Source organism: Emydura macquarii, unplaced genomic scaffold (genome assembly GCF_026122565.2).
Source record: "Emydura macquarii macquarii isolate MOO-44397 ecotype Brisbane River unplaced genomic scaffold, CSIRO-AGI_Emac_v2 contig_3530, whole genome shotgun sequence".
NCBI classification, from domain to species: Eukaryota; Metazoa; Chordata; order Testudines; family Chelidae; genus Emydura; species Emydura macquarii.
The window spans coordinates 10,034,542-10,168,174 of record NW_027133667.1 but is presented as its reverse complement, the minus strand read 5'-3'; the positions used below and the strand labels follow the sequence as shown (position 1 = coordinate 10,168,174).

The 133,633-nt window shown below is 42.4% G+C and overlaps 2 protein-coding genes across 4 annotated transcripts in view; both read right to left on the bottom strand.

Annotated features, from left to right (window-relative positions):
• Positions 1 to 14,595: 14,595 nt before the first annotated feature.
• On the bottom strand, positions 14,596 to 84,850 carry ADIPOR2 (adiponectin receptor 2). Of its 2 annotated transcripts, XM_067536053.1 has the most exons (9): positions 84,720 to 84,838; positions 62,746 to 62,849; positions 48,595 to 48,832; positions 26,456 to 26,566; positions 24,298 to 24,469; positions 21,760 to 21,946; positions 20,131 to 20,318; positions 18,719 to 18,912; positions 14,596 to 17,649 (listed from the first exon to the last, which is right to left on the bottom strand). In XM_067536053.1, exons 3-9 carry the CDS (start codon positions 48,757 to 48,759, stop codon positions 17,518 to 17,520), a joined length of 1,149 nt encoding a protein of 382 aa, XP_067392154.1. In that variant the 5' UTR covers positions 48,760 to 48,832; positions 62,746 to 62,849; positions 84,720 to 84,838; the 3' UTR covers positions 14,596 to 17,517. The 2 variants fall into 2 exon arrangements, with proteins under 2 accessions (XP_067392154.1, XP_067392153.1); XM_067536052.1 differs by lacking the exon at positions 62,746 to 62,849 and having other exon boundaries at positions 84,720 to 84,850.
• Positions 84,851 to 94,457: 9,607 nt separating this feature from the next.
• Positions 94,458 to 133,633, bottom strand: part of WNT5B (Wnt family member 5B) — an 88,098-nt gene continuing 48,922 nt past the window's right edge. Inside the window, exons 1-5 of one of the 2 annotated variants that reach the window (XM_067536135.1) lie at positions 114,542 to 114,674; positions 112,419 to 112,567; positions 111,389 to 111,636; positions 103,447 to 103,739; positions 94,458 to 96,037 (exon numbers count right to left, since the gene is read on the bottom strand). In XM_067536135.1, the coding sequence (XP_067392236.1) occupies positions 95,579 to 96,037; positions 103,447 to 103,739; positions 111,389 to 111,636; positions 112,419 to 112,498 (1,080 nt within the window). In that variant the 5' untranslated portion in view covers positions 112,499 to 112,567; positions 114,542 to 114,674 and the 3' untranslated portion in view covers positions 94,458 to 95,578. Of the gene's footprint in view, positions 96,038 to 103,446; positions 103,740 to 111,388; positions 111,637 to 112,418; positions 112,568 to 114,541; positions 114,675 to 133,633 lie in introns of those variants that run through there. The other variant, XM_067536134.1, reaches the window with a different exon arrangement.

Genomic DNA, 133,633 nt, shown 5'->3' with positions numbered 1-133,633 from the left:
ATCCACAACATAACCACCCTCTCCAGCATGTAATCTGCCTTGTTGAGCTACCCCAGCTTGCTGTACTGCATCGGATGGTTGGAAGTGGGCACACCTTTCCCTACAGGAACAGCTGGGGTCTACATGACACTTTATTTACTGAACATGGTGCTCATTAGGATCAAGGGTTTTCAGCACTTTGGATTCCTGGGGTTATGGGGCAGAGGGGGAAAGCCAGGGGAAGAACAGTGTTAGGCATAAACTACAGGGCAGGGCAGTAGTGAAGGAAAAATTCTTGACTGAGGTTCTGCACAAGGTGGATTCCCCCAACACCGGGGGATTCCCAGAGACCAAATTTCCCACCTCCCTGGTATACAATTCATAACCTGGATTGCCCTAACTTAAAAGGAGATCTGACCAGAGAAAATAGCACAACTTGGCACCTTATATTTAGTTTGGCAGAAGCTGCCCTGGTGCTTTGGTCTCCAGAACTGACTGCTCTTAAAAGGGTTCAAACATCTTTGAAATTCTAACAAGTCTGAATACAGAAAGGAAAGGCACCTGTTTGTCTATCAAAACCAAACCAAACAAAAATCAAACAGCCATTCCATACATAGGCCCTACTGTAAAAAGAAGAAAACATGAGCGCAATTGGATTTTTGTGCTGCCGTCTGCTCTCTCTGCAGAAGCAGCTAAAAAACAAGCATAATTCTCAAAGCTGTGCTGTCCTAATCACTGCTGAGGCCTCGGGCTGTTCAGGAGACAGCAGCAGTTCCTCCCTAATGATGCTGGTTGTTCCCAGCTGCCAGGCCCATATTTCCAGGTTTCTAAGACAGCATTACAAACAATGGCCAGGGAGGAGGGAACACGATTTTTTTTTTTTTTAAATGATACGCTTGCCCCTGTCTCTTTAAAAACAAATATATGGCATATTTTAAACAGATATTTAAGGTGTATTTTGTTCTACATGGTACTGATCTCAGCCTCATAACTCCAAGCAACCCCAATCCACCGGCACTGATTACACCACTGACATAGCCTGGGGCATGGGGGCACCTGAGCTGCGCAGCCCCTACAACTGCATTAGCAGCTTGCCAGGCACTCAAGAGCGGGGCCTGATTTGCCTAAAATGGAGCAGATGGCAGCCACCTTAATTAGTAACAGACGTGAAGACTACATTTCCCAGCATGCAGTACTCTCACTTGAGCTAAAGGATGATGCTCTGATGGGGCCTCTGGCTGCTGCCATACCACCAATAAAACTACTAGCTTAGTAATAAATAAAGTAATAATAATAGAGGCAAAATGATTAAAGCATTGGTAAGTTCAGCAATGAGCTATAGTTAAGCAAATAACCATTTGCTCTCAAAGCTTCCCATTATTTGCTGTCTCTCTTGCACCATCTGTCCCTGAGCTAGCCCCTCCCCCTTTCAAAATGGGCCCTCCTTCCCCATTGTATACCTTCAGCTGGGCCTGAAGCAATGAAAGTAACTAACCAGGCAGGAGATGCGAGTATCTAAAGGAACCATCATGAAGCTCGGTTCCGGGGGGGGAGGAGGGGGGAAGGAGCATCTGTCGGCAGCTCCAGCTGCTTGCCCTGCGGCAAAGAGCTCCAGCTTGTTGTAATGTGGGGAAGGAGGGAGGGGGGTCGCTCTCCTGCTCCCTTGCTGACTAGTTTCCTCTGCTTCCCCTGCAGAAAGTGCCTATAGTGTTTTTAGCTAGTGACACTGCATTTTGCTTTGACAGTTATAACTATTTCACAAGCAGACACACACACACCAAGCAGTTCTGCTGCTCTGAGTGATGGAAGCGGCCTCTAGGGTTTCAATTACTAACCTGCAGCACCATTTGGCCAATGCTGGATGCTCCTTTGTCTGGGACTCCCTGCTGCCCACGGGGAAGGGAACATGATTTATAGACCCACTGTTAACGCTGTGACAGCCAGGCTTACTGTGGGGGAGCAAGCCAAGAGAAGCAAGCTAGCCTGCATCAGGCCTCACGTGCAGCCTCACAGAACGCTACACCACTGCACTCTCACAAAGCCTGAACAAACAGGATCTTATGAAAAGCCAGTCCCAGCAGGGTCAACATTTCCCAGGGCCCTACTGTCAATCATGGTGAAAGAGACAGAGGCACAGACTGGAGATGTACAACAAACATAAGTTTAGCCAACAGAGTATGCTGAAGGCTGCTACATGTGTCAAATTTCTCTGAGAAGCATTTGCAAAAAGAAATGAGGAGAAATCTGGATCAAACTAAGTAGATAAAGAGAATTGTGGCCCTTTCTTCCCACTGATGCTGGTGATGGGAGCTGGGACCAAATGAGTGCAGAAATCTTTTCTGCTCCCTGAGGTGCTTGTCACTATACAGGCCTGTATGTGACTAAAGGCCAATTCCTCTTGAAAGCAGACCTTTGTATTCCCTGTGCTAGTAGTCTAACAGAGCAACATCTGTGATGTTTCTGGTATTTGTTAAGCCTTAAAAGGGGGAAAGGTTTGTTTTTTGACCATCCAAGGTACTCCAAACATACACCTCCAACTTTCCCGGTCTGTGCCCTACTGGGATTTACTATGCTCCCAAGCTCTGGTTGCTTGCATGGTTGGCAGGGCTATCAGCTCTCATTCAGCCCTGGAGTTAAGGGAAAATGCCCAAAACAAGCAGCTGCTCTTACTGCCATCTTCTTTAGCCCTGAACATTAGGCAGCCCAGGAAAAAAAACAGGACAGCAACAAAACAAAGCAAAATCCAAGAACGGAGAAGTAAACTAGCAGCTGTGAAAGAAGCCATTGTTCAGTTGCAGCTGAGTGGTATTATGCTACCCTAGCATGACATGATGAAGCACAGCTGTCACTTTTTTCCTCGTTTAGGGCAGAGGCAAAAAGTATGATGTTTGCACACCTGTGCACATGCGCATAGGGTTGTGGGTCTCCGAATTTTTATGGAGGGGACAAATTTGAGATGGTAGGGGCAGGCTGTTATGCCCCCCTCTCGCTCTCATATTCCAGGCTGACCCAAGAAGCATGCCCTACAAAAGTTTTACCAAGTTCCTGCCCCTTCTGCAGAAAAAGTTTTGGGTTTGACAAATCTGTATTTGCTAATGAAAACTCTCTCTCAAAAATTCCCACCCAGCAATATTTTGATGTAATTGTATTGTAGATGTAATTGTATTGTAGATCCTGTGTCTCTCAGGTGACTCACAGTAATAAAGGGGACAGGTGAAGGGGTTGGTTCTAGATGGGGAATACATGACAACTGCAATTTCTTCGGGCATAATTAACTGAGTTTGCAGGATGAAGAACTGGCCCTTTTCACTTTACTAAAAACTCTAAAAGATTCTGTGCATACATTTCAGAGCAGCTTCTATTCCTGGAACTTTGGCTTTGGAATCCACATCAGCCAGATGGTTGATCTAGTACTGCAAGGCCTGTATCTAAGATAGGAGGGAGTGGGTGCCAGTGGGGTTACAGCCAGAAAACTTACTTCAGTCCTGGTCTACACGGATAATGTAGGTTGACAGAAAGGAGCTTCCGTCGGCCACTTAAAGTATTCGTCTCCACTGTCAGGTCAGTTCTGCCAACCTAAAATCGCCATAAAATTTGACTTAATAAATCCATTTCCGCAAGTAGCGTAGCGCTGAAGTTTAATTATATGGGTAGAATGAGCGTCAGCGTAGGTAGAGCACAACGTAAATCAACATCACTGGCTTCTGGGAGGTATCCCATAATGATCTTTTGTGACCACTTTGGACATTTGCATTCTGCTGCACCGTGGCCACATAAACAGGAAACTGTTCCTCTCCTCAAGCCCCAGGAAATTCTGAATTCCCATTTCAGTTAGGTCAGCATGGAGAGAGCTTGTCAGCACAGCTGATCGTGGTGACTGCACACCCCAAAACGTGCTCCCACCTGGAAGCGACCTGAGGTCTTGGATCTCATTGGTCTAGAGGGCGAAGAGACTTTTGCGGCTCAGCTCTGAGCCAGCAAAAGAAATTTGGATATTTACAAGATCATCTCTCACAGCATGTTGGAGAAGGGGCACAACAGGGATGCGCAGCAGTGCTGCGTAAAGATCAAAGAGCTGAGGCAGGCAGATCAGAAAACAAGGGAAGCTAACAGTCATTCTGGTTCATCACCGAAAACATGCCACTTTTACGAGGAGCTGCATGCAATTCTCAGTGGAGACCCCACCAGTGTGCCACCATGCAGTGTCGATACATTGAGGGAAGCTGAGGCCAGGATGAATGAGGACAAGTCTGTGGACGAGGCGGAGGAGGAGGAGAACAGGGTGCAGGCAAATGGGATATCCCTTGTCCCTGAAAGCCAGGAGCTGTTTGCTACACAGGAGCAGCCCAGGCGGACACAGGAAACTGTGACTGACCGGGATGCCGGGGAAGGCACATCTGGTGGGTATGTACTGCAAATTGCATATCTTTGGTTATATCCCCAGTCCAGAATCTTGTACCAGCAGGAAAAAAGTGGTGTGAGATGGTGGAGCTGTGCTTTCGCATAGCTGGTGTGCTTAAGCATTGAGTTCACCTCACAAAAGATTATTTATGTGCACAGGGATGCTCCAAGAATCCTCCATGGATATCTCCAGGAAGCTTCCATGTAGGTACTCTGCAATCTTTTGCAGAAGGTTTCTTGGAAAGGCAGCCTTATTTCTTCAACCGCAATAGGACACTTTCCCCAGGCATCCTGTTATTAATTGTGCAGGCATCATCATGGAACACAGCCACAGATGCTTGCAGCAAATTCTCTCTTTCTGCCTGTGTGACCCTCAGAGGACTGATATTACTCATAGTTACCTAGGGAAGATGGCGCATGTTTACATTACCCACCCAAGAAAGTTTTGTCATGTGTGTTATTCTGCAGCCAGGGATGGTTTCTTGGTTCAGCACACTGCAAGTCCCGAAGCAGGACATTGTTGCTATGGGCCTCGGACATCTGCAAATGGGTGCCCATTTTTTTCCTCCAGAGATGGTTAACCCCGAACCACCGCACACCCTTTTCACCGCCTCTTAAAAGCCTGATTAGGGAGGATAATGGGAATCCAACATCCATGCTGCTCTGGGAAGCATGGACTTGTGCAGCATAGGCACTGGGGATGTCCCTAAAATAAATGCACTAGCCCCTTACTTACCATGGCTGGAATGGCACTCCAACCCCCGCAATAGTTAGACAATGGTATGCAGTTCTAGCCTTCCCTTGGGAATGTTCTGGAGGGTTATTTTTACATTGTAACATTGCTTTTCATCCATGGGACGAGTGAACAATGGGTACCTTGTGCTTTGCTTCTCTTACAGTGGATGTGGCCTTCAACACACTCTCTCATACTCAAAAACAAAATCAGGACGACATGTTCAATGAGCTAATGAACACCTCCGCAGCTGCTGACACAGAGCTAAGAGCGTGGAGGATTTCATTATCTGACAAACTGAACATGGACAACAGGAAGGCAGCTCAGGAGTATGAGCATTCAACACAAGAGGTGATGCTGCGTATAATGCGTGGTCAGTCACACATGTTGAGGCGTTTGGTTAAGCTTCAGGAAGCTCAGCGGCAGGAGAGACTCCCTCTGCAGCCCCTGCAAAACTCTGAGCTAACCTACTCTTTCCTAGCCCCCACCCCCAAGTGGTCTAGGAGGAGGTTGGCCAGGCTGCAGTATGTGCTCCACTCATCGCCAGTTGAGGTGAGCAGAAAGAGGTGATGGCCCCTTTAAGGAGTGGGACTGATTCTTTCCTGTGTGCACAGCCAAACTAGGCTCTGTATCCCCTCAGCCCCCAGACAATGCATGCGGAACATTAAATTATCCCTCCTCCCCGTAGGATCACCAATAAAAAAGTACTGCTTTATAATTCATTACTATTTATTTATTAATAAGACGGGAATAAAGGGAGGGGGGAATTATCAGTGGGGGATGGGTAGGGGATGCAAAGTGAAAGCACAGCACAGAGAAGCGATGCACCTTATTGTTGTGTTTGGTTGTAAAAGCGGTTTTTCAATGCTTCCCTGAGGCTCAGTGCTCCACGATTGGTTCTCAGTGTTGCAGTGGCATCTGGCTGCTCAAAATTTGCCACCAGCCTATCAGCCTCCACAACCCAACCCAATGAGAACTTCTCCCCCTTTGTCTCACAGACATTATGGAGCACACAGCAGGGAGAGATAACTATTGGGATGTTTTTCACTGAGGTCTAACTTAGTGAGCAAACTGTGCCAGTGTGCCTTTAAACATCCAAATGCACATTCCACCACCATTCTGCATTTGCTGAGCCTATTATTGAAACGTGCCTTCTTGCTGTCCAGGTGCTTGGTGTAGGGTTTCATTAGCCAGGGGAGCAAGGGGTAGGCAGGATCACCATTGGCATTTCAACATTGCCCATATTTATTTTTTGGTCAGGGAAGAAAGTGCCCACCTGCATCTTTTTGAACAAACCGGAGTTCCTAAAGAGGCACGTGTCATGCACCTTTCCAGACCACCCCACATTGATGTTGGTGAAGCGTCCCCATTGATCTACAAGGGCCTGCAACACCACTGAGAAGTATCCCTTTTGATTTATGTACTCTGTTGCAAGGTGGTCCGGTGCTATGATAGGGATATGCGTACCATCTATGCCCCCCCTTCCCCACCCCCACACAGTTAGGGAACCCCGTTGTGGAAAAAGCCTTCCACTATGTCCTCCACATTTCCTAAAGACACTACCCTTCTTAGCAGAAGTCTATTAATGGCTCGGTACACTTGTATCACAACTGCTTCCACAGTGGATTTACCAACTCCCAATTAATTCCCAACTGACTGGTAGCAGTCTGGCGTTGCCAGCTTCCACAGAGTGACGGCCATTCTCTTCTCCACTGCCAGAGCAGGTCTCAAGCAAGTATTCATGAGTTTCAGTGCTGGGGAGAGCTCTCCACAAAGTTCCATGAAAGTAGCCCTTTGCATTCAAAAGTTCTGCAGTCACTGGTCATCATCCCACACTTCATAACTCTGCAATCCCACCAGTCGCTGCTTGTTTCCCGGAACCAGAAGTGGTGCTCCACCGACCGTAGATGGTGCATGACATTCAGCAGCAAATGGGAATAGTTTCATTCTATAGCTGGTAGCAAGGCAGCCTCAGTAACATCGCAATTTTCAGCGCTGCGACTCCTGCCTCGCCCCTGAAAATACTGCAGAATAAGTTCTGAGGTGTTGGTGATGCTCACGATAATAGTGCAGAGCTGAGCAGGCTCCATTCCTCTCAGGCAATGGCATGTGCATGGCAGAGAGAAGGGTTTGAAAAAAATGGCACCAAAAGGCAATGTCTGTTTATTTGGACTGGGACAAGAAGGGAAAGGGGGAGGGAGGATGTTGAATCATGGGAGGACAAAAACCTTCCCAAATGCCCCTGGGCTAGCTACCCATGGTGCACTGCTTCAATTGTCAACATAAGCATGGATGGTGGGGATGCAATCTCCCGATGCAATGCACGTGGTGTGATCACAGTCCTCCGAATTCTGCAGCTCAATGGGTGAAGGTCAATTTAATTTAAATTGACTTCAGTCCACAGTGTAGACATACCCATAGACAGTGGTTTGATTACAAAATAGGCAACATGGGAGTGACTGTTGCCTGGTAGGGCAGATCTGCCTACATCAATGAAATCCTTGGTAGGTGAGAGGGGCTTGAGGATGGAGGAACAGGCATTTTTAGAGATGACAGAGTGAAGTGAAGCATCTCCAACACTAAGGTCTTGTCTACACAAACTCAAACCAATTTAAACCAGTGCATACTCGCATGACATTTAGTTCAATTTAAGAGTGGTTGATTGCAATTTAGCTTCACCCTATTCCTAATCAATTTAAGCCAAACTAAAGTAAGCTGGTTTAAAATAAGTGTCCAAGCAGCCTTTCCCACCAGTTTAACTAAAACTGGTTTATAATCACACCTTGAGTTAAATCACTGCAACTCAGCATGTAGATAACCCTGAACCTATGGATAATGGTTCTGTGCCTCAGGCCTCATCTACACTGGCAACTTAAGTTGACCTAAGGTCCCTTAATTCGAATTAATTACACCCGCATCTACACTGATGCCACTATTAATTCGAATTAAGGTGCCTGTAAAATCGACCTAATACGACCACCTCTGCAAGCGGTGTAGCGCCTAAATCGAATTTGTTAAATCGAATTAGCGTCAGTGTAGATGCAAACTGTCTTAAGTTGAATTAATTACCCTCCGGGCTGTATCCCAAAATGCCCCACTGTGACCGCTCTGCACAGTCACGCTGTGCTGCTCTTTGTTCACGGAAGCAGGAAAAGTCCCCTCCCCTCAAGCCCCGGGAACATTTGAATTTCCATCTCCTGTGCTTGCTGCTAGCGTTGGGAGAGCTTTGCCACTGTTCTCAGCATGTCTACTGCAAAGCCCATACGTGCTCCAGCATGGAGTTGACCAGAGGTCTTAGACCTCATCGGGCTGTGGGGAGAGGAGTCAGTTCTGGCTCAGCTCAGAGCCAGCAAAAGGAATCTGGACATATATGGGAAAATATCACAGGGCACGCTGGAGAAGGGACACCAGAGGGATGCTCAGCAGTGCAGAGTGAAGATCAAGGAGCTGCGCTAATCATATCAGAAAGCCAGGGAAGCTAACAGCCGCTCGGGCTCCTCTCCCAAAACATGCAGGTTCTATGATGAGGTGCATGCTATTCTGGGGGGCGATCCCACCACGATGCCTCCCTGCAGCATCGATACCTCCGGTAGTTCACAGTCCATGAACGATGTAGAGGAGGACTCCGTGGATGAGGGGGAGGGAGCTGTGAAGAGCAGGGTGCAGGAGGGCAGTATGTCCGTTCTCCCACAAAGTCAGGACTTATCCCTGACCCCCGAGCAGTCCACCAGCACACAGGACAGCACAAATGATCAGGGAAGGCACATCTGGTGAGTTCTCTTTCTTCTTAGCATTTCTGTCCTTGAACATTGGGTGTGGGGTGAACGAAGGGGATCTCAGGCATTTCGTTAACTGTACTGGGTGGTTACTCAGGGATCCTGTTTATGTGATGCGAAACGCTACTTTTATCATCAGTTGATATCACATGAAAAAGTTAATGCATGTAATCTGTTTTCCCTTGAATAATTTTTTAAGGGACAGCTGCCTTGTTCTTCTCTCCACGGTAGGATTCTTCTCTGCACTCTCAGTAGCCAGCATCATGGCTTCATGTGTTTTAAGAATATCCTCTCCTCCACCGTCCGCAGTTCCTCTCTGTAAGGGTTTGGAACACAAACAGATACCCCCACCACCAAGCGGTCCGCAGTTCCTCTCTTTAAGGGTTTTAAATACAAGCACAGAGAACGTAGCTACATTGTATCAAGACATCATTATTGAAATTGACACATATGTATCTTGTTTTTCACTATGCTAACTATGGCTTTCTGTAGACACCTCGGCAGTGGGCCGACCATTAAGCAGTGCTGCATACACAGCCTGTCTCACATTAGATAAAGGAAGAAAAAAAGCAGAGATGATATCTTTTCAGAGATCAACGCCTCAGCAGCCACAGAGACAGAGCAAAGAGCATGGAGGCTGACCTTGTCCCAGAACATGGGGCAAATGCAAGAATATGATCACAGCACCACGCAGGAGATGCTGCAACTACTGCGGGACCAGGTAGACTTGCTCCGGCTTATGTGGACAGAGTCCTGCTGCAGGCCCTCCCTAACGCTCCTTGACGAAGTGCTATGCCACTCTTCCTCTCCCCTTCCCCAAACAGGTCTCGGAGGAGATTGGCTGAATTTTTTGGCCAGGAAAGAAAGTTTCTGCCTGCATCTTACAGAACAGCCCCGAGTTACAAAATACACGAACGTCATGCACCTTCCCAGACCACCCCACATTGAGGTCTGTAAAACAACCCCCGTGATCCACAAGCCCCTGCAGGACCATTGAAAAGTACCCCTTGTGGTTTATGTACACGGTCGCCAGGTGTGCAGGCACTAAGATGGGGATGTGCGTCCCATCAATGCCCCCCTGCAGTTTGGGAAGCCCATCGCAGCAAACCCATCCACTATGTCCTGCACATTTCCCAAAGTCACTAGTCTTCGTAGCAGGAGTCTATTTATGGCATTGCACACCTGGTGCATGGCTATGCCCACTTTGGATTTACTGACTCCAAATTGATTGCCAACTGAGCGGTAGCAGTCGGGGATTGCCAGCTTCCACAGAGCGATGGCCACTCTCTTTTACACCATCAAAGCTTGTCTCAACCGAGTGTTCATACGCTTCAGGGACGGGGCCAGCTCTGAGCACAGTTTGAGGAAAGTTGCCTTTTGCATCTGAAAGTTTTGCAGCCACTGATCATCCCACAGCTACATAACGATAAGCACAGACTGATGGGAGTGCATTTCCCTGCACCAGAAACTGCGTTCCATGGAATACCGGTGACACGTTACAGCTGGCAGCAATCGGAAATAGTTCTGCTGGATGTCTTGTATCAGGGCAGCCTCAGTGGCACTGGCATAGTATCTGCTTTGCCTTCTTGCTCTATTTCTAAAGTACTCCATGATAAGCCACGATGTAATTGTCACGCTCACAATTAAAAGTGCAGAGCTGAGCTGGCTCCATGTCTCTGCACCAACGGTGACCGCAGGGAGTAAAAAACAGCATGAAAATCCTTTTCCTGTTTGTCTGTTTGTTTGGGGGGGGAGCAGTGCTGCATCCTGGGACGATGACACTCGTCCCAACAGCCACGGTGACTTGTGGCACTGTGGGACAGCTACCCACATTGCACTGCTTTCTAATTCGACTTAAGGCTGGCCAGTGTGAACGCAAAAGACCAGCAAAAACAGCGTATTGTGTACAGTCTTCTGCGATTTATATAAATCAGCTGCTGAAAGTCGAATTAAGCTCATTCAAATTAGCGCTGCAGTGTAGACATGGCCTCAGACAGGGCACATTTCCTGCTCAGTCTCAGAACCGAGATGTTCACTCGTTTGAGTGCACCCAGGATGCAGTTATTCATTCACACAGCAATATATGCCCATGTCTGTTCGCCCTCAACATGTAACACTGCTCTGGGCTGACTAGTAAATCTGCTCAACATTGTGTGACTGTAGCACAACCTAGCTGTTTATAATCCCCTCACACAAGTTACAGTGGAGATTCTTCACGGACAAAGGGTCCATATGCCCCTACTGTTTCTCAGAGATACACAATGACAAGTCTGTAAACAGCCACTGACATGCTCCAAGGTGGGAGAAGAGAACATCTGCCACTCTCCTCCTCCTCCCAGTGAGATGAGGAAAGGGTCAAAGCAGGGGGACACATCATGCAGAAGTTTGTCAGCCAGAGTATGTATTCACTCCCACAGCTGCATCCAATGCAAGTAGGGGACTCTAACAGTGGTTGCTCTTATGAAAAGTCTGTTGAAGCAGAAAGCAGTTGTTGTGGCCTGCATAAGTGATGCTGCTTAAATCCAGCAGCATCTATTTATAGAATCTGTCCAAGGAGATCCCAGGACAGAGGATGAGGAGCTATGAAGATCTAACTTCCTCCCCTTAGCAGTAGCAGCTGTTGTGGCCTTGAGTAGTAGCAACAATAAATAGCTCTGAAAGGACTTAATTCCACCTCCAACCCTCAGCCACAATCTGAGTCTTGAGTTGAAAGGGGAGTTGTGGGAGGAAGCACACATTTTGGTTAACATTAAAAAGCAATTGGATAGTGGTTTGCAAATTTGAGAATTACCATGCTACCGAATGAAGTGATCCTATCACCCAGTACAGAGACTGCAGCCAATATAAAAGCTTTGCTGTATTCTGTACCACTTAAACATGATATGCTCTGAGTTGATTCTGCAACTTCCATTTGAAATACTAAACCCTCAAGTAGGACAGGGAAGGAATGGTTCCTTAGCCCTCATGAGGAAATGGATGAGGGAGGAAGAAACTGAGAATTAGGAGAGTTAGCCTTGGACTCACCTTGCAGGATAGGTGGTTGCAATGATGTGTTTGGGATATTGTCCTGAGAACAAAAGCAAAAGCCTTTCAACTGAGTTACAGCTATTTGTCTAATGGCTCACAAGCTTTGTGGAGCAGGAACCCAAGTCTTCCTCCGTTTGGCAAAATCCTAGTGTATCACGGATGCTATGGGAAAATAATAGAACAGTGTAGAGCTGATGGGAAGGTTCAGTCTTCCAAGAAGGGGACCAGGCCTAAAGGAACAATTTTTTTTTTTTTTTTTTAAATAAAACACACACACACACACACACACACACACACACCCACCCAAGGGGGAGGCAGTTGGCTCAATCTTACACAGATCTAGCATATGATGAGGGCTATAAAAGTTTCTCTGAACATACCCAGATAGAGTGATTTCTTTGCTATTAACAGTGCCAGTTGATACTGAAAATTGGTGGTCTCATGTGAAACTTATTTAACAGAAAGAGGCTAAAAGACAAAATGTTGGTATTTAACTTTTGTATGTTAGTGTGAAGCTATTTTGGCAGCACTGAAGGACCAATTTTTAGGGTTAGGCAGAACATCTCTCTATTAGGTACGGCCCCAGGAATATCGGAACAGTTGCCAACATTCACTCTCCTTCACAAGAGCTTCCTTCATCCTTGTTTCACACGGGCTCCTTGCTCTGTTCCCAACCCTCCAGCAGGTAACCTGTTTACTGATTTCAAAGATTATTCCACTTGGCTCTTTTCTCAAAGGAAGTCTTAGACCCTTTTTCCTTTAAGCACTGTTCATTTCACTTCATTAATTTGTATTATGGTAACCATAGAGGTGACTATACAGTCAGTGTGCCATTGTGTTAGGCACTATACATAGCAAAATAAGGTTTATAGCATTTTACTGGGACTATTTTCTCATTAAGCACTCAGTATTTGTCCAGTTTCAGTTTTCACTCACTGCTAGTGCAAATGTTCTTTTCTGTGACCCTATGCACAATGAGGAGCTGTGAAGTTAACGACTACTGGGGGTAGGCTGGGCTCCATGGCAGCTCAAAGGATCATCTCATTCCCAATGCCGCACAGGCTAAGGAAAGGCAATCTTGCCCAGAGACTGAAATATACTCATCCTCTGCACTTGTTATGTTCTAAAGAATGGCCATACTGGATCAAGGCCAATGGTCCATCTAGCTGAATATCCTGTTTTCCAACAATAGCTGCGACAAGATGCTTCAGAGGAAATGAACAGATCAGGTCAATTACTGACTGATCCATCCCCCCCATCATCCTGTCCGAATTTCTGGCAGTCACATTTTAGAGACACCCAGAGCATGGGATTACATCCCTGACCATCTTGACTAATAGCCATTGATGGATCTATCCTCCATGAAATTACATAAAATTATTTTTTTGAACCTATTTGTACTTTTGGCCTTCACAACATCCCTCAGCAACAAATTACACAGATTGTCTGTGCATTGTGTGAAGTAGTAAGGAAGAGGTGATACTAGTGACAGTCCAAACCACATTCTGACTCATCTTCACACTACATGCACCAAATTCTTCCAGGAGAGTAAAGCACTGACCAAAATTTTATTTTCCAACCCAAAGCAATCAGACCCAGATGACTTTTGAGGCAGCATATTAAAAGGGTCTTCTCTAGAAATTTAGTGCAGATATTGCTCCGTCACAATCCTTTCCTCTTGCTATTATTCATCCTAGAAAGAGATGCTTCACAATAGGAAAGTGAATCATTGTTGACAATGTCGTCGACAGGTGCTCTGAGCCCACAATTACTCAGCCAATGTTTAAAACTGTTCTTCTGCTAGCACAGACAGGATACACAATAAAAGAAGTGTACAGAACACTGGTGGAGCAAGTTCCTATTCCACTTTCTGATTACGGAGCCATTTAACTTTATAAGTAGCTGCCAAGCCATTTTTAGCCTCGGGAGACATATCTGTTGTCCTGGAATCACAGATAAGTGTATGGTTTGCTGATCCTGTTTGCTAGACTGACCCAGTTTATCAAACAGGTTTTAATAGGATTTGCCCAGCTGTTAAGGATGAGACAAAAAACTTCTTATAAAACAAATTTGAGACAAGTCAGGACCTACAATGCAAATGGTCTGAGAAGGTCTATAAGTAAGGTATTGTTTCCATCATGCAATTTACACAAAATGTAAGCTTTATTCAGGTAGTAGGCAAGGAAGCACAATGAGTGACAAACTTGGTCTCTATGGTGTCAAACTCAAGGTCCTGCAGCAAAGAAGTAGGTGAAGATCACAATTAAAGTACGAAGTCTTACTCCAGTTGAGCGCACAGTAGTTGCAGTGTATGTGTCTCCTTGTTTAAGGCAATGTTTAAAGAAATAAAATACCCCTGTAGTCTGCCTGATAATTAGTTAGTTTGGATTTGTATTCCCTCACTTAAGATGTAGATAAAGGAATGCTATCTAGCAACACTTATGCAACTATTTCCCAGCATTTAGGTCCTGTCCTAGTGTTCACAGTACACCCCCAACCCGGCTCCATGCAAGTAATGAGAACTCTCCAGGTTTCAATTTGACTTCTGGGCCACCAAACCCTTTAACCACAGAATGGTCGGTCAGCCAGAAGTGTTGGGGGGAGAGAGAGAAGAAATCGCTTTATTCTTGTAAATATCAGAGAAAGCATAGAAAGCAACAAAGAGCCAAACTTGGTCAATATCCCATTTGGTTCTTTTATTAGCAGAAGTTAAGAACACAGCAAGTAATGAGATCCCATCTCATATGGAACCATCACCAGAGACCCCAACCATCAAAAATCCCAAAATGTGCTTTTGTTGCTTCCAACAGTAAGCAATTTAAAAAAAAAGAAAATACTGAACAAGGCCACTATTTAATGGGGAAGGAAAGGAGCTGTAGGTCCGATCTATTCTATGGCAATAATCTGCACACAGAGCAAGCAAGCCTCTGACCGCTGAGAGTAAGGCATTCAGGTGCCAACCTGGGAAGAGTTCTCAGCAAGCACTACAGGGAGGGGGAAAAAAAAAAAAAGAGGTGCACAGCTAGACAGTTTATTGGAGCACAAAAACTTCCTAAAGAGAGACTGACTGCATTAAGAATAGCAGGTGGAGTATTATGTTTTTGTAATTAGTTCTGTGCAGTGTTGGGCCAAGTTACAGTGCCCCTTCAGGGAGTGAGCATAGGATGACTCAGGATGGAGCCTGCCACTTTTGCTGGTATTGATACAGAGGTATCCAAAGTGCTTTCCAGAGCAAGTCTGGTTCTGATATGTACCATTGCTTTCTCAAGTAGCAGAGCACACCTCCTGCCAATGCTTATTAAATCTTTTTTCATTAAAAGGTGCCTGGTTAATACTGCTCTGTATTCCAAATCAGGCACTGCACAAACCTACATTACAAGCCTTTCCTTCAGTGCTATTGGCATCCAGTATGGTGATCCTATCAACAAAAACAAAAAAAAAACCCACACACCTCTCTCAGCTTCCCATGAAGTACCTTTCTTCAACTAAGCTTAATTTCAAAATTTCTGAAAATAACTCCACCCAAAGGGCAAAAGAGAAAATACTTCTTTTTCAGAGTCAACAAGGAACCTTGAAGATAATTGAGGTTTTCCACTTCTATTCAAACCTATTAGGTAACATAACCCCTTGAAATATTCAGTTACAGCCAGGGTTCAAGAATGTTTACTTGTAAGATCTCTGCAAGTGAAAAATATGGATTGCAAACTTGAACTTTCACCTTTAAAATTTTAGAACAATTTTACCTTCCTATTGCTTTGTGAACCACAGCATTTTAGGAGCTGTTTAACTCATCCTAGGCGAGCGGCAACAGCTCAACATTTCCAGCAACTAGGCACTTATTCCATTACATCAAATTTCTGTGCCATAAACTATATATTTGAAAATTAGTTTTGCCACAAAACTCAGAAGATTCTCCAACCATCTGCTTATCTCCCTGGCTTCTGACTAGGCTCCAGAGATCAAACCAGACCAATTCACCAAGAGAAGAACATTTGTTTCTCCTGATGCTATGCTGGCTCCACCACAGTTCAAATGGTCTCAAATTTTACTTCCAGGCGAAAAAGCCAGCTATCCCATTTGTTAAGCAGGACTGGGAAATTACATTAATTGGACCTGAAAAGTGAGAACAGTGCAGGGCTTAGTGCAGATTTAAAAGTCACAAGAGTCCCTAGGCCATGGGGCTCTATACACACATAAAGGTGATATGCTTTAGGTCAGGAGAAACCATTAAATCTGAAGGTTTCCTGCTGGCTGCTTCACAGCACAGCATTGCCCATGATACCAGGGGAAGCCAGCTGCCCTCCCAGCAGAAGCAGTGGCAATGATAGGGCTCTATTGCAGCACAGGGAGTTTAGTAAATTTAACACTGAGAAACATTAGGACTTCTGTGGATAAGGAAGAAATCCAATAAAAAAAAAAAAAAAAAATCAAGAGTGTGTAAGGAGCCCAACTACTCTTCTTCTCAGTGCACAGCTCCCTCCTTCCAGTGCCATCCTCTCCTCTCCACCCCTCCCATTGCTCCTCACATGCTTACCCACCTGAGTAGCTGTTCTATTTGATAAGTGCCATTACCATCATGTAATTGTATCAAAAGCATGGCAGATTCATGAATGGCAACCAGAAAGCTAGAAAACGGGCTTTTGTTTGCAGACATGTACTCAGAAGTCAAGCATATGCTCCATTTCTCACTCACACACACACACATCCCCATTAAACTCCACTTCATGTGGCAACAACCATGCAACTTCATTTTAATTCCACAATCCAAAACCTTCACAAAAGGGTCAAGAAAGCTCAGAAGGCAATTGCCCCATGTGGCTGGACAGTGGACAGATGCATCATTCTAGTTACCTTGGGTAGCTAAACTTAACAACACTGAGACCTGAACGACAGCCTGATTAAAATGTAGGCATCTGGCCATTGCCAATCCTTACGTGCCATGTTCTGAGCCCGCTTCAAATGCTGACCTGGATGCCATATTGCCTAGTACATGCCAACTTCCGGGAACGAGTCTGCAGGACCATTGTGCCTCGCTCCCAGGGATTTTACCTGGTCCTCCTGTAGTCACATATTTTGTGCAAAATTGAAACAGTGTGTGGTACTTGCATGTTGCATTCTATACAAAACCCTTCTCCCCCCACCCCATTTCTTTAAAACATTTATATAAATTTTTTATTTTAACAGAAAGTTAGAAATCTTATTTACAATTTTTTCCCCAAAAGAGCATGTAAAAATCAGCTCCTGACCCTGCCCCCAAAGAAGATATAAATCTTAACCTAGATTTAAAAAAGAAAACTGCTAAGCCATCCCTCCCATTTTCTACAAATAAATATGGCATTGAACAGAAGCCGATTTGGAAACGGTCCTCTGTAGCTCAATCTGTAGATCAAGAATAAGTTAGGGTTTAAGAATTTCCTGGTCTTCACATTGATTCACTCCGTTGTTTGAGGTATACATTTCTCTTGTGTTAGAAATCCCAAGAAGCTTCCATGTTCCATTACATGAGGTTTGGATTCTCAGGTGTTCACGTCATTAGCCAGTTAACTTCAACTGCTCTTGCAGTCCTCTGTTTTGGTTACAATCTTGGGCTGAAGGCAGGTTTTACTGCATGTCTCCTTCCTCTGTGCAGCCTCCCCCAACTGTGAAACGGAACTCTTGAAGGTTTGAAACACCATGGAAGTGCACAAAGGCTCCAGCCACTACGAAGATGTGAAACAGCTGATGGGAGTGGAACTGTGGAAACAAGACATTACTGTTCAGCTAGAGACACATGGATCTAAGTACCACCCTCTTTCCAAAGACCCATGTGTTGAGGTGAAGCATATAGCAGTTCACAGCAGTAGCAGTTTAATGTTACAACTTGCTGGGCTATTCAAGATCCCAGATTGCTCCAGTCACTGTGGTATCACTGGTTAGAGCATCTCCTCTATTCACTGGAAGCAGAGGAAAAACATCTGCTTTGGAGTTCATAGTCATCAGAATCACTTCTGCACTTGAAATTAATGCACAGATATGCCTTTCCTGCATATGCATCTTTGGCAGGTATCCACACCAGCATGCTTCCAGTTCCCAGGCCAAAAGGCTTAGAAGTATAGTGTATTTTTTCTTTAGTTTCTTGATGCCTATCAATAGGGATACACGGAAGCTGCTGGAGTTAGTGATGTCCTATCTTATACACATGGATAGGTACTGGAGCTCTGATCTAGTCCTACATGGAATGTCATCAAGTAGATTTTCAGAATAGAATTGTTCTGTCTGCTCCCCTGCCATAGGGGAAGTCAGGCTAAGCATGAGTAAACAAGTAGTTTGGGGTCTTAGTTAATACTAAAATCTGAAGATCAATCACTGGCTATCCAGGATAAGAGCCCAGGAAGTAAACAATTACAGTGCAGCAGAATGAAAACTACGAGGGAGCAACATTGAGCATATCTCCCAGTTTAAATGAAGAGGTAATTATATGAGCAATGGGTTTGGATAGCTGCTGTGAGAATATCCATTTGAAGTCTCCCTAGGAGACTAGGAGCAAAATGGCATGCATATGGCAGAGCTTCAGTGACAAGGTACAGTCCCCACAGCTAGCCTTTGTAAAGGCATTTCAATAATTTGTAATAGCACTGTGTCAACTTTCCAATGTTGAAGTCCACTAATCTCTTCCCATATTATGAAATCTCAGAAGTGGCTTTTAAAGCAGTCACAATTAGTTGCCACAATCCAAGAAACACAAGAGCATAGCAAATACCAGCCTTCAACATAACACACTTATGTGCCACAATCTTAGTACCCAATTACTTTGCAGACTCACCCAGATATCACACTTGCCCGGGAAGAATCTCTCTGGTATACGGGCAGCATACAGCGCAGCACCAGTGATGTACAGGCAGGCCATGAGTGCCAGCCAGCCTATCTGCCCCATTGTGGCTGCCTTGAGAAGGCCCTCAGAGATGACAAAGTGCAGGGTGGGAATGACACCACTGAGACCCAGACCCAGAAATACTCCTAGGAGGTAAGGAAAATGGTGGAGTCAGGCTTGGACAAAAAGCAGCAATATGCAATGCCTAATATTCACAAAAGATGAGGTGGAAGCTGTTGAAACTGGAGGTCTGAAGTATGGCAACAAGTTTATGCCATAACAAAGTAAGTGCTCAAGAAGATACAGAGTCCCTTGATGTATGATGGGTACTGGTCAGCAGCTCCACTAGACATACATAAATGTCATTTCATTTAAAGTTGGTGCCTCTATGTGCAGGCAATTTATTCGCCAACTTAAGTGTAAAGATTTTTTTAGATCAGGTTAACATTCTTTGGGCTAGAAAGGGTGCCTAGATCCCATAAAATATTCTGCTACTGAAAGAGTATGGTGGAGAATGACAAGAAAAAGCAAATGACTTGTGATGTAGACTATTTACAGTACAGCATGCCAGTAGCCCCAGGAATGAACATATAAGCTTCAAGTGCAATTTCTTCTCTGTCACTAACTTGACAGATCACAGCTTGGCTGATTTCAAGATTGTCCTAGTAGGGAGTATCAAACCCTAAAGATCTCTCTCACTAGTAAGTTCCATCCACCATACAGTGAATATTCAGGAGACAACTTCCTGCTATGTCTAGATATTCAGCCCTTTCCTGAACATAAGAAATAGTACCTTATGCACATAGGCTGTATAACATGAGAAACTTGATATAGTATTAAATTGTGTTGCTCAAAGACTCCTCAGCTTCCCACAAAGTTCCCCCCTCCCTCCCATTCCTGATTGGTAGACATGAATAGTTACTGTTGCCATCACCATAGTCAAAGGGGACTATATATCAATTGCTCAGTTGCACACAGCAGAGAGGCTATCTACAATGTTTAGCGAGCCTAATGCCATAACCACAAGATGAGCAGCACTAGTCCATGGGAGTCAGACAATGACTGCCAGTATCTAACCTTTAGAAGGGGAGAGAGCTGTTCAATAATGATGGAAACACTATTAACTACCTCTCCCATTCCATGTGCTAACTTCTATTCCTGCATCCAGATAGAGGCACTGGCCTCAAGTTGGCACATCTGCTGTAAGAGTCTAAGTTTACTGTCCAAGAATGTGTTAGTTGTGTTTCCTACACACAAGAACATCCTTTGGCAATGCAGGGTTTTCTTATGAGTCGGATTTTGTAACAAGTCAGAAAGCAGGACAAACTATAGTAAAGAAACAAAAAATAAATTTTGGTTTTTACCTGCTCTTACCCCCCGGTACTCGGGGGTTGCAAACATGTCCCACTGAGAGACTATTATAGCTGCAATGCCCAGGACACAAATCACAATCAAGTAGATGAAGCAAGGCTGAGGGTTGCAATAGAAGGAGTAGTACAGCCATGGAACAAAGCTGCCCATGATGAGAAGTGCGATGCCAGAGTAATCCAGCCTAGAACAGGACAAAAACAGGTTGACACAGAAAGCTAACTTAAGAAGTCCTTGTACCCACCGTCTGTAGTTTATCCAGAGAGCTAACTTATCCCTGTAAAACAGGATTACTTACCTCATTCACTGAATGATTACTTCCACACAGCTTGCCTAGCCATGCAGTCATAAAATCATTTCTGAGCAGTGGTGAGTAGGTGAATGCAGCCCTACATTCCACAGACCCAGGGTATAAATAGGCTCCCCCCCACCAAGAGTACCTCAGTTTTTATTCTAGGGATAAGAAGAAATTGACTAAACATTACAGAGCACTTTCTTGATTGCAAACAAAGATAGCAGATACGCACTATGGGTCGTGATTGAATGCAGACAGAACAAGGAGCAACGAACAAGGAGCTGACAGAACAAGGAGCAACGGTCTCAAACTGCAGTGGGGGAGATCTAGGTTGGACATTAGGAAAAAGTTTTTCACTAGGAGGGTGGTGAAGCACTGGAATGGGTTACCTAGAGAGGTGGTGGAATCTCCATCTTTAGAGGTTTTTAAGCTGCGGCTTGACAAAACCCTCGCTGGGATTATTTAGCTGAGGTTAGTCCTGCTTTGAGCAGGGGATTGGACTTGATGACCTCCTGAGGTCCTTTACAACTCTATGATTCTGGACACTGTTCTGACTTGTTTGACAAACCCATGCCAGGATGGCAAATACAGACTACCTACCCAGGGTCTCAGTGACCACCTAGGAAACAACCACTCACATTAACTAAGGTGTTTTTATATCTGCCAGATGCAGTGCAGACAGGGTGCCCCTCCTTCCAGATGCGCAATTCCCATGGACCCATTTGCTTCCTGACAGAGGACTCATGCACTATCATAGTCTATTGCAAGAACAAGTTCTTTAGGACGGTGTCTTTTGGTCCTTCTGGACTCTTTTTGAGGTAGACTTGCAACTTCATAGCCCTTGGCTGAGTGACGTTCCAGAGCAAAAAGGCCCTCATTGTCCAGGCAAAGCAGGGTGCTTAACAGGGGCAAAAGGAATACCTCCTAAACCCCTTTTTAATCAGACAGATCCACGTCTAGCAAGGCCCAATACGACCCAAAATAGGTTAAGGACAAAGACAAAAAAGTTACATTAAAACTTTAAAATTTTAGCTGTAAATAGTTAAAAATTTAAGTATAGTCATTTCAATGGTGAAAAGGAAAAGTTGGTTCTGAGACTGCTCCAGTAAAGGGATAGAGAGAGGGGTATTTACCCTGGGTCTAGGGAATGCTGGGGTAGAAGGAAATGCATGCAACCTCTACCCACCAACTATTATTCAAAAGCGATTCTGTGGCCACAGAGCTAAGCACTTCACTGTAACAGTGGGGCTCCCAAACGCTAGCCATGATTCCCAGCCCCGTTCTGCCCAGCCATTTCCCATCTAGCATGCATTCCTCTCTGTATACTTACTTAGAGAAAAGCCGAGAGACACCTTCAGAATGGCAGTAAACCGTGTGGAAGAGCCATGAGAAAGAGAGGCAAAGGATGGCTCCCAAGAAGAACATTCCAACAACTACCTTCTCCTGCACAGGCGCTACAAAGGACATGTTTGGCCGGAACATGTAGAAGATTCCCAGACACAGGAAGAACACACAACCTAAGAAAGGATAAGGCAGAGGTATCAGACTCATGAAATCCAAAAGCTATGTACGCGACCAAGTTTACATGTGTGGGGAATACTGAACACAAGATCATAATGACAATGTTACATTTCCATGTGCTCTGATCCAGTCAGTCATATATATGTTTGACCCATCCTTATTGTCTCTTATCAGACTGAGTTTGTACACACTTGAGTAGAAACCATAGTTTCATTTGTTTAGGAGGTATCACCCACCAGCAGCATACCAAAGTTGTACTTTGTCCCTGATTGCTAATTTAAGTGGTAAGGAAAACCCTAAAGTTAAACGTAATATCATTCATGGCTTCCTCCATTTCCAAGATAAAGATTGTGAAATCATGAATCCTAGTTCTCTCAGGAAGTCTATTCCCACATTCCCCAAGTTGTGGTATTCATTGAAAAGCCCACTATTACCCACAATCACCATCTCCCTTTGTTACTGACAGGCTTCTTCATAAATCATCAGGTAAAGATCAGGTACCACATTAGCAGTCCTGAATCCCTATTTTCTTGACTTCCGCCATGCAAGGAGGAACAAGGATGCTTAGGATGGAGGTGAAGACACCACTGACTCAAAATCACTGGCACGTCTATGAAAGACTTTTCAGAGCTTCTGGGAACTGTGGCTCAGCCCAGCTCCACAGATCAGCAACCCAGCTCAGAGCCCAGTTTGCTGCTGTGGTGTATTTATTTCAAAGCTTAAGCTGTTTGCCAAAGAATACTGCTGTTCACTCAGCAGCTGAAAGACTGGAATGCTGGTTTTATCCTCCCAAGGTGGGAGGGAGGATTGGTGGGATAGTCTTAAATTAGCATTGCAGTGACCCTAATTTGTGGCGAGTTAAACTTCCGCTCCCACTATGATAAGGAACCCTGGGAAATGAGAAGCGGGTATTCAGCACAGGCAAAGGCACTTGAGAAGATGCTCTTTTGCAAAAGTGACATTTCAGATATTTCTGGCAAGAGAAGAGCAATACTTCTGTGAAACTAAGTCATGTAAGGCACAGCAGAAAATGCTCAGCATTGCCAGGGAGGTTTGACCCTCTGGCCTGACTCTTGCCCCCAGTTTGGCAGGGAATGGAAAGTGCTGTGGAAGTAGCAAACATCTCCAGGGAAGGAATGAAGGAGTATGTAACTTCCTGGTAAAATAGAGAATGGCACAAAAAGGTCTGAGAAGAGCTGCATCTAATTCTCCTTGATCGGAAAGCTACAACTTAACACAAAATGTTTTTCCTTACCTTGTGATAAACCCTGTATACTGGGGAAGATTGCATACTCCAGTGGAAGAGGAGCAGAGGTGAGGGAAAAGGTAAGTTAACAAAACTTGTTTCCCCTTTTACCAAAAATGCTGTCTAACTACAAAGAGGGAAAGCAAGAGCACTAGGCAGGCAAAAATATATTTAGCATATGCATTTATGCTTTGCTCCTGAAAAAGCCACACATCAATAGCACAGCGCAGCTTTAAATTTGTGTAATTGGAGCAGGGGACAGGAAAAGGGTAAATGACTAATTTTTTTTCCAGTCCCCCGACAATTGTTGCAACCTGCGTGCACTCTAAAGGCAAGAAGTGATCTTTGGATGTATGCTTATGGGCCCCAAGGTAACAGTTATCTTGCAGTGCTGAATTAGCAGTACAAGAGAGGGGCTGAACTCCAGAGACAAGGAAATCACTTTAATCCTCCCTCACTTTTGGTGAGAAAATGTTAACGAAGGGACACCTGGAACCCTATCCAGTAGGTCACTGCTAGAAAAATAATCACACCTATGACTCTGCCCGGGCTAAAGGACCTTCCATTCAACTCCTAAACTTCGGCAGTGGGTGACTAGAGCTAGAGAGGTCACAGCCCCCCCAAAATCTATTTTGAGCTACCCCATTGCCCACATACATGCCCAGGTCAGCAAGCGAAGCCCCACATCCAGCTGCACACTAAATTCCTGGCAGGTGGAGATAGATTCCTCAGTCCCACCAGACGGTGCTGGCTCCTAAGTGACAATTCCTGGGAAAGTTCACCAGGATGGGGAGAGTCCCACAGAAAGGGGGGAATCCTGAGGCCCTATGTCTTGCAGCACCAGGGCCAGGAAGGGATGGAGTGGGGCATGGGGGGGGAGGGGGAGGACTCCATCTGCATACAGATGCACTCAAGTGACACTGTGGCAGGCTCCTCCAGTCAGAGCAGGCCAGAGTGGGGAGCCAGGCTCACCCCCCAGAACAGGAGCCGCAGCTATTGAGTGAGTGTGGGGCTGCTCAGTCCCCCTAAAAATATTTCCCCAGCTGCCTATGCTCTTCAATAATTAACAGTGCACAGTCACTTTAAGCATAATGGAAATACCTAGAAGATGTGTCCAGATGTTGCCAGTCTCTGTGTGTATTCTGAAGATGCTCTTGAAACAAGCACGGAAGGAGGGCATAGGTGGTCTGTGCCCATGCAACAGATAGTCATTATCCTTTAGCCAGTCAGGGAGAACATCATGGGGTATGACCCGCCATCGGCCCTCCCATACCTGGAAATTAAGAGTGCATGGTTAAAGTCTCAGTCAATAAAGTCCCATAAATGGTGGGCATGGCAAAGGTAAAAAATAGGAAATCCTGAGTTAGTATCAGTGCTTTAAAAGTAATCAAAATTAAGGTACTAAGTCTAGGAGCTGAGAGTTTCCTTTGGGAAAGGCTTATCTTTGTGCTAAAGTCAGTACGTCCCAAGTCAGAGCAGTCCCTATTCTACATAAATTAATGTCTGAACTTAAGCTAGTGCTTCCACTAGTGCAGTAAGTGGAATACTTCAAAAACACTCCAATAAACGGAAACACTGCCAGGCTCATTTTAACTGCTCAACGCAGGGCAAAAGCAGATTTCATTTGCATGGTTTGTTATGTAGTAATGACTCAGTATCTATTAAGAGGTCTTCTCATCCAGCTAGGTGTGGCTCTTTCCATCTCTCAGAGAAAATCCTGAGCAGAAACCCTTCTCCTCATCACAAGATTATTCCTGATTGTATGCTTGCTAATGTTTGGTGCAGTCCTATCTTAAATCTAATATGACAGTCAGTACTATTTCAGTTATCCAGAATGCATGAAGGTACATTGAAGTCAAGTGAGGAGTATCCTTTTCCCTTTGACTAAGTGATGCCATTCCAGCACTGCCAGCCCAAGAAGCAGAGGATCAACATGGACCTGAACACTGAAGCTCTAACAGTAGATCTATGCCATTCCTAATTCTTGTATTCCTTCCTACATATTTGCATGCCTACTGCTGTAGGTGGTCCCCATTGCAAAATCCACACACAGCTGCCCTTGCACAGCACTCCATCAGTAGCATAGAACTAAAAAGATGTATGTAATCTTCAACCTGGCTCCTTACTTGGCATTGGAAAGCACAGGGGCACCAGGGGAATGCAACATACAGGAATGGCACAGATGCAGTAGTCTTTGGGATTTGCTCACTTAGTAGTAAGAATATAGGGGCAGAGATGCATGCATTAAGGTGAGGGTATCCTGCAACTGTTAATTTAAACTGCTGGATTCTTATTTCTGTTTCAACAGTGAAGGCCTAAACAATGTTAGGAATGCTGTTGCTTTGTTTTCCTTTGAAGGAACACTTCCTACTGCCAGCCCCCTCTACACTCCCCACCACCACCAGACAGCAAACAAGAATTAATCAGCATAACCAGCTCAGGTAAGCCAGTCTTAAAGATGCAGTTTAAACAAAAGAATTAGCTGTGCTTTGCTTCACATGCAGCAAGAATCTGTGAGGGGTTTATTTTTTGAGAAAGTAGAGGAGGAACACTGTTTAAAAAACAAAAACGCTCAAAGCACTGTGTGAAAATGCTACCTGGAGTGCCCAGGATCCCTCTGCTAATGGCTGTTTGCCATTGGCAATACCCACAGAGATAAGTGTACCACCAGTGGCACTCCATCTGAACCCAGAATCAGACAGACAGAGGCCAATACAATATATTCCCCACAACTTTAGCAGTATTCAAAGCCAGCAATATTGACATAGTGAACAGTGGATTTGCCTGGATGGACTTTTAAGAGAACTTGTTCTTCTATTTGGGTAGCAGATAAAGTCTGTTCTACAATGGAAACAAATGATGATGTAGAGGCAGAAAAAATGTGCAAGTCTGAAGAAGTCTGGAAAGAACTATCCTTATAAATGAAAGTGCCTTGAACCAGAAACACTGAAAGAAGAGTGATTTTATTCTGCCTGCAAACACACAGATGTTTCCCAAAAGGGACTCATCAACTGCACTATCAACTTTAATCTCTTATCTCAGCACATAATCCCTATTGTCTCATGAGGTCTAGTTACAGCATACCTGGGGTCCCAAACAGCAGCAGTATTAGCTGATAATATAGAGAAATCATTCATTGTGCACTTGCTGTTCCCCCATCTTATTATCAGCACAATTTACTTACATGGCCTGTTAGTTTCATTTAGCTAGTAGGCTCAGGTGGCCATCTGGATAGGTTGGTTTTCTTTATACCTCTTACCTTACACACAAACTCTTCCATTTTCTCCATGGCATGGTGGGCTTGTAAAAGAGGGGACATACCCATAAACCCTTCATCTTCCTGAACCGGTTCATCATATTCCTCAGAACTCTGGAAGAGAAAAACCAAACATTTCTTGTAAAAACTGACAGCATAAAGCATCTTATGTTTTACACCAAAACCAAACATGGGCTAGCAAATGAGGAGAAATTTCAAATTCGAGACCAGGAGTAAAATTTTCAAAAGTGACTCAGGTACTTTTGAAAGTGTTATTCCAAGCACAAACAAGTCTGGAAAATTCAATACAATTCTATAAAGTTGTGTTTCATTAGAATCAGATATGAAGTTCACAACTGATGTAGCCCATTTCTCTACCAAAGCACTTCCTACATGAAGCTTCAATCTCTCTAGATCTGTTTTAGTACTAAACTCTTGAACCATCACAGGAAGGTGCCGCAATAAATTTGTAATTCTGGTAGCCCAGGATAAGTCAGGGTGAGGCTGCAGTTAATTTCAATTCAAGATCTGCAAGTCATGTACTTCAGATTTTAGTCAAATCAAGTACATTTTATCATTTCACTCAAATCTGCTCAACTGAAAATTATGTCCACTGGACTGTGCCATGAAGTGTTGATTTGCTCATCTCTGCAGGACATGGAAGCTGCTCCAATAGTAAGATCAGGAAATCAGAAGTTGGACAAAGGCATATACATATATTGAAGACAGTGGTATATTATGGGAGCAACTAAGCCAAAAAACACACCTTTGGATTAAGAGATTCAAATACTAGTTACAGGAAACCCTGGTACAGACAGACAGAGGCCAGGATTCTGAACTGGAACTGGAAACAAGAAACTCCAGAATCCTGTTTTTAAAAAGGCAGGAATATAGATGAAGAAGTTTATCAATCACAAAAGAGAAAGTTAGTAGCTACAACAATTTCATGCCCCCCATCTGACAGCACATTAAAATGCAGAATACAAAGAGCAAGAGAAGATATGTTTTGGTCATTCCAATTTCAGAAAATAAAGGAACAGGTCATTAAATTCTGCTTTGTTTATTAGAAGCGATTCATACCATCAGAGACTCAACACTCCAGCTGCCAAGGTAAATCTTGAAGAGGCAGCAGGAGGAAATAATCATAGAAATATTAAATAGGAGAAAATGAAAAAAAAAAAAAAACCACAAGATGAGCCTTTTGTGCCCTTCAAATCTCTGCTCTAGAAGGCCACTAGAACTTTTGGCAGCTAAGTAACATTCAAAGATTTGGCAACCAGAAGGTTCTAGTACGATTACCTAGTCTGACCTCCAGTATAATAGCCAAAGAACTTCACCTCAGTAATTTCTGCATCAAGCCCAATAACTTGTAGTTGAACTACTGTATCTCTTAGGGAAACATCCAATACAGATTTAGGCTATGTCTACACTGACAGCGGCAAAGTCGCCACTGTCAGATCGACTGTCAGTAAAAACCCACTCAATTGATCCAGAAGTCGACACTATTAATCCACCCCTGCAAGTGGCATAGTGCTGCATCGATGGGAATGTGGTTCCCATCGGTGCAGTGCAGTGAAGATGATGCGCAGAACAGAAGCACAGCAGTTGACTGGAGTTACGCAAGTTTTCTGCGTAGTTTGCAAAACTCCGATAGACTGCCGCCGAATTGTCGGGTAAGTGTAGACCAAGCCTTAGTCTCTTCAAGAGATGGAAAATCTGCCATATCCCCTTTATATAACATACCAATGGTTGATTATCCTTAATGTTAATTTGCACTTCATTTCCAATTCAAATATTTCTAGCTTCAACTTTGAGGCACTGGATCTTATATCTGTTTGCTAGGTTAAAGAATTATGATGAAGAGTCTTCTCCTTGAGTAAATACTTCTAGACCATGATGTTGCCTCAATCTCTTCAACAAGCTAAAGCAATTAAACTCAAGTATTTTGTTGTAATGAGTGTTTCTTAGGCCTAGAATCACTCTTGTAGCTCTTTTCTGAGCTCTCCATTTTTTTCCAATGTCCTTTTTAATGTACCGATATCAAACCTGGACAGTTCATTTGACAAGACCTATTTTCCATGAAACTACATCATAAAAATATAATTATCCTTTTATTTTTCAGTGATAGTCTCAGATCAGTCACTGCATTATTTTGCTCAGGATCAAAGCCAGGCTTCCTGGCCTATAGTTAGCTGGATAATCTGGTTTACTTTGTTAAATACTGGCACAGCAGTGACTCTTGTCTCCCTCTGGAACTTGCCCAAGTTCATGAAAATCTAACAAATGATGCAAAGAACAGCTCAGTCAATCCTTAAAACTCCTGGATTCAAGTTATCCAGATCAGATTTTTAAAATGTTTATATATTTTAGAGAGGAGAATGTTAAACAGCATCTAATACTACTGGAATAAAAAGTCATCCAGCTTCATTCCAAATACACAATATTTACCAACCATTTGTGTCATTGACAATTTTACCATTTTCATCTAGTCCAGTGTTTCTCAATTAAATTTGGCCACGGAACCCTTTTGAACTCGATAAATAATTGCGGAACCCCCCAAACTCTTAACAGTATTTTTACATATGGGGCCAAAAAAAAGTCGAAATAAGCAAATTATATACAAACAACTAGGTCAGCGTTTCTTAATTAAATTTCCCTGCGGAACCCTTTAGGCTCCGCGCGGAAATTACACTCATACTCGATACCCTCCGCCTAAAAATCCGGGACATCTTCCCTTTTTGGGCGGCGCGGAGAACAGCTGCTCTCAGCGGCACGATATCACTTTCTGGCGGAACCCTAACAGTGTTTCTGCGGAACCCCGAGAAACACTGATCTAGTCACTAGCATTATGATTTTGAAAAATTCCTTTAAGGTTTGGATCTGCTTTGCACTAAAATACTCAGCAAACTAAATCTCATTACAACGTACATTTTCCAAGATCAGACCTTACAGAAAAGGAATTAGAGGGTCATGGTTATTATGAACTACAGTCCAAATTCTGCTTGCATTTTGGATGTGCTCATAAAATGAATAAAATAGTGTCAATCTCCTTACAATAGTGATAGCAGGAAATGAGACAGCAAGCACCTTGGAGCCTGGCAGCATTAGGTGCCACGTACAAAGACCAAATTGCTGCCAAGCAACAGTGATTTTTCCATCTCGTTCCTGCTTTCAAGCTATAAAGTTAATGTTCAAGAAAACACTAAGGCATTAATATTTAATGTAAGCCACAGAGGTTTTTCAGTACACTTTATTTTTGGGAAAAAAAAATAAGAATCTGGTTAAGAAGAGGATGAGATATTTTGGTTCTTTCTAAGGTTCATAGTGAAATGTATTTCAAATGTAGAAACACCAGCTCCTTCCCATGCTCTCCTATGTCCCATTAGAATGAATGAGGGACTGCCACTGTTAGGGAGTGGCAGAAATGTGTCATTGGAGCATGACATTAACCTAGCTTCCAGGTGCTCTATTATTCAACAGCCATCATTCATGACAAGGGGAAAACAGAGCTCCTGGGCTCAAGAAGGGTCAAGAGGATACTGACACCAGTCTTACATACAAGAGCGAGGATCCTTTGCTTCTCCTTAGAATGGTGTAAATTACATAAAAAAAACATTCCTCAAAGTCACTTTCCAGTAGCCCAGCAGAACAAATGCATACCCAACTTTAAAGGTTAGTACAGTAATCATTTGTTTATTGTCTCTACTGGGGACAAGAATGTATGCAACACTGAGGGTATGTCTATACTGCAGTCAGAAGATGTGATTGCAACATACCCAGGGTCCCAGGCTAGCCCTGTTCACCTGAACCCTACACATACACTCAAGCCACCATCCATGCTGCCCTGACTTCATTGCTATTATTACTCACGGTTGCTTTTGATCTAGCTCACTCAAGTATATCCACACATGCTGAAATCGTACCTCTTGATTGCAATGCAAACCTACCCAGAGATGGTTACACCTTGAAACCTTACCCTGACAGAGACAAGAGGCATTCTTAGAAGCATTTAATTCTAGTCACACTTTTTAGATAGATAGTAAGAAAAGTTGGTATGTGCTTTACAGGAGTCCTGCATGAATGCTATTGCCCAACTGATTTCACAAGTGAAATTATCTATTTGATTTAGATACTTATTCTTGATTATACTTTCCTACTGCTGTGTGCAGTTGGAAGCAGGGTAGAGATAGGAAGAAGGGCTTTGTTTGTTTTTAAAGGGTGTATACTGTATATAAAACTTAAGATGGATATTCTGGAGGTGAGGGAGAACAAGCACAAGTTCTTGTCAAATTAAGTACAGGACATCACAGCTTCTGCCTGACGAAAGTGGGTTTCTGCCCAAATAAATGTTAGTCTTTAAGGTGCCACAGAACTCACTGTTTTGCCTGACTACAGTTCCCTTATTCCTTGAAGGCTATTAGCTGATTAGCACAGTACATAATGTCATCCTGACACAAGGTCAGGAAATGCCTTCTCAGGTTTCTAGTTTTAACTGAAGAACAGAGGCAACTGGTATCAAACCCAAGAGGTGCTTTTACAGAAAAAGGCAGCATTATTTTTATATTTTAAATACACAAGCTTCAGAATTTTACTCCCATTCCCTCCCTCTTCACCACAGAGTTTTGTTAAAGTGTTGAAAGAAAAAAAGACTATAAATAGATGATTCTCATGTCCCAAAGCTGTTACACACCAGGCATTATGGGAGGAAAGGGATGAGTGGATTTCCAGTGTTATGCATTGCCCATTCCAGATATGAATACTGCAGTTCAACCATATGGCAACTAGAGACTCCACTGATACGGAATTATGACCTGCCCCTGAAGTTAGGAGTGGTGGTGCAGTCACTTAGGGAGGAAGCAAGCTACTGCAGTGCGCAAATATTAAAAAAAACATTCCAGTGCCCATAAGGGAAGCACACGTTTTATTGATTTTAGTAATGAAAACATTTTATGCAGCAGCCTTTTCCATTTCATACTGGTAAAATTCTGACTACAAGTAGATGTGCTTCTGGTGATATTTTCTATTACAGCTTAATATTCTGACTAAAGGAGAGCCCACGTATATACCTATGAAAGCAGAAGAGTACTGGATATGTCTACATCACCTTCTGTAGAAAGGATATGTGTTTTTAAAATGTTGGCCTGCATTCATGTAACACCCATGTGAATGGAGTATTATCCCTATTTTACAGAGTCAGAAGTTAAGTGACTTGCCCCTGATCACAAGAAGCCCATTGGAGAGCTGGGAATAGAACCAAGTCCTCATAACACCTAGCCATTAAATTATTCTTGCAGAGCTACCAACATTCCCATTGCAAAACCTGATGGTCCTTCGTGAAAACATATCCTGAGTTCTGCTTCCTGTTTCTTTAAGCACTTCCCACTGCTAGGGTCTGCTGTGCAGAGCAGATAAAAGGGCGGTGATCCCTCATCTGCCCTGCTGTTCGATCAGAACGGAAAGCTGCTCAGAAGCAAAGGTGGGAGCAATCAGATGTCCCTGCCCATTCAGCATCCGTGCTTGGCATCAGGATCCAACCTAGTTCTGCAGTAAGGGAGATGGAGGTAGTCCATTTCCCCCTTCTACATTGAAGGAACTGAGAACCAGACAACATGATTTAGAGGATTAGGAGAGACGAATGGTAAAATGGGGTAGGAACAAAGGAGATAAGGCACTTCAGGGAAATGAACAGCAAGGACTTTGAGAGGAGAGAGGAATTCCATTGTGGGAGCACTCATGTTCAACCTGTGTGGGACAGAGGCCACCTTTAGATACCAGATCAGAAGAATAAGTGTTCTTTTTCTGAACACATCACGTGAGGGTTGTGTACAACTGGGCCTCCCCACAGATAATCAGATCTTAGAAGGGGAGGCCTGTTGAGACTGGATCATTGAAGTGATTCACCCAGGCTCATACTGCAGATAAGTGGCAGAGTATGAAATAGAAATCAAAATCTGACTCCTAAACCAATACCCAATAAACCTGCCTCCAAAAATCAGTTTAGCTTTTTAGTGCTCCAGACTTTTTGATTAGAGGATGTTTTGTCCATGTTAATTTCAGATGTTTTTTGTGCTCCAGTAACTCACCGAAGACAGCTTGGTTTTAAAAGACTTCCAATTTTTCTGAAGGACTAGATTTAGATGTGCTTCAACAGATTTGGTTCTGAAACAGAAGCTGTGGTCTTTTGTAACATGCAAGCTCAGGATATCATTTTCCATTCACTTAATTTCAAATCTTCAGCAGTCTTTAGAATCTTCTCTCAGGCCTAGAGGAATGAGATGGCTTTTGTATGTCTATACACTAAGTAGGTTAGATCTTTCATTCAATGAAATCACTGCTAAACACCTCTTTCAACAATAACCCTTCAACTTTTCTCCTGCACACATTCATAAAATTTTAAAGTTAACAGCACGGATTCAAGTGATTAGATGTAGTAGTGCATCCTGGGCTGAATAAATCATACAAAGAGTAAACTGAACCAGAAGGAAAACTGACAGAATGCTTGAAAGCAGATGGCTAGTTTAAATATGCCCAAGTGTCTCCAATTTGAAAAGTGTTCCACAAATTCTTCCAGATGGTAATGTGGGGCAGGAAGTCTGGGTTTGATTCCTACCCGTTATCTCACTTCTTATGGCTTCGACAAATACAACACTATCTCACTGACACAGTCTGATGATGTTTGATAAAAAAGGAAGTAGGGCTTGGTCAGCACTTTAAACAGGGGACAAAGTCAAAGCAAAAACCAAAAGCCTGTGATATAATGTATCTTACTGCAGTCAGCAACTGCAATGTTACATAGCCCAATTTTGTGGTTACATTTCACCCCTCATTTTTGTTGCTCAATTAAAGAAGAGTTTATACAAAAAGTTACATGAATGCTGTGATTGGTTGATACAGCTAGGATGCTATTTTAATTGGGGGGGGGGGGGAGAGAATCAGAAAGTTAATAGTCTTACACCAAATGTAACATTGCCCCTCATTCATGTAAATTCAATAGCCTGAACATTCACTATCTCATTGCACTAGGATGGGCAAAGACCCTATTACATGCAAGAAGCTACAGTTATGGCTACTATAAGAACCTGAATTAAAGATTTCCTGACTTTTGTCATTCAAATGCCAACCTTAAATTTGTACTTGTGTAATTTTTGCATGCATGCACATCTAGTTCCATAAAGAATAATTTCTCTAGGAACAGAACAGATAGCTGATTAGTAGTGTTCTGTAGTTACTGGCTTTTCCCACCTATTTGCTCCTCAATATGGATACAAGATAATTGTTCACCCTCTATGTAGTTTGCACGATCAGCTAATCAAAGGATTTGTTCAAGGTCTTGTGGACATATAAAGGTCTTGATTGTAGTTTAAGATAGAAGAGTGACAACTTCTGTTCCTCTAAGACAAGAGGGTCAACAAATTTGAGCAGAATTTGACCTAATCTAGATTTCCAGTTAAATGGTGCTCCATACTCACTCACTGCTGACATCCACTGGCTAGAATGGGCATATTTATTGTAGCATACATCTTGTTTATAATGGGAACGGCTTCTCAACAAGTGACTTTCGGTAGTGCTTTACAGATTTTTTTTTTTTTTTTTTTTAAACATATGCCAGAAAATAGCTTCTAGAGATGTACTCCATATTAGTTTCTGAAAGTGTGAAAGGATTTGGAATGAGCTCAGCATACTGTTATTTTTTAAATCTATCCTTTTCCATTTTTATCCTGTAATAATAAAATCCTAAAAATCAAGTACTCGGTGTCATCTCAAGCCTTTATTTTAAAAATCTCTTGTTTAAGACTCTCCATCCCTTCCCCCCAAAAAAGACTTAGTTTTCCATAGCAGACCAAAAAATTGGTCTAAGAGTGGTCTGCATCTGGCAGTGAATACCCTAGGCTTCAGAACAAAGCATTACACCCTTTCCCTACACTGTACCCAGGTTATACATGGAAAGTGGCGGAAGAGGAAGATGTTCTTTCCTGCACTATACAGGATGGCAGGTTTGATATTAAGCACAAGATGATTAACATGCATGGCTACCATACTTGTCAAAGTTAGCGATCATTAAAGTTCGGCAATGATATCTGTTTTAGTTTTCCACTGCAGTTAATTCACAACACATAGTTGGCTGACTATTAGTATCTCTTTATTTCCACTCAATTTTTGATGAGCTCTAACTAAAAGATGACTTGAAATAAATGGCTGTTAAATAAAATGTGAACTGAAGTCATAATTTCAGAATAGTTTAAGTAAGCTAGTGACATCCCTCATCACCAACTTTCAGAAAGATCTCATCTGTACGTTCATCCCCGTTAATTTGTCGTCAAGTGCCAAACTAATCCCCTAAAAACAAGCTAAAGATCCACCCACCACAACTCTTTTTTTCAGATTTGTAATGTTAGCCAGCTAGAAAGGACAAGAACTGATGAGGCATGGATTAGTCTCCCTAAAGAGAAATTTGACACTGCTCTGGCAGTTAAGTGTGTGGGCGCGCTCAGACCCTACAATGGCATCTGCTCTGAGGTTACCAGATGTCCATACCTGACTTCTGCCAGGTTAGATTCATATTTTGCTGCAGCCAAAGGAGTACTGGAGACCAAAGTCCACAGTTTTCTACTGACCAACACATGTAGCTTTAATGGGAGCTTCTTAGGGTATGTCTACGCTGACAGCAGCAAAGTCACCGCCGTCAGATCGATCTTTCTGGATTGATTGAGTGGTCAGTGTAGACCCGCTCAATCGATCAGGAAGTCGATGTCAGTAAACCACTCTCTCAAGTGGTGCAGTGCAGTGAAGACAGCGCACAGAAGGGAAGCACAGCAGTTGAGAGGAGTTACGCAGCTACTCTGTGTAGCTTGCGTAACTCGTGTTGACTGCCGCCGAATCTCCAGATAAGTGTAGACGAGGGCTTAATGCTGCCAAAAAAATAGAATCCTGCTGTTATGAGACACCTTTTTGAGCAGAGCCACGACCTGATTATCTTGGAATCTCATGTGGCTAATTGGCAGTGTAGATATCTATGTAGTATAAGACTTTAGAGTTCGGGACATCTCATGTCTCAAAGCTGAACTGCTTGTTATGCCAAACTGCTATCAAGTTGCTACATGGGCCCTAAAGCTGGCATCACATGGGTCTCAAGACCAGGTTCAATCTAGAATCACACTAGGGAAAGAACAGTGCTGAATGCCTTCCAAACATCCATTCTTTCCTTCATTTGTTAGCAAAAAAGTTTCTGCATTCATCTCTTTTGCTGTGTGTGTGTGTCAAAGCCCTGGTCAGAGAAGCACGGCCTAAGAAGAAAGCTCCTTGGTATGAAGGGCAAGCCTCTGTATAGTAGTGTTCTCAGGGCAAGGCAGTAAATTATGATCATGTTCATGTATGTGCATCTTGATTGACCAATATATTGCAGTCAGGCAATGTAAAACATGACATTTTTGTATTGACATTCTATCATTTTCTAGGATGTATGCTGGAAGATCAACATTGAGCAAATGGGACCATTATATTCATATTAAACTCAATGGTGATATGACCAGTTATAGAATAAGGATGTGAACTTTGAGGTCTCACTCATGTTTAGATACCATCTTACTGGAAGAGAAACAATCGACAGCGTGTATAACAGATGGATAAAGTGTAGAGTTTGGCATTCAAGTGATTTAATACCTTTTATAGAGGTGACACATATAAGTTACAGACTCCAGTAACTTGAAGGCAGCAGCACATAATGACCAAGAGCTAGGCCAAGAGGAGTATTCAGGATAGTAATATCAAAAATACTATATTCTCTTTGCAGTCCCTTGACAGCCAACCCAGTTGACTTCACTCAGAAAGAAGCTACCATGTCCCAATGCTAGCAATATCACTTAACTAGCCCTTTTCAGCAGCAGATGACATTAATTAGTTTCCTTTTTAAAGGTCATTGTACATTTAGAATTTCTTCAGTTTATGCTCTTTGGGGTATAAAAAGCAGCTTTGGGAAAAGTGCAATATTTCTAAAAAAAAAAATCTTGCCTTAGGGCTTGTCTACACTGAGTTTTATAGAATTGCACTTAAAATTCAGACCCAACTTTAAATTGAATTAGCTTTCAAGCATAGACAAGCCCTCCCTAACTCCCCATGAGTCAATTCAATCCAGGTTCCAGCAGAGTGATTCCCTGCAGGCACGAACTGAAAAAAAATAGGCACCTACATTCAAGCATTTGTTTAGGAAAAAGCAGTTGTATGGTCAGTCATTCTGGCCTCTGCAACCTAACTAAAAAAGTTCTATTAACAAGAAATAATTACTCCTTTTATCTTTAGATTAATGACCAGCTACTGATCTGTGCACTGGTGTTCAATAATGCTGACAAGGACTGAGATCCCTCCATATATGCATCTGCTCAGGGAAAGGACTGTTTCCCAAATGGAAGAATGTAAGGGCTGTGAAAAACTGCACCTGCTACAAAAAGTTCTCACACCCCCTTCTCCAGGGCTTTTGTAAATATGCTAAACCCCAAAGCAGCAGCTTGACATAGGCAAACTGCCTAACACTGAACATGCTGAGAAAACACTAAATTGAGAAGTTGTTTTGTCCCTCATATTTAGGACGCAGCAGTAACCTAAGGCAGGCAGTTTTATATAGCTTGTGAATGGGAACATACAGGTAAAGCCTTTCTTTCTAGCATCACCAGTTAATGAAATGCTGCCTCAAGTCCCTTCCCCGACATTTGTCCAAGTGACACAGATGTGATCTTCATGAGAACAAAGGCGTATGGCTATATGGAATCAAACCTTCATGCAGAAAAACATTTGTACCAGTGAGTGGTGAATAAAATCCCTCCTCCCTCCTGTAGCCACACAACAGCACAGCATTCCATTGTTACAAAACCAGCTGACAGGCACAGAGAACACAGAACACAGCAGGGTGCCAATATTCCCCTGCAAAGCCGCTTCCAGACAAATAACTAGACGCCTTTGAGTTTGACCCAGCTACAGCGCAAGAAGCCCTTCTTCATTAGAGCTTTTCCTGATAAGTATCAGGGCAGTTTTTTAGGCGGTGTAGGTAGAAAGGGGCAGAGAATCACAGCTTTGCCATATGTTATTGCCCTTCTGGATACAATGCCGCCTACTCAAGGCTAAATAAGATCACTAATGCTCCTCTCCCTTTAGCACATACCCACAGACTTAAAGCCTGTAAATAAGCTCTGCATGTGCAACTGTTTTCTTTACCATTCAGTAGAGGGTTGCACTAACTGCAGTATGAAGGCCAATCCTGGCCTGTGGAGCCTGGAAACAAAGCCTCCATCCCACACTTCAGATCTCCATATCATACAAGGGGTGCAGAGACCATAGGTGTTCAGGGCTGGGTCCCACAAAATTCTTTCCTGTGCAAAAAAACTGTCATGTTACTTCCTATATCAACACTGGAGCTAACTAACTATTTGCTTCAACAAGTAATCTCAGCATAAAATGTGAATTATGTATTACGTGAGAAATAGCCAATAGAGGTAGTAGCAGCCAATGTTGCTATATTATTTCATATGTGCAGAAAAGAATCCCAGTAAACACCCTTTGATAGAAGCATTGCTCTTTTCTTTTCCCTAAACTATTACATTTACTGAAGAGCATGTGTGTGTAAAACCAAAATAGAGGAATGCAAAAAAACTAAGAAAATCTAGGCCAACGAGGCTTGGATGCATCTGAGATCCTTAGCTACCATGCTATGGTCAAACATATAAAGTTTGAAACTTAAACTTTGCAGATGATACCAAGTTGGAGGGGTTGCAAGTGCTTTGGAAAACAGGATTAAAATTCAAAATGATCTGGACAAACTAGAGAATGATCTGAAGTAAATAGGATGAAATTCATAAGGACGAATGCAAAATACTCCACGTAGGAAGGAACAATCAGTTGCTCATACAAAATGGGAAATGAGTACTGTGGAAAGGTATCTGGGGGGTCATAGTGGATCACAAGTCAGTGAAACACTGTTGCAAAAAAACCAAACATCATTCTGAGCTGTATTAGCAGGAGTGTTGTAAGCAAAATGTGAGAAACATGACCTATGAGGGAAGATGGAAAAATTGGGTTTGTTTAGTCTGGAGAAGGCTGAGGTGGGATTATGACATAAAAAGATTGCTACAAGGAGGGAGAAAAATTGTTCTCGTTCACCTCTGAAGATAGGACAAGAGACAATAGGCTTAAATTGTAGCAAGGGCAGTTTAGATTGGACATTAGGAAAATTCCTAACAGTTAGGGTAGCCTAGGGTGATTGTGAAATCTCTGTCACTGGAGATTTTTAAGAGTAGATTGGACAGATATCTGTCAGGGATGGTCTAGATAACGCTTGGTCCGGCCTTGAGTGCAAGGGACTAGACTAGAAGATCTCGAGGTACCTTCCAGTCCTACGATTCAATGATATACAAGTTTACATATATTGCAGCAGCATCTACAATCCCATTGGGCTAGGCACTGTACAAACCTAACAAAAAGCTTACAATCCAAGATAAAAGACAATACGGTGAATATAGCAAACCAAGTTTGTAACAAAAAAGCCAAACACCAGCCACCAGAGAGAACACAAAGGGGGGGGATAAAAATAATTAACTTGTTTGAACAAAGCAATATACAAAATCCCAAAAGGCACAATTAAGTTATGAGTATTGCCTTGCCACCTAACATCTTGCTGTTAAGGCCCTTGGTGCCAAGTTTTGCACTGGGAAGCTTAAACTTCTCAAGTTGTCACCAGCAAATACAACCCCTATCTTCTGCAGAGATTATCCCAAACCTTTTGCTCAACTTAAAACTCAAGTTTTAATCTTTCCTTTTTAAAAAGCAATTCTCTTTTCCTTTCCATGTAAATCACTTTGTGCTTGAAGTCCTGAGCAGATTCTTATAACAATATGCTGACATCACAACCTTTTTCAAAAGGTCAACTGAGTTGCATTGAGAAATCACAGCCCTAGTCCTTGAGACATGGTCCAGCTGGACAATCTCCAGGACTCCTTCTACCCACTTATTTCTTTAAGTGCTGTGCATTATTTTCCCCATCATAGTCAAATTTTTCAGAGCAATAGGTCCCCATTTCATTAAGGCACTTTCATGCCAGACATAGAAGAACTACACAGTACACCACAGTCACAAGAAAGAAAACATCACTCAACAGTACAAAAGACTGTGGTGGCTGGAATAAACGCAAAGAAAATGGTTCTTTTGTTCACCTCCTGTCAATGGAAGATTAAAATACAAAAGCAAAAAAAAAAAAAAGTCAAGCACGGGTTTTTTGCGCAGTATAAAAAGCTCATTCATCAGGTTATAAAAAAGTCACATGCATTTGATTGTATCGGTTCAACAAAGCCACAGTAAGAGGTATTTCTTCAGGAGATATCTCTGCCTGACGTACAGCAGGAGAACAAAAACAATCCAGATCATCACAGAAGCTAGGCAAGACAGCAAATTGTTGCTACTGCAGATTAAGTGGGATTGGGTGAGATGAATATTCTCTGAAGGGGGAAGTATTTCATGAATGCACATGTGGCCTGACCAGCTACAATTAATTAAAAAGCTATGAGATAAATGAGGAATAATTGCAGTTTTCAGGTATTAAAAAAACCACTATCATATCCTTATTTGGTTTAACGCGAGCATATAACAATTCTTGTATTTAGTACAAAAATTGGACCTATCCCTAATATATGGTGTGTAGTGGCATAAGTGTTATTGGTATTATTCATAACCATGTTACGTAGTTTGCCATTAATTTTTTTTAAACGACCATGCATTAACATTAATATCACATTTTGCAGAAAATGTGAAGTTTAATTCTCCTATTTCTACTTTTTTATAGTAGCCACCTACTTGTAAAGCCAGTTGTCTTAGTGCCAGGTGCAGAGCCTCAAGGGAATAAAACAGTTTTTAGTACTAAAGATTAGAATCCTTAGGAAAACCTATTGGGTTTCTTTTAGAAGTACAATATCTTGACTTTAAGAAGATCCAACATACTGTACTTCCAGGGCAAAAAATAAATGCTACACAGTATACTAAAAGGACGAGTTTGTGATAATTTGGGAGAAATAATTCTAGCTCTCCAACAGTATGAAGTGTACAGTTCTAGCTGGTAGTTCCCTCGCTAAGACCATTTAAAAATACAATTATATCAGAACTGAGTATTGCCAGTGCCAGAGCTCAGACAGACTAATTTCCACCTACGGGTGAGGTGGCATGTGTGCATGCATGCATGCTTACCAGGTGCAGGGAGGGTTTAGAAAAGTAGACCAGCAGTCTAATCAACAAATAGCATGCAGGTGAGAAGACCAAACGTGAACAAACACCGGTTACCACGTGGCTTCAGCAATAAATAAAGATTACTTACTTGTAGCAGTGATTCACACTCTTGGAAGCACTAACTGCGCATTGAACAGTGCAGCCTCCGACTAGCAGTCCGTTAGAGTGTTCACATGCCCTCCTCCCAGCCCCTCTCCTCAGTGTTCATATGTCCTGAGGGCAGGACTATAAGAGGGGATGTGGCAGCAGTTAATACCTCATTCCTTCCACCACTAATGCCAACCCAGGAATAATTAGGACTTTTCAAAAGAAAAGGAGTGCAGAGAGTATGAACATGCAGAATCCATCTTGAAACTTGGTAACAAGCAAGCTTAATTTCTTCTTTGATTGTCCTTTGCACATTCACACTCTTGGGACAGTTTTAATTAACAGTATATATGGGGGGGAAGACCAAGTGCGAGGACTCCTACTTAAATAAAGAACTGAACTGATGTACCAAACTGGGCATCTGCTCTAGTTACAATATTTAACAGGTAATGCTTAGTAGATGTAGATACGGAATTATATGTGGCCACTTCACAAACTTCAATTAGTGGCCCATGCCATAAAGTTGCTATAGAAGTAGCCAGTCATCAGTCTAGCAGTATGCTCTCAGCAGAGCAGGGGGGAAAACCATGAGGCATTTTTATAACTGTCTACTATATACAGAATGACCCCTAACTTGTGTTCAAGTGGGATTTCCCTTACCGCTACCTGCGCACGAAAAACAAACAGTTCACATGAAGATCTAAAATCCGTGGTCCTATCTAAATAGAAAGATAACACTTCTTTAGCATCCAAGCAACGTAACTTTACCCCACCCTTATGTGAATGTGGTCTGGGAAAAAACACTGGTAAAATAATGGATTGCTATAGAAATCCAAAATTACTGTTGGTATACAATTGGGTGAGAACTAAGAACTACTTTATCTTTATGAAACATTGTAAATGGATGGTCAGCCATTAAGTTCACTAACCCTCCTGCCTGAGGTTGTTGCTATAACATTGCAATTAAAATTGCAAACAGAGAACAAGAGAAGATTTAGAAGATGGAGCCATAAGCTGTGTCAGCACTAAGTTTAAATTCCATGAGGGAACAGGCTCTCTCACACAGGGATAAAGATTTAGTAAATCTTTTAGTAACCTCTTACTATCATGAGAAAATATAGAGTTACTATCTAATTGCAATATAAAAAGCCACTATTGAGATTAAATATACCTTGAGTGATGCACTAGATAAACACTTATTCTTTAGAAACTAAAAATACTAATATGGACTAAAAAGAAGCCGACATAAGATCAATACCCTTCTCAGATACCTATAGTGAAATATCTTATCTGTTTTAAACTGTAATATTTCCCAGTTGATTGTCTTCTACTGTGAAGTAAAACATGTAGTAAATCTAAAGAGAAAGGTTTCTCTGATTCCTTCAGAGTCCTATTGCGCACACAGAGAGATACAACAAAAGTGGATCTGGATGGTACGCTTTCTCTTGCTGCTGCGACAGAACGTCTGGCAACACAGATAAGCATCTGTGATTCCCTTTGGAAAAAAGGGGCAATTCCATGTACCACTGTCTCAGCCATGTTGAGGAGATGAGTATCATCTTGCTGAGTCCTGTCTGATCTTCACAACATCTTCAACATTAGAGGGAATAGTGAGAAAGTGCACATCATATTTGTATCCCAATTAGCAAGGAATACATCTGTTAGAGAGATGTAGTGTTTGTTCCTGCTCTTGAATAAAAATGATGGCACTTGATATTGAATCTTATGGCAAATAGGTCTATATCAGGAGTACCCCAAAGAGCAAAAATATGCAGGATCAAAACTAAGGTGACCAGATAGCAAGTGTGGAAAAATTGGGACGGGGTGCGGAGTGACAGGCACCAATATAAAACAAAACCCTGAATATCAGGACTGTCCCTGTAGAATCAGGACACCTGGTCACCCTAATCAAAATACTCCTTTTAAGGACCATTCATGCATCTAGAGTCTTCGCTTAATTGGTTCATTAATTCATTGAGACACCCTGCCATATGCAGAGATACTGAATAAATATTATGAAGTATATACACCAATCCCAAAGCTTCACTGCCTCCTTGCAAAGCTCTGAGGAACAGGCTCCTCCCTGTTCATTTACATAATACATTGCTGTCATATTGTCTGTGGCTGCTTCAAGCACAGATCCTTGCACCTGACAGGAATGAGCTGAGTGCCAAACAAAATTTTTCTTAACTCCAGAACACAGATATGAAGGCAACATTCTTGCTTACTTATTCCACAGACCTTCTGGAAATAAATTGATGAGGTGTGCTCCTCAGCCTGTTTTCGAGGTGCCTGAAGTATTTATCCCAGAATGAGAGGAAGGAACATCACTCCCTCAGTACATGCTCATGGTCCATAAGTGAGTTTTCAGGATTCTCTTTAGAATTATATTAGAAACCTGTTACGTACTGAAGGTCTGCAGTTTCTTGTCAACCAGTCATAAGGAGTTTGTCCTTTGTCTTGCATAAAATGTGCCATATGCTGTTGATGCCACAAGACCCAGTAAAGGTCTTACTTTCTGAGATGGACTCTGAAGTAGAGCATGAATGGTAGATCTCAGTTTCAGGAATTTGTCCACTGAGATAAGCCCTCACCATTCTGGAGTCAAGAGGCACTCTTATGAAAAGGATATGGGGCCCAACATTTTTTTTTTTTTTTTGGTTTAATCAAAAATCCCAGCTTTTGCAACAGAGCATGTGAATTAAGGTAACTCCCTACACAAGATGCTTTAAGGGGCCAATCATCTAAATACAGGAAAACAAAAACAAAAACAAAAAAAAGACTCCCAGCTTCTCTCAGAAGAGCTGCCATTACAGAAAGGCATTTTGTAAAAATTCGAGCTTCAGTAAGGAAGGCACTTGTCACTCAAGCCAAATTGCCCAGACCAATCCAATATCAGTTAGGAAGGTATATGTGTTTACAGTAGTCCATCTCAAATGAATGCCCCCTTAGGAAGCAGAGACTCCAGCTAAATGGCTGAATCCATCTCTTCCTCTGAATACAAATCTGAATCCAGATGTGACAAGGAAATTGGGCATACCTCTGAGGTAGAGATCCACAACAGCGGTGATAAAGTTCTCCTGGGTGACCCAACAGGGGTCCTGAGAGGTGGAGGTAACATAACTGATGACTAACGTGGTAAGGAATCAGCTTTGTGTCTCTTGTGAGTTGTCATCGAATTTTTATCTAAAACTACTTTTTTTTCCTGGTTTTTGCAAAGGACAGAGGATCCGAGGGATGCAGTTCTACTTGTATCTACATGGTAACCACAATAGATTATATCAGTACTGATGGAATACTCCGCTCCATCAATTTCTGAAGAACCAACTGAAGATGATCCAATGATCTTGATCTCCGGCATCACAAAACTACATGATCATCATTTGAAAGTGAAACAATGCTAGACACCACAAGATGGTTAGTCTTCGCCTTTTTCTTAGAACCAAAAGTCCCCAATTCTGCAGAGGCCTCAGGCATAGAGGTCTATTGTCCAAGCCTGTTTCAGTTATGGACAGTACAGTTTCTTGGAACTAGGCTCAAGGGTTTTGCTACCAAATGCTTGGTCTTTTTGGATCTGGAGCTCAGTGCCAAGGCCGATGATTTGGCAACAGAAGGCTTCCTGGAAGCCTAAGGTCCCATAGCTGATTCAGGCCTCCTCTCTCTCTTTTCAGGAGTCTCGGAAACCTCAGACTTGGTGGTTTTAACTACAAAGGCTTCTTGCAGTAGGAGGGCCTGGAATCTATTCTGCCTCTCCTTTCTAGCTCATAGCATGAAAGATCCATAGATAGAGCAATGAGGAATGTGACCTTCTCCTAAGCACTTTAGGTCTCAAGAATGGATAGCTCATGCCATGAAAACTGTGGAACACAGGACACATATTTGGATCTGCCACCGACAGGATGCTGTGATGCTAACACTATTAACAACCAACTGCTAAGGACCTTGAATCCTAATAAGGCTCATATCTGCCCATGGTCAGTAGTTAGAAGCAGCTGAGGCAGTAACCACTGCCGCTGCCCCATTTATAGCCCTTCCCTCAGAATGTGCTCAAATGCTCAGGGGAGGCTTTAACAGGCACTGCCAGTAGAAGGCTGCATCATTCAACAGCACCAGTCAGCGCATATCCTGAGAGTGGGAAAATGCAGAGGACATTCAAAAAAGAAAAGTGTATTCTGTAGCTATGCCTAATGTCTGTGGAGCCCATATAAGTGTGTGTAAGCAACAAGACTATTGTGTTAGTGCATGTCTACATAGGGACATTCAGAAAAGTTAGACAAATTAAAAGGTGTGAAATTAAAGGGCATTAAACTCATGTGGACAGTCTAAATCAGTTATAAAGTAGCTTTAATTCGCTTTAGCTTAATCCTCCAACATGTAAACAAGGAGTATGTACTGAGGCACAAAAAAGCAAGCAGCTGCCTTAACAGAGTAAGATGGGCCTATGATGGCAGACTACTAATCCCTACTATATTAACAGGCTTATAAAATGCATAGGTAACACTTTACTGGATGGAGTTGTTTTGCAGTGTCTAAGCACCATACTGATAGCTAAAGATTGTTCTCAAGCTCAAGTGAGAAGAATCTGTGCTTCTGGATCAGGCAAGCCATAGTCATCTCTAAGGTCAAAATGAAGTTTTATAGAGCCACCGTGTACAGTAAACTGACAATAAGTCCTAGATGACTAACATTTTACTGTATTCAATGACAAAAAATATATTCATATATAGAGTTAAGGTTTCTTGGTGGTATGTTGTCCCCTTGCAGAACGGTGAGTTCAGCAATACTCAAACTTCTAAAAACCAGGAAATGCATAGTTAAGGTTGCCCATGAACAAGAGAAGATAAGTTGTTGGTGGGAGGTCATTCTCATTTAGGCAGTTGTCCCACAAACGTCATACTCAGCCAGCCAGCTACCCTCATCACCCGGGTCCCCACCAGGGCTACTAGGGCACATCTCCCCAGCAAGATCCCTGACTGATTTACTTTGTCCCCCCCCTCCAGCCTGGCTCCCTCTCCATGCTGTATTAAGGAACCCCATCACAAGCAGGGATTGCATCTCCCTGAAGTCTTCATTCTTTGGTATACAAACATTTCCGGGAGCCAGTGCTGTACAAAACAGAAGTGGATATAGTCTGTCTGAACAAGCTTATAAATAGACAGTACAATTCAGACAATTTAACAGATGGCTAAGAGATAGATCAAATGATGCAGATTGTATGTAAATAAGCTTATCCAGCAAATTAACATCAGTGGTATTGACTGAAGTACTAAGAAGGGATTTGATTTTAAAAAAATGAATACTGGGTGAGAAGGAATTGTAGGAATATCAAGCAGCAAATAAGGTATGAAGAGAACAGCAGGAAGAGGACACAATGGTATGCTTAGGAACAAGAATTAGTCTGAGCAAAGGGACCAAGGAGGTAACATGAAAGGTTAAGGCAGGGTCGTGAGGAGCCATGAAGGGATTCAAAAAAGCAGCATCATGATTCAAGTGGAAAGCAAAGAAGGTTTTTGTAGCAGTATTTTGGAGGGACAGAGAAAATGGAGAAGCCAGGTATGAGAAAGCTGCAGATATTCAAAGGTGAGACATGGCCATGGCCGTGACAAGCGTTCTTGCTGTAGAGATGGAGGGAAATTTAAAGAAAGAACTGAAAGGATCTAGTAACAGTTTGAGAGAGAGAAACACATGTGACAAGCTCCAGGCCCAGAATATTAAACAAAGTTTTAAGTGTCCAGTTGACCAACTCACCCAATAGAGTTCTATTGAGCTAAGCAAATGCTTACCAGGAAGTTCATCCATCTCTCTCCTCCAGCCAACTGAATTAGCTTGTGGTAGCAGAGATGCAGCCTCTTCCACCTTAAGTACCACCTTTTTCCAGTCAACAATTGGGAATGGAGGATCAGTCATGAGAACATGTGGTTCACTCGTTCTCCTACCCAATGCTATGGTTCCGATGAAAGGCGTTTTGATAGACCGGTGGAACAAACCAAACAGACAGCCATGGGCTCAAAAAGAGATTTCATTAGCTGTGCAAGGCCTTAACTGAGGTCCCATGGCTGCACTGGATCCTTTCAGTAGCTAGTTAAGACATTTGAGACATGTCAATACATGCATCGTGTGCAAAGACTGATTTATCTATTAACACACTGTGTGCAGCAATAGCTACTAAGTGTATTTTCAAGGAGGAAATTCTGAAAACTGACTGAAATATTCAAGAATAGACTGGTGTTACTGGTAGATCTAGGTTTCTCGCTTGTCCTCTTCATAAGTCTAGTCCATCTGAGATCTTAACACCTTCTTGTTGACTGTTTTCTAGAGTTCATCAGTACTTGCTACACTTCTAATGGACAAGATTTCTCAAGGTCCATTACAGTCCTATAACCCACAGAGTCAGGTGCAGCAAGAGCATCCAGGTAATGAATTCTGCCCTCCTGTCGAGTTAAGTTTGGGGACATTAGGAGAGGTGAAGAAGGTCCAAGAAACACTGTTGCCTTCCCCATGCTAGGGAAACCAAAACTATTCTGGCTCTTCTTTATCATTTCATGGATGAGAGGGAAGGGAGGAAAAGGTATAGATAAGAGATTTTCTACAGTCTAGGAAAAGGCATCTTCTATGAAGAGATGGTTCTCTCCTGCTCTTTAACATAATTTGAGAAACTGCAATTTTGTCTGGTCACAAATAAATCTACATTCATGACTGCTCCATGATTTTTGGAAAAATTCTGTGACAAATCTGAAGCCCGAATAATTAAACACTAAAAATCACTCTACATGCCACCAGAGATCACTGCAACACTAACATTAGACATTAGCTGAAGCAGTGAGGTAAGTCTACCCGCACCCACCCACCTTTCATCTGGGTAAAAACTAAAAGATGTATATAGGACTGCCCATTAAATGGCAGGCAGGCAGAATGTTATTTTATTCTATTATAGAGTCAAAGTCCTAGAAGTTCTCAGAGATACCCATACTTGGTAAGAAGTTACACAATTAAGACTTTGCTTATTAGCAATCCTTTCGAAGGACAATGAGCACTGGCTGTTTTTCACCCTTGTTGCTGGGATATTTTAAGCTGAATTCGGTAAGCCTCTTCAATTACTCTGTACTAACAGTCAAATTACAGCCTAGCAGCTAAGTGAATTATGCTTCTGAACACACCACCTCAAGTCAGAGCAAATCTTTTTACAGACATCAGCAAGGCACAGTGCCACTAACAGGCTAATTTTTCTACACTGCCCAAGTGGTCCCCATCTTCCAAGGACAATAGAGTAGCGGGAGTCTTCCCGTCAAAGCTATTACAGCACAGAAAGAAGCTGCACTTATATTTCTTCCTGGATATTATAGCATCTTTAGCATATGATGAAGACACTCACCCAACATGAACCAATTCATTTGACAAAGAGCATATGGCTTAGCTCCAAGTGTCTGATGGACAGGAAGTTTGCATATATGCTTGATCTTAGAGCTTAATGCCCTGTTTCCCACCGCCTTCCCCATGTATACTATAGATTTCAGACACTTTTCTTCTTCATTATGAGTACAGACTTTTAAAAACAAAGATTATAGGCTCATAGGGCCAGATTTTTAAAGGTATTTAGGCACCTAGTGGGATCTTCAAAAGCATGTAGGTGCCTAAAATTAATCATTTCAATCCCATTTATAAGAAGTGTAAATACCTTATAAAATCTGGCCATTAACGGATACATTCCAAAACAATTATGCAGCACTTAAAAGTCAGGCCTCATTTATCCAAATTTAGACGGAGTCCTTTGCAAAGTTTCTAGGTACCCAACTTACCTTTTGCTGGTCCAAGGATGAAGCTAGCTCCTCTAAGAGGAGCTCCTCAGCAGGGTGGTCATCATCATAGTTTGACTGTCCTGCACTTTTGGGCATGTGTCCCTTCCTGAGCCGTAGTACTGGCTCTGGAATATCGGTGTTATCGAGATCCGTTGGTTCGTTCATGAGATACTGGGGGCCTTCTCACAGAGATTCTGCTCCCTCTTGTGGGATGGGTTTTGAAGACAAAGTGTTGTCCCTGAAAAGCAAGCAGAGTTTATATAACTGAAGTCTGATAGATTCTAAAAAGTTGACCAGGCATATGACCTATTGAGGTTGTTCCCTCTATAGAGATTTGTCCAATCAGTGCCCATACTCCTACAGGACCGTCTGAGCACCATTTATGAGATGAGACTTCCATTTCTGTTCACATGACCAGTAATTCTTAACCATTTCCCTTGCTCGGGTGTCCTTTAAAGGTGACAGAAGGAATGTTCCCTTCAAAAGCACTAGCTAATATGTTCCCCAATATGATCAGTCAGTCAGTTCACAACATAAAACTAGAGGTGTTTATTAAACATTTGTTTTTTAAACAAACACCCAACATGGATTTTATGGAAGTTCTTTCTTGATAAATCTGTACTTTTAGACAGACAACTAAAAACCATCAAAGACACACTGTAATCTTTAGAGTATTCCTTTGCACATGACAGGCTGTATTACAAGATGGAGTTTCAGATCTTGTTTACATTAGATTTCTTGGGAAATCTCCATCTTACACTAGCACTGGGGCAGCTCCACTAGTAGTAGTCATTGTCTCTCCACTAGAGATTAGGTGGCCACTGGTGTTTTTACCACCACATCCTATAGATCTGTTGGATGAAAACAAAAGTACAAGTGCCTTCTATGTTTACAGTAGCACACCCACACAGTTACTACCATCAATGGTACTCTTGCAACAGTGAGATACATCTTCTAAAAAGAATCTAGTAGAGCCTTCACTCACTCCAGGACAAATATCTGTTAATAGTTGTTCATCTTCTACAACACCAACTTTGTGCTAGACATGTCAAGATCCAAAGCAACGGGAGGGAGGATAATCAATGATTGGTCAGTTAGGAATGCTAGAAGACATTAACATTTAAATAATTCTGAGATCCATGAGTTGAGTGAAAGATCTTCATTTTACACAAGACAATCTATTGAAGGTGAGAATCTACTACTAATCACTACAGTAGCATCTAAGCACTAATTAACACACAATTACAATCACAACCAGATATAGTAAGAAGCAATTGAACAGAGAAATGGGTCCACTAAAAGCATTACCTCACCCACCTTATGTCTCTAATATCTGGGACCAATACTGCTACAACAATACTGCAGTCTACATTAGCATTACACTTAAGTTACCTGCGCAAAAAAAAAAAAAAAAAAAAAAAAAAAAAAAAACTACCTTAAAAATAACCTTACAGTTGCAAAGACACATGTTAGGAAATTACAGAATTAAAGGTTGCTTGAACAATGATACAGAAGGAAGCCTAAAATGATCTATTTGGACAAAGCATCCCTTATTTAAGAATTTTTTTTGTTTTAATAAAACACATTTTAAAAGGCTAGCATTACATATGATCCACAGCATGTTAAGAACAATGATCATCATCTCCTTCTTGAGGGTGAACCCAATGGGTCAGGAAGTTGTACAAGCCCAGGTGAAGATACTGGGTTTAAGCAAAAATAAGAGGATCCTGTAAGCAAGAACTCTAATTTAAGATGTCAGTTCTATCAGAATTGATATCCTGCCTGCTCCTGCTCTATGCAAAGGAGCAAGTTCTCCACATTCTGGCTTGGGCTACAGTTTATAAGCAAGCATGTAACCAACTAGTAAAATGGTTGCCTCTAAACGATATTTGTGTACACAATATGATTAATATTCAGATACCATGGCAGCTCACATTGTTAAGCTTTTCTTAGAGGGTTGAGCTAGTCCATGGCTCATTTCTTGTTACAGGTCTGGCAGTATGTATTGGAACACCTAGCCAGGCCTGTGTAACCTGTTTGTCTGGTCCTCCTTCTGTAAGCAGTGGAACTCCCATTGCTAGGGCCCTATTAAAGGCATGGCCATGAAAAACATGTCACAGACCATGAACTCTGACCTCCACTGTGAACTCCAGCTAATGTAGGGAAGACCAAATTCCATAGAGCTGGGCAGCCACAGAGCTGCAGCTGCTGGCTGGGAGCCCAGCTCTGAAGGGAGCACCACCAGCAGCAGTGTTGCAGAGGTGAGGGTGGCATGGTATGGTATTTAATTACTTCTTATTTACTTCTGTATTGCTGTTGTCAGCAGCACTGCCTTTAAATCCAGCCGCCCAGCTCTGAAGACAGAAGCGCAGAAGTAAGGGTGGCAGTATCACCACCCTCCTACAAGAGCTTTGTGACTCTCCCAGATTCCCCCCCTTGACACTGTCTCAAAGCAACACTCCAGAATCGCCATATTCACCACTGTCATATTGTTATATGTTTTGTACAAAGTTTGCCTTATAAGATATCATTTTCAAAGTCTTGATCTGTTGAATATTAAATCTTGTTAAATTACATGTGCTATCATTGTATGTGAAATTATAAAGCTTTGCTGTGTGCGCGTTACTGAAATGTTGTGAGGTGTGAACACACCCACAACCAACTTTTCAAGTCGAAACAATGGAATAGCCAGATGTACTGATGGCCCATTAAGGGGAATCCACTCTCCTAATGGTTATCCCCAAAGACTTCAGAGGAAGCACATACACAATGGAGATGGCTTGACCAATGGGGACAGCCCCCCTAGGTCACATGCATAGATCTTTCTCAAGCTAGAAGAAGCTCCAAAATAGGAAGACAGATCACCACTGTGATCACTCCCCCACAACTCAACACCTGAAGGAACATCTGGAAGACAAAGGACTTTGAAAAGGGGAGGGGACCCCAGGCTGCAAAGCAGACACAATCTGTGTATCAAAAATCTGTAGCCTGATTGTATCATCTCTCAAGGTGAGCTTTGCTCAATTTAAACCTGGTTTATTATATAAGAATTTAGTCTGCAAAGTTATTATATCCTTCGTAACTATCTCTGATCTTTTATTCCTACCATTTATAATCACTTAATTTTTCTGTAGTTAATAAATCTGTTTTATAATTTTATCTAAAACAGTGTCTCTGGGAGATCTCAGTTCAGTGAGCAAGGGTTTATGCATAACTTCCCCACATCGAGGGAGGGGCAGACTAAATAATGAGCTTATTATGGCCAGATTTTTTACCAGACCAAGATGGTATAATTCTGGGGTGCAGTGCATAAAAGTTGGGGGAGGAATTGGCTGGTGCCTCTACCTATTGGTTCATCTGTGAGAGTACTATACCTAGTAGAGGTTTGTAGCTTGCTGACAGTGTCAATGCCAGATGCAGCCCAGGTAAACATTCCTGCTGTCTAGCTGGGTGTGGGGCTCCACCTGCTGTTGCGTTGGGTGATAACAGTGCCTGAAGGGGTCTGCTGTTTGTCACCAGCGAGGCATTGTTGGGAGTCAGCCCAGGCTGCAAGGGTAGAGGGGGTACAGCAGTCCCAGTTTCCAGGATACACCCCAGGGGAACCCACCACACCCCTAAACCACCTCATTTTGGGTTGGAACCCCCCCCAGTTACAACACCATGAAACTTCAGATTTAAATATCTGAAGCTGTGAAATGTATGATTTTTATAATCCTAGGACTGCGAAATTGACCAAAATGGACCATGAATTTGGTAGGGCCCTACCCATTCCACATTGTCCCAAACCTGATGCTGTTGTGTAAGTGTACACCCTTCTGACACTGTGGCAAAGCTGCTGTCACACAACACCCCCGGGTGGCTGTATGTGGCACTGCAACAGATGTTCCTCAGTTTCCCCTGTGCCTTTTTTTGCCTATTTCAGTCATTGGCATAATCTGACCCGACAACAAAGCGAGATAGCAGCCAAACCTTTGCAGGGCCTCAAAGTCCTTAATTTAAAGTCCAACAGAAAAACCAACCAAATCTTCAGCCCAGATGGACTCATCTGGTAGCCTCCTTTGCAAGCTAGCCCCAACTTCAGACCATCTTAACACCAGTCCCTCTCCTGGGTTTTACTCACACCAGCTGGGGAGTGTCACTCTGCATCTATCCAGGATTTCAGGCAAGTTGCAGACACTGATAAGCTCCAGTTAGGTTTCCAGCTCAGTGCTCAACCTCTCATGCTTCTCTGAGCCCCACCTGGGTCTCCTCCCTGGTCCCCTTTCCGGCAGCCCATTTCTCCTTCCTTTATGAAGACCCAGGCCCTCTCTAGCTGGGTTTGATCATCAATGAGGCCTAACACCCGTCCAGGTACAGCTCAGTAGGTTAACTGTACTCAGTTTAACTTGCTCATCATCCCCCTCAGAGGAACTTGTCTGTTAAGGCACTATAAGAGGGCTGGCTCAGACACACCAACATAAACATGGCTGCCAATATGGATTGGTGTGAACACTTATTTGGTTGACACATGGTTGTGTTGTGAAAAGAGTTGCTGCATGGCCTCAGACAGTACAGTTGAGGTAAGATTGCTCTAAATTATTCTCAAAAGTTCTGTTATACTTGGACTAGACCTTTTAAGATTTATTTAGTGGTTGCTTGATAGAAAATGCTGTAGTTAAGATGACAAAACAGATTGTTATAATCCCCCTCTGCCTGATTTTTATTCTAATTCTGAAGCTTCTTCTTTGGGTCTGAAGTTTTCCTCATTTTGTCAGCCAGGAAATGAAGTCCTTTTCATGGAAAGTTCGCAAAAAAAAAAATTATATATATTTTGAATTGAAGCAAGTTATACTTTACCCCACAGATAAAAACAGATTAACTTTGCAATTTGGAATGTAAACAGCATTCATGGAACATGTCTATTACTTAATGGAGAATGAGGGCTGAAAATGAAGTGCTCAATGTTTCCTTACTTCAGTCTTCACTAAGAAATGTAATTGTGACTAGACGCTTAACATAATTAACATTAACAACAAGGGGGAAGAACACAGGCCAGAATAGGGAATCAGCAGGTAACACAGACTATTTAGATAAATTAGCTGTAATCAAATTGGCAGGACCTGATGAAATGTACCCTTGTAATTAAGGAACTAGCTGAAGCAATCGCTGAACCATTAGCAGTTATCTGCAAGAACTGATGAAGGACAGGTGAGATCCCAGAGGGCTGGAGAAGGGCAAACATACTATTGATCTTCAAAAACGGGGGAAGAAGGATCCAGGAAATTTTAGACTACTCGGACTAAGTTAAATATTTAGACAGATACTGTAACAAGTTATTAAATAATCCATTTGTAACCACATAGAGATCAATAAGTAGTAGCCAACAAATTTGTCAAGCACAAATCATGCCAAACCAATATAACTTTCTTCTTTGACAGCACATAACCAGCCTAGTAGACTTGGTATATCTGGACTTCAAGGTTTTTGACCAGTCCCACATGACATTCTCATAAGAAAACTAGGAAAATGTGGTCTAGATTAAATTACAATAAGGTGAGTGTACAACTGGTTGAAAAACGATACTCAATATTTATTGATGGTTTGCTGTCAAACTACAAGGACACATCAAGTGGTGTCCTACATGGGTCTGTCCTGGGTCCGGTACTACTCAATGTTTGCATTCGGAGCTTGAATGATGTAATAGAGTACACTTATAAAATCTGCAGTTTACACCACACTGGGAGAGGTTGCAAGCACTTTAGAGGACAGGATTAGAATTCAAAATTACCTTGAAAAATTGAAGAACTGGTCTGAAATCAGCAAGATACAATTAAAAACAAGGCAAAGTACTACATTTAGGAAGGAAAAAAAAATCAAATGCACAACGGGAATAATTAGTTCACCAGTATACCGCAGAAAAGGATCTGGGGTTATGGTGGATCACATATTGAATGAGCCAACAATGCCACAAAAAAGTCAAGTATTCTGGGATGTATTAATATAATGTAAGAAATGGGAGGTAACTGTTCAGTTCTGCTCAGCATTGATGAGGCCTCAGCTGAAATATTGGGTCTAGTTTTGGGCACCACACTCTAAGAAGAATGTGAACTAACTGGAGAGTCTAGAGGACAAACAAAAATGGAGAGATTCAGAAAATATGACCTACGAGGACAGTTTGAAAGAACCAGGCATGTTTTTTCTTAGTCCAGTTGTCACTTCCTTAGACTAAAGTTATAAAGAGGACAGTGATTAATTATTTTCATGTTGACCAAGAGTAGGACAAGTAGTAATCAGCTTAATTTGCATCAAGGGAAATTTAGATTAGATATTTGGAAAAAGTTTCTAAATATAAGGATAGTAGCACTGGAACAGATTTCTTAGGGAGGCTGCAGAATCCCCATCCTTGAAGATTTTTAAAGAGCAAGGTAGACAAATACCTGTCAGGGATGGTCTAGATATACTCAATGCTGCCTCAGCACAGGGAGATGGACAGACTAGATGACCTCTTGAGGTCCCATCCAGCACTACATTTCTATGATTCTATATCCACAAATAAAGTTTCAAAGATTAGGTAAAAAAGGTTCCCATACTCATCTGTGTGGAGTTGGTTATATGATGTTCGCTACCCTTTTGTAGCTGAGACAAAACACAACAGAGAAAGAACAAAGAAAAGGAAGAGCAAATATAGACTGATTCGATTTAAAAAACTAAACCCTGTTGTACTAGAGACAGCTAAAAATTCACTTTCCTAATATGAATTTTCTGTTAGCAATTGCTAGTTGCCACATGAATATCTGATCACGAACGAGAATGTGGTCTATAGTCATGAATAGGAAAGACAAAGGAGTTCTATTAAGCTGTGATCCACACTACTAGAGTAGTTGAGAACCCCTAGAGCAGGGCTCGACAAACCCCGGGCGCCAGGTCGCCATGGCACCTAGAAATTTAAGTCTGGCACCTAGTATTTCTCCAGGGGGAAGTGGCCACCGTGCTCTGGCCAGGGCGCCACTGCACCCATGTGGTAGGGCTGGGAGGGGGGAGTGCAGCAGCTGACATGCTCTAGTCAGGGGGCCCCACCGCTGGGCCCACATTGTGGGAGAGGGGTGAGGGGAAGGGGCGGGGCTGGGAGAGTGGCTGCTGCGCTCCGGCCAGGATGCCCTGCCGCTGAGGCCACGTTGTGGGAGAGGGGTGGGGGGAAGGAACGTGGCCAGGAGGGGAGAGCAGCTGCTGCACTCCGGCCAGGGCGCCCTACTGCTGAGCCCACGCTGTCTGGATCTTTAATTTTTGGGCTGGCTCCTAGCTCCAAAACAAAAATTTGTCAAGCCCTGCCCTAGAGAAATATATTTAAGTAACTGAAAAGTAAGCATGGATCAGTAGCATCTGTTTAGCAGATCATAGATAAAAGCTTCCCCCCTTTTATAACATTACAATGCACATGATCACTGCCTAGCCTGACACAGGAAGTGGGGAGATAGTGTCTCATTAAAACACATAGCAACATCTCCCAAAAACCCAAGTGTTTTAACATTAGAAACAGAAAAGAACATGGTTGTGAACAGACTGTAGAACTCAAATTTAGGGCCTCCACAATATTTTGCTGCATTCCGCATTGAGATTCCATTTAAAGAAAAGGGTTTGCAGTTGCCATGATACAACCACTGAGAGATACCTTTCCTAGTGAATTATTCAGATACCATGATAATAGCCACAGTATAAGAACTTAGACACAAAGTTCCAGTTGGGTAGCCGTGTTAGTCTGTACACAGTAAAAACAACGAGAGTTCTGTAGCACCTTGAAGACTAACAAATTTCTGTGGGCATAAGCTTTCGTGGGCTGCAACCCACTTCGTCAGCTTACAGACAGCCCCCCAACCTGAAGCAATTACTCACCAGCAACCATACACCCTACAAGACGACCAACACAGGAACCTAACCCTGCAACAAACCCCGTTGCCAGCTCTGCCCATACATTGACTCTAGTGACATCATCACTGGTCTTAACCACATCAGCCACACCATAAGGGGTTCATTCACCTGCACATCTACTAATGTAATATATGCCCTCATGTGCCAGCAATGCCCTTTGTCCATGTACATTGGCCAAACCGGACTGTCACTATGCAAAGGAATAAATGGACACAAATCAGACAAAAAATAACATCCATAAACCAGTCGGAGAACATTTCAATCTCCCAGGACGCACTGTCACTGACTTGAAAGTTGCCATACTTCTACCAAAAAACTTCAAAAACAGACTTCAAAGAGAAACTGCTGAGCTAGAAATCTGCAAACTTGACACAATCAAACTGGGTCTGAATCGGGACTTGGAATGGTTCTCTCATTACAAGAAGTAATTGTCACTGTTCACACATTCTCATCTCCTAATCCATGGTTGTGAATAGGCCTCAACTACTCTAACTGAATGGACTTCGCTTTTATCTACCTTCCCCATTGTTGTTACTTACCCTTGAATATGTGTACGTACACGTACACACACACACACACACACACACACACACACACACACCTCCTATGTGATTTCTATTCCTTACATCTGACGAAGTGGGTTACAGCCCACGAAAGCTTATGCCTACAGAAATTAAATGTTAGTCTTTAAAGTGCTGCAGGACTCTCATTTTTATTTCAATTGGGGGTATCACTATCCTCTCCCCCACCAACTGAAATAGTTCTACCAATACCAAAAATTATAACCAGGCTGTGGGTAACACAAATAGGTGTGACCTTGTAAGAATGGGATCAAGTCTACCCTTGATAATATGCTGGTAGTCCTAACCAGCAAAGCAGGAGACTGAAATAAGCTATAACAGCAAAAGTGCAGTTTTGACAGTATAAGCTCAGCCACACTATGGCATTTTGCTGGTACAGCTATGTTGGTCACAACTCACAAGTCATGTCTCTGACCAAAACAGCTATGCCAGAAAGAGTCCTAGTGTAGACCTGGCCTGCTTGGTAAATGGTTATGTTGTGGGGGGAAAAAGAGATGTTGTGCAGGAACACCTTTTAGCAGATTAAGTTCACTTTAAGTTTTAATAAGAATCTGCCAAAGGAAAAAAAAATGTATTTGTCCTTTGTTTCTTTATGATTTATCAAAAAAGTTCTGCTTGATTTTATATTAAAAATACAAAAGTCCTTCCAGTCCTGTCTAGGCTGAAAGAATGACAACTGGAGAGCTGATGAAATAATGACATCACTAAATCCAACAAAGGGAAAGTTGAGAAATTACGAAAGGTAGTGATTTTTAGTCTGTTTAAAATTTGTTTTGAAGTGAAATGTTAACAATTACTAACTTACGTAGATAAAGTCTGAGTTCTTGCACCTTACTTGAAGGGGCAAGGTTATTGAATCTTTACATCGAAGCCTCCCACCCAGACATCCTCCAGCAAAACCAGACTCTATATTCCTAATATTTAAAAGTAAAAGCAAGCAGGAGAAATAGCTTTTACAAATTTTAAGTTTCATTTATACATTATAAATAAAAAAGGTACACGCCTAATTTTTCAATTCTTTGCAGGTCACCTTTAACAATCTGGAACAAATGACAACAACATGTGTCTATCTTCCATTCCCACCCCTCAGATAAAGAGGCGGCACATCTACAAAATAAAGAATTCAGTCTCCAATAAAGGGTCAGTGCATCCAATAGCTACTTTTGTAACTTGAAAACTGTCACGATAGGCTGAGCAATTCACAGCAGGTTGCCCGGGCAGACAATCAAACACATTCTGAAGCATTCAGACCCAAAGAAAGAGAACAAACGAAGGACCTGCCTACATTAAAAATGCATCTAGCTTAGAGGATGCAACTATCTTGTTATTCCACCTCAACAGGTTACAAGCCTGTTCCAATTTATACTGCAAACTGGATCTCCAGAGTCTTGTAACTGGGTTGACATCTTATGTCCAAGGTTAGTCTGCTTTAGAAAGCATAAATTAAATGTCCTGTCTACATTACAAAAAGGATGACTGTAAGAGTTTTATTTTACTGTACACTGTACCCAAGAGACAAAAGTTGTGTCAAAGAAGGTTAAAATTAGAACTAGAAATTCAAGTTTCCCCCATACTGTCCCACCAATGTGCCTCAATCGTCTCAAAGGACTTACTCTAGATCAAGAGGAAAGTTCAGTCTCCATATATACCTTTGATTCCCTTTTGATAGTAGCTGAGCTAACTAGTTGTGATGCTCTCCTCAGGGAATCCAGAATTATAACCCAGTATGTTACCCCTCTGCCTGAACAAGAGTGAGCTTTGCTAGAGATAAGATTGTCTGTCAGCTCCCTGCCACCCACATCTGTCCACTTCACTAGCAAACTCCAAGACTCTGCCAGTCTTAAACTTGGGCTGCAGGCAACCAGTGAGCCCAATTCCCGAGTTCCTCAGAGACATGTCTCCGCAGTATCTAGTCTCTCTTCCTGGGCACTCACAGAAATTAAATTTACTGCCCCCAAAGAGAGTACACACCAGCCTGTAGAGTAGAATAGCAGAAGATTCACGCTTTTACTTCAATATAACAGCTCTAACACAGTCTATAGTAAAACTAAGAATAAGTGTAACAATAAAGAACAGAGATTTAAGTGACACCAGGCAGAATGAGAGACGGAAAAGGGTTACAAACACAAACATGCTTTCCAGTGCCTAAAATTAAATTCTAACAACTTAGATCTTTGAATAAAAACAGTTTTTCACTTACAGGAAGCTATCAACAGTTCCTGACCTTCAGGCCAAAAGGATCCACCATTCACAGGCTCAGGAGGGTACTGTTCCCTATTTCCTCTAAGTGATGGATAACTAAAGGGTTCTCTCCCCTTTGTATAGTCCAGTACACCTTTGAAATGTATTATATGAGAAGCAAACCCAGACAAATTTCTTCTCCCCTGCTGGTATGTAGATGCCCTGCTGTCTTCCTAATGCTCTGTCTGGTCAATTTGCTTTTTCACCTGGCTTAATTACCTTGTTTACCCTAGATGTGAATGTACTTCCACTGTCTTTGGTCACACCTTGCTCTGTTTAGATTGGAGACAAGCAAACACGTGAAACAACATTCTTTTGTCTACCACAAACTTGTTTATCCATTCTACTCAAGATTGCTTGGTCTGAACATATTTTAACAACATATTTCCATCACACATACTTAACTGTTTACACAACCATCACGCAGTAATATTAATGACCAGCGTATCACCAGTTTTTATATGATCCCTTATACTGTGTGGCTAAATATTCTGACAGTGTGTTGGGTGTGCCCTTTGCCAGTTCTGGCTCTTAGGGTCACACTAGTGCTAACTCATTTCATACTGGCCAACAAGACGTCAGAGGGTAGCTATTTCAGTTATTAACAATTTGTGCCAGAGTTAAATTGGTTAGCTAGAAGTAAAAGGCTCTGATGCTACCTCTATGTGAAATAAAAAAAGGACATCTTCCTGTGTTATTTTAAATGCTATTGTGTTTGAGTTCCTTTACATTCCGGCTCATGCCTCTCAGGGAGATTTGAAAATATTACATCCCCATATTTTTGAGAACATCCATCTTCTCAATATTTCACTGAAGTGATCATGTGTGTTTCTGCTGAAAGCTAAGAATCAGGTGACTGTAATAGGAAGTAAGATGTTTGTATGGGAAATAGATACATAAAAATTTAGATTATTAGGTTGCAAAACTGGCAAAGTGAGACTTGTCACCTGAGGCAAGGCGGGATCTCAGAGCTAACAAACAACACTGAAAAGAATGGACATCCCTGGAGACAACACTTTCACCCTTTGGACCAGGTGAAAACTTAAGCATCTATAAAGACTAATGAACCTCAGGAGAGCCACTCCAGACTAAAGCAGCCTGTAAATGTACAAGAGCAGGAGAAGTGGCCCATGTTGTTATCCATTACAAAGGAGAAACAATGCCAACAGAGTGTTTCATGAAAGGTTGATCCCAGTTTTCTGAACTGGACATGTGCTGCAAGAACTGATCATCAGGTGAGAAATACTAATACATTACTTTCCAGTCTAATAATGTAAGTATACACTAGAGATCGCATTTTATGTTTTTCTTTTAACTGTAACCTTATACGTTTCTAAACCCTTATACTTGCTTTTATTTTGACTCTCTCTCTCAAGCCCTGTTAAATAAACTTAAATCTGGTTTTACTATAGACATGTCTAAATGCCTTATGCTAATGAGAGCACTGAACTGAGATGAAACCAATGAACCAGGGGCACTGCTTACATGGAGGCAGAGGATCAGCATGCTGTGTGTGTGCCCAGAAGGTAAGGGGGCTGGGGACTCAACTGTAATGAAGTGGAATGTATAAATTGCTAGCCTGCAGAGGAAAAAAGCAGGGCTCATGAAGCCAGGAATGAAGCTGGGTTGCCAGCAGCTGGTGGGTGGGACATTTTCCCTGTTGGGCACACATGAATCTCTCCCCATCCGTAAGCAGGTGGAAGTGATTCACTCTGGAAACCTGAAGTAACTTAAATTGCCATAGTGCAAACCTGCTCCCCGACTCATTAAAGCTTAAACTCATTTCCTCACTGGAAGACTGCGTGTTTCCACACAGCCACCTTCACTCTTGATCTACAACTTTGACATAGGACAGAAAAAACCTAAAGACTCTGATATTTCAGTCAGAGCCAAAGACGACAGCAATGTTGTGGAAACATAGGTCCACTCTAAACAGAAATTGAAGACTACAGTGAGTTGACATGCAAACCCTCTTCAGAGGGCCTTATACCAAGTTTGCTGAATTGCCAAGTGAACGCGCTCAAACCAATTTAAGGGTGTCCCCACTGCAACTGAGTTAAGTAAATCAATTCAGAAGATTTAGTCAAATGGGTGCAGTTTCTGTGTAGTTTCAGTTAAAGTGGCTATTCTTCCACTTGCACAGTAGCATGTTTCAAAGAATGAGAACAGTTTCAGGAAGATTGGATAACCCAACCTAACCTAAGTTGGGAAATTGAGAGTTTAGAGGCAATGCCAGCTGACTTTTTTAAAGTGTCTCCACTCTACCCCTTGTGAAGGATTGCAAGGACAGCAATGCATTTTACCAGCACAAAGCTAATTCTGATAGTTAGGACCACCATGGTACTGTTAATTGGTTCCCAGGCAAAACATTAAATTAATCCTTTATAACTTAAAGCTTCCACTGTCCTGCAACAGACGGAGCAGGAACTTAGTATATATATGGGTGGGAAAACAAGAACTTACTTGTTCTGATATATAAGGAGTTATGCTAACAAACAGCAGGCAAAGTAACCAGTTCCAGGACTTCATGCATTTACCTGTCTACCACCAAACACTCCATCATTCACAATCATGTTACCTACTTAAAATCTTAACAGTGCATAAGCTAGGAGTTGATTTTTTTTTTTTTTTAATTAAAGATGTTCTGATGAAGTGTCTGAGCAATTCACAAAGATAAAGACGTCTAAGGGGCAAAAACTTAGAATCACCAATTAAATCATCCAAACAAGCATGAAGAATCCAAGCAAGTCAACCAACCTACCTAACTCACTGCTCAAAGTGCTCAGCACACTCAAGAAAACAGCTCCAGCCTCGCCTTAACAGATGCCACGGATGAGTGTCGACATAGCTTATGTTCAGGGAAGAGCAGTTCTGTGTTGTGAACACTCAGTGCAGTCCTCTAGACTATTTCATACAATAATCAAATTCTAGCTCCTATCCACCTCAAGCACAGCAACAGAAGATTAAGCAGAAGGTACCTCAAGGCAGATAAAATAAAGCTTAAATATTGCACTTAAGTCAGTGCTAGAGTCAACACCACACAATCTATCCCTTTTATTCCACCATCTCCTATCCAGTAAAGGGCTTAGGAAGAGGTGTATAACTCCTTGCAATCGTCCACTCAACAAATTTCTGTTCCAGTACAGTTAGAAGTGTCTAACTTTATTACTACTGTAGATGAGACCACAGTTGCAGCACTATTAGGAAGCTTTATTATAGATCAGGTACAGAACTGCATGGCACTGTTCACACTAATAATACATATTAGAAAATGAACATCTCTAATCATACTCAATAGCCACAAGATTATGAAAAGCATGTGTAATATTTGTAGTTCAAGCAAGTGGCAATGTACTGCTCAAACTCTGGAGCAGCCCACAACAGGAGAAGCAAAAATAGGAAACTTGAATATTTGTTACCATACCTCTAGAAGAGAGTTCTGGCCACCACAGCTCCCCAACCGTCAAAGTTGATTTGTCTTGACTCCCTACTCCAACTTCTAACACATTAACAGTTCAGCGAAGGCATCTAAATATAGAAGGAATGACTGTAGTGTTTTGACTCTCAATGTCAGTCAGCGTTTTTTAATTGCATGGTAAAAAAATTTGAGAGATCATGCAAGAGAAAGACAGCTTCCTCAAGTATGTTGAGGAAACTGAATAAACTGAAATGAAGCAATGCAAAAATTACACGTCTTACCTAATCTGTTCAAAGTGCAAATGCGGGGAGTTCGGATTTGTCTACTGGCAAAAGGCCAACGGTGTGAAAAGGGAATGAACAAGGAAAATAAGTGATTTGATAAGCTGCTGAAAAGTCATTTGCTCGACATTCCAAACACTAAGTAGTTTGGCCCGGTCTACACAGTTTTTGTACTCTTATAACTATTTCTGCTCGGGGGTGCTTTTGATTTAAAAAAAAAAAAAAAAATGGTTATACTAGTACAATCCCCATTATGAAGACAGTTATATTAGTACAAGGGTAATCAATAGGTAGACCACGGGCCAAACCTGGACTGCCAGTCACTTTTGAGTGGACTGCAAAAAGGTCAAACAGGCTGAAGTCAAGCCAGTGCTCGAGCCATGCCCGCTCCCCAGTGCAGGGCCCCCCCAGCAGTTACTGGGCAGCTGCTTGTGCACTCTCAGCCCCACCAGCTTTGTTCTCCATTGGCCAGCAGCAGTGCAGGGATGGGTCGAGTAGGCCATATGGGTGAATGAGCAGGTGCTGGCATCTGGGTTCAGTGAGTGGGGTGGCAAGAGCCACTCTGGAAGGGGTAGGCAGGCGATTGAGGGGAATTCGGCTGCCCGGCCCACCAGGGAAGCAGAGCTGCCAAGCATCTCTTGGCCAGGCTGCCTGCCCCACCACGGGGTCCCAGAGCTCTGCCAGGAGTGGTGACAGAGCCTGGGGAGAGGGAGGGGGAGAAGGAGAGGCCCACATGAAGCACTGAATGATTCGCAGGCGCTGCATCCCAGACCTGCACCAGCCATCCTGCCACCGTGACAGGGAGTGTGACACTACCACACGCCCCACCTTGACAGTAAGGTTGCAAGTACCCCCTCCCACACCCCTCAAATGCCCCCTCCCAGTACATACGCACCTCCAAATACCCTCTCCTCCAGCTCCCGCTCCCCCGGCTATGCATTCTTTTTGAGAACTTGAAATATGGTAACCCTAAGCCGGGTAGGTGGCAATCAGGAATATACCTATAATTGTATGTGACCAAACCAAAGTTAATACTCTTTATAAACTCAAAACAAATTCAAAACTTAAGACAGTTGTCATATAGATGCAAATATTAGCATTAAAACACTTTCAGACATTTTATCTATATACTTCCTCAAAGTCTCAGAGGTAAGTTTATTACATCTTTCTTGGAGGTTATTTTTTGGTTATACAGTGATTTGATTTTAGATTTCATTTAATGCACTAAATATAAGCAATAGACCCTGGGTATATTACACGGGATTGTATGTGTTTGTTGAACAGTCACTTGAGGTGTGAAAATTATTTCTCTGGAAAAAATAGACTACCCCTGTATTAGTATACCAGTAACTTATACCGAAATAGCTTATTCCACTTCCAGTATAGGAATAAACTACACTGGCATAAGGCACTTTTATACTAACCATGTCTACACTACTTGGACTGCTTTAACTATACCAGTATAGTTAAGTAACAACAACTTTTATTTAGACCAGTAATCACAAATTTAAGATCAGTCTGACAAGCCTATATAACCGGCTCGAACCAACATCGCAACAAAAGGCCAGTCTTCCTAACAAATATTAAAAGATCTACTGCTAAATGCAGGTTCAGGAAAGGTTTCCATAATAGCCAAATCACCACAGACTCCCTACTTGCAGATCTATTAGTCTCCGGGTCTCAATTCTCCATCTATATAAAGGGAATACCAGTACTTCCCTAACTCAGAGAGGTGTTTTATGATAGTAAGTATGTAGGAATTATGGCAACTGGGATCATATAAGTACCTAATATATAGGTCAGAAGTGTCAAAATTATTCGGAGAAGAAGGCCGCATTCCATGTTTAAGTATGGTCTTTGGGCAAGGATATAAATTCAGGACTTTAGACTCCCCTCCAGAGATTACCTGTGCCTGCCAATAGTGGGGGAGAGGCAGAGTGAGGGCAGCTGGCTTCAGCAGGGTTACTGAGCATGCTAGAGTGAAGGTTGAATCACAAGTTTTCAGTTCAACAGGAGCTTCAAACTTTTATTTTGTAAGTTATTTTATTAACTTTTTATTGTTTATTATTTTATTTGATAATAAAATGTTAATTATTTAAGCCATATTTATTTTGCTGAAAAGTCATTTGCCCTACCTTTCAAACACTAAGTAGTCCATGTGAGCATGCTCAATACAAGCAAAGTAGCAAATCTGGGGGAAGGGGCAGGGGGGCAGCACATGATCCCCACGTCTTACCCCCCCAACACATTGCCTTTGCTCTCTCAATCCACAGGTCTCCCATAGATATCAGCAGGAGATTTTCACAAAAGATCAAGGAAGGAATACAGTTGTATGTATTAACTAAACTTTCAATCTATTCAACATCCATCATCACATTCACTCAATCTGCTCCCTTTAGACCATTTCTATTTCTGCCCTCTCTTCCTTCCCCATTTTCCTCTGCATTTCTCTCACTTCCCTTGCTTTGGGTATGTCTATACTACAACTACAATGCTGCAGCTGTGCCACTGTAGTGCTATAGCACAGACACTTCCTACAGACAAAGGATTTTTCCATCAATGTAGTTAATCCACATCTGAGACATGATATCTAAGATGATGGAAGAATTCTTAGAATTAGCTATTCCTCCCATGATAAAAGTCAGGTTTTATCAAGAAAACAAGAATGAGCAGAGAAATTACTACAAAATGGAAGAAATTAGTTTTTTTTAATTAAACAAGAAAAATAAATCTAATGTATCAACATGCTGAGTTATTAAAAAGAGAAGGAAGTAAAAGAAATGAACAAAAACTAGGCGTATGCTATTTTGGATCCAACATGAACAGGTGGTCTGAACACACTAAAGGATTAAACTGGTGGAATAGTACCATTTTAAGCACCAATGTTGTAGCATGCCCATGCTTGCCTTGTTGTTTCAAGTTAAGGATCACTGACATTTTGTTGTGCACCTCACATTAATGCCACTGCAGTCACAGTATCATCTAGCTACCTCTCATGCAGTTCCTGCACAACTCCCAGAAGCCTTTTAGTATACCTCAGGGATCCCAAGAGAATCCCCAGAAGTACCATGCTAACCATGTAATTTCATACTCCTTTCAAAAAGGAGGAAAGACATCTTATTGGAGTTCTGAATAGCTATCCTAAGACAGTGGACAGTATTAGAGCAGCACATGCAGAGAGACAGCAGAGTAGCTGCTCAGGTTGTGATTAGGCATCAGTGTGTGGACAAGAGGGGCAATAACAGAGAGACCATTTTAAACAGTTGTGATTATGAAACTGTGCAGGAATCCCTGATTGAAGCCCGATGTCCACTGTGCGTTATCCCTTTCAGAGCACCCAGCGATGCATTATCAGGATAGGGCACTACTCAGTGGTGATGCAGCCTATAGAATCTAGATCATGGGAGGTTCGTGGACATTTACATAAGGTAGCCAGGCAAAGTATGATATGAGAATTCAAGAACTCCAAATTTCAAAAGTAGGCAAATCAAAACTATACTTCTACCTAACATGGACAACTTTTGTCCTCACTGTGACACCATATACCCACCAATGCCATGGTTCATAAAAGTTTTTTCCATGACTGAACAGTCTAGAGAGAGCTCAGCTGTATGACTGATAAGCAGCTGCAGGACAGCGGTGAGGTGTGTGATTCTGGGAGAATCAAAACAAAATGGAGATATTGTTGACCCTCAAGACTGTTCAGTGATTAATGCTGCAAATATCTGTTTCCTAAATTTTGCATAGCATGGGTTTGACCAATAACAATGAATCAGTCAATGAAGACTTAACTACCCAGGCAGTCAAACCAGCCCGAACCCATGTACAGACAAGCAGCTGTCGCTAAGGGAATTGGTACAACAGTATGACTCACGCACTGATAATAGTTATGTATTAAAAATACTTTAATTATGAAATAATTGTGAAATAGTTTATTTGTATTTGTTCAGTTTTGTTTTTCGAGTGGGGGGTTATTTGCTGGATAGTTTTGGAATGAATGTGTGTTGTAATAGTGAGGAAGATTATATGTAATTGTAAAATTGCTAGTTACCACTCTAGAGTGAAGGTTGAATCACAAGTTCAGTTCAACAGGAGCTTTAAACTTTTATTTTGTAAGAGTCTCAATAAAATGAGAAAAGACACAGAATGTCAGTTTTCAGTATTTGAATTTTTCATGCTGATGCAAACTGCTTTGATACAGAAAGAATAAAAGTGTTCAGTGAAGCTGCAAAAAAGAGTTCCAAAATGGATTGCCTCACCTTCTTTTCAGACATTCTTTGCCAGGAAACTAAAGCAAGCACTCTGGGATATGTTCTTTGCTCCATATGTGCCAATTGATAAAACAGTAGCTATGCTTTAGGTGCTGTTTGTGTCATTTTTCACTCTTTCACCATAACTGAAAAGAAACATGACAAGCCAAACCACTGAGTATAACAGCGATCCAGGAACAGCTGCTCAAGGTAAAAACTCAATCTTGGTGTATATTAGTGAGAGGACTTCCCATAGGCTGCAGAGATATTTGGTGGGAAAGTTCCCTGAACTCAGAAAGAGACTGAGTTCAACCCTTACATTGGAATATAATCTGGTTAGTTAAGGTACCTCACTACTATTTTGACCAAGGCCATGAACTCCAACCTGGAAGGCAGTCTAATTTTTATAAAATGAGCTGGCACCTCATACTACATGTGTTACACCAGGTCTCTAGAGATTATAACACAGGACTGACATGGCAGGCTCAAATCTTAGCTACTCAACCACACTACTTTTCGGACAGATTGAATGTGCTTTGGTTATCCCAACTACTAAGCCACACTTCTATTTCTGGGTTTTGTGAGAAGCCAGGATTTCTAATCTCCACTATGATACTGCTGCCTACCAAACAGTTTAACCCACTGGGAAAGCATGGGTCAAGTCATCTTATATAGGCTGACTAAACAGAGGCTAGCAATTACTTCTACCATTTAAGATCTGAACTGGGGGTCTGAAAATCCAAACCTGCTGTTGACCCATGGGAGTGAGATAGTATGGTTGCATGTAACAGATTGTGTTCTCATTTGTTTTTTTCCAAAGTCTCTTATTAAAGACTGGTTTATTAATTCACAATTATCTGTAAATTGTAGCATGACTCAAATAAAAGTGTCTCATTTCAGACACTGTCATCCCCTCCCCACATGACTTTGTAGACCTACCCACTGCAGTACACCAAACCAGTCTAAAAAAACTAGGACAGCTAACGTTATATCAGGATGCACCCCACCAACTCAAAACCTGAGACAGACTTTCCTGCACTCTGTGCCACTTTCACATTGCCTAGAACAGCTGTTTCTCAACCTTTTTGATACCAGAGACCAGCCTGCTGCCTTCCTAAACTGTGTCAGGAAGATCTTAAGGACCGGGAGTTCACAAACACTGGCCTACTGCACTCAATAAGGCTTTCATTGCAACATCCGACAGATACCAAAAAGCATTACACACCCAAACTTCAAGTTTTCACTTTAGCACAGAAGTTTAATGGTAAGCTCAGTAGAGTTAAGGCATAACAATTTACTAAATGTATGTAATGTGTGACAGTCAGAAGTGTTAATCTTGCTAAAAGAGTGACTGAGGTCAGGTTTGTGATAGAGTGCAAGTTTGAGGAATCTGGGTATGCACTGCTTTTTGCTATTGATTGGAGGTTGAAGTGAAGGATTCTAGGGTGTCATCAGAAATATTGTATGCAATGTGAAAGCAATAAAGAATGCAAGAGACTTTAACTTCTTTCCATGCCTTCCAGGTTTTTAATGCACCCTTAATGTCACTAACTGAAGTTTGTGTGTCTTTATATTCGGGAGTATCACTGGAGTTGCAAAGTATACAAAGCACTTATTAAAAAACACTTGCAGGCCAACTTTAGACCCCCTTATGCACATCTACACCTCACTCCAGTGGGGTGGGGAAGGGATGAACTTTTGAAATAGAGCACAAGAGGCCTGTATGTACAAATACCTCAAAATAGAAAAGGAGAGGTGGAAAAGGTATGAGAAGAGAACACATAATAATGTAATAGTTTGATAAGTACTAGCCACATCCCTACCTAAAGTTCATACAATAGGCTTCTCACCCCCAACAGTCTGTTGACAACTGAAAATGCAAAGCCTCAGTACGCTCAGTATTCCAAACAAACAGCTGGAGTTCTTATTCACTGTACTGAAGGGAAAACTAAACCTTCAAACTCAGTCATCTGTCCTTCATGCCATTAACCAAAAGAGCCTATGATTAACTATATTCCAAGCAAAGGACTCAACAAAAAGAGAAAGGAGGCTTTGGTGTGTATGTACGCAAAATAATTGTAGAGAACAAAGTTGCTAGCAAAATGAAATAACTGGCCCCTCATGGCACATTCAAAGTACCATCAACAGATTCTGGACTATCATGCAGTGCCTTTGGAAAGGAGCGAAAAGATTGTCAAGAGGGCTACATACTCCCTCTTCCCCTCACACAAAACCCTGAGAATTGCCCCGATAAGAGATTTAATACTACTTAATTTGTAGTACGACACCAACAGCCACCCTGATGGTATCAGGACAGTTAGTGAGAATGACACTCTTAGAATGCATGTTATTTCTTTTTAACTGATCCACACTCAGTACTGCAGCCAGGCCACAAAAAGCTTTTAGAGGAAGCAGAAAGCAAAGTGTGGAACTACAAAAAACAGAGACAGCAGCAACAAGAGCAAGCCTGAAAAATTGTACTGGCTCTACATAGGCTGACAATTTGGACACAAGGTTGAGACTGTATTCCTTATTTAAACCACTAATCTTACCCTAGCATCACTTATCAAGCTGGCCAGCCAGTCTCTTAACTAAACCCTCCTGCTGTCTTTATTCTGCCTGTTTTCTTCAGGATATTACAACTTTCTCAGAAATTAACCACAGATCTTGATCCCCATTAAGGAAGAGAGGGTTAGAAAGCCAGTGGCTGGAAACTAGCCAATCGATTGCTTTAGGAAGTCTTCCAAACAAGCTCTTCCTTTTATTTCTACAATAATGTCCCATTTATAAACACGAGGTTTGCCTGAAAACTGAATCATACAGAGAACGACAAGAAAGCAGATGAGATGTTTATATGCCTGTGTTTTACATTTTGTTCGATAGTTTTTTGGATGTGCACCAAACAGACTATTTAAGCCCAAATCAATAAGGAGACAAGATATGATGTTCTCCTTTAAAAGCTCTTTGTCTCATCCCCATGACAGGAGGCAACATTCCACCACCCTTACTTAATGTAGTGACAACACAGAATATATGGAGTTTAACAACATTATGGACATCCACACATAGGCCTAAATTATGCCAAGATTTTGGCTTAATTTAGGCCTAAGTCTTTAAATCACGCCAAACAGCAGATGCCGTTTTTGTGTTTCAAACAGAGGAAATGGATGCTGAATAATTACAACAGATAACTAGCTAGACTTAACCCAAAACCTTACTAAATTGTGAAGTAATTTCCTCTTCACTTTTTCTCCTATTTTATATGTTTTATGCCTATAAATCTGTAATCGAGTTAATTAGATCAAGATATGCTACTTGACATAGAATCAAGGTAGAATGTTATTAGATAAATCAATCTAAAGAAACTCAGAAAATTAAAGCTATTTAAAAAGCATTCTGTAAGAGACCCATTTCAGTTTGAGGATGTTTCATTGCCCAGGCAACCTGATCACCATCAAAATACAGCTGAACCCCAATTTTATCAACATTAATTTATGAATTACAGGTTAAGAGATCCATTTTTCTGCCACTGAAGTCATCTTTGTGCAGCTGAATGTGACTTCAATCCTTTAGCCAGCATTCAAGCAGCTGTTCAGATCTGAAAAGACAAATTTGGCAGCAAAGATGCAGCTCTCTCAACAGGAAAAAACCCAGGCACATTGTATACATTTGTTGAATACACTATCAGTGAGCAATAAATTAACTTATCACCATACCTAACGTAATTTTGAGATGCTAATTTTTATGAACTTTTTGAATCCATCAATACCCAATTTAGTCATAAAATAGGGGTTTCACTGTATTGCTAATAGTTCAGCACAGTGGTTCTCAACCCGCAGGCCACTTGCGGCCCAATCAGCGCACAGCTGCTGCCCAAGTGTCATCCTCAAGGTCATACAGGTAGTATATATATTTGTGGATACAGCCCACATTACACATATAGAGCTGCATATGCAGCAGTCCCCATGGTAAATAGGTTGAAAACCACTGGTTCAGAGCTTAGTTTCTAATTTAAATAGAAATGAAATCAATAAAATACGTAACTTATCTTGTATAGCTAATAAGGTATTTGTTTTGTATTAAAGACTCTGATACCATTTAAATGGTATGTTGAGGAGCCAATGTGAATCTTTAAGGTAAACCAGTCAAAATGCTATGAGACCCGATTAATTATGACTGACTGGCTGTTGCTCAGTTTCACGTATGAAATGTTCCTACTAACTTTACAACCAAATGCAGGAAACAATCAAGTATGCTACAGAGGCATGGACAACTGTTTTGTATTTAATTAATTCTTACATCTTATTAGACATGGATCAAGGAAATGAGTCAAGTTATTTTATATTGCTGCATGATGAACTACTAAGCAAAGAACCATCCAGAAATGACTATGTAATAATTAAGTTCTAGCTTCAAAATGAACATTTCTACAGATGGCTAAGGGCGTTGATGGAACTAAGATGGAATCACGCTAAGTTCGTGGCCAGGGGACCACACCACAAAGGAGTCCATCAAAAGTAACCTGCAGAAGTAGGCTCCTGACCAGAGCTAAGGCAGCAGTTGTTGAACATATGGCCCCATATATCTTACACAAAATGATACGGCACAAGCTGTCCTACACAAAGATACTGGAATAGTCCATTCAAAGTTGCTAGAAACCATAAAGAAGAGGCCTCATTTTTTCATTAGATGATGAGAAGGGATGCAAATTGTATGCCTGACTGGCCATTTCAAGTCTTCCAAAAACTAGTCCTTTTTTAAACTGGCCCATGTCAGCATTTGCTAAGAGGAGGAACCAGGCAATGCTAATAAAAAAAATGCTACAAAATGCCCTGTGTTGTTCTACATGTTGTTCCCTGAAATTGAAACACCTGGATAAGAGACTGAGCTAGAGTGTTACTGCCTAGCCATCAAGAGCCTCTCTTGCTTGGTGACAACTAACACTTTGTCAGCTTACAAGTACCCTATTAACTCTGGTTTTTTAGGAGAGATCACTGCAAAATCTGGAAAGAGAATAAAAATTCAGCTATCATAATTCCTTGAATGAGTCACTTGAATGAACTATCCTGAGAAACCAGTCATTGAGACTGTGAAGCTGAGCTGATAAACCTACCTTTGTGCCAGTTCCAACTGATAAGCAGCAAAATGACTTTTATAAATTTATCATTTACCCAAGTGATGACTTTGCTATTTTCTTAGCTGCATTTTAGCTTAACATATATACTTATTAAAACCTTCTGTATGACTACAATGTATGATGCGTAACTACATTTTATTAACAAGTTTAGTCTTAGTTATCTGGAAATTACACTAAGTTAGTCAGTAACAGAGAACTGAAGCTGCAGAAACTACTTACACTAAGCCTAATACTATTTGTCAGGGGGAAAACGTGCTTCCCCTACAGCAAAAGTTAGCTGCAAGAAATCCTGAGTGTTTCAAATAGTTCAGTCTCAATAAATAAATAAATCACACAGATTCTGGTCAAGAGAATTCATGGCTTCTTAGAGGGGAAGAAGTTTGAACTGGCTTATGAACTAAAGATTTTACCCCTGTTTTGCTCAGGTGACATAAGAGTTTAATGAACTGATGGAACTGCAGAGAAATTAAAATATCAAAATCATTCCTGGCATATTAAATTTTGGATTTAATGTGTTACAGTTGCATGTGTATACAAGTAACAAAACTTGGCTATGAGAAACACGTGGGCAAGGTAATTTTGACATTTTGATAATTAAGTCTATGTTTATGTCTAATTATGTCTGTTTCTAAATGCCGCTTCAGAATAGTTTGGTTGAACTGACATGACCAGGCCCATAATTCCAAGGCAGACAAACTTGATTGGAAGTAAATAAGGATGCATATTTAAGGATCCATAGTCCCATATTAACACCAAAATCACCTGGCTCAGATTACTCGGCCTAGACCTAGGAGAGAAGTTTGTCTTTGTAACAAGATTATGATAAGACCTTGAATTAACTGAACTGATTTATTGTTTCCTGAAAATTGCAACAACCCATGCTAAGATCAATTTGATATCATCTAACCATCTTTATTTTTCTCTCTGAATTTTACATTGCTTTGAGGGCTATTTTGGCTAATAAACCAGAAAAAAAAAAGTTATAAATTCTCTAGTATGTATTTTAGCTAAGAAACAGATCCATAGAACAGCGAGAAACTGGTAACAGGTTAAAAACCTATCTTTCTCACAGCTCTAGAACACTGGAATGTGTTCTACATAATCCAAGTCCAAGAACTCCACTAAATCAAGAGAGCAAGATAATACTTAAAGCATTTGCAGCTTGACATGATCCACTAAATTCATGGATTATATATGATAAGCAGTTTGCACCTGAGGCAGCCCTCTATGAAGTGTATTGTGGTAGTAGACCTACAGGTCAAAAACATGCATCGTTACCAGTTCAAACAAGTTAAGCAATTTCTTCAGAGAGTGGCAGAGTTAATCTCAAGTTTCTTAGCCACCAGCCTTCTTGCTCCAACTATTAGGTAACTTTCCCTTTCAGATTGCAACCTGCCAATATCCTTGAGTTAAAAGCCAGTCTTTTACATTTTCCACTGTATTGGCTTTCTGAAAAAACTCCCCTTTCAGATTTGGAGGTCTAGGTCTAGGCACTTTAACTAATGTTAGAGTTCGACAGCCACTAAAAAAAGGAATCTGATTAGATTCAAATGTGATAATGCAGATTAATTCAAAAGAACGCAAGCGCTACTGAAAGAGTGTAAGGGCTTCTTTTCCTGCTCTCTTGATTTAAAACCTCCACATTCATTGACTGTTTCATGGCAGGCAGCATGAATTTTAACAAAAGGCTTTGAGTTAGCTGTATAGACCTTCATTACTGGAAGACCACAAACACATACTTCTTCAGCAAAATCAACAGGATTATTAGCGACATCAAAGTTTAGCCAGGCAAGATGGGTCCCATAATGCCCTCATGTGGTATCATTTATCTGCTAGCCAATTATATGAATGTGGACATTTGATTAAACAGTTAAAATATCAAGTCTCATTTTAGATCCCACATAACAGTATTTTGAGAGTGCCATGCTATTCTAACAATAAGCAGATATCAATATATAACAGTTGAATAAGAGTCAGTGTTACCCTACTGCTGTATTATACCAGGAAAAACAGAGCAAATAGGAAGCTTTCCTTCTCACCCAGTTCCAGGGGTCTTCTAACTTATGTTCTCACTACATCTAGGTAACTGGCTCCAGACACCCATCTCAGAGGCAACAAAAAACAACACAAGAAGACAAATCAGTGAAGTTTCTCTCATGTGGTGAAGGCTTGGATAACTGAGCTTTGAAGAACCACTGTCAAGTTCGATAGAACTGGTGTGCCAGAGAAGAATACAGGTGAACTTGAAGTGGACACCAGGGGAAAAATATTTTATTAATTTGGTGACAAAAGAAAAGACAAAAATTGGAGGTGAAGAAAAACGGAATAATTTGGTATAGATGAAAAGAAACGTATCATGTTTGCATGAACATATGCACAAGTATAAATGGCTATATGTAAAAAGATGGTTGTGCATATTGTTTTTAGTAAAGGTGTGCTAAGTAGGTCAAGCAAAGCCTACTAAGTGTCGATAACTTTGCAAAACTGATATAGGATATATAGCATAACCCCAGTTATTTAATATTAAGAGGAACAAATATATATGCACACTCCTGGCTACATATAAAGGATTTTTTCATTAGGACAGGGAGGGGAACTCTAAGTAGGGTTTCTGCACCAGGTCATGATAGACAACGCTGCAATACATTTAAAACTGCACCCATGACATGGCAATAGCTATTTTAAGTATTTAGCTTAGATTTTGGACTTTTATTCACTCAAATACCTTAGTGATACCTTGGACAGAACTGAATTTATGAATGTTTTCAAAGGTCCTGGAATCCAAATAAAATAGATGTCACATCCCTCCTTCTTACTAGTAAATATAAAATCAAAGTAGATCTAGCATACACATATTTGGACTAAGGACTATAAGATCTGATTGCCCCATATGTTTGACTATAGTATAACATAGGAAACTACTGAGATTCTTTCAAAATATTTCTAAAATAGGCTAAGTGTAGGTAGCACCTGTCTACTATAGTGAACAGGCAGAGTGGGACTGTGTATGTTATAGACCTATTCAGGCATCACTCAAAGAGGATAGTTAATGGTGTGTAGGCATTTACCTTACCTCTGTATTCCTTGGTTTTCAGATGTTTGAGTTTTGCTGTACTCACTATTCTGGAAGGGTACAAGCTATCAACAGGCAACATTAAAAACAGCTATACTGGGTCAGACCAATGGTCCATCTAGCCCAGTATCCTGTCTTCTGACAATGGCCAGTGCCAGTTGCCTCAAAGGGAATGAGCAGAACAGAGAACCATCAAGTTACCCATGCTATCGGCCATTCCCAGACTCTGGTAAACAGCAATCCCTGCCTATCCTGGCTAATAGCCATTGATGGACCTATCCTCCATGAACTTCCTTTTGTTCATTTTAAACCTGCTGCCTATTAATTTCATTTGGTGACCCCTAGTTTGTGTGCTATGAGAAGGAGTAAATAATATTTCCTTTACTTTCTCTACACCGGTCATGATTTTACAGACCTCTATCATGTCCCCCTTAGTCGTCTCTTTTCCAAGTTGAAGAGTCCCAATCTTATTAATCTCTCATCACATGGAAGCCTTTCCCTACCTTAACTCTGCATTAAGAAAATTTATTCCCATTTAATTGCCCAGGTTTTTTTAACCAGAAAAACAGTTGGTCTGTAGAAGTTAAAGGTCATTTAGACCGTAATAGTTCTCACCTAGGTTTGTGGTTGATATGCTATTGTGGCTAAGTAGTGATGAAAAGCTAGGTGTTTTTAATTAATTGATCTCAGAGAATTTTATATCATTAATCGCATTTTACATATGACACACAGAAGTACAGAGAGCTTCTCCCAAGGTTATCCAAGTGGCCAGTGGCAGAGCTAGAAATAGTCCTAGTCCAGTGGTTTTTCCACAAGGCAACTTGATTGTTATGAGATTCCTTCCCCCTCCTGTACATTTTGTTAAAGCAAAACCTTTTTGAATTAAAATTTAAGTTATTTTTCCCTCAGATGGTGCATGTATTTTGGGAGGTGGGTGTGGGGAGGGGGTGTTTAACCTTATAGCATGGGAGACCCTGGTCTGATTATCTGAGCCCTGGTTTGATCTCTATCTGTGAGCACAAATGGGTTGCCAGAATCTCTAAACTGAATCCCTGAAGAAAAGCTGTCCCTGTCCCCCACTCCCAGAGCTTCATCTCAAGAACTCCTTGGTTAAATGGCCCCAAATTTGGATCACTAACAGAACTCCACACTCCCATGAGACACACTACATTTCACAGTTACAATGAGTAACCATGTAGATTTTACAGTACTTACAGACAAGCTTTAAACAGAAAGCTGGTCTTAATCTGAACTATAGCAAAGCTACTGCTCTGCTATAAATTATTTGTATTACTGTAGCTGTTGGGTGCCAGGTAAAGTTACCACTGGCATAGGGTGACCAGACAGCAAGTGTGAAAAATCAGGACAGGGATTGGGGGATAAGCAGCATCTAGATAAGAAAAAGTCCCAAATATTGGTACTGTTCCTAAAAAACCGGGACATCTGGTCACCCTACTTTGGCCTGGCTCTAGTTTCTCCAGCCACTACAAAGATTTATTTTTTCCTTCTGCTAGCAGTGCAAAGATTTATCTTCTGCTCTCGGAGGGTTTCATTAGGCCTGCTAATAGAGAGTTACAGCAGGTTTCACATTCCCAGAGGAATGCATTAGATTCCATGGCCAAAGCTAAGAACACTAATGATGTTGAAATCCACCTATATCCTAATGAAGTTTTCCCTATGTGGCCATAACTTCATGCCTCGAGAACCCTGCACTGATCTACAGGTGGAAGCATGTGTTTCTGCAAACGATCTTACATTAAGTCACGTGACCCCCATAACCAGCCAAGATTCCCCATCATTCTGAAGTGCTCTTATTTTGCTGAATGTTGTCTCACATAGCTCTTAGAAAACTGTGGAGACCCTAATGGACTGGAAAGAAAGAGGCTACTATTCCTCCATAAGGAATGTTTCATTACAGTAGCACACACAGACCTATAGCACTGGAAAAGAAAAAAGGAATTGTTATAATGAATAGATGCCACCACACATACAACATCTTGTATTTAATTTGCTCATCTTTATTTCACGGCTGTCTCCCACCCACACCAGTTGGTGTCTACTCAAGGACCACTAAGCAAGTCAACAAGTCTAGGGACCAAGATATAGACTGTGAAAAATTGTTTTGTTTCAACCAGTCCCTTCTTCCTCCCACTCCCTCCCTGCCACCATGTGCCGACAGACACACACACACTTCCATGCAGTATTGGAAAAATCACACAAAACACCATGTGTGCTAAAAACTAGTAAAAGTGACTAGTAAATTAAATTATTAAAACTGAAATCTAAAAGTCTGAGTTAAAATCAAACTTTTCCTTGCACATGTTAAGTATCAATGTTGACACTACTCATTTAAATTTCTGAACTCTCTAATTCTGCCAGTGCTCCCCTGTTTAAATTCAGTTATTCATCACATCTCAAACCAAGGCCATGTCTACACTATATGTGCTACAGCAGCACAGCTACACCATTGTAGTGCTATAGCACAGACGCTTCCTACAGTGACAAAAGGGTTTTTCCATCACTGTAGGTAACCCACCTCTCCAAGATGTGGTACCTAGGTCTATAAAAGAATTATTCCATTGAGCTAGGCACGTACATGCTATGAGTTCGATGGTCAGCATAGCTATGGCCCAGGGAAGTGAACTTTTCACATCCTGAACTGCTGTAGTTACATTGACCTAACTTTTAAGTGAAGACCAGGCTCAAGTGAAAAGCAACCTCAGCAGATGAAACTACTTTCTAGAAGAAGGCCAGAAATGAGTCTCATACTGACCGCCAACTTGAAATGCAATAACTAGCATCTCTACACACACACACACACACACACACACACACACACACACACACACACACACACACACACACACACACACCCACACCCCCTGTTGGCCTGAACTGTGTTAAGTTAGACCTTCTATTTCTACATCAGGTGATTCAGATAACTTGCCCAATAAGCACATACCTTGCAAAGATTACATTCTGGCTAGTTTTTATGACTGATCTTCTGACATTAGAATCACAAGTCTCAAATTCCAGTTCGACCACACAATTACAGTCAAGTGGAGGGTAGAAACAAGCCTTCCACACATCTTACTGCAGGACTTTGAAGAGTTATCCTCTTGCTTCTAATAAACTATGCTCTGAAAATAAGATGCTGCATACTGAAGCCATTTGATCTGATAACTAACATATGATTTTATTATTCATAAGCCAATGCAGTGAGAACGTTTTCTAAAAGCTAGCCATTTCAGGGATGAAGAATTGGCAGCCAAAAACAAACTAATTTGGCCACCACACTTACTTTTTGCAAATTCATTTTTTCCATAGGTCTTATTTATCAAGACAAATTAATTTCTTTAAAAAACAGAGCCAATAACCCATCTCCAGGCACTACCTTTTAAAAACAAATTGATGCACTGATTTTTAAAAGGTCAGTTTTATACTTTCAAAGAGCTATCAAAGAATGAAAACATGTAAAGCAATAGTCTTTTCCCCAAACACTGCCCCAAAGGTCTTTTCATAACTGCTTCATTCTCCTGTGTAGCAAGTTTTTTTTCTTAGGTACTCACTGATGAACCAAAGTCCAGACTCTCAAACCATAAATACATTAGCCTTAGAAAAATGTCTTTTCCATTTGAAAAAAGTAAATTTTAGACAGACACTTGATTGACTACATTACTTAATGCAAACCCTAAAGACTTCCCCACAAAGTTTCTTTGTTAAGATTTTTCTGGTGTTTAGACAAACAGGATCTCAGGAGGGGGGGGAAGGAAGTTGGTTTTGCATCCCTGCCCATCATAGCTAACAGCCATTGATGGACCTATCCTCCATGAAATTATCTAATTCTTTATTGAACCCTGTTATAGTCTTGGCCTTCCCAACATCCTCTGGCAAGGAGTTCCACAGGTTGATTAAATTGTATGAAGATATACCTCCTTTTGGTCGTTTTAAACTTGCTGCCTATTCATTTCATTAGTTGACCCCCTAGTTTTTATATTATGAGTAAATAATGCTTCCTTATTTACTTTCTCCACACCAGTCATGATTTTATAGACCTCTGTCATCTCTTTTCCAAGATGAGAAGTCCCAGTCCTATTAGTCTCCCCTCATATGGAAGCTTTTCCATAACCCTAATCATTTTAGTTGCCCTTTTCTGCACATTTTCCAATTCCAATCTACCTTTTCTAGGTGGAGTGACTAGATCTGCATGTGGTATTCAAGATATGGGTGTACCATGTATTTATAAAGAGATTAGGATATTCTCTGTCTTATTATTAATCCCTTTCCTAATGATTCCCAACTTCTTTAGCTTTTTTGACTGCTGCTGCACATTGTGTGGATGTTTTCAAACAACTATCCAATTGACTCCAAAAATCTCTTTCTTGAGTGGTAATAGCTATTTAGACACCATCATTTTATAAGTATAATTGGCATTATGTTTTCCAATGTGCATTACTTTGCATTTATCAACACTGAATTTCATCTGCCATTTCATTACCCAATCACTCAGTTTTGAGAAATCCCTTTGTAACTCTTCATAGAGTCCAAACCATGGAACTATCTTGCATAGTTTTGTATCATCTGCAAATTTTGCCCCCCTCAGTTTACCCCTTTGTCCAGATCATTTATGAATGTTGAACAGTACTAGTCCCAGTACACACCCCTGGAGGACACCACTATTTACCTCTCTCCATTCTGAGAACTGACCATTTAATCCTACCCTTTGTTTCCTATCTTTTAACCAGTTACTGATCCAGGAGAAGACCTTCCCTCTTATCCCATGACCGCCATACTTTGCCTATGAGGAACCTTATCACAGGCTTTCTGAAAATCTAAGTACATTATATCCACTGGCTCACCCTCGTCCACATGCCTGTTGACCCCCTCAAAGTATTCTAGTAGATTGAGGAGGCATGATTTCCCTTTACAAAAACCGTTATTTTTCCCCCAACAAATTGTATTCATCTATGTGTCTGATAATTCTGTTCTTTACAATAGTTTCAATCAATCAATTTGTCTGGTACTGAAGTTAGGCTTACCAGCCTGTAATTGCTAGGATTGCCTCTGGAACTCTATTTTTTTTTTTTTTTAAATTGGTATCATATTAGCTAACCTCCAGTCGTCTGGCACAAAAGCTGTTTTAAATGATAGGTCACATACCACAGTTGGTAGTTTGCAATTTCACATTTGAGTTCCTTCAGCACTCTTGGGTAAATGCCATCTTACCCTGGTGACTTATTGTTTAGTTTGTTCCAGAACCTCCTTTAATGCCACCTCAATCTGGGACAGTTTCTCACATTTGTCACCTAAAAAGAATGGCTCAAGTTTGGGATTCTCCCTCACCTCCTCAGCTGTGAAGACCAATGCAACGAATTAATTTAGTTTCTCTGAAATGGTCTTATCTTCCTTGAGCGTTTCATTAGCATCTCAATCATCCAGCTGCCCCACTGGCTGTTTAGCAGGTTTCCTGCTTCTGATGTACTTAGAAAACTTTCTAACAGCTAAAATTTTTTGAGTCTTTGGTTAACTGTTCAAAATCTTTTTTGGCCTTCCTAATTATATTTTCACACTTCACTTGCCAGAGTTTATGCTCCTTTCTATTTTCCTCAATAGGAGTTATCCCTTAAAAAGTGGAAGTTGCCTTTTGCTTTGTTGTTTAGCCACAGTGGCTCTTTTTTAGTCCTCTTACTATACAAGTCTATTCCTTTCATATATTTCACAGTATGATTACACAACTACATAGCCTTGAAACCGCTTTTTAGAAAGCTATTCTTAGTACATTGGGACACAAGAATGTTGCAATGTCTGAAACAGCAGCACAAGTGGTGGTCTGATGAGACCATCAGAGGGGCCTCATTTTTTATTTTGTAACCTACTGGAATGAAGCAAGAACACTCAAAACTCACTTCCTCAAATATTCAACTGAAGGTTTTCCATGGTCAGTTTGCAGTAAGTGTTAGATAAGACACTAGCATTATAATGACCCCACTGCCATGTGTTACTGTTGATAACCACACCTTCGCTAACTGATCAATGGCAACTCAGGCCAGGATTTACTGTAGGAATCCCTTGTAATGTCCTGTTCTTCTTACCCAATGTAAAGGGATCAGAGAGTAGACAATCTCACCCACAGTTGTTAAAATGCTAGTGGGCATCAGCACCTCCCCACACTAGCACCACCACTATTACTACCAGTGATGGAGCAGCACTGGTGGAAAGTTAGAAGAAAAATTGACAAGTTATTTAGACAAGCCTTGCTTAAGACCTGATGAGGTTTAACTAAACTGTTTCAGCCGTGATGACAGTTAATGTTCCAAGGGTGACCGTGCAAGGACCCAGTGAGCCATACACACTACTGGTGTACTGAAGAGCTAGGTTATTTTACAATGAGAGATCTACCATTAGGAAAGCACTTTCTATCATTGAGAAAACACTTGATTAACAAACCAGATCTTTAAAAGAAACAAACATGCACTATAAAAATTTCTGCTATATCAGTGTGTTGTACAACAATCCTTTCCCCTTCCACCATCAAATTATTCTTCACATTTGAACCGCACTTAGGAAAGATCAGTTTGATGGCCAGGACTGAGCTGGGCTTGGAAATAGGGACAATGAGCCTTTCACCTCTACATCACTGGTTCAGATTCAGCCCAGTTCAACAGTTACCCTTCAAGGGCCAGATCAAATATTACAACATATTACCATGCCTGAATTCTACTCAGAAATCTGATTTACTAACCTCATTTAACAGGTTAGATTAGGACAAATAATATTCAATATTTCATCAACTAACAGTCAATCACTGACATACTGCTGAATATGACCATCCTGCTCCATGCTGACCACTAGATTAGCTAACAGAACCACAGCATACAGATCTAGTAAAATGTCCGGATGTAGACAAGGTCTAAGGGAATGACTTATCAATAAAAATCCCTACAAGATGCATCCACAGGACAAAACCATCAACACAACTGGCACTAACCGGAACCCCTGCTGGTCAAGGAACAAATGAGACAGGGTAGTTATATTTTCTTCTCCCTTATAAAGCAGTCGTTCCAGCCACAGTTGAAGCACATAGAAAGGTATCATGGGGAAATTTACTCCATCTGAAATCCCATGGGGTAATTTCCAGTTCTGTCAATTCAGCACTTATCAACACTGAAATTAATAATTTTTCTGTTCTGAGGAATTTTATAAACTGTTTTTGGTAAGGTAAGAAAGTTACATAGTACATAACTAAGAATTTCAAAGACTAATTTTTGGGAAGACCATAATTCTTTTCCTCAGAAGTTAAAATGCTGGACACTGAAGCCCCTCTACTTCCACATCAAACAAGTAAAGTAAAGACTTCATTTCCAAGTCTTAAAAAGAGGGTTATACAATAAGGACAATTTTAACAAATTAGATCCTTGAAAATCAAATGAGGTACTCACCTAAAGACCTCCTAAACTGCACCAATAGGTGCAATTTTAAATGAGGAATAATATGCAGAACAGTTTCTGCAGTGACATAAGTGTGCATGGCAGTTTACAGACGCAAGATGACAAAGTACATGTGTTGAAGAGGTTAAAATCTAACCTTGTGTAATAGCTGAATATTTGTTGACATATAGCCAATATGGAGACATGTCCTATAAATCAGTGGCTCTCAACCAAAGTACACGTACCCCTGGGGGTACAAAGACATCTTCCAGGGGATACACCAACTCATTGAGCTATTTGCCTAATTTTACAACAGACTACATAAAAAGCACTACCGAAGTCAGTATAAACTAAAATTTCATACAATCACTTGTTTATACTGCTCTATATAGTACACACTGAAATGTAAGTACAATAGTTATATTCCAATTGATTGTATTATATAGTGAAAATAAGCTATTTCAGTAATAGTGTACTGTGACACTTTTGTCTTTTTATGTCCTTTTTTGTAAGCAAGTAGTTTATAAGTGAGGTGAAACTTGGGTATATGCAAGACAAATAAGACTCCTGAAAGGTGTACAATAGTCTGGAAAAGTTGAGAGCCACTGCTATAAGTCACTGAATCAATTCCACCTTTTTAATCATAAAATTTAGGAAAGTTCATGACACAATTGTGATTACAGATCAATGTCTGAAATATCCTGAAACACCTAAAAGTAGTCTCTACACAGAACACTGACCCTCACGCCTTTTTTACATTTTTATTGTATTATTGTGCATAATGGGTGAGCTCTTTGTTGATTACATATCTTGTAAGTGTGTGATGATACCACTTTTGTATCTCTCTACAATGCTATGGCAAAACAAATACAACTCATTTAAGTCTCACTCAGGACTGTTTGGGTTTTGTTTATGTGGCTACACTAAGCTTCTCCAGAATGATTGTTTTTCCTCCCACTCAGAAAGACTGCAATGATTTGTTTCAGCGTCTCCTCCAATCTGCTGTTGAACCATCTAATATTAATGCTGGAGTGTAGGTAGGTTCCCAAGAAGAAGCAAACTAAAAAAAACAGAAAAACAAAAAAAACACACCCTCCTGTTTCTTATATTACATGCTCAAGAGTTTTATTCCACCTATAAAAGAATCAGGGAGGCAGAAGCCCCTGCCAGACAGACAAGGAAGTTCACATCTTAAGGAGGCTATGAGACAAGCTCCTGAGACATTTACAATACTTCATCTGCATAAAGCACCCTTCAACTAAGGATCTCAGAGTGCTTAATGAATGTAAACAAATACTAATGCGCCGACCTGATTTCTCACCTGCCCTGGTGTGGGCATCAGTCCCGCTATTTATTGAGGCTAGGCTCCCCCACCATGACCTCGAGTGCCATGCCCTCTTCGCCAAGCTAGACTACCCTACTTAGCAGGGGTGCCGACAGCAACACAGAGAGAAAGTGACTTGACCAAGGTCAGCAGCTAGAGCTGACCCGGGGAGCCCTAGAGGCACAAGAGATTCGGAGCCTCCCCGGCCCTCCCCGCCAGTGTCCGCGTCCTTCTGCCCCACCTGAGGGGAGAGGGGAGAGAGCCCCAGACCCCTCCCGCCCTTCGAGAGCGGGCGGGCGGGGGGGAGGAAGGGGGGGGGAATAAAGCCAGGGGGCCCAGTATCCAGAGCTCACAACCTCCCTGCTCCGCCAGCCCTAGGGTACTGTGGAGGTGACCGACCCCCAGACCCCAACCGCCGTCCTCTCCAAGCGGGCCCAGGCCCCAGAGCCCCTGACGTAGCTTCCTGCTCCCCCGCCGCAGCCCCTCACCTGCCACTTCTCCCTACCGGTTACCGCCTTCGTTCGTCCGTCCGTCCGTCCGCGCACTCGGGAGGCCCCACAGTGACGCCACCACCGCCGCCCCCTCCCGCTGCAGCAACGCAACGGCCACCACCGCCTTCCTCCCTTATCGCCTAGCTACTAGGACTTGCCCCCAAGCGTCATTATCGCACGAGGGGGCCGCAGCCAATGCCTGCGGCCTCAAGGCGCATGCGCATGCCCCCACAGACGACTGCTCATTGGACGCCAAATGGCATCTTGGGTGATGTAGTCGGAAACTCGGCGGCCGGCTGGGGGATGAGTGCGCATGTGTGCGTGCAACGCGCTGTGAGCGGCGGAACTCCTGCGCTTTTACCCTAGTCTTCAATTACGTAACTTGCGTAGTGATTCCCAATCCCTCCCTCAGGCAGTCGCGCGCTTGTCATAGAGCGACATTCCCCTGTAATTGGATGAATAAAATGGTGACGTTCGCGCGGGCTTTTGCTGTCTAGTGAGCCAGGCTCACTCAGGGAGGGGAGGCTTTAGAAACCTGAGCTAGGAGGGGCTGGGGCTGGGACTTCCAGAGATTGATTTACACAGACACACGCTGCTGCCTTCCTTGGAGAGCGGAGCCTCCCCCGTCCTGCTGTGAGGGGTGCTGCCCCGGCCGGAAGGGGAAGGTACCCCAGTGGGCAAGTCTCTCAGACTTCCTAATGAGGGGTAATAGTGATCCTCTCTGTTGGGGGCAAGTTTGTCACAATGCCCCTAGGGACAAGGGTGTCTCTGCATAACACTGCTACACCCCCACCCCCTCGAGGAAGTGGGGGTCATCTTCCTCTCGCCCTGAAAATCACAGTGGTAGCAGAGTATCTCTGACACACACTCACTTCCCCTGCCTATTGATTAGACTGGAGGCAGGCCTGTCAGTATTAGAAATAGCATAAACTGAAAAAAAACATAACTGGAACTGATAAATGAGCAAAAAACAGCAAGATGAGACCCAGCTGGGAAATAATACACAAATAGTTCATTAGGTGCAGGGGTTATAAATAATCCCCAACACAATCTCACTGGCAGGGGGAGCCTGTGCAGCAGCAGCTAATGCTGTGGGACTGAAGGGTGACAGCAAATTAGATATGGGCTTCATAATCAGAGGATTGCAAAACAGACATGAGCACTTTCGGGCCACAGAGGCTTAATGGCACAGAACAGTGAGGTAACAGCCTCTCTGGGAATTGCACCAGAGCAACCAAACTTCCAATGTCATGTTTAGTTCTGATCATCACAGTACCAGAAAAACACTGAAAAATTGGACGGTGTCAAGAGAAAAGTGACCACACTGAGCATGTGGTTGGAGAGCTTGGCTTTTGAAGAAACATTAAAGGAGATAAAACTGGTCTAATTTAAATTAGGAACAACATAGAGATACCATGGGAAGAATCTACAAATACCTCAAGTGTGTAAATGCCAAAGAAAGAGAGGAATCATTTTGGGAAATGGTGAGGAATGTAGGCTGAATATCAGGAAAACCTTTCTGACAGTGATATCCCTTAGTCTGTGGAGTAGAGTCTTTAGGGGAAATGGTGGAAACCCCAAAGCTTGGGACTTTTAAAATGAGACTAGTTAAAATGTTAGACAACATGATGTAGAAAACAATCCTCCACAGGCAAGAGCTTCTCTATCTCTATTTTCTTTATATCCTCACTGAGGCCCCATCCTGCAAATGTTTGTGCACACTTACCTTTACTACCATGAGTAATCCCTTTGATTTCAAAAAGACTACTCATGGCAGTAAAGATATCCACCTGCATAAATGTTTGCAGCATCTGTCCCAAAGCAACAAAAATCTAATAGAAAAATAAACTAGTGCACATTATTTAAAAATATATTTATAAAAAATTAAGATTCCCAATATAACAGTCTCAGTTACAATATAAAACCCATCACAACATCACACAAACTTATATTTTTAAAATACAAAAACTCTAAAGGAGGAACATATACATCAAACTTTTATCACACAATTATATTTGCACATATATGTATAATATGTACCACACATCAGAATGTATTTATGAGACTTCCCCTGTGTTGGTAAATTCATATGTATGCAGTACATCAAAAAGGCAAATATAGATAGTGAGACAGAAACACTGTTCCACAGACCCACAATATAATTTAAAAATTAGATAAAGTAATTTAAGAAGCAACTACTACTTGGAAATAGTTCAAAATAGAGTTACAAGAATGATTTAAGGCATGGGTCAGCAACCTATGGCACATGTGCCAAATGTGGCACATGAGATGATTTTGAGCAGCACTCACACTGCCACTGGCGCCAGGGTTGTTTATAATTTTTGGTGGTGCCGGGAGTGTCTCTTGGCCAGGGCACTGGGCCCATGTCATGTGGGAGAGAGGTTGGGGGGAGGAGGGATCAGCTGCTGCACAGCACTGCTTGGGGCCGGGAGCAGCTCCTGGCCAGGGCACTGGGCCCACCTCACGTGGGAGAGGGTTGGGGGTGGGAAGGAGTGGGACCAGGAGGGGGATACCTTATCAATGTTAAAATGTATTACTGGCATACAAAACCCTAAATTAGATTGAATGAATGAAGACGTGGCACATCACTTCTGAAAGGTTGCCGACCCCTGATCTAAGGTCTCAAATACTTGCCTTATCATGAAAAAATCTAAGATCAATCTATATAGTAGAGCTGGTTAGAAAAATTCTGTACAAATTATTTTTTCATTGGAATTTGCCTATTTGTCAAAATCAAAACATTTTACAGAGATGACAAAGTTCCAGCAGAACCCAGGCAGATTTTGAAATCTGCCTGTTTTCCTGCAAGCTTTCCTTCCTGTCTCCTTGGCAGCCCACCTCCCTTTTTACTGAATGTCCTCACACACACACACACACACACACACACACACACACACACACACCCCGTGCTCACAGCTCCCCATTAGCTCAGGCTTCCGATGTCCTTATTTCTGAGGCAGCCCACCATGCCTTCTGCCTCAGAGCTGGGGACCCCAGGACTTCCAGGGTCTCAGGCTGCAGGACAAATCACCATGCACACTGCTCCAGACATGGGACTTCATTTACTTTCGTGAAGAATTTTGAAATGTTTGGTTTTCATTCTGAATCTAACTAATCCAAATTTTGAAATATCTAAATCCTCTGTGAAATGGAATTACTTTTCTCTGCCCAATTCTACTATTTAGCTCTCAAAGAGAAGGTTAAGAGGTGACTTTATCACAGGCTGTAAGTACCTACAATAGAAATTTTCTGATGGTAGTGAGGCTCTTTAATCTAACAGACAAAGGCATAACAAAATCCAGTGGCTGGAAGCTGAAACTATGCAAAATCAGACCAGATATCACGAGCACATCTTTAACAGTGATGTTAATTAACTGACGGAACAATTTTCCAAAAGACGTATGGTGGAATCTCCATGACTTGATGCCTCTAAATTAAAATTGGATGTCTTTCTATAATATATGCTTTAACTCAAAAATTATGGGTTAAATGTAGGAATTATTGGATAAAATTCAGAGGAGGAAAACATAATCAGGACTCAGGGACTGATTTTTGAGGAATGATTAAAAGAACTGAATATATCTATCTTAATCAAATAAGAAAAGAAACAATAACTGCCTACAAGTTTCACTAAGAAGGAAGAGGATTTATTAACAGCAATGGAATTAAATTAAGCAAAGGTAAATATATTTGTTATCCAGGTAGTTCACAAAAATTGGCACTGAAATTATGGGGCTGTAGTTCAGGGCATTTGTTCTTTTTTGGAACCTATTCAAAATTGTTTTCTTAGAAAGGTTTTTGATGTTCCAAGTTATTTACCTATTTGTACTGAGATGGGAACTTACTACAATTTGTACTGACGGAAATTCTGTATCTAGAGACAAATAATGATGGCTGTCTTTTTAAATACTGTATTGGAATTAATATAATGCTGGTTACCAGATTTCCAAAGACGCTCATTTACTCATGGAGAAAATTAATAGTTCTAATAGGCTAAGAATGGTGAGATCAAATTCAGCCTGCCCCATCTCACAGTCTTGTTTCCATGGGCAAGACTGTCATCTGTCTTTATGTGACAATGCCACACAGTCTGCCCCTGTCATGATTCAGTGCTTAGTTAGGGAGGGAAAGCAGGCTCTGCAAAGCTGCTTCTTACTTCCTGCAAGAAAAAGGGAAGAGAAAGGACAGAAAGGGTTGGGGATTGAGTGAAGCTTTAGCTCTTCCTCCCAAATATGCTGGCCATCAGACTGCTAAATCAGTACAAGAGGAGGGAGAAGTAAACCATGCTCTGTCAAAGCCTTCAGTAATATACTTCTCCCATGATCAATTATTTTCTGAGTTGTAATTCCCCCGCAGGGCTGCTACTAGGGTGGCATATAGCTGTGAGGTCCTTACACAGGGTGAGCAATTAGGTCATAAGCTAGCCCTTACTGAATTGATGAGACTATGAAAAAGCCTGTCAGTTGTTTCTTCCCTGGATTAAAAACTGCAGTGTTTCTCTCTGAACAGTGCTGTGAGCACAGAGCCTAGATTTATTGTTGTGCATGGAGAAATGGAAGTGTGGCTTTACATTGAATGTAAACACTAATAGTTCATTTAACATACAAGCACAATCTATAAAAGAAAATAATAATTTTACCTTCATGTCCCATCTTGTGTGTATTGTATTGTAATATACTAATACATATGTGTACCACTGCTTCTTACTGGTGAGATTAAGAACTACTCATCCACCTGTCATAGGCTATATAAAGTTAACAGCTAATGGATATTCTCCTATAGTTCAGATGCTAGGGGCCTGTGTAGTTTGTGTGAAGCATGGTAACAGCTATGATTGTCCTAGGTTGCTATGGATTTATTACTACATTATTCTAATTGTGCTTCGCATCCTGGTCATAAGCAAAGATTCTGCCCTATGCCCTTGATATCATGGGGCAGAAGATAATGTTTTCTTAGAAAAGTTATCAGAAGATAATGTTGCTGTGCTTATAGCATAGAGAATTTTGCCATTTGTTGCTGCTGCGTCACGTCAAAGGAAGTCTGCATGTGATCATTCACAATAACCCTCAATTCAGCACATCCGGATGAGAGAGTGCTCAGAAAAATTAGCGCTTCAATTAAACATGAGGACTATCCATTTCTAAGCACTGTCACAGCTGGGTTGTATGGCAGGCTGATGTCTGAAGAAGGCCATGGCTGTTGAATGTAAAAACAACCAAGCACTATAGCCTCGTCCCTGGGGGATTTATTTTTCTGTAGACTCTTCCCAGAGATCTGGTGGCAAAGTCCAAACAAACAGACAGACAGAAAGACTTATAATAAGGTTCAGAAAAAAACAAAATGGTCCCAGCCTCAAATATCTTCCTTCCAGGCACTCCTGGTAAGATTCCAAACTCTTCGCAGAGATCTGGTGGCTAAAGTAAATAATAAACTGCTAGAATTTATCTGCAAAAAGAAGAGAACCACTGCAGAAAACTGCCCACCCAGACTCTCCTGCTATGAGGCAAGAGGGTACCGCTTCTCAGCATGTCTTCCTGTGGAGGCCTACAAATCCCAGAAGCCCCTGGATCTGTATTTCCCAGATTGCATTTTATTGAGAGAAGATGGGAATGTTGATTATCCCACACTTCAAGGTTTCTTGACAGACTCAGCAGGGTGGATTTTCTCCCACAAAATACTCTCCCCCACAACCATTTTTTCTCTGTCAATGCTTGTGTCTTTTGACCCATACATTAGTCTTTGAACAAACCCTTGGAATAAGGTAGTATAGCCCTGCACACTTTCTTCCTAGATCTTAAAGAGCCGTTGTATCCCATTACAGTACACAATTTACAGACCCACCTGTCCTTCTTACGGCTGTCTCCCAGCATTGGGGAAAGAAGGGAGAAGGAGCTGTCCTCTGCTTCTCACAGAGAAAGAGGAACTCTTCTTGCTGTTGGTCCTCCTTCCTCTGCCTTTCACAGCCTCTCTTGCTCTCCTGATGAGAGTGGTAGATCTCCTTTGTCATCTGAAAAGGGAGAGGGTGAAGGGGGTTGGCAACAGCAGCATCTTCATCCCCTGCAGGAAGAAGTCTGGCAAAACTGAGATTTGACAGTAAACCTTTTGAGTGATCTTCATACTTGTTCTATTGTTTTTAATTATTTTTATCCTTGAGTTTAAAGCGCATGCTTATGATCTGTTTTTCCTGGTATGTATTCTGGTGGCTGTAAGGATTTTGTTTTGTTCATCTTTGATAAGTGATGATTGGGGAGATGGTTGTGTTCCAGTGAAAAGGGCCCATGACTGGGAATCTGGGGTTCTATTTTCACCTCTGTCACTGACTCACTGTGACCTTGGGAAAATCAGTGTTCAAACCTCTGGTTTCAGGAAAATTAAGTTTACCAAAATCTGATGAGCCCCCCTGAGCCATCTCCTCCAGCCCTGCCTGGGCTAGAATATGTCAGATCTGCTCATTTATATAGCAGTTCCCTTTTAAATTTACAATGCAATTGAGCTTTATTTCATATAGAGTCTTCAATATAATCTATATTCTAAAATGCAGTTAAATAAAAGCTGAGTGAGAAAGTGTGTGTAATTAGACACAGCTGTATGTAGATACCATTGGGATGGCCACTTTAGAAATGCAGATAGGCACCACTGTCCTCTACTAGATGAAAGATAGATATCAGCCCTCCTCCAAATGGAGACCTGAGGTTTCTTTGGGATGCTCTGTGTACAGCCTCAGCTGATGGCACTGCTGTCTGTATTTTACAGATTGATGACTCAGGGTGCACATTCTTCACAATAGGTTAGGATGGGAAGGAAAGCATATCTTATGCACTTGAACTGCAAGCAGAATTTAGGCAGGCAGATATTTGGCTCAGAAACCAGGCTAATTCTTACAGGCTACCATGAGCTATTTAATTACCATAAATGAACAAGTCATCAGTTTCACATTTCAGCACCTCCCCCATACATCATGTTGGTGTGGGCATTTGTTCAGTACAGACTCAAAGAAAAGCATGCATCTTGTTGAATCCCCAATACCACTTTAGTGTTTCTTTGATGCCCCTCATCTAGGTACCAATTTAGCCTGCCTCTGTGCAGTTTCGTTAGAGCTATGAGTGTTACAGCCCAATGGTGTTTGGCTACAATCATTAATAACAGTAAATATTAGTTATTAGCATTCTTCAATCAGACATCTCAATGTGCTTTACAGGGGAAAGTAAGTATCATTACCCTCATTTTAGATGAGGAGACTGAGATACAAAGAAGTAAAGTGACTTGTCCAAGATCACACAGCAGGTAATTGTCAGAGCTGGGAATAGAAACCTGGTCTTGTACCACTAGCTCACACTGAGTATCTAGCAACATGCCATTTAAAATCCGCTACTTTCTCCCTCATAGGCAAGAAGTTGTTCCTCTTTGGCTTTTATCTGCTGCTTGCCATTCCTTGCCTTTGCACACATCAAGCCCTTAGCCAATCTAAATTTGCTCTGATTTACATTCTTATTTCTATCCCAAGGAGGTTCTTTTATGTGAGGGTACCACATCAATTGTCCTTTAGCTAGAGATGGGCTGAACCAAACTTCTGGAACCTAACCCCCTAAACTCTGGGAAAGTTCAAAGCCATATCACTAGGGAAAAAAATCCAGGGACAATTCTCTGAAAAACTGGAGGATTGCGAACTGAAGAAAGGTTTTTATTAGGCAACCTTGTGAAAGTTAGGTTATTTTTAATATTCTCAATGATCAAAGCTTCTAAATATCTAAATGACTAGGGAACAGAGAAGCATCCAAACTTTTGGATACTTCTCTGAGCCTATAAAAGAAGCCCTTCAATAACCCCCAATCATAAATAAGCCCCAAACAAACATCAACAGGCTCCCCCTACTGACTGTTGTCTTCATGGGGAGGAAACTCAGTCACTTGCTACTCACCTTTTGATATCTTCAGGGGAGGATAGCAAGTCTGTTATCCTTTCTGGCATCTTCATGGAGCATCTCCAACACTCTCTAGTTCAGGGGTGCCCTTGGGCTGTACATGGCCCACCAGAGCATTTCATAAGGCCTGCTTCAACACAATATGCTAATGGCTAATTCATTAGCATTTTGCCATAAAATTACATCATTTTAGTTTACATAAGTGTGCAAATAGACAGTACTATACATAGAAACAACCTATCTAAATACATACAAAACAAGCTGAACTTAAAATATAAATCAATACAGGCAACTTTAAATCTTATTAATAGAATCTGTTTGGCTCACACAAAGTAGAACTTAGATCTATGTGGCCCTCCTATGTAATAAGGTTGGGCACCACTGCTCTAGTTGGAGAAGGGGGGATGTGGGGCACCTCACTCCATATCTCTCCAGCAAAGGCCTCCAACTTCTTTCTGTTTGTTTCTTTCTCTTGAAAGTTGGAGAGGCTTGGCATTTCCTTCATCCTTTGGCTCCCTATTGTGCCATCACTTCCACTTGCAATTGTTTACACACGCAAAATTTATTGTGGTGCTGTGCAATGCTGGAGTATGCATTAAGATTCCCTTAAATGTATGGTCTTTAATGTAAAAGCCAGGTGAAAATGTTTTGACTGACTGGATATATTAAAAATACTTGGGAAGGGTGTCATATACAAGCTGTAACACCTTTAAGCACTGATGCAGTGAGGATGGGACAGAAAAAAGGGTGAGCATGGAGGGAGGAAAAACCTTTTTAGATGTATCCAATGTACAGTGAGTTTTATTACTGAACAGGAAATGTATAGTATCCCCAGAATGGATAGCTCACACATTTGAACTGATCTTGGGCTCAGTACAGTTCCCACTGAAGTTTAATTGGAGTTGGGATGGGCCACTGTACTCTCATTTTTCCATGCATGGAAAACCATTTCTGTTACTTTGAATTGCTACACCATTGGCTTTTGTTTTTATGTAATAAAATAAATCAAGGCCACCATTTGTATTCCAAGAAATTGCTCTCTGCAATGCCAGCAAATATAGATTGTTGAATAAAAAATCAAAAATTGGATTAAAAAAATAAAAAGTGGACAAATCTGTAAACATAAGCAAACTAATTACTAAGCATAATTTTTCTTTCTTGTGGATTTCTGGACTCTTTCAATATTTAAATATGAAATATGCACACACGATTCTTTGATGATTGAAATAGTAGGTTCTGTAAAAGTTGTCATGTTTAATCATAAATAGAAGTCATAAAGATCCAAAAATCTAATTTTCTGGACTATGGAACTTTTCCATTTATTGACTTTTTTTGTGCATTTGAAATTTGTCACTAAAAAACTTGGAATGTCAGTAAAAATGGGAAGTATATTAGTAAATGATTATATTTTGAGCTTCCCTTCTCTGATTGCTCCATGCCTCCAAATGAACTCTGCAGATGTCATGAAGGGCAAGAAATGTCCTGTGGTAGGAACAGCATTTGTTCCATCCATATTTTACTAACTGAATTCAGTTATAATTCCAAGGTTAGAGAGTTTAACACCTTTTACTAATGAGCTTCTGCCCAAGCAACTTTTCGTTATTCTCCTTTACCACCACAAGGGGGGGGCAGAAGACATCCATGAACATCTAGCCCACACTGGTGACAAATTCATCCTTGGTATAACTCCATTGACTGCAGTGGGTTTACACTAGAGAAGAGTTTGGCCCTTGGACTCAAATAAATAACAGCAAATCAGAATAAAACAAAACACACACATACACAAGAAAGAGAGAGGGAAAGAAACCTCAGTGAGGGGTATTTAATGGTAAAGAGAAACTGTACATCTGGGACAGAGTTGCAGAGGATTGAAAAGAGCTGGACAAGGTGACCATGCGTGTCCACTTCGAAAGGAAAAAATGGCAACAATCATGAGGACTGAGGTGCAGTGTTCATCCAATCCCCTGTGTGTGTGCGTGTATGTATGTCTCTCTCTCACACACACTCCACTGGCATACACATGGAGTATATTTCTTTCCCAAACAGCCCAATAGGCCCAAGAGACAGGTAGCAGCTCCTCGTCCACAAATACAAAGTGGGTTTTGGTGGAGGAGAAAAGGATCTCCTGACAGACCAGCCCAGACAGAGCTTTGGCAGATTTTCTCTTTGCCCTTGAGGTACAGAAGAGCTAGGTGCTAGTTTGTTTTAAACTCTCAGGATAGCGTAGTACTTCCCAATTGAAGATCACACCTTCCTCCCTCACTTGGGACAGGTGGTCTTCCGACCACTGTGCAGAAGTCCCTGCTCTGTCCTCATTCCAAGCACTCTATATGGTATCCTGTATTTTAATCCATATTCTTCAGCACGAGACTTGGTGACTTTCCCTCTTGTTTGACAAAGCACCAGTACTTCCTTTATAGGGATCAGAAAATGGGTCCAAGTCCTCTTGTGTTTCTTATCCAAAGAGCTTGGGGGGCTGGAACACGAGTAACTAAAAGACTCTCCCATGTCTGGTTGTGACTCCAGATGTCCAACACCATATAAACTGTTGAGTTTTAAACTATGAGATAGCAAAGGGAACTGACCTTTCTCCTCCTCCTCTCTGACCATGAATCAATCCCCTGCTTCTGGAATGAGGTGGCTATGGAAGGCAGTTCCTTTTGAGCAACTCTTCGGCTCTCTTCACTCTGATTATAGCATCCAGTAGGAGAAGGGTATGAGGGCAAATTTTCCCCTTTGCTCCGCAGCTAAATAAAAGGAATGGCAAACTGGCCAGTCCGATGGGGAAATTTCAAAATCAAAATGTCTCTTAAATAAGCTTCTTTAATTATTATCATCATCTATTTATTTATACAAATATAAAATATATTTATATAGATTTATATAATATAGTTTTGTTGCTTTGGTGGCTCTTTCATTTACAGATGTACTGGTCGACAATCTCTGTGCACTTTTTACACTTGACAAAGCAGCACCAGTGGAATTTGCAGTGACAGCGTTCCACTTGGACGCTCTTGAATTGGTCATAGCCCCGGCCGCAGCACATCAGCTCACAGCCATCCATGCCCTCTGAGGTCTTGTTACACAGCCGGCCCTGAGTGCCCAGTGAGCCGGTGGTCTCATTGCGTAGGCAATAGTCAGGGCTGGAGTCGATGTAGACCAGGTCCTCCTGTGTAGGCGAGTTGAAGCGGTTGTTTACCAGCTCCAGCTTGCCTTTGCGGCTGATCCTCATAGCAGCTGCACTGTCATACTTCTCCTTCAGCAGGTCACCCACCTTGCGGAAGTCTGCCAGCTGCAACCAGCAGGTCTTGAGGCTACAGGAACCTGAGACACCGTGGCACTTGCAAGACACATCTGCCAGCTTATATACAGCCTGGAGAGAGAGAAGATGGAATCAGACAAGAGCTGCATTTATTTTTATAACACTGGGGACTGGCATAATTGCACTGAGTTTCTCTTCCTTGCTTAGAAGCCTTCACTATCTCTCAATTCTCTCTCTCCCCAAAGTAGACACAATCTTTCTTACTCCTTTACCATTGCCATCGTCATTACAACTGATCCCCTACCATTTCCACAGTGCCCACAAACGTGGGCCTGTCCAAACCATTTTATCTTTGCTAGTTCCTGGCAGGAGGGCTGAGTCAAGCACAGGAAGCAGCAAGGGGAAAGTGACCTACCCTTACTGCCTGCTACTAGAAATGCTCCCCAGTCTTCTGAACTAACATACCATATCCACCTCTCCCCTCAAAGCCCATAGAAGCAATCAATGCAACAGAATATCTGGGAACTGGTCAGTTTCCTATAAGTAAAACAGGACTCAGTGATGCTATAGTTCTAGCAGCATCTCCACATCCTCTTGAAATAAATCCATGTACCCAGGCCCTTTCCCTTTATCTCCATTTGAGAGTTTTGTTCACTCTAAATACAGTTTCTGGAGGAGTCACTCTCTGTCAAAGCAGAACAGCTGGGATTGTAGTAATGGTGTGGATAATTAACAGATTTGTACTGAGTGTGTACGAGCAAAGCATTTGCTCTCCTAGGACAATTCATGTCTGTTCAGTGCGTCACTATTCTGGGTACTGAGAATAACAGCATACGCTTTACAGCTCTAAGGGCAACTTTTGCACCACCTTGTGTCAAATTATTCCACCACAACTAATCCCTGAGGGCTTGTCTACACAACGGGGACTATAGCAGCATTGCTACAGAGCCATCGTCAAACTACACCCATAGTATAGATGCAGCCTACAGTGACCAAAGAGGTTTTTCTGTCACTAGATAATCCACTTCCCTGAGTGGTAGTAGCTAGGTCAACAGAAGCATTCTTCATCTGGAGTTGAGTTGGCAAAGCTACAGCATGAATTTTTCACACTTCTGAGCAACGTAGATGCATCAATCTAAATTTTAAGTGTAGACCAGGCTTCAGTTTCCTCATACCGTAGCTATCTTGTGACAGTACAGCCTAAAATTTAAAAAGCAACCACTAGTTTTCAGTGCTTTATTTTCGGAGTGCCCAACTTGAGCTATTTTGAGCCTGATTTCAGACGTCAATGGGTACAGCAGCTCTGAAAATCTGTCTCAAAGTGTTTCAAGTTGGACACCCAAAATTAACGGTTGCTTTTGAAAAAGATAGTCCTGTGTGCATTAATCTCTCAAAAATGTGTGTGTAGATGATGTGAGGGAGACGAGTCATGATTCTTCTTACCCTAATGAGGTGAGAGACGGACATTAAAAAAACCACAAGAACAGAAAAGCTCAAAATCTATGAAAAGAAACTAAACAGGTTGGGTTTGTTCGTTACATTGAATTCAAGCCAAGCCACAAAACTGGGCAGACACACCAAAGCCATGTGTGATAATGTCAGCACTAATAGGAACTTAACTCAGTTTTCAAGGGGACAGCAGGGCTGGGATCCACATTAAACCAGAGCTGCAAGAGTGTTGTAGAACTACACCTGCCTCCTCATTATGTAATCTGTTTGTTCATAACAAATTATAAACTAGTTTAGAGATTCTACAATACTGCTGCTAAGACTACTGGTGACTAGATATATAAAGGGCGCCTAAGGCCTAATACTGCCAATAGCTAGTGGAGACTCTGCTTCAGTTCAAGTAGTAAATCTCTTGGGGCCCAGTCCAACTCCCAAAGAAGTCAATGCTCTGATCCGTTAAAGATGAGGGGCTTTTAGTTCCATTTCCTCTGTGCATGATTTATTGGTGACTGCCCTTCATAGTGTGACATAACAGCTACAGATCTGAAGTTGTTGGACTTGCCTTGGATTGGACTATAAATGAGAAACACCAGCCACATTGCTACCTCAGGATCCCTGCTGTACTGTACAAGCCTGGACTACACTTGAATTTTTAGAGTACCAGACATTTCCTAATTCCTAACTGACTTGCCTGCCTGCTTATTATACATTTTGTTAGCACTTCTTAGTTATTGTCGTGTCAAATCCCAAACTACTCATGCCTCTGTTGCCCTTGCATGTGTTTTTATAAAGTAGTTTGTTTCTTCCTAATCCTTGGCTTTGTTCCTTTAGAAAAACATTGGAACTCGATCTCCCTCAGTTAATGTCATGGGACCTTCAGAGTTTACTTTGACTTGGGTTTAAATGGCTGATTCTCAAAACATCTGGGTAATGATTATGCTGTGGAATGTGTACGCTACCAGTACAAGCCCCTAAGGAGAAGTAAGCCTGGTCCCACTTAGCTTAGATACACAGCCCCGCATCCATTTACTGTGGGAGTCATCACTGCATTAGTCCCAAAATGGCTCTCCCTTTCTCTATCCCTCAGCTGCTGTGATGGGGAGAGGGTGGGAGAAATTGTAGGTTCTCTACTAGCTGAGCTAGGATGAAGGTGGAGAATGACAGACCCCGCATGAAGATATAAAGACTGGGTCTGATCGATGGCCCTGCCACAGAATCAGTCTGAAAGTACATTTAATGGAAATGTTTAAAGCCTCCATTCTACAGGCTCAACTTCCTTTCTGACTCCTCTCTCATAAGAAGGGGGATGGGAAGAGAATTAATGGAGAATTCCTATGTGGTTAATTAGATGGCCCCCTCCCAGCCTCACCTGGCACTGGATGGAGTGACTGATGATTGAGGCCTGCTATATGTTGACTGGGTAAACAGTGTGGAAGGACCGACTGGCAAAGCCTGAGAGACAGGGAGATAGATAAGAAATGGGGAAAATAAGAGAGGGAAATGGAGACCAAGTGGAGAAAAAGACAGATGGAAGGAAAGGACATGTTGAGATAACAGTCAAAGACAAACAAACAAGGGCAATAAAGCCAGGAGCCAGTACCTCAGAAACTCCAGAGTGGAGTGGAGTGGAGAGGTGATGGGGTCAAGACTGTGTCTGAAACAGAAAAGAACATTGTTCTCTTCACATCCCTCCCCACCTCCTCCGGTTATTCTGGGTAGAGGAAAATTTCCCCTCCACCATCAAAGCTCCACACACAAACCAGGCATCAAGGATAACTCTCTCGCACAAGAACTCTGCCTCTGAACCAAGATGGGAGGATGTGGCAAAAACCAGAGGGGAAAAAATCCTTCCACCCCTCTCCCAATTCAAATGCTGTCCAGGAACCAGAAGGCAGAAATCCTACTCTCAACCAAGAATCAAAATAGGAGTGGAACTTGAAGGCCACTTGCTAATGACCACTGGTTACTCAGGGAACGGGTACTGTATATGGCCATGTGAGCCATGCTGTGTTTTTTTATATGGTCCCCACCCCGCTAACCCTCTCATGTTCTTCTCCTTCCTTTTGGTCTCTATTTCCAAATATATGGAGTCCTTCAGATTCCCAAGCACAAAATCCTTGAAGTGAAAACTTAGCACAATATAGAGATCTACTGCTGTGTGAGTAAGTCACAGGTGTAGGGAGGCAGGCTGGGTCACTAGTCCCTGCACTGGACTCCACAAACTGCCACTCTGTGCACTGGCAGTATGCCAGGCTCAAGCACAGGAAGCTATTCTTCTTGCTGTCTAATTGTTCATGTTCAACTTCATCAGCTAGAAATGGAGTTCCCAGCCTTGAAAGGAGAAATGTGCCTATGTGAGACAGAGAGCGAGTTGCCTGGTTGTGTCATTCCCCTCTAGGCAGCTTACCTGCAGCTTTCAGTCATTCACTGCAGGGAGCAGTATATTAATGAATCATTGTCCTGGAGATAGGCTCCACATTTAACAACAGTCCCCTAGAGGCTACGGTTTTGTTGCAATTTTTCACCTAGTTATCTCACCTCTCCACACACCACCCCCATTCAGAAGGAACATGTCACATGCTTGTTCCCAGGAAGAAGCTCATGGGAATTAGTGTGTTCCCCATGGCATGCACTCACTACTGGAATTCATCCAAGCCAAATACATCTCAGTTTTAGAGCGAGATGTAAGATCATGCTCTTTTCTATATTTTAAGACCAGAAGGACTGATCTAGTCTGACCTCCTGCATAATACAGTCCATAGAATTTCCCCCAGTGATTCCCACATCAGGCCCAATAGTATGTGGTTGATCTTCAGCATATCTTTTAGAAAGACACCCAGTTTTGATTTAAAGACTCCAAGTGATGGAGAATGCAACATATCCCTGAGTAAAAGCCTTTGTTCAGGCTAGCTGCTAAGGGCAGACTGTGAAATCTCCTAACCCTTAAAGCCTTATCTACAAATTCAACCATATCCACCACCATGTACAAAACAGCAGCCCAAACACAGTTAAAACATGATTGTATCTTGTACTGAAGACAAGACCTGACTGTTTTAATCTGAGTCCCTGAACCATGATACAACCATGCTCTGTACAAAGCTGTAGCACTATCTGAGGTCATGACACAGATTCCTGTTCACATGACAAGACAGAACTTCATTTTAACCATGCTGTGGGACAAATGTCTACTAACTTGATCCCTTCACATAGCTATTATTGTAGTCCAGATGAACCTTTAGTCTACTGGGTGCTATTTGCTATGTCTGATCCTCGCAGGGAGGCAGGACTGACTGCTAAGAAAGTCCTGAAAAATAGGGGGCAAATAATTCATGAAGACGTTAACTGGCAGCCGTCAAACCAACACACAGAGCACCCAGATACCATTGAAAGATGCATCGTATAAATGCCAATGGGAATAATTAAACATTTACATGGTTTAATGAAAAAACTATAGCACCCCCTCCAAAGCCAGGACAGTTATAGCCCAAGCCCCTCAACATTTTCAAGAATAAAAGAATATTGGGTGCCAGAGCTGTCAGTCTGCTGCCTTTCACCACCTGTAAATTTACCTCAAAATTGGTTTTCCAAATCAATGGCTAGGAATGCAAAAGCTCATAGTAGTAGGCTGACATTCGTGCTTATGACACATGATGAGAAAGAACACAACTCCAGCTAAAACACCATCCTGCTTCAGTGGCGAAGTGAAGACAGAAATTAGAAATAAAAAAGCAATATATAACAAATGGAAAAGGGGAGAAATAGATGGCAATCAATATAAATTAGAGTTTATGAAGTGCAGAAAACTGATAAGAGACGCTAAAGACATCAAGGAAAAATCCATGTCTGGCACAGCTAAGGACAATAAGGAGTTTTTTCAGTATATTAGGAACAAAAGAACTCCTAATAATGGTATAGGCCTGTTACTAACTGCAGAGAGTAAAATTGTTAATAATGATGCAGAAAAGGCAGAAGTGTTTAATAAATATTTCTGATAAGTATTTGGAAAAAAGCAGGATGATTTACTCATATCGCAGAATATGTAAGTATCTTCTAATCCATTAGTAACTGAGGAGGATAGTGGACAACATCTAAATGTTTTTAAATCAGCAAGCCTGGATAACTTGCACACAAAAATCCTAAAGCTGACTGAGGTGATCTCTGGCCCACTGGTGTTCACTTTCAATAAACCTTGGAATACTGGTGAAATTCCAGAAAACTGGAAGAGAGCTAATGTTATGCCAATAATCAAAAAGAGCAAGCAGGATGACCTGGGTAACTATAGGCCGGATTAGCCGGACATCAGTCTGAGTCAGAATAATAGAAAAACTGATATGGAATTCTACTGATAAAGAATTAAAGAATAGGAATATAATTAGTGCCAGGCAACATGACTTCTTGTCAAACTATTCTGATTTAATTCTTTAATGAGATTACAAGTTTGGTTGATAAAAGTAGCTGCATAGATCTAATATACTCAGACTTCTTTAAGGCATTTGCCTTAGTACTGAATGACATTCTGACTGAATAACTAGCACAATACAATATCAGTAGAGAACACATTAAATGGATTAAGAACTGGCTAACTGACCGATATAAAAAAATAGATGTCAATGGGAATCATCACTGAATGAGCATGTCTCTAGTGGGTTCCACATGGATAGGTGCTAGACCCAACATTATTCAATATTTTTATCAATGATCTGGAAGTAAATATAAAAACACTCCTGATAAAATTTGCAAACGACACAAAGATTGGTAGAATGGTAAATAATAAAGGCAATCATACAGAGCCATCTGGATCTCTTGGTAATCTGGACCTATTCAGACAAAAGGCATTATTTTAATACAGAGAAATGCAAAGTTATATATCTAGGAACAAGGAATGCAGGCCATCCCTACATAACGGTGGACTGTATGCCAGAAACCAGTGACTGGCATAGGGCTTATAATGGCCAAGCTATTGAGCATGAGCTCCCAGTGCAATGCTATGGCAAAAAGAGCTAACATGATCCTTGGATATATAAACAGGGAAATGGTGAGTAGGAGTAGAGAGGTGATTTTACTTCTGTATACAGCATTGTGAGACCAATGCTGTAATAATACATACAGTTCCTGTGTCCACATTTAAAGGGGATGTTGAAAAACTAGAGAGACAGAAAAGAGACAGAAAAGTTTGTGAGGGCTAAAGAAAGTGCCTTACAACGAGAGACTTAAAGAGTTCAATCTGTTTAGCTTGTACCTTCATGGGGAGAAAATACATGGTACCAAAAGGATCTTTAACGTAGCGGAGAAAGGCATAACAAGAGCCAATGGCTGGAAGCTGCAGCCAGATAAATTCAAGTTAGAAATAAGGCACAACATTTTAACAGCGAGGATGATTAACCATTAGAACAAACTACTAAGGGAAGTGGCGGAGTCTCCATCTCTTGATGTCTCCAGATCAAGATTGGATGCCTTTCTGGAAGACATGCATTAACCAAACACAACTTATGCTTCAGTCAGACAAAAGTTATTGGGCTCAGCACAGGGATAATTGGGTGAAAGGTAGTGGTCTTACAGACTGAATGATTTAAAGGTTCCCCCTGGCCAGAAACTCTATGAATCTATGAATGACACAGGTGAAAGAAAATTCAGTGTGTCACAGGAATGCCCCCCTCTCTGCCACCAAGTTCCCACTTTGGCAACCCCAGTAAGGTTGTGTGTTGGGAAGAAAAAGTGACTGAAGCTCAAATCCCTAAGTGGACCAGGGCTGTACAAAGTCTACGGCATCCAGTGATTTAGTAGACAAAAGGCTTTGGACACACCTTGGAGCTCCTCACTAGCCCTAACTCACTTTCTGGCCAAAGAAAACTAAGTGCCAAACTGATCTTGACCATAGAATTCACAAAAGAATGGTGAAACCAGGACCACACACCATATCAAGGGCATTACTGGTTTATCCTCTGGCCCATAGTTGAGTGACTAATACTGTTCCTCATCCCCACCCATGAGTGACTTGACACACAAACACACAATGACTTGTTGATCTGCCTCTGCTCCAAGGAAAAAGAAAGGGCCAGCATCCAGCTTACCCTGCGACCGGCCTCGTTGTTCTGCAAGTTCATGAGTGTGCGAGCCTGCTCCTCCGACCCCTTTGCGTAGTTCTTCTCCCTTTCCCTGGCATCCACAAACTCCTTGGCAAACCGGTAGCCATACTCCACATTATCCCCGCAGCCACCCCACAGCCAGTCTCGAGGCAAGTCCTTGGGGCGAGCTGTCCGACTGCAGCCACAAGTGGAAAGCTCCCCTTCGCGGCAGGCACGGCTGATGGCATTCACCACCCCTGCGGCACTAACAGCATAGGTGAATGCGGTCTCTCGACTACCTGGGAGAGCAGGAGGATGAGAAGATTAACACAAGACAAACCTCCTTTGACAAATATAACACCCCTCGTGGGGAGACCTAATAGATTGTACAGCAATGGAAAGTGGTGTGAACCCAGTGGCACAGGACATTTAAAATAAGGTTGAGAAAAGGATGAGATAATATACTGTAAGGAACAACTCTGCACTGGTAGATAGGAGATGGACAGGATGGGTGAGTCAAACAGGTGCTGTTCATAACATAGGTTTGCATTCCTCCTTGTTTGTATTGAAGGAGTCCATCCACAAGACTCTGACTATCTTATCCCAGCAGTTTCAGTGTAGTCAGTGCTAATAGCAAACCTGGCTCTCTGACACACCTAGGCTGAGGCTGGGGGTCTCTTTTATGGTCTGAGGTTGTTTCCTGGTAATGATATATGCAGTAACAAAAAAAAATTAATGCTTTCATTCTGGGAGGTGTCTGTGTAGAGGAACTATCAGTGAAAGATTATTAATAATAACAATTGTATTATTTATTATTTATATTTCAATAGCGCTTGCCCAGTTAAGCACCCTGGAAGTGAAAGTCCTCTATCCACAGAAGAGGCAGCAGCAGCCCAAGCTTCCCCCATCACTCCTCACCATCGATCCATCACTGTGCTTTGATCCTAACCTGGAGGGAATGCTCAAGAAGTGGGAGGGTAGTTCAGGCTCCATAAAAATTCAGTTCTTGGCCTGTCAGGTGAGACTGCAAATAAGTGGGGACAAAGTACAAGTAGACCATGTCTACACAAGAGTTGTTCTGGTATAACTAAAGGTGATTTTAAACCAATTTAATTAAACTGGTGTAAACACTTGAATGGACACTTTTGTTTCATTAAACCCTACCTTATTTTACTTTAGATAAAGTAATCTAGGAATTGGTTTAAGCTAAACCAAAATAAGCCACTCTTAAAATGCAGTAAGAATGTCCACACAGGGGACTATGCCTGTATAACTATACTTGTATAACTATATTAGTCTAATTGTTAAAACTTTCCTTTATAAACAGGCTTGTGTTAAACTGGTTGACAACCTTCAGGTTTAGACAAGGTCTTAGTGTCAATGGTGGTGTTTTGAGGATCTGAATATCTGTCCTCTAGGACCTGCCCTGCTTTGAGGTTTCCACCTTCCTCTGCTCAAATTGTATATCTTAACTGTATTGTCTGTCCAATTTAGATTATAATGCCTTGGGGCATGGATCATATCTCCATCTGAGTATTGTTCAGCATTGACAAAAATGTCAGCACTCAATATAAAAATAACTGAACTGAACTGAGACTCTCCAAGTTTTGCATGTATGTCACCAAACAGCCTTCAGATGATATAGATAATGATTACCTGAGCTTCATTTGAACCAGCAACCTAAGTGTGAACAGCTACAGTTCCAATGTATTACTACCAAATCCCAGTATCAAATTGCCCCCTAATATTCTTAACTGAATTAGGCCTGGTCTACACCTAAAACTTAGTTCACCCTAGCTACATTGCTTAGGGGTGTGAAAAATTCACCCCAGAGAGACATAGTTAAGTCCACCTTAGAACTGGTGTAGACACCATTAGGTGGATGGAAGAATTCTTTCGTTGACCTAGTTACTGTCTCTTGAGGGGACGGATTTATTACAGCGATGGAAAACCCCCTTCCATGATGTAGCAAGTATCTACACGATGGCACTACAGCAGCAGCGCTGCAGCTGTTCCACTGTATTTCTTGTAGTGTAGATACATGCTTCGATGGATATTTTAAGAATACTTTGTAAATCGTGCATCAGGCCCTTAATCCCCCTTAGCAGGACTGAGCTAGTGCTTTGGGTGTCTTCTTCCAATTTGCACATCCTGAGAAACCGTCATTATTAGCAACTTATCACCAGTTTAGTGGTTAACGACCCAAGACAAAGGCAGGACTGTGAGGGGCACCACCCTTGCAGAGAGTGGTTCCTTGGGAAACTTTCCTACTAAAATGCAAACAAGGAGAGAACTTACCATTTAAAGAGAACCCCCATGAAACCCAGTGGTACAAGTCACCTGTGACATTTTCTGCTGGACTATGGGAGAGTAGGAATGATTCATGGAATCATTTTCTCTCATGGCAAAGTGAGATGTGCTATTATGTCTGGCTTTTGTTTTTCTACTTAGTTCAACACAGCATGTCAGCTGCTGTTATTGCACTGGTTTCCTTGTTTCTGAAGGGGAAGAGAAATAACTACTAAATAAGTTGTGAAATAGGTCTTCCCCCTCTAGCAGATATGTATTTGTATGCATGTACAGCATCCTTGCTGCAGCATGTTTATGCCACAGTGCATGTGTGGTGTGTGTGCTGTAATGTATCTGACGTATTTCCCCAATCTTTTGCGTGGTAGCAGCCTCCCATGTAATTGTATATAAACTAGGCAAGACCTTGGGCTGTTTGTGATTATGAAACTGGGTTTTAGAGCAGCCCAAGTTCCATTGTAAGTTATTCATACTGGTATAGTTAAAATGGTACAACCTCTGTAAGTGTGGATGCAGTTATACTAGTATAAAAATGCTTATACAGGTACAGAGAGCCAAGGTGGGTGAAATAATATCTTTTCTTGGACCAACTTCTGTTAGTGAGAGAGACAAGCTTCTGAGCTTATACAGAACTGAAAAAGAGCTCTGTATAAGCTTGAACACTTGTTGGTCCAGTAAAAGATATTACATCACCCACCTTGTCTCTTTAATATACAAGTATAGTTCATTCCTATATGGAAAAGGGAATAAGCTATACTGATATAAGGCACTTTTATACCAGTTATAATTATACACTAGGGCTTTTATCAGGTATAACTATATCCGTAAAAAAAACCACCGAAAACCCTCTAACCAAGATAATTATACTGGTACAAAATCTGTAGAGCAGGCTTTACAGCATAATCAGCTAAGAAGGAGTCTGACAGCAGCAGTGTCCTGGGCCTGCCTGCCTGATATATATTTAAGATCCATATCCTGAAAATATAGAGTAGGCATTAACCCAAGGTGTAAAATTCAAACCTGGATTTCAAACCCATCAAAGTTTGGGGACATTTTTACCTCCAGTTTTGGTACGGGCCAGATCAGTCATGAAGTCGTGATCAGGTTTGACTCAGGATCATCTCTTGTACAAAGCAAATGTGTAGATCTGTCTGTCTAGGTTTTTGTAAGGTCTGGCACAGTGGCGTCTGAACACATGTGAGTGCATTGTCTTCACCCCATTCAGCTGCCCTTCATTACAATAGTTATCCCTCATTTCAGACCCAAATTTACCCCTGTACTGTACCACACAAATATAAGGTCACATCACAATTAAAATAAGTTATTTTCAATAAAAATGAGCAAAGTGATTATAGAAGTGAACAGAGATTACAGAAAATGTTATTCGAGTTAATGCAATAAACCCCAAAGTATATTAAGCTTCCTGTTTTTGTATCCCACATTCTGGCTCTACGTGCCAGGGCCAGGTGAGAGCTGTGGTTGTCTGTGCAGCATAAGTTCTATGCTGTGTTCCCAGGTTCTCCTGCTTCCCCATGTGTTTAGGATCTGTTCTCTCTGCATGTGTCATTAACAAATAGAGCTCTCCAGTACCTCCTCTGTGAAGCTCTGCTGCCCTCCAGTGGCCACTGCACATTCAGGAGGATATTGGGATGTGATAGACAGATTTGTAGGAGCCAATTGTGAAAATGCTGACTTGAGCTGAACAGACTCTCCTTTCTGGACTCAAATGGTGAGCCAAGCCCAGCAACTCTTTTCAAGGGGATTGCCTGGGAGGAAATGAGAGGCAGACCTGAACTTGGTGAAGAGAGTGAGGCAAAAAAGATAATTAGAGCTGGTTAAAAAGTGTATTTCTAAATTTTTATGATGAAAAACGGTTTTTGTTTTAAAATGATTTTTTTTTGGCAGAAAGTGTTTTTTTCCCTTAAATTTTCCAATTTTGAATAACAACCACAATATAAAAATTATTTTGGTTTTCCCCCTTCTCTCCCTTCCACCCCCCTTTTCTTTTTCTCCCTTTTTCCTTTTTCCATGTTGCCACTGAAAAAGAGGGTGAGGGGAAAGGAAGGAAAACCAACTCAAAACCCAGACATTTTTCATGGAACATATCATTTTTCAATGAGCTCTAGAAATGATAGGGCTAAGCTGGATAACTTGGGACAGCCCAGTCAGAAGAGTAAGACTGAAGTGGGGTGGGAACAAAATTTGGTTTCCTCCAGAAAATACTCCCAGTAGCAAATTCTTTACATTACATTATATGCTTCTTTAGTCTCCCCTTTAAGAAATGCAGCCTTAAGGAATGTATGAAATCTCTATTAATAGTGCAGGGACCAATTTCTGAAGGGTAATTTCTTTACCTCAGTGATCAGAAATTTCTCCTTGCCAGACGAGAGACTAGATTAGACCAAAACCTATAACAATGCTGACAGACAGTCACTGGGAAAAACAAATATAACTCAACCAGTCAAAGGGCTGCACATCCCTGCACAAAATCTGCATGCTAGCAGACTGCCTTACCACTGTAAAATATACAAAACTAAGACAGACTTATTAAACGTAGACCAAGTGACCGTAAACTAGGTCCTGCATTTCTAAGCTGTGGCCAAACTGTGCTTGGTGTAGTCTTATGACTAGGATGAAGGGAAAAGTTGGCTTCACACCACCTATGCACTTCCTGGATTTTGGTGCTTATGGGGGCTGGTTTAGCCCCCAGCATAACGTAGAATAGTGCTTGGGGCTTCTATAATTTATACCCTGATTGTTGGCTTACAGACCAGAACTGTTAGAGCGCTCTGACCAGACCCTCTTTCTTCCACTGCTTATCCCCTCACATCTCCCCATAGTCTGACATACTCTGTACCACTGGGGATATTCCCCAGTGAGGAAATTCATCTGGTTTCCATCCCCTTTATGCCACTGGAATAGCATAAAGGAACCAGGATGCAATACAGAATTGAGGACTATAGATTAAAAATGGGAGATAAAATCACAGTACAAACTCAGAGAAGAATGACTTTACAATCAGCATATTACAGAAGAGATTGAAATGACTGGCTTTCTATGCCAATATCAAAAACATATTTCCTCCAATTATCTGAAATTATAGAAGATTCTTCATAAAAAACAATTCAGAAGAACTATCCTTAAGCCTAGGAGAAAAGAGACGGCAGGAATAACATCACCCTATGTACCAGCTTGTCACTGACTCAATAATAGACAATAATGATGAATGATCATAAAAGAAATGATGGACACCCCATAAACCATGGCCCCACCAACCACCACCACACACATACCACTAGACACACATGCACACCACCACACAAACACACCCTCCCTACCACAGACACCCATCACCACCCATGCCATAACTACCAGAAACACCTACACCAATACTGCTACCAGACACCCAGCACTGCACACACCATAACCATCAGAGACACCTACCACTGCACACAGCCTAGACACCCACAGAGGCCACCACTGTTTTCCCACCAAAACCAAAATGTGGGCCAAGTTACCAGGATCACTTTAATTAAAAGGAGGGCCTTTCTCTGTTTTTACTCCTTCCCCATTATCCATTTTGGATCCTTCTCCCCAATAACCTCTGCCCTCCCTGTGCCCCTTGCTTATCGTTTGTGCCTCCTTTTCCTCCACCCAGAGAACTTGCTTCCCTTCTGCTCACTCTGAATGCCCCATCCCAGTTTGGAATCTTCTCCTAACTCATGGGGATGAGTGGAGAGGTACTGAAGGGGAATGGAATACATCTCTAATTAGGACACTTCCCTAGCCTTGTCCTTGTTGAGTTGCTATAACTTCTTTTGGGAGCCAAAATTTACCCCTTGCTTTGGATCCAGTTAAGCAATGCCCACCAGGGGCCCATACACTCTACATGGGAAGGCAGTTCCTGTTATTGTATTACATAGCTCCGTCCTCAAACGCTTCCCTTCATGGTTGATTCACTTGTCATTCCCTGGAGGGCAGATGTTAATGTTTTAGGTTCCTGTCCCACACCAGTCCCGTCTCCCACCCGGTGACTCAAAAACATAAGAACGGCCATACTGGGTCAGATCAATGGCCCAGCTAATCCACTATCCTGCCTTATGACAGTGGCCAGTGCCAGGTGCTTCAGAGGGAATGAACAGAACAGGGCAATTATGGAGTGATCCATCCTCTGTCCTCCAGTCCCAGCTTCTGGCAGTTGGAGATTTAAAACACACACACACACACACACAAACACACCAGATATGCTTTTGGCCTTGGGATGGCAACATCTCCTCACCCTCCTTCTGGAGGAGCACAGGAAAGTGCATATGGCCCTAGGTATGTTCAGGAGCGGTGCCGGAGGCTGACAGTATGTGTCAGGGAGGGGGCGAGGATCAGAATGGGTGTGTCGGGAGAGGCAGGGGAATGTGATGGGGCTGGAAGGGGAGAGAGAATCCGCTGGGCTTTGAGAGGAGGGGGCTGGGAATCTGCAGGCTCTGAATGCGTTAGTGACCCACCCTCCAGCCCGGTTTTCTCTGAGCACGTCAGACTGATTCCGTTCACACAAAGCTCCGCCAACTCCAGCCGCTGGATCGAGCCTGCGGCTCCGAGCGAGGCCTGCTTCAGGGCCGAGAGGCAGGGAGAAGTTAAAGATGCATTGATTGCTCCCGGTGCTCGCTCCTGAGGGCGGCGTCCCAGGGAGCCTACATAGGACTATTACCCCATTCCCTGGTATCCCTGATCTGCTGCCCATAATGCCTGGGGAGGGGGGATTAGTGCTGCATGGGTCATTCAACAGCAAATCACTGGCTTTGCGGGTGGGGTCCTGGCTGAAGGAGTGGGATGGTGGGGGGTGGCCCTACTCCCATTTTAACACCTTCTCTTTATTGTCCTGGCGGTCGGACACATCAAACTGAGCCCGGATTTCTCAGTGCCTTGCCATCAGAGGCTTGCATTTCAAAAGGAGCGGGGACAATGTGCCCAGGTCACACCTCGATTCAAGCGCGGCGATGGCCCGTCAATGCGCCTCTTACCGCCAGCGGGGCAGGAATTGTCCAAACCTCCCTTCCAGGTAAACACAGAACGGAGGGGCTGCCACCCACCCAGCCACCCACCGCTCCGGGGAGTCCGCGCGCTGCGCTGCGCTGCGCTGAGCCGCGCTCCCTGGAACCGGAGACTCTGGACCGAGCCTTTAGCCCGGATCGGTTGTCACCGCTTTTATCTTCTTCCCGCGCCACCCTCAAAAATCAAGAAACACCCTCAAAAAAAACCCAACCAACCTTCCCTCCTCCCCCTAAAAGCCAACTCCGAATTCCGGGCTGAAATGCGCGAGGCGAGGCCCGGTGCCAGGGCCCAAGCTGGACCCGGATCGGAGAGCGAGGGCCCTGCCGCTACGGGCCGTGAGCTCCCACGGGGGACGCGGCCCGGGAAGGTTTCCTCCCCGGCTCACTTCAGAAGCAGGCGCGTTTCAGGAAATGGAACCGCTTCACTCGTTAAATGAAGATTGTGCAGCTCAGCTAATGGGCGGCCCCTGCTCCTAAATGTGTATTTGAGCCGATCAAACTTGATCCACATCGCAAAAAATGCAAAAAAACCAAACCACTCCCGGTCCTGCCTGGGCCACCTCTTCTCTGGCTCCGCTGCGGCTCGAGCCCCTTACCTATTTTCATGACCCTGCCGAAGACAGAGGTATTGTCCACTGTGCTGCAGTTCCACCTCCTCTGCCGAAACTGGAACTGGCACTCCTTGATGGCATGTTTGGCTCCTTCTCCGATGTACACCATGTGTTCCTGGTAGAGCTGGCACAGTTTCCGCTGACCCGGGGAGAGCCCTGGGAGTTGGCTGCACACCGGCTGGGCTCCTATAATGTACATCTCAGGCCTCTGAACTGGGTTCATAGCCAAAGACCTGGAACGAGAAAAACGTCAACAAGAGGGGAAAGAGACCCAAAAAAAGAATCCGCGAGTTCCGATCTCGGAGCGTCTCCAGGCCTCAGACACGGTTCTGAGCCAGCCCCTTCCTGCCAGCCAAGCCCGAGTTCAGACGCTCAGGCCGGGAGTACTTCTCATCTGGGCGCCTTTCTGGTGCGGCTCTACCAGATGCTAGTCCTTTCCCAGGCTTTGGCAGGAACAAACACACAGTGCGTTTGTAACCCGAGTTAAAACACAAAAGACTCTCCGGCGGGGGAAGGAAGGGGCTGGGGAGATGGGCTGAGACTTTGCAAAAAGGAGTTAACCGTTTCCTAGAAACTGCCAAATATCAGCGATGCCTTCTGAACGGAGGACATTTCCCCTCCGTCTTTGGAGGGAGGAGGACTGGCCGGCGTTTGTCCAGAGTCTGACAATGAATAGGAAACCTTCACTATTCTTTCGCAAAGGCTTTCCCCAAGTCAAGAGAGGCAACCACAAGAGATGCCTGCAAATTGTTCTTTCAAACAGAATGGGTGGGGAAGGGAGGTGTGTTTCTTTCCAAGGTGGAGGGAGGAAAAAAAAGGGGGGGGGGATCTGGAGACTTCTTGCAGGTACAGCAAGAAAACCACTCGAACCTGTGCGCAACGCCCCAGGAGCCTCGGGGGGACGAGAAGCCCTGACTCCCCTGGCTGGGAACGAAGTCCCCTTGCCCTGAGGAGCAGAGGGAGATCTGAACCCCAACGGAGGACAAAGAAGGGAAAGCAGTGACTTGAGACATACCACCATGAATTCGCCTCCGCCAGGAGCTGGGTGCAGCTGCAGAGGAGAGCGGCTGTGAGCAGCAGCCTGGTCCCAGACATCGTGCGCTTTTCCCGGCTCCGGCGCCCTTGGAAGAGCCCTTGAACCGACAGCCTCCAAGACAGGGCTCCCTGCAAAACGAGGAGAAACCCCGGAGAGGGGCCTGAGTCCAACGTGCGCGCGGGGATCACAGCAGGGTCCTGCTCCTGGGAAGCCGAGCGCCCCCTCCCACTTCTCTCCGCTCCAGAGCTCTCCAGGCGGGACCCCTGCGCACAGCCGCCTGCCCTATGTGCAGACCCCTCCCCCGCCCTGCTCCCTTCCCCAGTGACCGGCCAGCAGCACTCAGGGACCTGTCCTGCAGGGCTTTTATGAGGGTCCATCTGCCTTTGATTGGTTCGCACGCCAGGGTCCCTGGGAATGCACAACACTTCCAGGGTTTTTCAGCTAGTGACACTTGGGTAGGGGGAGGAGAGGGAAGAGAGAGCCCTGAAAAGGCGTGTGAGGAGAGAGAAAAGGAAGGAACAGAGTGAGAGGCGAGAGGGACTGCACTGGAGAAAAGAAAAAGAGGAGGGAAAAGGGAAAGGAGAGAAGAGCAGCAGGCGCCCCCTTTTTAACACAGCTAACCTAACACCCCCACCCCTTCTTTAGGTGCGCACTAGGGGGGAATCCAGCCCTCCCCACATTGCCAGCCGCCTGGAGATCTTCCAGGAACGAGGGCAACTATGCGCCCAGGGAGCTTGCAAAGCAAAGTGCAAGGAGAGCAGCCAATGGGGATAACCCTGGTGGGGGGAAGAGAGTGAATCATGCAAGCCCCTCTTCACCGGGTCTTTCCCCTTTCTCCTCCCTGCCTCATGCAAGACCCATCCGGTGGCCCCTTCCCGGATCGAACAGGAGGCGCTGGGCGTTGGTATAGCCTCAGAGGGAAAGATCTGGCCTGAGGCCCTTTTGCAGTTGTAGAGGTAATGAAGAAGCTCCTGGGACACAGGAGTCACTGGGGTAAAGGGTCTGATCCCAAGCTGACTGCACAGAAGCCGGCTATTGGCCAAACCTCTGTTCCAGAAGTGGATGGGACAGAGCTCCTTGATCTGACAGTGGAAACCTGGATCCCTTCACCCAGCGCAAGCTCGCTGACCTTCGGTGTGAAGCTCTGCAGAGAAGGGCCGTGGGTGGACAGGACAACATCTAACGGGCACACATACCTAAGACCTCTCCTCCTCCCATGGATCCTCTCCCCTTGGCATTCATATTTTCCAGCGATAATACCCCCATAAAAGCAGGGTGACAATCCCGGGGAAATATACTGACCAACCGTGCAGACATGCACCTCTACAGTCAAAACCCTGGACCTATGCACGCTACTGTCTTTTCCTTTTATCCGCCCCCCATCATCGAACCCCTGTCCGATGGTATCTCCAAGTCACTTAGCCCCAGCCCCAGAGGTGGGGGATCCAGAGACAGCCCTCTCCTTATGGTATTTCTTCCTCGGGTCTCTGTTTGCTGGGGAGGGTTGAAAGGGAACCGGGAGAGGGCGCACAGGCAGGTGTGTGGGGTTGGCAGGGGGCAGATCAAAGGGAGAAACTCGCCCCTTCCCCTTTGTCATGCAGAGCCGCTTCGGAAATGATCTGGCCTCTACGGCAGCAAACGAACAGCTCCCCTCCTCCCGAAAATAGTCCTCCCCTCCCCTTCAAAAGGACCCCATATAATTCCCCCCCTCCAATCCCGTTCCCCCAGGGCAGGTCTGTGAATGCACTGGCTGGAACAGCTAGAGATGGAGCAGAGATAGGGCTGGCACCAGAGCCTAATGGCTTTATAGGGGGAGGAGGGGAGCTGGTCCAGAGAAGAGGAACGAGAGAGCAGCTTCAAAGGCTCTTCTTGTCCAAACATCCTTCCCCATTCCCTGCTCAAGCCCACCAGGCAGCTCTGCGGCAGGAATAACCAGACATCCTCACCCGCTCCCAGAAGCTCCATTCTCACTCCCCGGTAGCCAAGGCAAACACCACCACGTTTTCCTTCCCAGATCCTCGCCCGTTCACCGTCCCTGCTCACCGCTCCGACAGCCCTCTCTCCCCCCCCCCCCACGCCTCACCCCCAACAAGCTAACAGACCTGCTAACAAATCCTTCTCCCACTCCGCCATCTCTCAATCCTGCTACCTAATAGAGTAGGAACCAGCCACCTGGTCGCGCCATCCCAGACGCCCTCTGTCTCATTCCCCACGCACAGCCCTGTCTCAGCCCACACCTAGACCGCGCCTCTTCACCACAGCTTAAATGGACACGCACAGACAGACGCCTGCGCCCCCAACCACGTCCCTCCTCTTCCGGCCTGCCTGCCAGCGCTCCAGAGCAGCCCATGTGTTGGTGGTTCTGCTGCAGCGAGTCTGAAAGATCAGCCTGCTGCTCCCCTCCAGTGACTCTCAAGTTGTGCCAAAAACATGTACGTATCAAGATCCGCAAGTTACCTGCCTTTCATACAGCCTCAGAAACACCAGCAGACATTAATCACCAGACTCAGCAGCTCATTCCACCCAAGGATTTGGGGTTTTTTTTTTTCCCCCAACCCAAATTCCTATAGCCTGCTACGGTGAAGTTGCTGTGTTTGTTTTAGCGGTCCGGACTTGGCTTCCTCCACAGTCCAGATGTGCTGTACCTGCAGCTGGTGACCTGTCTCACCTGGCAGGCAGATGTGAGACTGCCAGCACCAGAATTAGTCTCAGGACAAAAAGTCCTTGTGTGACCCAGATCCCCGAAGGGAGCCAAGCCACACTGCCCAGGAACAGCGGAATCCATGTCTGAAGAAAACAGGACTACATTATTCACATCTGACACCTCTTCCCTCCTCCTACTTGTGTGTGCAGCAGGGGCTGTGGGAGTGGGGGTGTTTTCATGGCTGTTTAGGTCGGTGATGGCAGAATGGACAGTTTCTCTTTGCCAGTCTGGGGAGGAAGGAAGTTGTGTGGGGGTGGATGGTTTTTCCGTGACAAATGATGAATTTGCACAGAGGAGGTGTGATGTCACCCAAAGGTTTCCAGGCAGCCTCAGTTATAAGAACAACTCATGGCTAGTAGAGGAGAGACTTGCTATTACAAGTGAAGCTCCCCCTCCTTACCAACAGAGACAGAAGAAGAGGAGAACTTAACCAAAAAAAAAGAAAGACAGAAAAGAAAAAAACAAGTATTTTGCAGCATGCTGTAGTAAATAAATGATTCCTGCTGAGAGAGGAGTAACTGTCAGTTTACTCATAGCCAACACTCCCTACAGAGCCCTGCGCTGGAAGAATCTGGGCCTGGAGTAATCTGCCAGCTCCCCACAAGCCATCCTCATGGCTCTTCCTGCTAAGAATGTGGGAATGGAGTAGCTGATAAATTTTCACAAATACTGACTGTATGTATGAACCCCTGTCAATATGTGTGGGTGTGCAGCGCCATAGAAATCCAAGGCACAACTGGGGAGCTACTTACCACAGGCTTCGTCTGTGGCTTTGGGCCAGTGGCTTGTTTTACACAGTGGAACTGTGGGGCTGAACTCACTAAAGGTTGTAAAGTCTTTGAGATCCCTGAATAACAGGTGCTGTAGAAGTACAAAGTATTAATAAAATAATTGTTAATCATTAAATGTTTGAACAAAACTGATGATGACATTTCACAGTGAAAATGTCCTGCAATTTGCCTGCAGCATCTCAATGGGTAGTCGCTGACAGCAAAGCAGTGACCTCATTTTGAAGCACAGACACATAGATATTGCCATACTGGATCAGAGCACTGGTCCACCTAGCCCAAGTATCTGTCAGTGCTTCAGAGAAAGGTGCAAGAAACCCTGCAATAGGATTCCAGGTGGATTCTGCTGCTAATGACTGTCCTTGCAGTGCGGTAATCTCTGTTGAGTTAAAATGTGAATTGTGAAAGTGATTCCCGCTTCAGATCCTGCAGATAACTTCTTTAGTGATTGTGTTTATGGCCTCAGCTAAAGTGCTAATAGCAGGTGAGGTTTTGTTGAATAGCTCAGCCTAGCTCTGAGGCCTGGAGAGCAATTGGGTGGTGGTCTGCAAAGAGATGTTGGGTCACATTTTGCTATTTAACATCCCTGCTGCCATCTGCTTCTAAAGATGTCCCTAGGGTCTTTACCACAAACTTCTTTTATGAATCTTGTGCTATGTTTTTAAAACCTCCATTTCTAAAGCTGGCCCCTATATTAATATTTAGGCATGCAGATAAGTATCTTGATTTTCAGTGGGGCCAAATATGGATTGACCTAATTTTAGGCATCCTAGTTTGAACATTGTAGTCTTATTTATTCAAATACGATCCATCAAAGGCCCATCACCACTTTTCTATTATTGGTGCATTTGCATGAGGGACGTTGCGTGATTGCAACTGGAAGAGGGGTGTCCATGAGATAATCTGCTGAGATTTGACACATACTATGAAAAAGTTGAACCTTGACCCAGGTGACATTGAAATCAGACCTGACAAATCAGAAGAGCTGACAAGCCGTACAATCATCTGATCCTCACTTTTTACTTGGGGGGGATCCCCAAGTATGACACTTTATCAAGTGTTGTCAACAAAGCACTGAAAGAAGTTTTAAGTCTCTTTCTGCTGCAACTTGCGTGATCATCATTCCTGCTTCTTCCGCCATCATTCCTCCTCCAGACTGGGAAAGACTAGACACACATTCCTCCCTTTACAATCAGAGCCCCTTTCAAGCTCCTGTTTACTCTCACCACTTGACTCTGGAGCAATTCCTTTTTCTAATTGCTCACACTGTCCAATGCATTTAGGAACATTTACTGCTGTCTAAATGGATCCTTCCTCCCAGTATGAGCATGAGCTCACTTATTCGTCAGGAAAAAGGGGAGCTCTGGTTTCCATTGTCTGGCAGGAGTACTACTTCACGTACCCATAAGGAGTGCTCTAGGTTCTGCATCTGTAGAGAGAATTCCTAGGTCCGGTTAAGAGAGACAACGCAGGTGGCCCTAGAGTCATAGTACAGAAAAGGCTCCAGCAGCCAGACTTATTTTTACCACCATTTTAGCTAAGGTCTCAAGAGCCTTGTCCAAACTATTGCTACCATCTATTCAGCTGAACTGATGCTAGAACTAGTGGAGATTTTTTTTTAAAGTTTCCCAAGGTCGAAGGGTCTTCACCAGCCAGAATTTTAAATCACTTTTTATTCCACTGCCTTGTGCACTTTTCATCCAACCCTGCTGAAGCTGAACTCTTCAGTTAACTGAACAGTTATTACTGAACTTCCTTTATAAATCTTTCGAAAGCTAAGTGTTTGTTTGGTCTTTTATTTAATTATTATTAACTAAACAGTGAGCAGAGCATCATTTCAGCTCCAGCTAGGGTTTTACCAAGGAGTTGTACAAAATCTCCTGAAAATATCCCCAGACACAGATCCTCCATGTCTGGTTGTCTTGTCCTGGCGTTCCCTGCCTTGTTAAATTGCTTCTCCACACAATCTCTCCATTTCCAGAGAAAGGGGCTATTATTATTGCCAGACTCGTCTAGCTCACACTGCTTCTTGTCTCCTTTGGTACTTGCGCACAGTACTTTATCTTTTGAAGTGCTCGTGTGCTACCTTTTTCTGCACCTCAGCACTTGTCAGCCCGACTTCCACATCCAGACTTCCTTTCCTTGTTACCTTGTTGCTGCTTTAACCTTCTGCTTTTCCATACTTCCTTTGGTCAGTTTTATTTAGCATCACTGTCACTAAGGTCAGATACAGTGCAGAAAATGCCAAGATATACCTGCTATTCTCAGCAGACCCTGTGACAGCCGTGCACAACCAGGAAAGGAGAATGGAGGGGAATAGTGAGAAAACAGGTTTGTTAAAAGCAATCAAAAAAGGACCAGATAGTAGGCTGTACCAGCCATGTTGAAGCCAGAGAAGCTGGACGATAATGAAGCAGTCATAAAAATCACTTAACACTTACATAACACCTTCTGCCCAGACCTCAAAGTATTTAAAAAGGTAGGTACATCTTTTTCTACAAATGGGGAAACTGAAGCACAGAGAGGCTAAGTGACTTGCCCAAGGTCACACAGCAAGTCAGGATTAGACTCAGTAGCCTGTTCCTAAGTTTCTGACCCTGCTTGGGACCTGCCCAGTCTCCTGCTTAAGTTAAAGCAGCTTCAGGGCTGCTAACTGTAATGTTCTCTAGAGCTGCCCACTACCTGAGACTAGCCAGAGCTAAGAGGAGTCTGGCCATGCTCTCTGTGTCAGGGGCTGGGGAGGGGAGACAGCACAGAATCATTCTGGCAGCTGTACACCATCCTGGGATCCCCTCATGGTCGAGGTATTCCCCAGAGAATGAGGCTCCTGGTCACCTAATTCTCAACTCTGTGCTCAGTCTTCTAGACCACTGTTGTATGTTGGGTCCAGAGGACCTGAATCAGAAACACTGTCTGGATGCGTGCGAGCTGGATGGGGCACGTTTTGCCCACACTTTGGACTTTGTTATTCCTCTTGCTGTGAGAAATCCTTGGTTTCTGGGAGAGCAGCATGTCTAGTTTCAATATGGACTGACAAGCTTCTTAGTTTCATCTACTTAAATAAATACATCATTTAAGATTGCAAATCACTAATAAAATGTGTACGCACAGTCTAAAAAATTACTGAACACATACATTTTAAAAGGCAAAATGTTATCATCTGATGGCTCTTTGGTGATTTATTTGACTTAAATTTGGTGTCACAATCTAATTTCCAAATCATAGAAACCATCATCTCAATTTGAACTAATTAACCCCTCTTCCGAGGGCTTCAGAAGTCCCTCTCACCCAGTAGGAGATACCTCAAGTCAGGCTTGAAACATAAGATAGGATAGGGTCGGGGAAGTATTCACTGCTGCTGTTGCCCAATGCTATATGTGTTCTGTGCAGAAAAGATTCCAGTCTTCAAGGCAATATATCTTGCCCTTTCATGAGTGCTAAATTTATATTTAAATTAAATTTAAATATTTAAAGGGAAAACACATTACCTTAGAAAGAAAGCAAAAGGGTGGGAAATATTTTCTTTTTTTTACTTGCCTGCCAAAACCTGAGTTCAGAGCTGATATTTCACCTGCAACAGTTGATGATATCATCAAACCCTCAAGCAGTGTAAGGAATGCAGCTCTCTGCTCTGCTAGAGGGTTAGTGATGGCCACAATATTTGCAAGAGAACACAGAAATGTAAACTCGGATTTTGGCAGGTAACAAGCATAACAGTCCCCATTTAAGATTAAGCTAGATATTAGGGCAAGTTCTTAACAGTAGGAACAATTGGGCAGTGAAATAACTTCCTAAGGTGATACATCTTCTCTGCAGAGATTCAAGAACAGGTCAGACAAGAGGAACATGCTGGATGGCCTTCAAGTGCTGTTTTCTGACCTGGATCCGGTAAGGCGCTGTGCACACCATTGGGAGGTACTCAGCACCTTTAACTTCCACTGAAGTCAATAGGTGCTGAGGGCATTGAACACATCCCAGAATCTCATCGAACTGCACCCCATGTTTCTGTTAACATATTTCAACTGAGTTTTGTTCCATAATTTATACTAAGTACATAATATAGCAAAGAGTGTACAGAACACAAAGTATAGAGTTATGCTGTTATTATATGGCTTCAAGCTCCCATTACTGAACAACCTAGGGAAACACTCAGAAGCTCAAAACAAAAAGTTACTATCTGTAAGTGTCAGTCAGAGGAATCAGTTGTCTCCCATTTGTTTCTTTCACTAAAACAACTACCAGCAATTCCTGATACATGACTAGAAATACTAATAACCTTGAAAAATATTAAGCCAAAAAAAGTTTTAATTTTAATTTTAATTAATTAAATGTAATTTAATTTTTTTAAGTAATCGCTCTCTCTTTCCCTTAAAATCTTTAGAAATAGTTCCATAAACTCCCTGTAATAAAATAATAATAATAATAGTCAGCTCTTCTATAGAAGGAGACAACTTAAGCTAAATCAGTATGGGACAGTCTTATAAGAGGTCTACATACAAACTTGCACTGAAATAACCAAATCAGTTTTAATTCATACCATTAGTTATTTCTGTCCAAGTCAACATGTGGACATTCTTATTTCAGAGCAAAAATATCCTATTTAGAGCTTACAAAATTGAAATAGGACACTTTTGTTCCACAATCAGAATGTCCATACATAGATTTGTACCAAAATGACTCAAAGTGTGAATTAAAACTGAAGTTATTTTGGTGCAAATTTATGTGTAGACAAACCCTTAAATTGAAATAAGAATAATTGGATTGCACACAATTGGGTTGCACTGATTTAATTCAATCAGTTTCTAAATGGATGTATTTAAATCAGTATATTTTTGTCATGCAGACAAGGCCTAACATTAAGGCGTAAGGGCATGGTTACAGAAACCTGAAGTTACTCTCACAAAAAAGGCACCTCTGCACACAAGTACCTGCTTTTCACATGTAAGGTTTTTGCAGGGGCAAATGGTACAACCTTCTCTGAAAATCAGGCCCTACATTTCTGTTGTTCAAGACACAGAGAAAATGATAATTCAGAACTAAATTTAAAAAATTACTAAAAATGTCAGTGCATTTTTCCCCATAGTTCTTCCTTCTCAATGCCTTTCAGATCCAGTTTGCTCAGTTTTCTAGTCAAAAGAGATATTTTTAACTGCCAGAGCTGTAAATACCCTCAGAAGCTCAATATCTAGTTATCCTCTTTCTACTTATCCCATCAGCATGAGGTGTAAACTGCCAGCTTTGCTGATGTTGCAGGAACCAGAATAGGATGCAGCTCACGCTCTCCACTGGTGCATTGGATCTGCAGGGCTAAGAGGAATGAAAACTTGTTTTATGTCAGTGAACTCAGCAGATATGATGAAGTTTTGGCAGAACAGCTTATCTAACCATAGTGACACTTTAATAATGTAGTTCTGCCCTTAATTCCCCACTTGCCGCCAGAGTCTTAAAAGACCTCAGCTCCTGTTTAGGCAGACAGATTTTCAAAACAGCTCTGCACATTGGGGAACTGAGCAATTTTAAAAATCAGGCAATAATTGCCATAACAGGAGCTGCCAGGTATGGAACACTTTGGAAAATATAGCCAAAGTGGAGAACTGAACTGTTTGAACTGAAAACCTGACCTTGCCTGTGGATGCTGAGCGCTTGAAAATCTGAACCATAGTACCTACATTTTGCAACCCCTAAATACTGATCTAAAATACCTGCAATTCTTGCACTATATGCAGTGATGTTGGATAAGGATGCCTTGTTTAGATTTCTATTATTGTGTTGGTCCAAAATGGATCTTGGTTATTTTCACACCTCAGATGCTGCCACATTGTCATGCTCACGCTTGGGGAAGCAAACAAAGTGTTACTGAGTAACTCTTATTCACAATTAAATGGAAATGTGTGTTTTGGCTGTATAATGATATAATTAGACTTCCTAGTTTGTGACACACATACTGTGCTGGCATTCTCAGCAAGGAGATACAAGGCAAGAGCTTCAGCTTGTGTAAATTATCATAGCTCTACTGAACATGCTGATTTATACTAACTGAGGATCTGACCTCGTATGTCTAGTGGTAAGAGCAGGGTCCTTTCAGTCAACACCTTAGATTTTATTCCTAGCACTTCTGCTGATATGCTGTGAGATTTTGGGACACACTAGTTCATAGAAACTCTGATTCGGTTTCCCCATCTGCCAAATGGAGATACCTATTTTAACAGTGGTTTACCAATAGTTTGTAAAGTGTATTAAGATCCTTATATGAAAGAAATCATATAAATGCAATTTATTATTTAATAATAATAATTCCCCATTCAGAATTATGTCTAGACAGAAAATTATCAGACGCAAAAGATTAATTTGTGAGAAAGAATTTTTTCCAGAAACTTAATATAATTGTTTACTATGACCTTTAAATTAGAGGAAAAGCAAACACACCACAAAAATTTAGTGGGTAACAACTCAAATAAGGATTCATCATAAAAAAGATCAAATCTTGGAAGACAGTTATTTCATAACATCATGCAAAAGGTCATTGACAATATTAAAGATTTCTTTCATGATTATCTTCTCAGTTAATGAAATATTAAATATGATGGACGGAGAGGGACAGGGGAAATTCTATGGGTGGAATGAATATTCATCTGGAATGCAAACGGGCTCTGTTGACCAAATAAAGATTAATGGTCTTCCATTAGAATAAATGGTACTCCCATGGAAAGTGTGCTTGAGGCAGGAGGAAAGTGGAGGCGGGGTCATTTGTTGGCAGGGGGAGGGGAAGATGCATGTTGTTGTGTAGGAGGGTTGTATTTCATAATGCACGTGTGTGTACATGTGGTTTTGTGTGCCAGCGACTCCATAAGCCTGTGTCTATGGGTGGATGAGTTTGTGCTTGCGTATTGTTCCGGAGAATACAAGAACTCCTATGTAGGATATATGCTCTTATATTACTACAGCTAGTGGAGATTTTTCTTCCCTATGTTTTTAGAATGGAAAGTCCTTCAGTCTCTTTCTGATGCTACTGGTGTGTGGTTCAGCTGGCAAGCATGTTGCACCCACAGATTCATTACATGGGAAGCAGTGTACTTATTGGTTAGAGCGAGAGACTGGCAGTCAAGAGCCGTAGGTTCTATTGCCAATGGCATTGTCTTGTTCTTTGACCTTGGATCAGTCAGTTAGCTTCTTTGTGTCTCATTTTCCCAACAATACTTATCAAGCTTTGTAAACATTTTTAGGTCTTTGGGATTGGGAGATAGCATTGTATAAGTGCACAGCACTAACATAGTTATTTATTATTACATGGAAATATTTGAGACAATATTTGTGGCAATATGTGTTCGCGACCATCTTCTAGGGAAACAGATGTGGGATGTGATTGAGAATATATTTGTGTGTTGCACATAATAATGATATATTTTCACTTACATGGTGCTCCTTCCAGGCAGCTCTCTGGACATTTAACAAAATGTAACTAAAACCACATAGTCTTAAAAATAAAGAGAGAGACAGCGCGTTTCATGCAAAGGTTAAACAAAAAAATCTGTTTAATATCACTTTGGGGATTAGAAGGGTTAGGGTAAAACAAATATCCAGAACAAAGTCTGAGCAGTTACTTCAGGGAAAGCATATGTATGAGTGTGTGCCTGCACATCTGCATATTCAATATGTCTTGCTGGGAAAATAGGAAGCTGGACATTTTCTGTGTGGGGATTAGATGGAAGAATGTAACCCAGTCGAAGTAAAATACACTGTTTGGTTGCCAACTGACTTGCTACGATGCCATTGCTCTCTAGGTTCCATTGCAACAGGGCTGGGGCTTGACCTTGTGGTTAAAACATTGGATGGGGAACTATGCGGCTGCCAGAGACTCAGTGTGTGACTTTTGGAAAGTCACTTACACCCAGATCTTCAAAAGGTATTTAAGATCCGAACTCATACTCATTTCAGTAGGAGTTAGGTGCCTCAATACCTTTGAGGATCTAGGCCTTCGGCTCAAACGTTCAAAAATATCTAGTGATTTCAAGTGCCTCAGGCCTGATTTTTAGAGTTGCTGGAGACCCAAAACTCGAATTGAAATCAACCTGCATGTGCTCTACATTTCTCAAAATCAGACAAACTCTCTGTGCCTCATTTTCACCATAGGTAAAACAAGGGATAATACTGAGCTGATTAGCCAGGAGTACAGTGAGGCTTGAAGCCCTAATGGTTGTAATGCACTCTGAAATGCTCAGATGAAAGGTGCTTTAGACATGTAAAGGATTATTATTCATCTCATGTTCCCATTGTCATTCCACAAATATTTTCACAAGTTTCAGTGTGTTTAGAGAGTTTGATTGTGTTTTCTGCCTCAGGGTATTAAGAAATAATCTTAATAGTAGTTGAGAAGATTCATTGCTTCCAGGAAGACCAGGATGAACATAGACTAGGGAGTGCTGGCAATATGGCACTGCTGCTAATAAGGGTAGGAAGAAACAGAAGAGCTCATGGGTAGAAGTGTGGAAAGAAAGCTGCTTTTCCACACAAATGAGTCATTTTGCAGGCAAAGAAACTGAACTCAAACAAATGTTTCTAACCTGCCCTTCTCTTTACACACACATTTTGGGAATTGGATATAATGGGAATTGAAGGAAGCTCTGCTCTCACTATACATGACAATGACTTGTACTGTGAAAAACATGACCTAACATAAAATGAATGTATTGTAGACAGAAGAGTATTTTGCATTTAGGAATAAAACGGGAAATTATTTGAAGTACTCTTATAGAACACAAATTTGGTGTTATACCCATTTACATAACCATCTGCCCCCACATACACCTACATCTTCAAACAGCATGTTTAAGACTTCTGATGCACAAAGATAGACAGCATGCTTCAGGATATTCTGCAGTTCAAATGCAAGCATTAAGGTTGATCAAGGTACCACAGAATGGAAGCATCAGGGAATGAAGTTTCTGGATGGCACTCCTCTCTGTTGCAGAGCCTCTCAGGAAATGCAGTGATGAATTTCTGATAGCCTGGCAGATTTGACGCCAGAAGCCTCTGGACTAACCGTTGCTTTTCTGAACAAGGTGTCAAACCACGCTTCCCCTAGCCAATGCTAATATAAACCCTGTAGTCAGTTTAAGACAATATTTTGTATATTTTACTTGGAGTTTGCATTTGCTCTTCCTTCACACTGGGCTCGAATTGTGACTGATTTTCACAGCAAGTTCCCAGAGTATCACTGCCCTACTTTTCAGCTTTCCTCTGAGACATGGTTTGGAGCCAATATTTATTGGGCAGGAGACATAAGTTCATGAAATTCTACTTAACTGCCAATTTTAGAATGTGATTTACTATTGAGAAATGTACTGATGGCTCTCTTCCAGAGAGGGGGTAGTAGTGAAAATTAACAACTGCTTGTAGTCCAGGGATAGGAAAATACCACACATTAAAATCCCTAGGGCAAAATATATTCCTTCCATGGGGAAGCCTTGCTCTTGTTAATGCAAGGATGTGTGAATTACACCTTCCTGTACCGGTGTGGTCCCATGTGCCCCAGGCAGGTTTGACTTAGGGAAAGGCGGATATTGGTATTAGTGCATGCACTCCCTTGAGGTTTCTGCCAGAAACTTTAAGTTTTACTGATAGCCAGGCCAGCCACACCCTCAATTCAGCTGGTACTGCCCAACATTAGGACTGTACTGGCTGCAGGCAAGCCTTCTGTTAGAGGAGAGTTGGGGAACACTTTGCTTCTCCACAACCCCCTCCTCAGACGTCTTGCCATTACAGGTGACCAGGGGCGTGACTGGGGATTTGCACTGGCCTGGGATGACTCTACTGGAGTTACACCAGAGATGGGCTTGGCCCTTTAGTGTATCATTCTGAACTGGGGGCCATAGCAGCTCATTTCAAGAGGGGCAGATTTCATGATCATGTAATGACCTATTCATTGTGTTATATGTCTCCATCCAATGACTGGTCCACAGAAGAAAGAAATCTGCAGCTACAACTATAGGAGCTATTCTTTTAGCAATGGAGGTCTTGGATTCAATCCCCTTTGATGACCCATGAAGATGAGTACTACATGAATATTCTGTTCACTCTTCAAGCCATTGCCATTAATAATTATTGCATCAGCCACTTTCCCCCTTCTTTCTCTCTTTTTGGTACCAAAAATGAAAGAAAGATACAGACTCAACCCTATGGTGATTGTTACTACAATGAATCAGAAGTGTTGCAGTTTGGGATTTCATACTCCACTTTAGCACCTTCCTTCTAAGAAATTCAAGGCACTTTACAAATGTTAACATATTAAGTTTCATAAGACCCCTTTTACACATGGGGGAAATGACCCCCAGGAAGCGAGCAACTTGCATATGACCATGGTCCAAGTCTCGTAAAGCCCAGTCCCTTGCTCTAAACATTAGACCAGTGGTTCTCAACCAGGTGTACACGTACCCCTGAGGGTACGCAGAGGTCTTTCAGGGGGTACATCAACTCATCTAGATATTTGCCTAGTTTTACAACAGGTTACATAAAAAGCACTAGCGAAGTCAGTGCAAACTAAAATTTCATACAGACAATGACTTGTTTATACTGCTCTATATATTAATCACTGAAATGTAAGTACAGTATTTATAGTTTAATTGACTTATTTTATAATTATATGGTAAATTTTTTTATGTCTGATTTGGTAAATAAGTTTTTAAGTGAGGTGAAACTTGGGGGTATGCAAGACAAATCAGACTCCTGAAAGGGGTACAGTAGTCTGGAAAGATTGAGAGCCATTGGGCTAGACCATCCTGTCACGCAGCAGCAGACAAGAAACGCATATCCTGTGTACCATGACATTTAATTGTAATTTCCTGGATCATATATTTTTCTTCATCACACAGTCCTGTCTTTTTATTTATAGGTGGTTTGATCCCTGTGTATTACTTCAGCATTAGTCACATATCAACATAGTGGTAAAGATTGGAATGTAACCCAGAACTCCTGGCTCTCAGTCCCGTGCATCACCACCAACAGATCAGACTCCCTCCTGAAAGCATTGTGGTGTTTTTTCGAGGTCACTCATTAACAACAAACTTTGTCCCCTACCCTCTTCAAAAAAGACCCAAATTTAAACCTGGTGTTTGTACTGAGATGTCAGGTCTTAATTTTGCCTCAAAACCTTATTGCACACTTTGCTCTGTGTGTTGAAGGCCCCATCAACACTGAAACAGGTGGATGATAAATGGCAAACCAGGATTACTTCATTCAGACAGACCTGAGAAAGTGTAATATAGAGAATATTAATTTTTAGCCCCTTAATATATCATTATCCAAAGGTTACACACACACACACAAAATGTAGGTTTTCTTTCATTAAGTCTTCAATGTGATCTCATATTTAGAACAAAGTTCTGCAAGGGAGGAGGAACATGATGTTTTAATCCCAGAAAAACCATTGTCTGATTCTATGTTTTTATTATAATAGCTGGCCAGGAAAAGGATCAAGTGTGATGATGCACAATGCAGATTCCAAAAGTAATCCACCCATTTGACAGACCCTGCTCTAACATACATACAGTACATAATCACCCCAGTTGCATTCAGGGGCACAGATCTCTATTAATCCTGGAGATCTCCGCCATGGAATCTTTTATTACAATACAGAGGTGTTTTCCAGGATCATTTCTAGAGATGAAAGGAAAGGAAAGGAACCCCCACTTTACCCAGCTGCAGCTGCTCCGCCACCTTACTAACTGCAGGAAAACTCTTCAGTAAGGGCAGGGGTCAACTTAGCCGCTGAAATGGAAGAGCAGCAAATAGTTTTAAGGAGACAACCTCCCGAAAATACCAGTGCCATGAAACCTCAGCACCTTCCCTTTGCCAGTTCATGTCAGGAATTGTAGCTAGAACAACTTTGGCTGTAACTGTCATAGTGTTAAAGGACCATTGTGGCCTAGTTTACTTGGGGAAATTACCTAAAAAATTTCAATTTAAAACTAGTTCAACTAAACCAACTTTAAAACCATGTGGAGCCATAGCATAGACTGGGCACCAGGTGACCTGACCAATTTTTAGTGAACCAGTTTCAAACCTGCTGAAAGGAGTTCTGAAACTGGTTGGCTAAGGACATTTCAGGCCACCTGGAGTATGCTACAATTCCAGCCAGTTTTAAATCTGTTTTACCTGAATCGTTTTTCAAGCTGATTAAAACTGAGGGAAATTGCAGCAGTGTCCCAAACTGAGAAAAAAAAATATCCATGGAGGAAAAAAATCTCAAGAGATTGAAAAGTCAACATCAACCAACCACAGAAACTCAGCTAAAGAATAGTACCATCATACAACCCAGAGAGCAGGATGGGAGTGATCTGCAGCCCTTCCACATGGGGTAAGGGGTTCAGGATTGGGTAGAGATTTTTTTTAAGTGGGAGGGGAAGAGGATGATGGTAAATAAAGGCTGGGATTTTCAAAGGGGTCTAAGGGACTTAAGTCCCAAATTCCTACTGAATTTCAATTGAATTTGACCTCCTAATTCCCTTACACTCTTTTGAAAATCCCAGACTCAATGAGTTTTTGTGTGTGTCTCTCTCTCTCACACACACACTTCTGCAGGTTTCTCTGCTGTTCTGGGGAAAGCTGCTATCCCCTTTGAGTTGGAATGCTGGCAAGCACAACAGCTGGGGCTCAGTGACTGAAGGGAACCGGGAAGGAGAAATGGAGTGTTAGAAGAGACGCAAGGGAGATGGAAACATCCTCATTATAGGGAGAGGGGTCAGAGGGAATGGAGTTTATCCAAAAGCTAGTTTATGGGCTCAATTAGGGTCAGCTAGATGGGGTGGGGAATACACGCCTTAGGAGCCAGATTAGGGTTCAATGGGAGCAACAGGGAGCAAAAGGAAGAAAAGTGTTAGAAGGATATTATTGCTTTAATAGCTGCCAATAGTTTAATAGTGCCGTCATTCCCCTGGAATCATAGCAGCCACCCCCCAACTCACCACTGGCAAGAGAGCTAGTATCAACCAGGAAATTTCTGTAGCTAAAGTCAAGCTGGATTTTTCCATTTCCCTGGTTAGAGCTCTAGGACTTGCAGTGAAAGGGGGGAAAGAGCACAGGGATATGTAGTAGGACAGGTTTCCATCCATCAGTAAGGGATTAAAGAGCTCCTCTGGGCACAATCAGCCCCAACCTGGCATACCTGTGAGGCCTGTCAAATCTGGAGAGGGACAGTTCTTTAGAAAGGAGGATCCAAGCCCCATGCAGGATGGCACTCAGAGGGAAGCACAGCCATAGCTCCCTAGTCCCAAAGAATATGGGCTGCTTCTCGGAAAGCTGCTAAAAAGCATCTGCCACCTGGACCCTGTAAAGATGCAGAGGGACCTTCTTCCCTGTGTCTCCCTTCTGTTTGGAACCCAGTGTGCCCAGCGTAGGTCCTTTTGGACACAAGGGAATGAGGGCCCTTCACAGAGACTACTGACCTCTTACCTCGCGGGAAACTGCTGGGGAAGCTCAGATTGTTTTGCAGGCTGCAGTATTATTTGGTTTGCCTTTATCATTTTTTTGGACTGCTTGATGCATAATAAAGGGTTGTTTCCATCTCCCTGAGACTTATGGCTGGAGAATCATGCTCTGCACCTTAAACTGGCTCTACAGAGACACCTGAAGCCAGAGAAAGGTATCTCTGAGGAGAGGCACCCCCTGGGGATGGCCTAAGGGTATAACCTATGACAGGATCTTTATTCACTCTCTTTACTAAATGCTTCATTTGAATCATGCCTGAAGGAGAGAGAGAAGATTATACTATGAATTAAGAGGCAAGGGAAACAAATAGGGACAGGCTGGGACAAGAACTGCAGAAAAATGCATGGATATCATGAGCACACGTGATATAGGATACAGAATACATGATGGTGCAGTTTTTTTCAGCATGAATTGCTCACAAGTGCTGAAGCCACAAGTCAGTTATGCAGATCATTCTGAACAACTGCCAATAAAAACGGTCCACCCAGCACTGAACAGCAGTGTAATTTGGGGGGAGGGGGAGAGAATGAAACATTTATCCGACAAATCCTTTCAAAAGGAGATAGTGGCTGTTTGGAGTTGTTCAATGGTTTGGAATGTTAAAAATAGTTCCAGGGGATAGATCAGCAATCAGAGTGCCTATGAGGCTTTTGAAAATGCAGTTTATCAGGAGATGGTGCTAGCTATCTATGTGATAAAAACACTTGTACCACATGAGGTCAGGATAACATGGCATGAATGTCTTTATTTCGGCAACTATGGGTTAAACAGAGGAAACCATGTGATAAATTGCATTTGTGCATTTTGACCATTCCACCTACACAATGACTTTCTAAAACTCTGAGCAGATCCTAACGGCATCATTTAGATAAAATGAAAACCTACTACAAAAATGTTTTCCTTTTTTCCCCACCAAAACATGGTGGATTAGAGATTACATTTTACAACCAGTCCAAGGACTAGAATAAGTCAACTCTAGACTAGTGAGAGATGTAAAAGGTTTAATACCCTGTGAACAACCAGGATTTAAAGATTCCTGCTGCATGCCACGGGAGAAGGAAATTTCAGGCTCTCTAAGACTACGCATCATCTGTTTGTAGCCTTTGTTAGTCACAGATGGCATGTTTTAAAATCATGATACTCCAATACCAGATAGAAATATTGTTTCAAGTAATTTTTTAGGCCTTAAATGGTTATTTTTTTCTACCACTCTAATTTGTAAGGTAGAAGGATTGAAATATAGTAATTAAAATACATAAAAACATTTATAGGGTAGTTTTTCTGTAACAAGTGTGACATATACAGAATACACTATAGTATAAAGGTATAAAAGTTACATGGGCATTCATTCAGGATGACACATAACTCATTGCAGCTTTGCCAATTATGAGTAATGCAACTACCCCATCATTCTGCCAATGCCAGCTTTATATCACACCATCCCATGTTCTGTTTCTCTCATCTTTTGCCCAATGTGGATAGAACTCAATCCTGCGGACATCTCATGCAAGTTGTTCCACTGACTTTAATAAAACAATTATCATAAATAAGGGTTGCATGTTTGGGCTCATATAGTGTATAGCATGAGGTGCACTTGGAATGATTAATGAGTCAGGACTTCCATTACAATCCTATTTTCACTTGCTCCTAACATTATATAAAATCTCTCTTTTTGGCTGAGATTTGCTATGATTGGTCTAAAGAGAAAAGTAGATGTTATCTATTTAGAGTAAAATCTATTCACCTAGAATATTTTATTATTAGGGAAAGGGTAAAAAAATACTCTTTCCTGTGTAAAAGAGATAAAACTTAAGGTCCCGATCCTGCGGTCAGATCCTAACAGCTATCCCCACAAGAAGCCTATCTGACTTCACTGGGGCTGTTAGTGTCCCCCCAGAATGAGCAGATTGCAGAATGAGGGCCTAACATTTTTTCTCCTACCTAAAAAACACAAAAGTGGTTGAACTTTACAAGTTTAGACCCCAAACATGCAGTAAGATCTGCTATGACAGACCCAAATGGCCATGCAGAACCCCATTCAAGTTAATACAGGGACTCAAGTAAGTGAATAAGAATGCAGGATCAGGACCCATATATTTCCTGGTGGTTATTAATCACCAAGAGCTAGTTTCCTGGGAAATATGTAGAAAGAATCCCAACAAACATTATATACATTATTTTTAAAAGAGGCTTAGCACATGTGCAATACAAAATGTCCTCTAAATTTAGAGCTAACATGCCATCAATGAACTATAGAACAATGTATAATTCATAATATCAACAGGAGTGTGGGTGTTATGCAGCTATTTCATTGTGGAGATTCACAGTTATTTAAGATTTTGACCAGGCAAGCCTGGAACTGCACAAATCAAGAGAGAGATTAGCCTTTTAATCTCCCCTTTTTCCTAAAACAAAAAGTTCCAAGGGAAACAGATATAAAACTATAACATTCAATTTATGGCTGTGAACACTTAAGTCAGGAAATGCATCAGTGACGGTTCTCATAGTAATCTTAACTCATGAGACTGTACCTTTTCTATGCTAGGTGAAAGAATGATTCAATAGTGATTTCCCCAGAATCAGTATTGAGAACAGTTTAAAGTCCTTTTCTACACTGGAGACACTGACAAAACTATTAAAACTGGTGTTATCAGTTCAGCCAGGTTCCTGGGAGCTGTAGTATAGCCTAGGCTCCAGTGACCAGACCACTTTTATTAGTGTTTTAGTTAAATGTGCTAAAAGTAAGTTACCAAAACAGTGTTAAAAATGAGCCCAGCCATGGGAACCTAGGTCTTCCCCAGGTTCACTTGAACCAGTGGAAATTTTGTTGTACTTTTCCAGTAGAAAAAGGCAATATTGTTTTCTGAAACTGTTTTGAAAAGTTTTATCTGGCCTATACTAGCACTTAAGCTGTTTTTAACATGTGTGCAGCTGCACCCAATGTTAACAGGTACAATATTTACTAATGCACAAAAGGCTGTTGAGACAGGGCAAATACAAGTCTCAAGCACTCTTTCTTGAAATGTCTTTTAAAACAGTTCTGCTTGCTCTACATTAGCACTTACACCACTTTCAATATTTGTTCACAAGCCCCGTTGCTGAAAATCATTTTCTGTCCTGTTAGCATGGAGCCAATGGACTAGGCCAGCCTTACTGTTTAATGTCACCTTGATATACAATTAACTTAATCTCTCAATTCACATATCCCTACAGAGTTTTATGGGAGATTAAGCCTAAATTAGGGTTAAAGGTTTTTTTTAAAGGCCACATTAGCCAGCACATCCTCAGGGTCCCCATGGAGGAGGGGGGGGCAAAAGGTACACTTTACTGGATCCCGGAGACCCTGGGGGGACTGGCCCGGGCTGCAACCCCCATTACCATGAGGAAAAAATTGAGGCTAAATTGTAGATCATGCCTAAGGATATTTATAGAAACTTATGTCCCTGTATCTATTGTCTAGATCTCGTGAGATTTGCAAACCTTGGAGATTTGGGACATGGGAGGGGGCCCCTGTTACAAGTTTGTACTGGGCCAGAAAAATGTATGGTTGGGCCCTGCACATCCCAGCAACTCTAGTGCAGACTGTATTTCAGCGGGTGCTTGCTGGTGGAGCTGAACCCGCCAGTTCCACGCCAGTTAAGACACAGGCTGCTCTGCTCTGTCTGCTCAAGGCTTGCTTTAGTTCACCCAAATGGAGACAAAGCCTTAGCCAGCAGGGCAGCTCGGGCCCTTCTGGCGGAGCTGAAATTCCCCAGACTTGTGGCTGGGGCGGGAAGCTGTGACCTTAACCTGCCAGCAGCTGGCAGCGATGAATGGCCGTGTTGGAGGGGGAGGTGTATGACATGCTGTCCCGCAGCGTGGGGAGTGGAGGGGGCTCCCCGGCGGCTCTGGAGACACTTGCGGAGGGCAGGGGGTTGGGGCCATGCTAAGGCAAGGGCAGCGCCGGGCTGCGCTGGTGACCGTGTCCGGGTCTCTCCCAGCCCGGGCCTCGGGCAGAGGCGACAAGCCCGAGGCAGGGCTCTGGAGAGGTGGGGGCTGCTGCCGGGCGGGGGAATGATCCCAGCGAGGGAGGAGGCACCAGATCGAGGCTGGCTGTGGGGGGAAGGGAATTCCCGGCCGGGAGTTCCCGGGAGGGGAGGGGGTCAGCGCGGGGGTGTCGGCGTGGCAGGGGTTAAGCCGGGAGCGCAGAAAATGGGCCGCGCTGTTTCCAGGGTGACGGC

Bases quoted from the DNA above. Each gene is read 5' to 3' on its own strand.
- ADIPOR2 (XM_067536052.1), bottom strand. From the start codon at position 48,759: ATGAACGAACCAACGGATCTCGATAACACCGATATTCCAGAGCCAGTA. The intron at 24,470-26,455 runs GTAAGAGGTATA...CTTAATTTCCAG, and splicing joins TGGAAGAGTTTGTGTGTAAG to GTATGGGAGGGCCGATGGCG. The intron at 21,947-24,297 runs GTATTTCCATTA...ATCCTTTCTTAG, and splicing joins CATCTGGACACATCTTCTAG to GTTGTGTGTTCTTCCTGTGT.